General features: G+C 42.9%; 4 protein-coding genes and 2 long non-coding RNA genes across 10 annotated transcripts; 3 read left to right on the plus strand and 3 right to left on the minus strand.

The window, feature by feature from the left end:
- The first annotated feature begins 905 nt into the window (after positions 1-905).
- LOC118391764 (MAP/microtubule affinity-regulating kinase 4-like) lies at positions 906-54909 on the plus strand. 4 transcript variants are annotated; one of them, XM_052457726.1, is made up of 18 exons: positions 906-1521; positions 8391-8588; positions 9328-9381; positions 27797-27845; positions 29643-29708; positions 30329-30399; positions 32251-32307; positions 33881-34117; positions 35117-35236; positions 36494-36593; positions 36848-36957; positions 37228-37411; positions 37735-37961; positions 39959-40062; positions 40269-40544; positions 44143-44225; positions 47741-47803; positions 48424-48632. In XM_052457726.1, the coding sequence occupies exons 1-18, from the start codon at positions 1471-1473 to the stop codon at positions 48486-48488; spliced, it is 2115 nt and encodes a 704-aa protein (XP_052313686.1). In that variant the 5' UTR covers positions 906-1470; the 3' UTR covers positions 48489-48632. The 4 variants fall into 4 exon arrangements, with proteins under 4 accessions (XP_052313686.1, XP_052313687.1, XP_052313684.1 ...); XM_052457727.1 differs by having other exon boundaries at positions 47741-47785; XM_052457724.1 differs by lacking the exon at positions 44143-44225 and having other exon boundaries at positions 48424-54909.
- A 1901-nt stretch (positions 54910-56810) lies between these two features.
- LOC127906268 (creatine kinase M-type-like) lies at positions 56811-57691 on the minus strand. The gene has a single exon (XM_052457557.1). The coding sequence runs from the start codon at positions 57099-57101 to the stop codon at positions 56811-56813; it is 291 nt and encodes a 96-aa protein (XP_052313517.1). The 5' UTR covers positions 57102-57691.
- A 6841-nt stretch (positions 57692-64532) lies between these two features.
- LOC118390972 (creatine kinase M-type-like) lies at positions 64533-69476 on the minus strand. The gene is made up of 8 exons (XM_035781852.2): positions 69312-69476; positions 67406-67612; positions 66855-67009; positions 66553-66685; positions 65929-66100; positions 65676-65799; positions 65360-65549; positions 64533-65063 (listed from the first exon to the last, which is right to left on the minus strand). Exons 2-8 carry the CDS (start codon positions 67596-67598, stop codon positions 64885-64887), a joined length of 1146 nt encoding a protein of 381 aa, XP_035637745.1. The 5' UTR covers positions 67599-67612; positions 69312-69476; the 3' UTR covers positions 64533-64884.
- Positions 69477-82478: 13002 nt separating this feature from the next.
- Positions 82479-105471, plus strand: LOC118390973 (uncharacterized). Its single transcript, XR_008060731.1, has 3 exons — positions 82479-82616; positions 104322-104389; positions 105096-105471. It is a non-coding gene; the product is annotated as an uncharacterized LOC118390973 (long non-coding RNA).
- A 1931-nt stretch (positions 105472-107402) lies between these two features.
- On the minus strand, positions 107403-116941 carry LOC118390974 (uncharacterized). The gene is made up of 3 exons (XR_004827043.2): positions 116148-116941; positions 112939-113055; positions 107403-107698 (listed from the first exon to the last, which is right to left on the minus strand). It is a non-coding gene; the product is annotated as an uncharacterized LOC118390974 (long non-coding RNA).
- A 1242-nt stretch (positions 116942-118183) lies between these two features.
- On the plus strand, positions 118184-128097 carry LOC118390975 (serine/arginine-rich splicing factor 7-like). 2 transcript variants are annotated; one of them, XR_008060730.1, is made up of 8 exons: positions 118184-118345; positions 122436-122670; positions 122846-123031; positions 123188-123262; positions 123564-123602; positions 123782-123877; positions 123994-124413; positions 126906-127010. XR_008060730.1 is itself a non-coding variant. In XM_035781853.2 (8 exons), exons 2-8 carry the CDS (start codon positions 122450-122452, stop codon positions 127664-127666), a joined length of 774 nt encoding a protein of 257 aa, XP_035637746.1. In that variant the 5' UTR covers positions 118184-118345; positions 122436-122449; the 3' UTR covers positions 127667-128097. The 2 variants fall into 2 exon arrangements, 1 of the variants encoding a protein (XP_035637746.1); XM_035781853.2 differs by lacking the exon at positions 123994-124413 and adding an exon at positions 127615-128097.
- The last annotated feature ends 6152 nt before the right edge of the window (positions 128098-134249 follow it).

A 134249-nucleotide genomic window follows, 5' to 3' on the forward strand; every position in this document is an offset into this window, starting at 1 on the left:
TGTAGCGTTACCCAATAAGGTAACTTCCCAAAACCCTGGTTGGAGGAATTTTGCAACTCTTTGACTGAGAGAGGGTTAACTGTTAGATCCTATCCTTCGCTGGGACAGCTGAACATGCCCCAACTGCACCCCCAGTCACCCCCCTAAATCACAACAATACATATGGAATATTTAGCCTACTCAGTCAGTGCATGAGTGCACAAATTAAAATATCAACATTGCTCTTACATAGGCAGCTTGACTCTTATAATCGTGTACTTACACATTGTTCCATAGTCTACTCACAACTGTGATAGGCTTGATTGTATAACACATAAAATATGTTTTCTTTATATGATTTAGATGTGCAAACATTCAAATCCCCTCGCTTCTCAATTATACACTGTAAAACTATTGTTTAATATCAGGCTATAGGCCACACAAGGCTTAGTTCTGATTTGATCTACAGCTACACAGTTGTACTTAGAATAGTTCAAGTCTACAATGCTGTCTGTCCAATTAATTAAACATTTTTGGAATAATTTATTCACATGCATCTTCATATCATAAATTAACCAGGCTCCGGATTTCATTCGATTTTGACATATATTGTTATTTCTGTAGCCTACAAGAATCCCAATTTGTGCACCAGCTCTGGAGTGCTGTCTTTGGATGGGAGAAGACTGTAAAAATTGATGGGTGAGTTGGAAAGCGTGGCGGTGTGAGTTGTTTGTTTATCTATCTAAATACGGATTTAGGCTATAGCTAACCACTACTGTGTATAAGAAATATTGAAAATGCGTCACTGATTTAAACACAGACTTTCCATCTTCCGTTTTTGGGTAGGTTTCTTTTACGCTCAACTTTACGCTCGTAGGTGCGTTTTCGGTCGGTGGATGTGTCAGTCAGCGTCTCTGACGCGAGAAGTGGCGCATCGCAGCCATCAGGGTTATGAACAATTCGGTGTTTTTCATGCACGATACCCTCTGTTTTCCCGCGGATTAATGCAATCGTCGTCGGTTGCATGCAGCAAAGCGATGGGGAATTGATAGATTAAACAGTAGCCTATTATTATGATAAACGGAGACGCTCATCCCAAAGCCGTATATTTGTTTTCTATGCCGAAATGAGGCAGGGGGCGGAAAGTCGCCGCAGAAACAGTGGGTTTTGGCCAAACATCACACAGTTTCAGTCCATAATTGACGTTAAATCGTGGGTTTGCGTTGCTTTTGGTGCAAAATTACCGAATTGAGCGAATTTTGCCAGAGAAATGCAGCTTGCTTGAAGACACCCCAGATATCGGTTGGCTACTGCTGCCATGACAGGTAGAAGTCTCCTCTCGACTACGGCTTCGCCGGTTGGAGAATAAACAGGTTGATTGGGACGTGATCGCAGCTGCGGAACTGCCAATGTCGGATGTTATTATTAGTGGAGCCTGATCCTGTAAATATAAACGCAAACATACAGTAATTCGGGAAAAACTCAGGGAAAATGTCTTCTCGTTCTGCATTACCGTCTGGAAACGACAGGGGCACGGACCATGTAAGTGCAATAATTATCCCCATAATTTGAGTGTCTATGCAGAAATTATACATCCTATGTAGAGTATAGAAATATGGTTCATAACATGAGGCTTTGCATTCACCATATTTATTTGTAATGCATAGGCCTAATTATTATAGGGTGTGCATTTTGGTTGTTAAAAAAAAGAGCCTGGTTATGAGAGTGGGTGGAAATTTAGCATAGCAGATTATCTCAAAATGGGCCGTATCCTTATAACGTCTAAACAGCAAAAGAGCTGATGGCTGTAGGCAAACAGCCCAAGATGAATCACTCCACATACGGTAACACTCCGTGGATATACGCAGAAGCTCATACTAAGAACCGTCACCTCTTATTATAGCTGTATATATAGTGATGTCACTTATTGCCCGTGTATTCCCCTTGTGTGGTGAAACCTCGTTATGACTGGCATACTGTCGCACCTACAACCATTCGGAATAATAAAAACGAGAAAAGTCTTTAAGATAACTGTTTTCGATTATTGCATACAATGTTGTGCAAAATGCTATCCATTGCTGGGTATAGCGGCGTACTATCCAGGGCTATGGGTGTAACAGCGGAGCGCCATCTGCTAGGCTACAGCTTCCACTGTAGCCAGTAGCAGTAGGGCCTGCACAAGCAACAATGGATATGTACAGTGTGTGTGTGTGTGTGTGTGTGTGTGTGTGTGTATGTGTGTGTGTGTGGTGTGGTGTGGTGTGGTGTGGTGTGGTGTGGTGTGGTGTGGTGTGTGTGTACAGTATTTTTGTATCGCCATCTATCTATGAAGGCCTATCTAATATGCATAGCCTAATATGCACTTTGGGGGTTTCTCATTAGATGTGATTCCATAAATACTAATTTCTCTGCTGAAATTATGTGTGTTTATTGAGGACCTGTCTGATGAAGCAATCTGTTATTATTCCCAGGCCCAAATCTTTGTGTGGAGACCATGACCGCATTACAAATGGCACCGTATTCACCATATAGTGCACTACTTTTGACCAGAGCCAAATGGGCTTCTTCACGATATATACTGAACAAAAATATAAATGCAATATGCAACAATTTCAATGATTTTACTGAGTTACAGTTCACATGAGGAAATAAGTCAATTGAAATACATAAATTAGGCCGTAATCTATGGATTTCAGATGACTGAGCAGGGGCGCAGTACCCATGGCTGCGCCCCTGCTGAGAATGAGTTTTTCTCCACAAAAGGGCATTATTACAGACAGAAATACTTCTCAGTTTCATCAGTTGTATGTTTGGCTGGTCTCAGACAATCCCTCAGCTGAAGAAACCCGATGTGGAGGTCCTGGGCTGGCATGGTTACACGTGGTCTGGGTTGTGAGGCCGGTTGGACGTACTGCCAAATTTGCTAAAATGATACTGGAGGTGGCTTATGGTAGAGAAATTAACATTACATTGTCTGGCAACAGCTCTGGTGGACATTTCTGCAGTCAGCATGCCAATTGCACGCTCCCTCAAAATTTGAGACATCTGTGTCATTGTGCTTTGTTACAAAACTGCACATTTTAGAGTGACCTTTTATTGTCCCCAGCACAAGGTGCACCTCTGTAATGATCATGCTGTTTAACCAGCTACTTGATATGCCACACCTGCCAGGTGGTTGGATTATCTTGGCAAAGGAGAAATGCTCATTAACAGGGTTGTAAAAAAAATGTGTGTACAACATTTGAGAGAGAGAAGCTTTTTGTGCAAATGGAAAACTTCTGAGATCTTTTATTTCAGCTCATGAAACATGGGACCAACACTTTACATGTTGCGTTTATATTTTTGTTCAGTATAGTTAACTACTTTTGACCAGATTTTCTCTATTCCAAAGTAGTGGACTTTAAAGGGAATATTGTGCCAGTTGGGGCACACTCCATATCCCCTCTTCCTCTACTCTCACCAATCACCACCCCTCTCATGTTCCTTCATCTCAGTCCAGTTGGGAGTGGTGAGGCAGGGGAATTATACAACCCCCCCCCCCCCCACCCACCCTAAAGACATCCAAACTATGAAATAACACACATAGAATCAAGTAATAAACAAAAAAGTGTTAAAACAAATGATATTTATATTCTTCAAAGTAGCCACCCTTTGCCTTGATGACAACCAGCGACACCTGGAATGCTTTCCCAACAGTCTTGAAGGAGTTCCCACATATACTGAGCACTTGTTGGCTGCTTTTCCTTCACTCTGCGGTCAAACTCATCCCAAACCATCAGGTTCAGAGAATGCCAAGAGTGTGCAAAGCTGTCATCAAGGCAAATGGTGGCTACTTTGAAGAATCTGAAATTTCAAATATAACACTTTTTTTGGTTACTACATGATTTCCCGTGTTATTTCACAGTTTGGATCTCTGCACTATTATTCTACAACGTAGAAAATAGTCAAAATAAAGAAAAACCCTTGCATGAGTAGGTGTCTCCAAACTTTTGACTGGTACCGTACATCATAGACATTTTAAATATAACAAAACTGTTTTAAAAGAGTATCTTTATTAACCTCTACAGGATCTCTGGGTCTCCCGCGGTATGGTTGAGCTAACGTAGGCTAATGTGATAAGTATGAGATTGTAGAGGTTAATAAGAGATTGTAACAAGAACATTTCTCAGGACATAGACATATCTGATATTGGTAGAAAGCTTACATTCTTGTTAATCTAACCGCATTGTCCAATTTATCATGCTATTGTTTGAGGAGAGTGCACAGTTATGAACTTGAATATGTATTAATTAACCAATTAGGCACATTTTGGCAGTCTTGATACAACATTTTGAACAGAAATGCAATGGTTCATTGGATCAAGTAAAACTTTGCACACACATATTGCTGCCATCTAGTGGCCAAAATCTAAATTGCTCCTGGGCTGGAATAATACATAATGGCCTTTCTCTTGCATTTCAAAGATGATGGTACAAAAAAAAACATCTTTGTATTATCTTTTACCAGATCTAATGTGTTATTCTCCTACATTTATTTCACATTTCCACAAACTTCAAAGTGTTTCCTCTCAAATGGTATCAATAATATGCATATCCTTGCTTCAGGTCTTGAACTACAGGCAGTTAGATTTGTTTATGCCATTTTAGGCAAAAACATTTTTAAAAGGGGTGGATCCTTAAGATTTAATTATGAAATTATTAAAAATATTAATAACTATCCACCCATGAGGCCACTAGAGGGCGATTTGGTGATTTGACTGCAGGGAAGGACGACGGTGGGCCAGGCCAGGGTTGGACGGTGAACTGTGTACCAAGAGTAAACCTCACGGTAACACTTTACTTAAAGTATCCCATTATAATGCTTATCATGAGCATGTACGACCCCTTTATAATGTCTTAGAATCATCTCGTAATGATCCTGAATCAACAACAGCCAGTTGAGTCAAGTTCACATTCATAGTCATCTCACCATAGATAGTTTTTAGGCATTGAAGGTGGGAATGTACAAATGTATACATATACAGTGCATTCTGAAAGTATTCAAACCCCTTGACCTTTTCCACATTTTGTTACGTTACAGCTGTAATCTAAAATTGATTAAAAAAACACATCCGTAGCAATTTACACACAATACCCCATTATGACAAAGTGAAAACTGGTATTTTGACATTTTTGCAAATTTATTTTAAAAAACAATAACATAAATACCTATACTTAAGTATTCAGACCCTTTGCTATGAGACTTGAAATTGAGCTCAGGTGTATCCAGTTTCCATTGATCATCCTTGAGATGTTTCTACAACTTGATTGGAATTCTCCTGTGGTAAATTACATTCATTGGACATGATTTTGAAAGGCACTACTAACCAAGCCATGTGTTCGAAGGAATTGTCCGTAGAGCACGGAGACGGGATTGTGTCGAGGCAACGGTCTGGGGAAAGCTACCAAAACATTTCTGCAGCATTGAAGGTCCCCAAGAACACAGTGGCCTTCATCATTCATAAATGTAAGAAGTTTAGAAACACCAAGAGTCTTTCTAGAGCTGGTCATCTGGCCAAGGTGAGCAATCGGGGGAGTTGAGCCCGATGGTCACTCAGATAGAGCTCTAGATTTCCTCTGTGGAGATGGGAGAACCTTCCAGAAGGACAACCATCTCTGCAGCACTCCATCAATCAGGCCTTTATGGTAGAGTGGCCAGACGGAAGCCACTCCTCAGTAAAAGGCACATGACAGTCCACTTGGAGTTTGCCAAAAGGCACCTAAAGACTCTCAGAAACAAGATTCTCTGGTCTGATGAAACCAATATTGAACTATTTGGCCTGAATGCCAAGCTGGAGGAAACCAGGCACCATCCCTACGTTGAAGCATGGTGATGGCAGAATCATGCTGTGGGGATGTTTTTCAGCGGCAGGGACTGGGAGACTAGTCAGGACTGAGGAAAAGATGAACGGAACAAAGTACAGAGAGGTCCTTGATGAAAACCTGCTCCAGAGCTCTCAGGACCTCAGACTGGGGTGAAGGTTCAAAAACCCCAAGCACATAGCCAAGACAATGCAGGAGTGGCTTCGGGACAAGTCTCTGAATGTTCTTGATTGGCCCAGCCAGAGCCCAGACATAAACCTGACCGAACATCTCTGGAGAGACCTGAAATTAGCTGTGCAGCAACACTCCCCATCAAATCTGACAGAGCTTGAGAGGATCTGCATAGAAGAATGGGAGAAACTCCCCAAATACAGGTATGGCAAGCTTGTTGCATCATCCCCAAGAAGACTCAAGGCTGTAATCACTGCCACAGGTGCTTCAACAAAGTACTGAGTAAAGGGTCTGAATACTTATGTAGATGTCATATTTCAGATTTTTTTTGTTTAGAAATTTGCTAAAATGTCCAAAAACCTGTTTTTGCTTTGTCATTATAAGGCTGTAACCTAACAAAATGTGGAAGCAGTCAAGGAGTCTGAATACTTTCTGAAGGCACTGTACATCAGTCCAAAATCACCAAGAAGATTAACTCTAAAGTTCCTCATCCTGTGTGCATTCAGTACATAGTCTCCTCCTCATTTTATCTTTCCTTGATTCCTTGCTTTCTCTCGCCTCACTTCCTCAAACCGCATTGGAGGATAAGATCCAAGGTCCCTCCCCTCTGATCTTCTCTTCCAATGTGTTTTGAGAAGGAGGCGATGAGAGAGGGCACGAGAAATAAAGGAAAAAACGTTGGGAAAGATACTCTGTACTCAAGGCCAGCCAGGGACCACTGTGTCTGCATATGCTTTCTTTCTCTCTCTCTCTCTCTCTCTCTCTCTCTCTCTCTCTTCTCTCTCTGTCACTCTCTCTCAATCTCTTTCTCCGTGTCTCTTTCTCCTCCGTCTCTTTCTCTCTCTCTCTCTCTCTCTCTCTCTCTCTCTCTCTCTCTCTCTCTCTCTCTCTCCTCTCTCTCTCTTTCTCTCTCTTTCTCTGTGTCACTCTCTCTCTTCTCTGTGTCACTCTCTCTCCCCTCTCTCTCTCTCTCTCTCTCTCTCTCTCTCTCTCTCCCTGCCTCTCTCTGTTTCTCTCACTCTCTTTGTTTTTCTCTGTCCTTTCTCTGGTATCTGTTTCCCTCTGCTTTGGGCCCTGCTTCTGTTTGGTCACATGACAAGGAGCTGCATCCTACTAAAACACATGTATCTATATTCCTGTAAAAAACGCATAGTTTAAAAAAAATATTACGCTTTGCTGCCTACCTAACTTAAAATTAGCCATAACTCAAGCGTTGGACTGAATCTTCACAGAACCTAGGTCGAAAGCTATTGGGTTCTGGGAGGGAGCACCTACCAGCATGCCATGCATACCAGACCTGGGTTCAAATTCTATTTGAAATTATTTAAAATACTTTAGCTGTGCTTGATTGAGCTTACCTCTTGCAATGGAACCAATAGAAAACTGCAAACCCTCCCGAAATGGCACTCGACGCAGTCTAAAGCAAACACTCAAACCCTGGTTTTATGAAAACTAGCTCAGTAGTTGTAGGGCTCATGTGACTAGTCACCTCATACAGTTGTACCTTTGTCCCAGTTATCAGAGAGATCAGACAAGATATTCTATGAATAGTAGTATTTTTCAGGACATATTCATATGTTCACCTGGAAATGAATGATCTCATGAATTTCTATACACTAAGCTATACCAGGTCCATGATCAGTAGACAAACGGTGTGGAACATTCCACAACATTATGCCCCGTCGCACGCAACCCAGGCATGACGATGTCCAAATCAACGATAATATTCCAAATTTGAATATCATTTCAGTGAAGAACTATGGTGTACCAGAAGTCCACGGTGTTGCTTTCAGGCACTTAACCCCCTGCCTATGAGCAACAACACTGATGTGACATTATCTTAGTTAGATTAGTTCACTCTCAGTAATTTCCTGCCATATTAGAGAGCCAGAGCCACCATGCTATAATGGCAGACCAGTCCAGTAGTGTACAGTGGTACCTTAAACACGACCATGCCGAGCTGAGCCAAGCCAAACTGTACTGGCCTGGTTACACATCCACCATAGTTAGTGCTGAAACCGTGCTGGAAGGGGCCATATGAAAACAAAAATCCTTTAATCCGAGCCAGCTCAGTAGTGTGGTTCAGGTCAGCAGTTGGTACAGTAGTGTAAAATAGCAATTGGTCTCTGAGTTTGTCTTGTATCATTTCACCCCACTAGGCTGAGCCAAGCTATACTGGGATGTCCTTGTTATGCATCTACCATAGTTGGTAAAACCGTACTGGAGAAGGCAATGTGAAAATAAAATATCAGAGCGTGCTAAGTATGGTTCGGGTGGAACCCTATTTTGAAAAGGGTCTTGGAGTTCCCAGGCTTTGCATGGTAGTGGTAATGGGGGCGCTGGTGGTGACCCCCTCTCCTCTCTCTCCTCTCCCCCCAGCATGTGTCTCTAGCCGCCAGTCGCTCAGACAAGGGCACTAGCCTGTCCAGCCGCTCACTGGGCGCCCGCTGCAGGAACTCCATCGCCTCCTGCTCTGACGAGACTCCGCACATCGGCAACTACCGCCTGCTTAAGACCATCGGCAAAGGCAACTTCGCCAAGGTCAAGCTGGCCCGCCATATCCTGACGGGCAAGGAGGTGAGGCTGGGGCATGGGGAGGGTGGCGGGTGGGGGGTTGTTGGGTAAGGGATATTATGCAGAGGAAGGGTAGTGGTCTTAGAAAGGAGAAATATGATGCAATAGTGTCCATTGCCATGGTAGTGTGTTAGAGCATGGATGAATGCATGAGGCCCAATCCCAAATTGACCCCTAGATCCAGCATAGCTGGAAGCTTCACCATATTGTTTATAACAAAGTAAATTCTCTCAGATCTCCACAAGTGCATAGGGTGTAAAGTCTAGGGGTTGATTTGGTATTGGTCTGTTTTAATGATTGGGTGGGGGGGCTTGGGATATAGGGTAGAGAGATGAGACTTGGGTCGGGATATGGGTAGAGTGAGTGGTGGGGGTAGGAAGTGGATGGAGGGGATCTGTAGTTGTGGTTCTTCTTTATTCAGATGGTTCCCCATTATCTTTGGCCTAAGCAACCCCTTGTCTTCCTGGGGTCAATGATTAGAGTATAGATGGGTGCAATGCTAAAATAGAGGGTTGGGAGGAATAGGGATAGGTTTGACTGGAATGGGGAACTAAAGAAGTGGGACATTGGTTCTGGGGCGTCTGGCCATGGATAGGAAAATAATGAATGTGAATAGAGATATTAATTTTCATACTTGAAGCTTGTTGGGGAAAGCTATGGTTTACTACTGGGTTGTTTCCATCTACTCATTGTGCTTTTTTTTGTAAAATGTTGTAAAAAGTTCTCCTCACGTCTCCTCCAGGTTGCAATAAAAATAATTGACAAAACTCAGTTGAATCCAACCAGCCTACAAAAGGTGAGTCTTGGCAATTTACTTTTCTTTAAAAATCAATCTGTGTTTTATCAGTCACAGTGGACATGACCTTAATAAACGCTTAATGAACACTTAATAAATGCATACCTGGTTAAATAAAGGTGGAGAAAAAAATAATAATAATAATAAATGCCCTCCTTACCCCAACACACTATCACAGATTAATGTGAAATAGACACAAATGACTTATTTGAAATTTGTGACAGGCACACAAAAAGTCCACATTTTAGTGTGTATTACATGCTTTTCATCACAACGCATTTTGTGTGTATTACATGATTTTCTTTCTTCCATAACACATTCATGTACGTTACACAAATTCATTTAAAAAAAATGTTAGCTAGGCTAGCTAGGTGGCTAACGTTAGCTTGGCTAGGGGTTAAGGTTAGGGTTAGAGGTTAAGGTTAGGTTTAGGAGTTAGGGGCTAAGGTTAGGGCTAGATAACATACTAGCTAAATAGTTAAAGGGCTAGGTTTAGGAGTTAGTTTAAAGGGTTATGGTTAGGGTTAGGGGAAGGGTTAGCTAACATACTAAGTGGTTGAAAATGAGCTCAAAAGTAATAATGAGTTAGAAAGTAGCTAATTTGTTCAAATTCTAAAGTTATCCAGATTCGAACACACAGCCTTTGGGTTGCTAAATGTTCACGTTATATGCCCACCCATCCTACCCGACCAACCTCTCTCCTACCAGTACCCCTACAAATCAGCCGGGCTAGACAATCTGGACCCTCTCGTTCTAAAATTATCTGCTGAAATTGTTGCAACCCCTATCACTAGCCTGTTGAACCTCTCTTTAGTATCGTCTGAGATTCCCAAAGATTGGAAAGCTGCCGCAGTCATGACACTCTAGACCCAAACTGCTATAGACCTATATCTATCGTACCCTGCCTTTCTAAGGTCTTTGAACGGCAAGTTAACAAACAGATTACCGACCATTTCGAATCCCACCGTACCTTCTCCGCTATGCAATCGGGTTTCAGAGCTGGTCATGGGTGCACCTCAGCCTCGCTCAAGGTCCTAAACGATATCATAACCGCCATCGATAAGAGACATTACTGTGCAGCCGTATTCATTGACCTGGCCAAGGCTTTCGACTCTGTCAATTACCACATTCTTGTCAGCAGACTCAACAGCCTTGGTTTCTCAAATGATTGCCTCGTCTGGTTCACCAACTACTTCTCTGATAGAGTTCAGTGTGTCAAATCGGAGGGCCTGTTGTCCGGACCTTTGGCATTCTCTATTGGGGTGCCACAGGGTTCAATTCTCTCTTCTCTGTATACATCAATGATGTCGCTCTTGCTGCTGGTGATTCTCTGATCCACCTCTACGCAGACGACACCATTCTGTATACCTCTGGCCCTTCTTTGGACACTGTGTTAACTAACCTCCAGACGAGCTTCACTTCTGTGAAATCAAACTGTCCACTTAGGAAGCAACACTGATTGACAATACATTTCACATGCTGTTGTGCAAATGGAATAGACAACAGGTGGAAATTATAGGCAATTAGCAAGACACCCCCAATAAAGGAGTGGTTCTGCAGGTGGTGACCACAGACCACTTCTCAGTTCCTATGCTTCCTGGCTGATGTTTTGGTCACTTTTGAATGCTGGCGGTGCTTTCACTCTAGTGGTAGCATGAGACGGAGTCTACAACCCACACAAATGTACATGTGTCTGCTCAAACGGTCAGAAACAGACTCCATGAAGGTGGTATGAGGGCCCAACGTTCACAGGTGGGGGTTGTGCTTACAGCCCAACACCGTGCAGGACAGGACGTTTGGCATTTGCCAGAGAACACCAAGATTGGCAAATTCGCCAGTGGCGCCCTGTGCTCTTCAAAGATGAAAGCAGGTTCACACTGAGCATGTGACAGACGTGACAGAGTCTGGAGACGCCGTGGAGAACGTTCTGCTGCCTGCAACATCCTCCAGCATGACCGGTTTGGCGGTGGGTCAGTCATGGTGTGGGGTGGCATTTCTTTGGGGGGCCGCACAGCCCTCCATGTGCTCGCCAGAGGTAGCCTGACTGCCATTAGGTACCGAGATGAGATCCTCAGACCCCTTGTGAGACCATATGCTGGTGCGGTTGGCCCTGGGTTCTTCCTAATGCAAGACCATGCTAGACCTCATGTGGCTGGAGTGTGTCAGCAGTTCTTGCAAGAGGAAGTCATTGATGCTATGGACTGGCCCGCCCATTCCCCAGACCTGAATCCAATTGAGCACATCTGGGACATGATGACTCACTCCATCCACCAACGCCACGTTGCACCACAGACTGTCCAGGAGTTGGCGGATGCTTTAGTCCAGGTCTGGGAGGAGATCCCTCAGGAGACCATCCGCCACCTCATCAGGAGCATGCCCAGGCGTTGTAGGGAGGTCATACAGGCACGTGGAGGCCACACACACTACTGAGCCTCATTTTGACTTGTTTTAAGGACATTACATCAAAGTTGGATCAGCCTGTAGTGTGGTTTTCCACTTTAATTTTTAGTGTGACTACAAATCCAGACCTCCATGGGTTGATAAATTTGATTTCCATTGATAATTTTTGTGTGATTTTGTTGTCAGCACATTCAACTTTGTAAAGAAAAAAGTACTTAATAAGAATATTTCATTCATTCAGATCTCGGATGTGTGATTTTAGTGTTCATTTTTTTGAGCAGTGTATATTCTGCACATCTACCATTTTGCTATATTGTAATTACTTCGCCACCATGGCCTATTTATTGCCTTTACCTCCCATATCCTACCTCATTTGCACATACTGTATATATACTTTTTGTACTGTATTATTGACTGTGTGTTTGTTTATTCCATGTGTAACTATGTGTTATTGTATGTGTCGAACTGCTTTGCTTTATCTTGGCCAGGTCGCAGTTGCAAAGGAGAACTTGTTCTCAACTAGCCTACCAGGTTAAATAAAGGTGAAATAAAAAATAAATAAATAAAAATAAATTTTGTCTTAAGTAACCTAATGTCTTTATCTGTGATTGAAATGCATTGTATACAACATTTTGTACTGCACAACAAAAAATATACTGTTTCGTGTGCCTGTCATACATTTCCAATAAGCAATTTGTGTCTATTTCACAATAATCTGTTATACTGAGTTGCCTTACCCAGTGACATTACACAGAGTGGGAACACCATAAGCCTCACACAAGCAGGCAGGGGGCCCTTTGAGTCAGTTGATTGTGAGTTGATTCAATGACTGAATTTACTAAAGTGAAGTACCTGGAAACCTGCAACAGGATCATAGCTTTTGTGGAGCGTGGCTACTATGGTCTCCCGTTTCGAGAAAAAGAGAGAGTGAGAGAGCAGATGCAGGCACAGTGGTCCCTGGCCGGTCTCGAGAGACGTGATACTGTTTGGCAGATGCTGTAGACTGGATGACTGGTTAACTGACTGAAAGGAAGGATGACGAGTTAGTTGACTGGTTGTAACTGGGTGGCTGGATGACGAGTTGACTGGTTGTAACTGGGTGGCTGGATGACGAGTTGACTGGTTGTAACTGGATGGAAGGATGACTGGCTGAATGGATGGGCCGATGACTGGATGACTAGATGGAAGGACGAAGGGGGATAAGTTGACTGCATAATTACAGTGAGCTCCAAAAGCATTGTGACAGTGTTGTTTTGGCTCTGTAATCCAGCATTTTGGATTTGAAATCATTTACATTTACATTTAAGTCATTTAGCAGACGCTCTTATCCAGAGCGACTTACAAATTGGTGCATACACCTTATGACATCCAGTGGAACAGCCACTTGCATCTCAATCTTTTTTGGGGGGGATACTTACCCTATCCTAGGTATTCCTTGAAGAGGTGGGGTTTCAGGTGTCTCCGGAAGGTGGTGATTGACTCCGCTGTCCTGGCGTCGTGAGGGAGTTTGTTCCACCATTGGGGGCCAGAGCAGCGAACAGTTTTGACTGGGCTGAGCGGGAACTGTACTTCCTCAGTGGTAGGGAGGCGAGCAGGCCAGAGGTGGATGAACGCAGTGCCCTTGTTTGGGTGTAGGGCCTGATCAGAGCCTGGAGGTACTGAGGTGCCGTTCCCCTCACAGCTCCGTAGGCAAGCACCATGGTCTTGTAGCGGATGCGAGCTTCAACTGGAAGCCAGTGGAGAGAGCGGAGGAGCGGGGTGACGTGAGAGAACTTGGGAAGGTTGAAAACCAGACGGGCTGCGGCGTTCTGGATGAGTTGTAGGGGTTTAATGGCACAGGCAGGGAGCCCAGCCAACAGCGAGTTGCAGTAATCAAGACGGGAGATGACAAGTGCCTGGATTAGGACCTGCGCCGCTTCCTGTGTGAGGCAGGGTCGTACTCTGCGGATGTTGTAGAGCATGAACCTACAGGAACGGGACACCGCCTTGATGTTAGTTGAGAACGTCAGGGTGTTGTCCAGGATCACGCCAAGGTTCTTAGCGCTCTGGGAGGAGGACACAATGGAGTTGTCAACCGTGATGGCGAGATCATGGAACGGGCAGTCCTTCCCGGGAGGATGAGGAGCTCCGTCTTGCTGAGGTTCAGCTTGAGGTGGTGATCCGTCATCCACACTGATATGTCTGCCAGACATGCAGAGATGCGATTCGCCACCTGGTCATCAGAAATGATACATACAATTATCATACCCCCAAACAATGCTAACCTCCCCTGTTATTGTAATGGTGAGAGGTTAGCACGTCTTGGGGGTATGATATTTGTGCGTCTGTAACTTTCTCACTCATCATTATTCACGATTATCATTCAGGATTATCTGTAATCCTGGTAGCATCCACATTATTTGTAGAAGTTTTTAGAAACATATTATATTCTTATTTGCAATAAAAGGGACTACTAAATGACACAATACATTATTTACAATTTATTTATATCGGGCACAAAATAATCTGCAACACAACCAAAACAAACAGCAAATGCATCCAACAAATGTGTAGAGTCACAAGCTTAATGTAGTCATTGAGTTCTATGAATATGTGACCAAATACTTAACTTTTTACTACTTTAATACATATATAAGTGAATTTGTCCCAATACTTTTGGTCCCGTAAAATGGGAGGACTATGTACAAAAAAGTGCAGTTCATGAAACCACCCTCAAATTAAAGCTGACAGTCTGCACTTTAACCTCATATTCACTGAATAATAGGAAATCCAAAGTGCTGGAGTACAGAGCCAAAACAACTAAAAATGTGTCAGTCCCAATACTTTTGGAGTTCACTGTACTTGACTGCCCACGTACTATAGTATACTGTTTTTGTGTACTTTGCTGTAGTATTCACTGTAGTATTTACTGTCGTATACTGTAGTACACTCAAGTATTTACAGTTAACTATAGTATAAATGTGGTAAAATAAATATGTAGTGTATACTATAGGAATTAATTTAGTGTTTTTGCTGATTGTAGTGTACTGTAGTATTTACTGTACTTTTTTTCAGACTGTAATATACTGTAGTATTTACTCTAGTGTTTTGGGGGATTTACTGTAGCATTTATATGGAAGCCCTGAAGCCAAAGGCAAAAAAGAAAAGTAGACTCTTGGAATTATCTTGTCCGAATAACTTAGTGTCTCGTTCAACTTAGTATCTATCTCATTCAAATGACTTAGTATCTCGTTTGATAGACTAAGTTTAATAAAATCATAATCAAAAATGTGTTCAAACAAGATGCTAAGTCATTCAAATGAGACACTAAGTCGTTCGAACCACTTAATTGTTATATTGTCTAATTAGGCCTCATTTGTTATGCAGCACCAGTTGTGCTTGTCAGACCATTGCTGCAGCCGTTCATTCACTGATTCCATCCATTGACAGTTCTTTAATAGGGCTGCTTTTGAATGCCAAAGTATGTAGATCTCACGGTTTAACCAATTTGACTTCAGTTTCGGATGTTTATCCATGTTTCTCCAAACGTCAAATTTCTAGGTTGCTCCAAAAGTCCAAATTTGACGTTTGGATAAACCTGGATAAACATCAGAATCTGAAGTCAAATAGGTAAAACCATGAAATCTTGTTGACTCACTTACATGCGCTGGCATTCAAAAGCACGCCTGCTTTAAATGGCTGCAGCAATGGTCTGACAAGCACAACTGGTGCTGCATAACAAATGAGACCTAATAAAGAACAATGAAGTCGTTTGAACAAGATAATACGTTGTTCAAACAACTTAGTATCTAGTTCGAACGACTTAGTATCTCGTTTGAGTGATTTTATTTTACTAAATGGTTCGAACTAGATACTAAGTCGTTCAGACGAGATTTGTCGTTGTTGTTGTGAAAGCAGCCATTATGTTTTGTAGTTGGCGTTGTAAGTGTATCTTTGGGAATGCTGAGGTGTGTAACTGTGAAGGACTTTGATGTTCATTAGCAAGTTAAGGATAGATTCCGATTGATGGACAAACAGGCTAGTTGTTCCTGTGCATAAATGGAAGCCCCACAATGGATGCTCAGGGTTTGCTGTGCATGAATTTAAGGTGATATTTGCAAAATGACTGACAATCAGGGTCCATTGACTATTGGGCTATGTTCCAATGTCCCATACTAGCACACCGCTTTGAATTAGGGTGACCAGATGTCCCCGGATTTCTGTGGACATTCCCAGATTTTGGTGGCCTGTCCCCGGCTGAAGTTGTCCCCGAAAATGTCCCCGATTAGCCCTCAGAAAGATAAACGCAACTTTAAAGTGAACTTAAGGCTTATATTTTAATAATCAAACAATGTATATAATCAGATTTGCATCTAAAAATGATGTCTATGCCTGTACCAAACATGTTTGCTCTTGTGGCTTTGTAACCACCACATGAACAACCATGACCATAAAGTTCATCCAACAGCATAGGCTACCAAACTTGGGTGATTCTAAAATTACTAGATAGGCTAAGATCAAGAAAACTGTGGAGGGGTTATCCATTTCTGTGTTATAATTAATACAAGTATTTGAAAGGCGATATTGCCTCATTTTGGTATATAGATATTGGAACAGAGCCTTGGACCACAAAAAGGGGGTAGGTGGTAACTCGGCGTTGCAGTAGTTGCAGTCAGCACGTCTAAGAATTCTCTATGCAGGAAAAACCCTGGACTCATCACATCCAAGTCTCTTGATCATCCAACTACCTCACTTACAATGCTGAATTTTAATTTACATTAGTTCAATATTTCACAGGTCACTCACGACGAGGCAGCATTTAACATGCAACACAAACGTGCACTACTCAGAGTAAAGAGAAAAACAGAAAACACATTGACATAAATACATATACAGTGCATTCGGAAAGTATTCAGACCCCTTGACTTTTTCCACATTTTGTTAGCTAACAGCCTTATTCTAAAATGGATTAAATCGTTTTCCCCCCTCATCAATCTACACACAATACCCCATAATGACAAAGCAAAAACTGGTTTGTAGAAATGTTTGCACATTTATAATTTTTTGGGAAACAAGATGCACCTGAGATAAATTTCAAGTCTCATAGAAAAGGGTCTGAATACTTATGTAAATAAGATATTTAAGTTGAAAAAAAATATAGAAATTAGCAAACATTTCTGAAAAACTGTTTTCACTTTGCCATTATGGGGTATTGTGTGTAGATTGATGAGGATTTTTATCTATCTATCTATCAATTTCAGAATAAGGCTGTAACGTAACAACATTTGGAAAGGTAAAGGGGTCTGAATACTTTTTCTGCACAGGGTAACATTGACTCATAACCCCCCTCATGCATTAGTCAGAGGTCCGGGCTGCTCTGTAGATGGGCTCAGAGCATGTATATGCTCTCTCTCTCTCTCTCTCTCTCTCTCTCTCTCTCTCTCTCTCTCTCTCTCTCTCTCTCGCTCTCTCCCTCCCCCTCCCCCTCTCTCTACCCTCCTGGCTCTGTGGCGTCACACATGCCAGGGGCCATGAAGTGAATAGACCGGAAAGAGCCAATCAAGGATGAAGTAATTGTTCATAATGGTGCTGTGTGTATGTACAGTATGTGGGGAAGATAGTGCTGGACTGGGAGAACGTCTGTTACGTTCAGCTTCACATCATGATTATGCTTGACTATGGGACCATCTCATACAGTATGTGGATTAATGACATAGACATAGACATGAGTCAGGATCAGGATCAGGATCTGAGTCTCTATATTTTTCTAAATGGCATACAGTCCTCACCATACTGGATGTATTTAGGCAGTGAAGCAATTTTTTTTATTATTTTGTCTCTATACTCCAGTATTTTGGATTTGAGATGAAAATAACATTTTGTAGCTCTGAGTCTCTACTTTTATCCAATATACAAAACACCATTCAAAATTCATGAGACCGAATCAAGCCACTCGGTCACAATTTACAGTATGTTGCAGTAAAAAGTTTCAGAGTATGTGGATGTTGATAACACCAAAAATGACTGTATTACATACAGTTTTCCATTATAGTGTATTATAGTTGAATATTTGGCCCCATGTTTGGTCCCATATCCATTGCACACAATGACTGCGTCAAGCTTGTGACTCTGCAAACTCATTGGAAGTACACTGCTCAAAAAAATAAAGGGAACACTTAAAAAACGCAATGTAACTCCAAGTCAATCACACTTCTGTGAAATCAAACTGTCCACTTAGGAAGCAACACTGATTGACAATACAGTTCACATGCTGTTGTGCAAATGGAATAGACAACAGGTGGAAATTATAGGCAATTAGCAAGACACCCCCAATAAAGGAGTGGTTCTGCAGGTGGTGACCACAGACCACTTCTCAGTTCCTATGCTTCCTGGCTGATGTTTTGGTCACTTTTGAATGCTGGCGGTGCTTTCACTCTAGTGGTAGCATGAGACAGAGTCTACAACCCACACAAGTGGCTCAGGTAGTGCAGCTCATCCAGGATGGCACATCAATGCGAGCTGTGGCAAGAAGGTTTGCTGTGTCTGTCAGCGTAGTGTCCAGAGCATGGAGGCGCTACCAGGAGACAGGCCAGTACACCAGGAGACGTGGAGGAGGCCTTAGGAGGGAAACAACCCAGCAGCAGGACCGCTACCTCCGCCTTTGTGCAAGGAGGAGCAGGAGGAGCACTGCCAGAGCCCTGCAAAATGACCTCCAGCAGGCCACAAATGTGCATGTGTCTGGTTAACGGTCAGAAACAGACTCCATGAGGTTGGTATGAGGGCCCGACATCCACAGGTGGGGGTTGTGCTTACAGCCCAACACCGTGCAGGACGTTTGGCATTTGCCAGAGAACACCAAGATTGGCAAATTTGCCACTGGCACCCTGTGCTCTTCACAGATGAAAGCAGGTTCACACTGAGCACATGTGACAGACGTGACTGAGTCTGGAGACGCCGTGGAGAACGTTCTGCTACCTGCAACATCCTCCAGCATGACCGGTTTGGAGGTGGGTCAGTCATGGTGTGGGGTGGCATTTCTTTGGGGGGCCGCACAGCCCTCCATGTGCTCGCCAGAGGTAGCCTGACTGCCATTAGGTACCGAGATGAGATCCTCAGACCCCTTGTGAGACCATATGCTGGTGCGGTTGGCCCTGGGTTCCTCCTAATGCAAGACAATGCTAGACCTCATGTGGCTGGAGTGTGTCAGCAGTTCCTGCAAGAGGAAGGCATTGATGCTATGGACTGGCCCGCCCATTCCCCAGTCCTGAATCCAATTGAGCACATCTGGGACATCATGTCTCGCTCCATCCACCAACGCCACGTTGCACCACAGACTGTCCAGGAGTTGGCGGATGCTTTAGTCCAGGTCTGGGAGGAGATCCCTCAGGAGACCATCCGCCACCTCATCAGGAGCATGCCCAGGTGTCGTAGGGAGGTCATACAGGCACGTGGAGGCCACACACACTTCTGAGCCTCATTTTGACTTGTTTTAAAGACATTACATCACAGTTGGTCCAGCCTGTAGTGTGGTTTTCCACTTTCATTTTGAATGTGACTCAAAATCCAGACCTCCATGGGTTGATAAATTTGATTTCCATTGATCATTTTTGTGTGATTTTGTTGTCAGCACATTCAATTATGTAAAGAAAAAAGTATTTAATAAGAATATTTAATTCATTCAGATCTAGGATGTGTTATTTTAGTGTTCCCTTTATTTTTTTGAGCAGTGTATATGAAGTTTGTTTTGGCTGTGTTTTAGATCATGTCTAAATTGTGAATGATATCTGGAGTAATTGTATTTCTAAGTGAGGAGAGAATATGTTACTGAATTCTTCTCAATTGATCTTGATGATATCATCATGATAAAGAAACAACATGAATGGATCATGAATCATGATGAGTAAGTTTCAGATGCTACACCAAAATATGATAACCTCTCACCATTACCAATAATAAGGGAGGTTAGCATTTTTTGGGGTGGTATGGTCTTTATGCCTTTGTAAAATTCTCACCCATCCTTATTCATGACCCATTCACAATTCTTCCTATCCATGGCAGCATCCACATGAATGTAGAAGTGTCTGAAACCTCTTCTATTTTCACTGACAGAAAACGTTACTCCAAAATGACTTGACATCATTCACTACTCAGTTACTATTGGACAAGACATGATCCAAAACCCTGCCAAAACAAACTGCAAATACATCTAAACAGTTTGTAGAGTGGCAGGCAGGACACTAAAGTGTATAGGCTTCACTGTAGCGTTGTTTTCAATGTCCTTTTCCATTACTAGGCTACATCGAAAATGTATGGTTTCTAGCCCAAACAATTCAAAGCATTAATTATAATGCCCATGTATATCGGGGACGGCAGGTAGCCTAGGTGTTAGAGTGTGGGCCAGTAAGTGAAAGGTTGCTGGATCGAATCCCTGAGCTGACAACGTAAGAATCTGTCGTTCTGCCCCTAAAGAAGGCAGTTTGCCCACTTTTCCCCGGTATTCCATCATTGTAAATAAGAATTTGTTCTTAACTGACTTGCCTAGTTAAATAAAATAAAAAATATAAGACATGAACAGAATGCATCAGTGATTTGTATTTCCTGCAACTTTCTGAAGAGGCAATGTACGGGATTGCTCCTGTCTGTGTGTGTGATGTGCAGTTTGCACTTATCATATGTCTACCACTTTGTGCAGCCATTAGTGATGTTAATGATAACCTCCTTCTGGTAGACGTAAAGAAGGAAAACTCTAAAACCTGGAAAAAGCAAACCAAGAAAATGTATTTTATAGGGCCTGAGACTATGTAGAAACCTAATATTCCACAAATGACTCTGTAATTTCAATGTGTCGTGTCTTGGCTATCATTAATGTGATGATGATTGTTTTAACAAATCGATAACTATGTTTAATTATTATGATGGTTAAATTACTCATGTAATAATTAACTCATCAACAATCTTGGAGCACCACGGAAAAAGTTTGTTTAATGAGTTACCGATTTCCAAATGAACTCTAAAGATATAAATATCTCATACATTTAGTCATTCATTAATTTTTTATCTTCTATCAGTCTAATTCTGAATGTCGCAAAATCCTTGGATATCTGCATGAACCTTAGCATAAATGATGAATCAGCGATATACAAATTGGCTTAATTATTTATTTACTAATTAACTAAATAATCACACAGAATTACATAAACACAAACAGAATAGGTTACACATTGATTACTACATACAGCAATGAAAAGTCCCTAGTGGACTAAACTGATATGATGGCTTGTTACACAAATTGAAAAGGCAGGGGCATGTAATAAAGAGCGGGAGAAAAGACAAAGGACTTCACTATCGTACACACAGCTGAAAACTATGATCATAGAAATGTTAATACGTTGCACATGGACGGCCGCTCATTTGAAAATAATTGCAATGTACCATGGTTCCTCCTTTAAAAGTTGTGTCATACTGGGTCACACCCTGCGTGCTGCTGCAGCATTCTGTGGCACGTCATTTAATTCTCAGCCATTTCTTCTGTTACTACAAGTTATTGCTAGTTTGACCACCAGAGGGCATCTTTGAGAAGCATTTGATAGTAATTCCATATTGCCATTACCAGAGAATTTAAAACCTTTTTTGTAAAAACATAGTATATGGGATTGATTTTAATTTGGCTTAATTAATTAGATTAATATTATGGTGTTTCCATTCAGAGAAAAACGAAAAATGAATCCCTAAGGCACACATCGACAACAGCCACCCTTGAAGTATCATTACCCATCGCTCCACAAAAGCCACAGCTTTTGCAAAGCAGGGGGAACAACTACTTCAAGGTCTCAGAGCGAGTGACGTCAACGATTGAAACGCTATTACCGCGCACCCCGATAACTAGCTAGCTATTTCACACCGGTTACACATAGGCTTCATTAATGCCATTCAGACTTGAAGTTGATACAACAACTATGATAGCTGAGGTTCATAGATAGGTTCTGAACTAATATTCATACCAAATGTTTTAGGGTCCATACACAGATCAGCTACATACTGTAGCTAGCTACACATCCATAGGCATGCAGTTATTTTTATTCTCCACTACACAATAAGCAAGTAGATAATTAGCTATGTTACAAGGCAAGCTTACACAATTGTGCATTCAATTTGCAGTAAATGCTTTAGCTAGCTAGATTCTTTACATCCACTGTTTCACAAGACGACAGCCTGGTTTGCTGGTTTTCTCAGGAGTCCCTAAACCATTAAACAACACGAATTACAAATTAATTCTCCCAACACTAGCTAGCTGGCTAATGTTAGCTAGTCAGATAACTTGCTAAATAGCGATTTTAGAAAATTAACTTTATGACAAATATGCACAAACCTTTTTCTCTACATTAACTAACATATTCCTCTCAATTGTACATTTTGTCAGCCATCTTCGCCCAAGGACGGGTGACTCGCGTCAAATATCGTCATTGAAACCACTCAATATGTTTGGTCATATAAAAACCTTGGGACCCAAATGCATAATGAGTGCTCTAACTTCCCCTTGTGGTGGTCTGTAGCAATGAAGCCGTGACGCTGGGTAGCTCTAAGTCCCGCGGTGCAAGCTCACAACTTTTAATGGAGGAACCACTGTATATATTTACAATTGTTGTCACGCCTTGGTCATTGTATCTTGTGTTTTTGTTATATGTTTGGGTAGAGCTACCCAGCGTCAGTGGAATTCTGGGATTTCTTGACAACGACGACGAGACACATCGGCGTATCCCGCGATTCCCTCTGGCACAGCTGGAGAAGCAGGGTTGCTATGGCAACAGTGACGTTGGGCATTGCCAGAGGAAAAACCTGAGAAAATAAGGGATTGAATGAAGAAGGAGGAAACAGGGAGAGAGAGACATATAGAAAGAGGAGAAGGATGGAAGAAAGAGGATAGAAAAGCTTATCGTGCTATCTTCTTTCTGATTCTGACTAGATGACGTGGGGGAGTTGCTGCTGATTTGGAACGATGGTCTTTATGTTAAGGGGCCTTAAAGTTATTGTGAGCCAGATGAGCATTTCGGTCTGACTCTCTACAAACAACAGAGAGGTTCATTACAGAATCACCCACCATTCACCGACCGAGCAGCGTGTGAACTGGCAGGATCTAAAGGAGGACGTTATGGACGGCAGAAGCAGGGATTATACGACGTGGGAAGAAATCGACAGGTGGGCGGCCGACCCAGAGCGAGTGCAGGAGCCCGCCTGGGATTCCCTACAGCAATGCGAAGAGGGCTATACACGTATGGAATCGAGAAGGAAAGCATTGCTATACAGAGCGAAAACCGAAGGTAACGGGGGAAAGCGCAGAGAGAGAGTGGCTGAGTCAGAGAATAGACCTGAGCCTACTCTCCCTGTTGATCGTGAAGAGCAGTTGCAATGGGAGAGACTGCATCAATTGGAGATTTGGACATGGGAGGAGGAATTAGACGGTCAAGGACCCTGGGAGCAGCCGGGAGAATATCGCCGTCCCAAGGAGGAAATAGAGGCAGCTAAAGCGGAGAGGCGCATGTATGAGGAGGCAGCACGGCGACGCGGTTGGAAACCGGAAAGTCACCCCCAAAAAAATATTGGGGGGGGGCTAAAAGGGAGAATAGTTATGCCAGGTAGGAAACCTGCGCATACTCCCTGTGCTCACCGTTGGGCTAGAGAGACCGGGCAGGCACCGTGTTATGCTATGGAGCGCACGGTGTTTCCAGTGCGGGTGCAGAGCCAGCTGCGACACATACCAGCCCTTCCTATTGGCCGGGCTAGAGTGGGCATCGAGCCAGGTAAGCTTGGGCAGGCTCGGTGCTCTAGAGCTCCAGTGCGCCTGCACGGTCCGGTCTATCCAGAGCCACCTCTACACACCAGTCCTCCGGTAGCAGCTCCCCGCACCAGGCTTCCTGTGCGTGTCCTCGCGCCAGTACCACCAGTTCCAGCACCACGCACCAGGCCTCCAGTGCGCTTCGCCTGTTCAGCGCAGCCAGTGCTTTTCTCTCCTCCTGCTCTGCCGGAGTCTCCCGCTTGTTTAGCGCAACCAGAGCTGTTCTCTTCTCCTGCGCTATCGGAGTCTCCCGCCTGCCCAGTGCCGCCAGTCAGCCCAGCGCCGCCAGTCTGCCCAGCACCGCCAGAGCTCCCAGTCTGCCCAGCACCGCCAGAGCTCCCAGTCTGCCCAGCACCGCCAGTGCCCCCAGTCTGCCCAGCACCGCCAGAGCTCCCAGTCTGCCCAGCACCGCCAGTGCTCCCAGTCTGCCCAGCGCCGCCAGTGCCCCCAGTCTGCCCAGCGCCGCCAGTGCTCCCAGTCTGCCCAGCGCCGCCAGTGCTCCCAGTCTGCCCAGCGCCGCCAGTACCGCCAGTCTGCCCAGCGCCGCCAGTGCCGCCAGTCCTCCCAGCGCCGCCAGACAACCAGTCTCTTCCAGATCTGCCAGACAACCAGTCTCTTCCAGATCTGCCAGACAACCAGTCTCTTCCAGATCTGCCAGACAACCAGTCTCTTCCAGATCTGCCAGACAACCAGTCTCTTCCAGATCTGCCAGACAACCAGTCTCTTCCAGATCTGCCAGACAACCAGTCTCTTCCAGATCTGCCCGACAACCAGTCTCTTCCAGATCTGCCCGACAACCAGTCTCTTCCAGATCTGCCCGACAACCAGTCTCTTCCAGATCTGCCCGACAACCAGTCTCTTCCAGATCTGCCCGACAACCAGTCTCTTCCAGATCTGCCCGACAACCAGTCTCTTCCAGATCTGCCCGACAACCAGTCTCTTCCAGATCTGCCCGACAACCAGTCTCTTCCACATCTGCCCGTCAACCTAGATCTTCTAGATCGGCCAGACAACCAGGATTTACCGGAGCCTACTACCTGCCTGAGCTTCCTCTCAGTACTGAGCTTCCTTTCAGTACTAGGCTTCCTCTCTGTACTGGGCTCCCTCTCAGTACCGGGCTTCCCCTCAGTACTGGGCTGCTTCGTCCCGGGCTGCTCCTCTGTCCCGGGCTGCCCCTCTGTCCCGGCTGCCCCTCTGTCCCGAGCTGCCCCTCTGTCCCGAGCTGCCCCTCTGTCCCGAGCTGCCCCTCTGTCCCGAGCTGCCCCTCGGTCCCGAGCTGCCCCTCTGTCCCGAGCTGCCCCTCTGTCCCGAGCTGCCCCTCTGTCCCGAGCTGCCCCTCTGTCCCGAGCTGCCCCTCGGTCCCGAGCTGCCCTCGGTCCCGAGCTGCCCTCAGTTATGTGGGGATCAGGGTGAGGACTATTAGGCCATGGTCGGCGGAGAAGGTGGATTATCCTAGGACGCGAAGGGGAGGAACTAGGACATTTATGGAGTGGGGTCCACGTCCCGAGCCAGAACCGCCACCATGGACAGACGCCCACCCGGACCCTCCCTATGCTCTTGAGGTGCGTCCCCGGAGTCCGCACCTTAGGGGGGTTCTGTCACGCCTTGGTCATTGTATCTTGTGTTTTTGTTATATGTTTGGGTAGGCCAGGGTGTGACATGGGTTTATATGTTGTACTTCGTATTGGGGTTTGTATTAATTGGGAGTGTGTATTATTAGGGGTGTGTCTAGTTAGGCTTGGCTGCCTGAGGCGATTCCTAATTGGAGTCAGCTGATTCTCGTTGTCTCGGATTGGGAACCGTATTTAGGCAGCCTGAGTGCGCGTTGTATTTCGTGGGTGATTGTACCTGTCTTAGTGTTAGTCACCAGATAGGCTGTATTAGTTTCACTCGTTTGTTGTTTTTGTATTTTCAGTTATTTCATGTACCGCATTATTCTTCATTAAAAGTCATGAGTAACCTACACGCTGCATTTCGGTCTGACTCTACTAAAACAACAGACGAGGTTCATTACAATTGTATGCCTTTGTTGTCTCTCTGTTGATATTGCCGGTCCGTCTAGGGTGAAATTCGAAAGAAAGTCTGTGGTTTTGTCTGTTAGAATGTATCTTCCAGACGTACCAATGGTTGTTGGATAGGGAAATGTTCTTTTAGAATGGAAGTGCCACCCGGTGGTTCTTGGTCGAGGTTACTAGAATAGATACTTCGGTTCTAGTTTCCTAGGCTAACCGTATTTAAACAGACTGAATGTTCGTGTGTAGTCTTCTTCACTCGAGAGTTTGAGGTGCTTACCATTTCCTGGTATTGTAGTCTTTAAACCATTTCTCAGCCATGTAGCCACCGCTTCACGCTCTCTGGTCTATATTTAAATTGCCAATCATTCCAACATGTAGCTACAGTGCCTGGCTCTCTGGTCTAATGTACATTTTGTCAGAAGTGGGTTTTATGCACTTTGGGAAAGGGGGGGGGGGCGTTCCATGACGCCAACGTAACATCTGTGCTCACGTGGGTGTGGCCAATGACTTGGCTAAGACTTCATATAAAAAACAATTATCTCATTTAGAAGGCTAACATCATATTACATCTTCTCACAAATAGTTTCATGTTTAATCATATCAGCTCCCCAACATTTGGATGTGAGTCTGATCACTGGGAAATATACACATTCAGAGATACAGTTATGTTCTTATACTGTCCTTCATGGGATCCCAAAACACAACTGATCTGACATAATTGTTCTTCAACCACTCCAACCGTTTGGACAAAGATAAATATTGTTTCATTCCCCAATCAGTTGATGTTGGAGTATTGGCGGGAGGACTACCTTTGTTCTACAGAGGTTCTCTCCCTCAATATTGCATGACAAGGAAGAGAAAGTTTCTGTAAGGTCATAATTTGATCTCAAATCCAAAATGCTATAATGAGTAAAGTTCCAAAATAAAAATAAAATGTATCTTCACTCTCCATATGGTGAGGAATGTATTATTTTATACATATAATCTATAAGGCTTTAAATTATGACTCCTACTATCTTATAACATTTGGACCTATTCCCTTTCGTTTTGATCTGTTGTACATTTTATCTCTTTGAGGACATACAGTATAGGATAATTCAAATTGATTATCTTTCGTCTGGCCACTGTCTAGGTTCTAATTCATGGCTACTATGTCTTTCCCTTGAGTTACAATGTTCTTGCCTGGATGGCATGTCTTACCAGGATCTGTCATCATATGCAGGCCTATGCCTTCATTCATAAATCCTCCTCAATTCTCTCGCTTATCTTCGATTGGGCGGCTGTGCGAGAGAGGACACTGATTGGGTGGCTGCATGAGACCAAACAATGTGATTGGGCCATTGTCACAGAAAACACTTGCTATCTATTGGATTGGGCCTAGATTGCCAAAAGAGGGCCGGGATTGGGTAGGGACAGGGGAAGCGCTCTACAATTGGCCAGCGATGATAGCAGGTTACTTTACATACCCGTGGTCGAGAGAAAATCCTCAATACAGAAAACATGAAAGAGCCCATATTAGCATAACCTGGCCTGTTATGCAGTCTCACAAGATGGGTATACAACTGACCAAATCAAATGTATCTGTAAATTCACCCTATATACCGTTTGTTAGTAGTATATCAGTGACAGTAGGTCAGATGGGAGATTGTGGTAGCGATTGGGCTGGGGCGTGTTTGGTCAGTGGAATTCTGGGATTTCTTGACAACGACGACGAGACACATCGGCGTATCCCGCGATTCCCTCTGGCACAGCTGGAGAAGCAGGGTTGCTATGGCAACAGTGACGTTGGGCATTGCCAGAGGAAAAACCTGAGAAAATAAGGGATTGAATGAAGAAGGAGGAAACAGGGAGAGAGAGACATATAGAAAGAGGAGAAGGATGGAAGAAAGAGGATAGAAAAGCTTATCGTGCTATCTTCTTTCTGATTCTGACTAGATGACGTGGGGGAGTTGCTGCTGATTTGGAACGATGGTCTTTATGTTAAGGGGCCTTAAAGTTATTGTGAGCCAGATGAGCCAGACGAATGGTTCCAATTTCATCTTCTGCTTTATGACAAAGTGTAGACCGACAGCAAATGTTGAAAAAACAAATTGTACACATTGCTATAACATCTACTATCAGTTCAAGACCCCATATGAATATATTATTTGTATTCTATTCACTTCTAACACATTTCCTTCTTTCACAGCTCTTTCGAGAGGTTCGGATAATGAAAGGTTTAAATCATCCAAACATAGGTAAGGGCCTACATTTAAGAATCTGTTATACAGTGCATTCGGAAAGTATTCAGACCCCTTGACTTTTTCCACATTTTGTGATGTTACAGTCTTATTCTAAAATGGATTAAATTAATTTGTCAATCTACACACAATACCCCATAATGACAAAGCAAAAATTGGTTTTGAGACATTTTTGCAAATGTATTAAAAATCACAAACAGAAGTACCTTATTTACATAAGTATTCAGACCTTTTGCTATGAGACTCGAAATGGAGCTCAGGTAGATCCTGTTTCCATTGATCATCCTTGAGATGTTTCTACAACTTGATTGGAGTCCACCTGTGTTAAATTAAACTGATTGGACATGATTTGGAAAGGCACACACCTGTCTATATAAAGGTCCCACAGTTGACAGTGCATGTCAGAGCAAAAACATAGCCATGAGGTCAAAGGAATTGTCCGTAGAGCTCAGAGACAGGTTTGTGTCGAGGCACAGATCTGGGGAAGGGTACCAAAACATTTCTGCAGCATTGAAGGTCCCCAAGAACACAGTGGCCTCCATCATTCTTAAATGGAACCCCCAAGATTCTTCCTAGAGCTGGCTGCCTGGCCAAACTGAGCAATCCGGGGAGAAGGGCCTTGATCAAGGGGATAATCAAGAACCCAATGGTCACTCTGACAGAGCCGCAGAGATGCTCTGTGGAGATGGGAGAACCTTCCAGAAGGACAACCATCTCTGCAGCACTCCACCAATCAGACCTTTACGGTAGAGTGGCCAGACAGAAGCCACTCCTCAGTTAAAGGCACATGACATACCCAAGAAGACTCGAGGCTGTAATCGCTGCTGAAGGTGCTTCAACAAAGTACTGAGTAAAGGGTCTGAATACTTATTTAAATATGATATTTCAGTATTTTTTTATTTTATAAATTTGCAAACATTTCTAAAAACCTGTTTTTGCTTGTCATTATGAGGTATTGTTTGTAGATTGATTAGGAAAGAAAACACTTTCATCAATTTTAGAATAAGGCTGTAATGTAACAAAATGTGAAAAAAGTCAATGGGCCTGAATACTTTCTGAATACACTGTATGTAAGTATGTGTGTGTTTGTGCGTGCGTACGTATGTACGTGTGTTCTTGCGTGTGAGTGTGTGTGCATGTGTGTGTTTGTTTATGTTGATATGTTGCAGTTTTTGCTCCTGGCACTTGCTACCATACCCCGGTCAAAGGCACTTAAATATTTTGTCTTGCCCATTCACCCTCTGAATGGCACACATGCACAATCCATGTCTTAATTGTCTCAGGGCTTAAAAATCCTCCTTTAACCTGTCTCCTCCCATTCATCAACACTGATTGGCGTGGATTTAACAAATCACATCAATAAGTGATCATAGCTTCCATCTGGATTCAGCTGGTCAGTTTATGTCATGGAAAGAGCAGGTGATCTTAATGTTTGTATACTCAGTGCAATAACATGTGTAGTCTAAATGGTCCATTCCTGTCTCATCTACCCAGATGGATGGCTTTTGTCTCAGCCTCTCACTGTGTTTAATAGACTGATACACTACACTACTTGCACATATAGTAGCTAGCTACAGTAGGCCCAGGGTTGGGGATAGAGGGCCCAGGGCTGGGTTGGCAAGGGGGGTAGGGAACAGGATTTTCTAAAGATGAAAAAAAATAAATGCCATTAGACTAAACTGGCGTCATGCCCCACCGTATTTAGCAGGCCGAGACAGAGATTTGTGTTTTTTAATGATAGGGGATTTTATTAATTTATTCTTTTTAATCTGATTTTATTTTTGCCTACTACAGTGCAGCTGTTCGAAGTGATTGAGACGGATAAGACCCTTTATCTAATCATGGAGTATGCCAGTGGAGGTGGGTGCATCTGCCTTCCTGTCTGTTTCAATAGACTTAGCTACTGTCTCTCCGTAATGGCTGATTAGCTTGTGTTTGATTAACAGGGGGAAAAGTATAAATAAACCAATGGAGATTACTCAAAATCACAACCTAATGCAACGGTTGTTCATTATGTACTCCTACTGTATGTGTATGTAAACATAACATAATGTTGCATATTTTACCTTTGGTGTTCTATGAAATGATATGATAAATGTAGGGGGGAGTGTGGTAATAGGCTTATAGCTTAGGACTGGGGTTTTAGTGGCCAGGGAAAATATTTCTACCAGCATGAAATGTCATTAGGATAGAATATAGGAGGCAGCAGGCCACAGCCCCACAGTCTCTGTCATGACAACATTACTGTTAGGCCTTTGATATTAGCTACTGGAAACATATTAGTTTAATAACTGTTAATGATGGTTGGAAATACAGAATATTCTAAGAATAAAATATGGAGTACAATACGAGTACAGTACGAGTATAATATGGAGCCAGGAAAGTGTTGAAACAAGATTGAGTGTACATTATAATGCATTGAAACATATTTTGCCACATATCTCCTTCATCATCATGTTGACCACTCTTCTTTTTTTCAGGTGAAGTGTTTGACTACCTCGTATCTCATGGGAGAATGAAGGAGATTGAAGCCAGAGCCAAATTTCGGCAGGTATGACGACCACTGTGCCCCACATACCTGTATGCCGTCTATACTGCATATCTGTCTGTCTGTTTGTCAGTCTATCTGTCTTTGTCTAGTTTACTGTCTGGCTGGCCGCTAAACTTTCTATCTGTGTCTGTCTGTACATCTCTGTCTTGTCTGTCTGCCGCTCTGTTTGTCTTTCTTTTCCATTTGGCTTGCTAGTTTACTGTCTGTTTACTCTCTGGCTGGCCGCTAAACTTTCTATCTCCTGTCTGTCTGTCTGTCTGTCTGTCTGTCTGTCTGTCTGTCTGTCTGTCTGTCTGTCTGTCTGTCTGTCTGTCTGTCTGTCTGTCTGTCTGTCTGTCTGTCTGTGTACAGTTGAAGTCGGAAGTTTACATACACCTTTGCCAAATACATTTAAACTCAGTTTTTCCACATTTCCTGACATTTAATCATAGTAAAAAATTCCCTGCCTTCGGTCAGTTAGGATCACCACCTTCTTTTAAAGAATGTGAAATGTCAGAATAATAGCAGAGAGAATGATGTATTTCAGCTTTTATTTCTTTCATCACATTCCTAGTGGGTCAGAAGTTTACATACAATCAAATAGTATTTGGTAGCATTGACTTTAAATTGTTTAAATTGGGTCAAACATGTCAGGTAGCCTTCCACGAGCTTCCCGCAATAAGTTGGGTGAATTTTGGCCCATTCATCCAGACAGAGCTGGTGTAACTGAGTCAGGTTTGTAGGCCTCCTTGCTCGCACACGCTTTTCAGTTCTGCCCACAAATTTTCTATAGGATTGAGGTCTTAGCTTTGTGATGGCCACTCCAATACCTTGACTTTGTTGTCCTTATGCCATTTTGCCACAACTTTGGAAGTATGCTTGGGGTCATTGTCCATTTGGAAGACCCATTTGCGACCAAGCTTTAACTTCCTGACTGATGTCTTGAGATGTTGCTTCAATATATCCACATAATTTTACTTCCTCATGATGCAGTGGCTTCTTCCTTGCTGAGTGGCCTTTCAGGTTATGTCGATATAGGACTCATTTTACTCTTTATATAGAAACTTTTGTACCTGTATCCTCCAGCATCTTCACAAGGTCCTTTGCTGTTGTTCTGGGATTAATTTGCACTTTTCGCACAAAAGTACGTCCATCTCTAGGAGAAAGAACGCGTCTTCTTCCTGAGCGGTATGACGGATGCATGGTCCGATGGTGTTTTATACTTGCCTACTATTGTTTGTACAGCTGAATGTGGTACCTTGAGGCGTTTGGAAATTGCTCCCAAGGATGAACCAGACTACACATTTTTTTCTGAGGTCTTGGCTGATTTCTTTTGATTTTCCCATTTTTCCCAGCAAAGAGGCACTGAGTTTGAAGGTAGGGCTTGAAATACATCCACAGGTACACCTCCAATTGACTCAAATTGACTCAAATGATGATCAGAAGCTTCTAACGCCATGACTTCATTTTCTGGAATTTTCCAAGCTGTTTAAAGGCACAGTCAACTTGTATGTGAACTTCTGACCCACTGGAATTGTGATATAGTGAATTCTAAGTGAAATGATCTGTCTGTAAACAATTGTCGGTAAACTTACTTGTGTCGTGCACAAAGTAGATGTCTTAATAAACTTGCCAAAAATATTGTTCATAAACAAGACATTTGTGGAGTGGTTGAAAAACAAGTTTTAATGAGTAGAACCTAAGTGTATGTAAACTTCCGACTTCAACTATATGTCTTTGTGTCAGGTTGTCTGTCTATTTGTCTGTCTGTCTGTCTGTCTGTCTGTCTGTCTGTCTGTCTGTCTGTCTGTCTGTCTGTCTGTCTGTCTGTCTGTCTGTCTGTCTGTCTACTAACCTGTCTCTGTCCTCCAGATCGTGTCTGCTGTCCATTACTGCCACATGAAGAACATTGTCCACCGAGACTTGAAGGTAAGAATGAGGACATTCTGTAGAGCTTGATTGAAAAGCTTGTAAACTCACTTTTGAGACAATGGCCTTTGAATGTTTTGGTATCTAGTGAAGAGCTATTTTTTGTCTATACTCATTCAGCACCGTTCACACCCTCTTAAGCTTTAGCCCCACCCATCTCGTTTAGCTCTAGTTGATTATTTGTTTACCGCTGGATAACATGAAAATAGCCTAACCAGCTCTGCTGGCAACAATTTCATTCCGCTTTTTTGCAGACGTTTACTGACACCGGCCTTAAGACATGTAGCTAGCTAGGTTAACAATGAACCTAGCTAGGTTAACAACGTGTAAGATCACACACGTCACGTAACGTTAGCCAACGAGCCAGCCAGTTAAAGTTAGCTAGTTAAAAAATAATGAACATAGTGCCAAATCATGTCATCACTACCCTGAATGAAGATGTTGGGAGTTAACCAACAAGGTTCAATGTTTGCTAGCTAAAATTAGGCTTTAACTAGAAAAGCAAACGGCTCTGGGATACAAATAATGACATCAGCTAAGGAGCCAGCCACCTAACATTAGCTAGCTAGCTAACAGTACACTTTAGCTTAAGACATGTAGCTAGTTAAACAACGTGTAAGATCACACATGTCACGTAACATTAGCTAACAAGCCAGCCAGCTAACATTAGCTAGTTAAACAACAATGCACATAGTGCCAAAACATGTCGTTACTACCCTGCATGAATATGCTGGGTGCTAACCAACCAGGTTCAATGTTAGCTAGGTAGCCTGACTGCAATTAGGTACCGAGATGAGATCCTCAGACCCCTTGTGAGAACATATGCTGGTGCAGTTGGCCCTGGGTTCCTCCTAATGCAAGACAATGCTAGACCTCATGTGGCTGGAGTGTGTCAGCAGTTCCTGCAAGAGGAAGGCATTGATGCTATGGCCTGGCCCGCCCGTTCCCCAGACCTGAATCCAATTGAGCACATCATGTCTCGCTCCATCCACCAACGCCACGTTGCACCACAGACTGTCCAGGAGTTGGCGGATGCTTTAGTCCAGGTCTGGGAGGAGATCCCTCAGGAGACCATCCGCCACCTCATCAGGAGCATGCCCAGGCGTTGTAGGGAGGTCATACAGGCACGTGGAGGCCACACACACTACTGAGCCTCATTTTGACTTGTTTTAAGGACATTACATCAAAGTTGGATCAGCCTGTAGTGTGGTTTTCCACTTTCATTTAGAGTGTGACTCCAATTCCAGACCTCCATGGGTTGATAAATTGGATTTCCGTTGATCATTTTTGTGTGATTTTGTTGTCAGCACATTCAACTATGTAAAGAAAAAAGTATTTAATAAGAATATTTCATTCAACCAGATCTAGGATGTGTTATTTTAGTGTTCCCTTTATTTTTTTGAGCAGTGTATATCCTATAGCCTAAAATCCAATATGACATGCTCTCTTTCTCCCCTCCATCTCCTCCCTTCATCCCTCCATCCCTTTCCTCCATGCCTTCTTCCACCCCTCCCTCCTTCTCTTCCTACCCTTACCCTACCCTCTCCCTATCCCCCCTCCGTCCCTTCTCCAGGCCGAGAATCTCCTGCTGGACGCCAACGCCAACATCAAAATCGCCGACTTCGGCTTCAGCAACGAGTTCACACTGGGCAACAAGCTGGACACGTTCTGTGGCTCTCCACCCTACGCCGCCCCGGAACTGTTCCAGGGGAAGAAATACGACGGGCCCGAGGTGGATGTCTGGAGCCTGGGGGTCATACTGTACACGCTGGTGTCAGGATCGCTGCCCTTCGATGGGCAGAACCTCAAGGTGTGTGTTTGTTAGAGGTGGACGTCTGGAGTCTGGGAGACATGCTGTGTACGCTGTATACGCGTGTGTGGGGAGAGGTGGGGTCTGTGTGGCTGGTAATCCGAATGCTTCCTAGGTTATAGCGTTGTGTAGAGTGCATCTAGTGTGCAGTGGGTGTCTTATTTCTACTGTACTGTATGTCTGTGTTGGTATGTGTCTGGGTTGGCCTGTTGTGTTTGACCATTTCAAATCAAATCACATTTATTTATATAGCCCTTCGTACATCAGCTGATATCTCAAAGTGCTGTACAGAAACCCAGCCTTAAACCCCAAACAGCAAGCAATGCAGGTGTAGAAGCACGGTGGCTAGGAAAAACTCCCTAGAAAGGCCAAAACCTAGGAAGAAACCTAGAGAGGAACCAGGGGGTGGCCAGTACTCTTCTGGCTGTGCCGGGTGGAGATTATAACAGAACATGGCCAAAATGTTCAAATGTTCATAAATGACCAGCATGGTCCAATAATAATAAGGCAGAACAGTTGAAACTGGAGCAGCAGCACGGCCAGGTGGACTGGGGACAGCAAGGCGTCATCATGTCAGGTAGTCCTGAGGCATGGTCCTAGGGCTCAGGTCCTCCAAGAGGGAGAAAGAAAGAGAGAATTAGAGAGCACACTTAAATTCACACAGGACACCGAATAGGACAGGAGAAGTAGTCCAGATATAACAAACTAACCCTAGCCCCCCGACACATAAACTACTGCAGCATAAATACTGGAGGCTGAGACAGGAGGGGTCAGGAGACACTGTGGCCCCATCCGAGGACAACCCCCGGACAGGGCCAAACAGGAAGGATTTATGTTTTCATATGTATTTGGTGTGCTTGACAACACATGTTTGGTGTGTGCTTGACAACTTGTTTTTGGTGTGTGCTTGCAATGTGTTTTTGATCTGTGCTTGACAGTGTAGGTTTAGTGTGTGTTCGTCGTGTGCTTAAAAACATGTGTGTTTGTCACTGCCCACAGGAGCTTCGTGAGCGCGTCCTGAGGGGAAAGTATCGCGTGCCCTTCTACATGTCCACCGACTGCGAGGGGATCTTACGCCGGTTCCTGGTGCTCAACCCTACCAAGCGCTGCACCCTAGATGTGAGGAGGACCAACCCCCCAACACCAATGCCTGATTCACACAATAGGACCATCCCAAACCGTACTGATCTGGCTTGGATATTTTCTTTTCACATTGACCTTTGCTACATAGATTCAGCAATTATAGTGGATTCGTAACCATGCCATCCCAGTACAGCTCGATTTGGCTTGTCTCAGTAGTGTAAAAAGGGAATAATAACAGCAGTATATGTCACACACTAATAGCCCAACATGTAATAAAGCACCAAACCACCATAACATGAATATCACCTACATCCCCAACACCCCAACACCCCAACACACACACACACACACACACACACACACACACACACACACACACACACACACACACACACACACACACACACACACACACACACACACACACACACACACACACACACACACACACACGCACACGCACGCACACCAAATCAAATACAATTTTCCACACCAAATCAAATCAAATTGGAGTAATCAAGGTGACAGACAGTGACACATTTAATACCATCTTGCACACTCTTGCCTGCATCCAACTGATCTGGGGCTTAATCATGAATAATAATATTTAAAAAATATGAGAAAATATAGCTACGTCCCTCTCTTTGCTTCTCCTTATACTTTGAAGAAATTAATTTGTTCAAAACTGTTCAAGTATTGTCTTTCTCTCTCTTTGAGTCAACTACTTACCCCACTTCATACACTACATTGCTAGCTAGCTGTAGCTTATGCTTTCAGTACTAGATTCATTCTATGATAGGTTGGACGACATTCTCCAGAAGTCATCATAATTACTTTGTAAGTCTATGGAAGGGGTTGAGAACCATTGTATTGATGTCAATGTACCCAGAGGAGGACGGAAAATAGTATCCTCCAGCTACACAAGGGTGCTAACCTAGAGGGTGTTGTTGAGGCTACTGTAGACCTTCATTGCAAAACAATCAGTTATTTGGTGACGTGAATATATGTAGTATAGTTTTATCTAAAACCAATTCTCTATTTTTAGGATTTCTAGGATGTTCCTCCCTTCCTCCTCTGAGGAGCCTCCACTGACACACACACACACACACACACACACACACACACACACACACACACACACACACACACACACACACACACACACACACACACACACACACACACACACACACACACACACACAAACAAACATATACACACACACACAATCACACATGCACACACAATTTCCAACTTTACTTTCTAACATTGAATCTTGTTGTGATGCCACAGCAAGTCATGAAGGACAAGTGGATAAACGCAGGGTATGATGAGGATTCCCTGAAGCCCCATATAGAGCCTGTCGAGGACTACAGTGACACTAGTCGCATAGGTGAGCTAGCTATGTTCAGGCCACTGGGTTGCCATCCACCATTTTGGCTCTAAGGGCAATGTGCATTTTGGCTCTCATGACATCTTTAGACAGTTCATTTCATGCCAATTTGACATTCTCATGAAACGCAGATATATGTATCTTTAAGTACTAGTTGAAATCTGTTCCTGAAATTCAGCAGGAACATTAGCTTAAAATTATTTCCAAAATGTCGGCCTTCTTTTTCCTCATCTCCCCTCATTTGTGGTCCTCAGAGGTGATGGTGGGGATGGGCTTCACTCCAGAGGAGATCAAGGACGCTCTGCTCAACCAGAAGTACAATGAGGTCACCGCCACTTATCTACTGCTGGGCCTCAAGAATGAGGTGAGATGTCTGGGCCTGGCCACCAGATGGCAGCACAAGATATCAATGATCTATTATACAGAAATACACAGCAAGCCCTAGTAATCAGTATGTATGCTTGAATTAGGTAAGAATGTGTTTAACAAAAGAGGTATTTTGATATTTATATAGCCATATTATGTGAATTTGATGAAAAACAGCATACCGGTACACAGAATGCCACAATGCTCTTGGTGGCTCCATATTCAGTCCATGCAGCAGGCTAAAAGGAGGTGGTTTTCTTGGTAACAGGATGGCAGCGAGTCTCGTTTGGCCAGTACCCTGTCCCTGGCACGGATCCGGCCCAGCCCCATCACCAATGGGACCAACAAACACTCCTCGGCCACTGCAGGCTCCTCTTCCTCCTCTTCCTCGCATAGCAAGACCCAGCGCAGCGCCTCCACCTATCACAGGCAGCGGCGGCACAGTGACTTCTGTGAGAGTTCTACTGTGCCTTCTACTGTATATTTCACTGTACCTTCCACTGTATCCTCTAGTCTACTCTAACCCTAACCCTTCTACTGTAGATTTCACTGTACTCTACCTTTCCTCACCTGGTCTCATATCTGCCCCATATACTCAGCTCCTGTCCTGGCCACTGACTAAGTGTGTGTATGGGTGCGTGCATGCGTGCGCATATGTGTCTTTGTCCGTGCCTGTGTACACACGAGTGTATATGTGTGCGTGCCTGTGTGTGCACGTGTGTGTATATGTCTCTGTGTCTGTGTGACAGTGTTAACATGTCTGGTCGCCCCTCAGGCGGGCCCTCCATGCCCGTCATGCACCCCAAGCGGAGCCCCACCAGCACGGGTGACCGGGAGCTGCGGGAGGGGCGCATGCCACCGCGTAAGGCCAGCTGCAGTGTGATGGGCAGTCGCTCGCTGCCCCCCTCCAGCCCCATGGTCAGCAGTGCTAATAATCCCAACAAGTCAGAGATCCCCGACCGCCGCAAGGAGATGACGGCCACCACAGTGAGAAACAGTGAGGTAGGAATGGTGGGTTGGGAAGGGGGGGGGGGGGTTAAAAGGGGCTGCATTTGAAATGGAACTCTATTCCCCAGTGGAGGCTGCTGAGGGGAGGACGGCTCATAATAATGTCCGGAACGGCGCAAATTGAATGGCATCAACCATTCCACTCATCCCGCTCCAGCCATTACCACGAGCCCGTCCTCCCCAATTAAGGTTCCACCAATCTCCTGTGCTATTTCCTAAGTAGTGCATTACTATACAGAAAATAGGGTGCCATTTAGGATGCTAGCAAAGATTTATGTTTCAAGCTCTGCGTTTGAAATGGCCCCCTGTTCCCTAAGTCAGTGCTCACCAGCCTTTTCTGAGTCAAGATCACTTTCTGAGCCAAAATGCGAGCCGAGCTCTACCTCTCAGATTTAATTTAAACATGACTTTAAAAAACCTCTGCTCTTCCTCCCCCCTGTTAGAAAAGGAAACACGTTTTTCCAGCAGATAATGAAACTCAAGTCGCACTGCATTATTTCTGCCTCATGTACACATTCATGTTGTTACACATATGACCAAAGAAAGTGAAATATTCGTTGGTATTGAAAAAGACACGAGCCGCTAATAATAACAAGGCAAGCTTATCGGAACACTTTTCTATACTCAATCATTGCAGCTGTAGTGCTTGTTGTAACGTGAGTGGAAGTAGAGGGAACACACATCTTATGGCTTATAAAAGTTGTGATCGAAGTGTTGACAGTGTTGAGTCTCTCTCTAGTCATGGTTTTAAAAGATTTGAAATCTCACAGTATCAACTTTGCTGTGCGCTCGAGGCTGTGTAGACACGGTGATCTGAGATATCTGATTGGCCAGTGGTAAGCCTATAGGTGCTCTTGATTTGCTCTCTGGGCCTGCCGGGTAGGCGGAGTTCTACTGTCAGACACATGAAATGGTTCAAAATGGGAATCATTTGCCTTCCCTGTGCTACGACTGTTGAATCAAGTGCACACTGTCCACAGTACAAAACAAATAATAGGAAGGCAAAGTGTGGTTGGTGATCACTGCCCCAAGTAGTGCATTACTTACTATACAAGGAATAGGGTGCCGTTTCAGATGCACTCTAGGTTAGAAAATGGTCGCTAGCTATAGGACTTCTGTTAGTACACATAGGTGTATATATAATATTTTCTAGTATATAGGCCGTGCCCAAAATATGTCTCACCTACTATTTACTAAAACTACATTCTGTGTACTAATCTTACTACATGCAATTTAGAACATCATGTTTAGTTAAGATGTATGCAGTAAGCAATATATGTCAACATACAAGGCGCACGCATACTGAGAAGGCGCCATCTAATGCACAATTGGGTTCATTCATTTTTTGTGCAGTGCACCCCCTTGTTTGATTATCAGCTGTTGTCACACACACATGGGTCTGAAAAGACTATTCTCTGCACCGAAATCTTACGAGATGAGAAGCCGAAATTAGTTGCATTTAAAACTAGAATCCTTAATTGAAACAATAACAAAGCGGTCACCCTGCCTGTATTTTGGTAAAAAGCTGAGGGATGGACCTGGAGAAATGAAACCACTCTCAAATTCATAGACTAGAGCTATGGAAGCAAGGACTGACCATCCATGATATCAAAATGATAGTTTTAAAAATGTTTTGAGGCTATAAATTGTTTGTTTAATTTGACATTGTTTACGAACATTGGAGAAAAATAAGCTTGTATTTTAGGTTCTGATGGGATACGATGGGTTACGGTGCCAAAAAAAAAAGAACAAAAAAAATGGATGTAGCAACTAAGGAGACCAACTTTAAAGCAGCCAACATTTTCTACATTTCACATACTATAAAACATTATATTTTCACATTCCCAATCAGCCTACTATGTAGAACACAAGTATGAACATTTGGAAACAGCCATTGAGTACTCCACTTTGGTAGTATGCAGTGACAACTTGTAACTATGGTAATGTCTGATTTGGACATTTGTTCTGATCCCTCCCTCCTACTTTCCCAGAACAATATCCCGGGAAGTGCTATGACCCGCCGGAACACATACGTCTGCACGGACCGCTCCAGCACCGACAGACACTCCTTGCTGCAGAATGGCAAGGAGAACAGGTAAAGGACATGGAAGGACAACGGAGGGAGAGGAAAAGCGAGTGAGAGACTCTCGAAAAGATGTCCTCTCATGTCCGCTGATGATGATATTTTTAGTGTTGTTTTTTATATTTTTATGTCAACCATGTTATTGTGAAGCCAAAGACAAATGTCCACTTTGTGTGGACTGTAACATTTGTCTAATTCTAATTGCTTCTCTCCTCCAGCTCGCTGTCCCACCGCCTACCCCCCACCTCCCCCTCCACCCTGAGCATCTCCGGGGCCGGGGCCTCCTCCTCTGGCGAGCGCTGCCGTCTGACACGGGGCTCCACGATCCGGAGCACTTTTCACGGAGGCCAGTTGAGGGACCGGGGCCCGCCCGTCTACTCGGCCCCGCCCACCTCCCCCACGCTGTCCCACCACGACGCCAGTCCACTGCCGCACGCCCGCAGCCGCGCCACTTCCAACCTCTTTACCAAACTCACCTCCAAACTCACACGCAGGTAAGAGGTCAGCTCCGTAACAGTCACCTCCGTAACAGTCACCTCCGTAACAGTCACCTCCGTAACAGTCATCTCTGTAAAAGTCACCTCTGTAACACCTACCTCAAAACTCACAAGCAGGTAGTCTTGGATCAGGGTCATGTTTAGAATGGGAAACAGGGGAGGTAGGCCTACTACCTGAAGTTGTTCAAGAAGATCACAGATATTCATTCTCCATTGCAAAACGTTACAGGTCACAGCCTTGGGTCCTGACATTGGAAACGGAGCTAAATACTTTTTTACCTTGGCTTGCTTGACCAAGAACAACCTCTTTCCTTGGACTTACCCAGCTCTCTCTGGCCTCAGCTATTATACACTGCTCAAAAAAATAAAGGGAGCACTAAAATAACACATCCTAGATCTGAATGAATTAAATATTCTTATTAAATACTTTTTTCTTTACATAGTTGAATGTGCTGACAACAAAATCACACAAATTATCAATGGAAATCAAATTTATCCCCATGGAGGTGTGGATTTGGAGTCACACTCAAAATTAAAGTGGAAAACCACACTACAGGCTGATCCAACTTTGATGTAATGTCCTTAAAACAAGTCAAAATGAGGCTCAGTAGTGTGTGTGGCCTCCACGTGCCTGTATGACCTCCCTACAATACCTGGGCATGCTCCTGATGAGGTGGCGGATGGTCTCCTGAGGGATCTCCTCCCAGACCTGGACTAAAGCATCCGCCAACTCCTGGACATTCTGTGGTGCAACGTGGCGTTGGTGGATGGAGCGAGACATGATGTCCCAGATGTGCTCAATTGGATTCAGGTCTGGCCAGTCCATAGCATCAATGCCTTCCTCTTGCAGGAACTGCTGACACACTCCAGCCACATGAGGTCTAGCATTGTCTTGCATTAGGAGGAACCCAGCACCAACCGCACCAGCATATGGTCTCACAAGGGGTCTGAGGATCTCATCTCGGTACCTAAGGGCTGTGCGGCCCCCCCAAAGAAATGCCACCCCACACCATGACTGACCCACCGCCAAACCGGTCATGCTGGAGGATGTTGCAGGCAGCAGAACGTTCTCCAGACTGTCACGTCTGTCACATGTGCTCAGTGTGAACCTGCTTTAATCTGTGAAGAGCACAGGGCGCCAGTGGCGAATTTGACAATCTTGGTGTTATCTGGCAAATGCCAAATGTCCTGCACTGTGTTGGGCTGTGAGCACAACCCCCACCTGTGGACGTCGGCCCTCATACCACCCTCATGGAGTCTGTTTCTGACCGTTTGAGCAGACACATGCACATTTGTGGCCTGCTGGAGGTCATTTTGCAGGGCTCTGGCAGTGCTCCTCCTGCTCCTCCTTGCACAAATGCGGAGGTAGCGGTCCTGCTGCTGGGTTGTTTCCCTCCTACCGCCTCCTCCACGTCTCCTGATGTACTGGCCTGTCTCCTGGTAGCGCCTCCATGCTCTGGACACTATGCTGACAGACACAGCAAACCTTCTTGCCACAGCTCGCATTGATGTGCCATCCTGGATGAGCTGCACTACCTGAGCCACTTGTGTGGGTTGGAGACTCCATCTCATGCTACCACTAGAGTGAAAGCATCGCCAGCATTCAAAAGTGACCAAAACATCAGCCAGGAAGCATAGGAACTGAGAAGTGGTCTGTGGTCACCACCTGCAGAACCACTCCTTTATTGGGGGTGTCTTGCTAATTGCCTATAATTTCCACCTGTTGTCTATTCCATTTGCACAATAGCATGTGAAATTTATTGTCAATCAGTGTTGCTTCCTAAGTGGACAGTTTGATGTGACAGTTTGATGTGATTGACTTGGAGTTACATTGTGTTGTTTAAGTGTTCCCTTTATTTTTTTGAGCAGTGTATATAATCACATACAGTACCAGTCAAAAGTTTGGACACACCTACTCATTCAAGGTTTTTTCTTTATTTTTACTATTATCTACATTGTAAAATAATAGTGAAGACATCAACACTATGAAATTACACATATGGAATCATGTAGTTACCAAAAAAGTGTTTTTTAAATATTTTATATTCTTCAAAGTAGCCATCATTTGCCTTGAAGACAGCTTTGCACACTCTTGGCATTTTCTCAACCAGCTTTGCCTGGAATGCTTTTCCAACAGTCTTGAAGGAGTTCCCACATATGCTGAGCACTTGTTGGCTGCTTATCCTTCACCCTTTGGCCCAACTCATCACAAATCATCTCAATTGGATTGAGGTTGGGTGATTGTGGAGGCTAGGTCATCTAATGCAACAATCCATCACTCTCCTTCTTGGTCAAATAGCCCTTACACAGCCTGGAGGTCTGTTGGGTCATTGTCCTGTTGAAAAACAAATGATAGTCCCACTAAGTGCAAACCAGATGCGATGGCGTATCGCTGCAGAATGCTGTGGTAGCCATGCTGGTTAAGTGTGCCTTGCAATCTAAATAAATCACAGACAGTGTCACCAGCAAAGCACCCCCACACCTCCTCCTCCATACTTCACGGTGGGAACCACACATGCTGAGATCATCCTTTCACCTACTCTGCGTCTCACAAAGACAGTGGTTGGAACCAAAAATCTCAAATTTGGACTCATCAGATTTCCACCGGTCTAATGTCCATTGCTCATGTTTCTTGGCCCAAGCAAGTCTCTTCTTATTATTGGTGTCCTTTAGTAGTGCTTTCTATGCAGCAATTCGACCATGAAGGCCTAATTCACGCAGTCTACTCTGAACAGTTGATGTTGAGATGTGTCTGTTACTTGAACTCCGTGAAACATTTATTTGGGCTGCAATTTCTGAGGCTGGTAACTCTAATGAACTTATCCTCTGCAGCAGAGGTAACTCTGGGTTTTCCTTTCCTGTGGCGGTCCTCATTAGAGCCAGTTTCATCATAGCGCTTGATGGTTATTGCGACTGCACTTGAAGAAACTTTCCGCATTGACTGACAAGCATGTTTAAAAGTAATGATGGACTGTCATTTCCCTTTGCTTATTTGAGCTGTTCTTGCCATAATATGGACTTGGTCTTTTACCAAAAAGGCCTATCTTCTGTATACCACTCTTACCTTGTCAAAACACAACTGATTGGCTCAAACTCATTAAGAAGGAAAGAAATTCACCAAATTAACTTTTAACAAGGCACACCTGTTAATTGAAATGCATTCCAGGTGATTACCTAATGAAGCTGGTTGAGAGAATGCCAAGAGTGTACAAAGCTGTCATCAAGGCAAACGGTGGCTACTTTGAAGAATCTCAAATGTAAAATATATTCTGATTTCTGAACACTTTTTTGGTTACTACATGACTCCAAATGTGTTATTTCATGGTGTCGACGTCTTCACTATTATTGTACAATGTAGAAAATAGTAAAAATAGAGAAACTCATGAATGAGTAGGTGTGTCTGAACTTTCGACTGGTACCGTATATATAATGTAAGGAAGCATGTGCTTCCTCCATGCCAATCAACTACAGCTGCCCTGTTATCCACCACTCCCTTGGCCATGATTCAATGATTTTCTCTTTCTCCCCCTCCTCCTCTCCCCTTTATTTTTTCTATTTCTCTCTCTTGCTCTTCCTCTTCCTTTCTGTACATCAGGGTCAATCTTGACCCCTCTAAGCGCCAGGGCTCAAACAAATCAGTCTCGGGTTGTACCCTTCCCCAGGGATCAAAAACAGTTAGTAAGTTCCCATGATACTAGCTTCTGTCTGCCTGCTTGTCTGCCTGCCTAACCTACTGGATGTGTGTGTGTGTGTGTGTGTGTGTGTGTGTGTGTGTGTGTGTGTGTGTGTGTGTGTGTGTGTGTGTGTGTGTGTGTGTGTGTGTGTGTGTGTGTGTGTGTGTGTGTGTGTGTGTGTGTGTGTGTGTGTGTGTGTGTGTGTGTGGCCTGTATGACTGTGTGCCTGTTTACTTACCTATCTGTCTGCCTGTCTGTTACATTAATTTTTGTCTGTCTGCATTCCTACCTGTTTGTCTATGTCTTACCAACCTGTCTAATTTGCCTAGTACTTACCTGTATGCCTGCCTGCCTGTCTTCCCACTTGTCTTTGTTCTGCAGCTCTCTGCTTTTTGGCTAATTCCTTTGGCATACCCTTGTGCAGGGTTGTCATCTATTGTCTTGGGGGTAACACTTTACTTGAATGCTGCATCATGAGGGCTACATAACACTGTCATTACAATGACGTGTCATAAACCGTTTTGACTTGCTGCAACTGACTTTAAACTGTCACGACACAAACCATGAATTCACTATGGCAGTTTTGCTAGACGATTGGCTAATCTACAGTAAACATAGTCTGTGTCATTTTGACAGTGTAAAGGCATTTGTCATAAACTGACACCTATGACATCTGTTATGGCATTGTTATGAACGTGTTATGTAGCCTTTATAATACATTGGGCTTCTGTTAAAATAAGTATTTGTTCCAGGGGCACCATTGTAGTGGATAAGGTCTTCTTGTGACTCCATCTACTTTGTTTTGTTTTTATTTTGAATGACATTTGATTCCCGGGCATGAGAATTATCTTTGTTGTGTGGTGGAATTAGGGTTGCAAATTTAGGGTATATTACCGGAAACGTTCAGTTTACCAGTAAACTATTCAATTTTTTGTGCGCATTTTATCAGATGACTATCTACTGTAGTGACGTTTTTGATACTTCAGATTATCACAGGTGTCTCTAATTACCTCTGGAACTATGTGGCTTTATCACACGTAAACAGTGGTGTAGTGGAGGGTAAATGTAAGTAAATGAAATTTAGCCATATGTTTTTGTTCCTATACAGTTTAACCACTGTATTTTATAACCGCGACCGGCGATCAGTTTTTATTTTACCACGACCTCACTGCATGTAAAATGTAGAAAAAATATATATATATTCTTTTTAAAATTAGAATGACAAAACTGTAAAAAATCATCCTAAATATAAACCATCAACTTAGTGAATACCATTGGTGTTTTTTAAATGTACACACTTTTATTTATTTTACTATGTCAATATGTCTTTATTGTAAATATTTTTGCGCCGAAATGGTGGCAGTTGTGAAAAAAGTCAATAGTTGTAAGAGTTGCAGAGTTAATTGAAAATAATGCAATTGTTAATTATATGCTTTTTTCATTCATTTGGCTATTTTCTCTTGAACCATATGGTCTATCCATTAGAAACTCATGGACAATATGGACACAGATCAACAGCAAAAAATGAATACTATATATAAAAAAAACTCATCCTAATTACCATAGATTGCCACAGATGACCTTTTAATTACAAAAAGTACAGAAGATACCAGAACAATGAAGAGCATATGAGAGCATATGAAAGCTGGTGGTGCCTTTTAACATGAGTCTTCAATATTCCCAGGTAATAAGTTTTAGGTTATAGTTATTATAGGACTATTTCTCTCTATACCATTTGTATTTCCTATACCTTTGACTATTGGATGTTCCAATAGGTACTATAGTATTGCCAGCCTAATCTCGGGAGTTGATAGGCTTGAAGTCATAAACAGCGCAATGCTTGAAGCACAGCGAAGAGCTGCTGGCAAACGCAAGAAAGTGCTGTGTGAATGCTTACGAGCCTGCTGCTGCCTACCACCACTCAGTCAGACTGCTCTATCAAATCATAGACTTAATTATAATATAATAATACACAGAAATACAAGCCTTAGGTCATTAATATGGTCAAATCCGGAAACATTAATGTCGAAAACAAAACGTTTATTCTTTCAGTGAAATACGGAACCTTCTGTATTTTATCTAACGGGTGGCATCCATAAGTCTAAATTGCACAACCTTCCATGCTATGTCATAATTACTGTAAGTAAAATTCTGGCAAATTAGTTTGCAACGAGCCAGGCAGCCCAAACTGTTGCATATACCCTGACTCTGCGTGCAATTAACGCAAGAGAAGTGACACAATTTCCCTAGGTAATATTGCCTGCTAACATTAATTTATTTTAACTAAATATGCAGGTTTAAATAAATATCCTTCTGTGTATTGATTTTAAGAAAGGCATTGATGTTTATGGTTAGGTACATTCGTGCAACAATTGTGCTTTTTTTGTAAATGCGCTTTTGTTAAATCATCCCCCGTTTGGCGAAGCTGGCTGTCTTTGTTGGGAAGAAATGGTCTTCACACAGTTCACAACGAGCCAGGCGGCCCAAACTGCTGCATATACCCTGACTCTGTTGCACTGAACGCAAGAGAAGTGACACAATTTCCCTCGTTAAAAGAAAGTAATGTTAGCCGGCAATATTAACTAAATATACAAGTTTAAAAATATATACTTGTGTATTGATTTTAACAAAGGCGTTGATGTTTATGGTTGATGTTTATGGTTAGGTACACATTGGTGCAACGACAGTGCTTTTTTCGTGAATGCACTTGTTAAATCACCCGTTTGGCGAAGTAAGCTGTGATTCAATGATAAATTAACAGGCACCGCATCGATTATATGCAACGCAGGACAAGCTAGATAAACTAGTAATATCATCAACCATGTGTAGTTAACTAGTGATTATGTTAAGATTGATTGTTTTTTTATAAGATAAGTTTAATGCTAGCTAGCAACTTACCTTGGCTCCTTGCTGCACTCACATAACAGGTAGTCAAGCCTGCCACGCAGTCTCCAATGCAATGTAATCGGCCATAATCGGTGTCCAAAAATGCAGATTAACGATTGTTATGAAAACTTGAAATAGGCCCTAATTAATCGGTCGACCTCTAATCACAATGACGACAAAAGGTTTTCCTACTAATTATTTGCCTCCTTTAGAAATGTTAATCAATGGCAGTTGACAATGCATTGAGTAGAATGTTCACTCGGAAGTCAGCCCTCAATATAGAACTTATATAACAATATTGTGACGCAACGTACAACCGATGAATACCTGGAGTTTTTTGTCGCTGTTGTCATTTGCTTGTCCTACTCTATGATTACCTTTCCTTTCTTTTTGAATGGCTTCAAAGTATTGTGGATTGATGGTGACTCTCTCTGTGTACTTGGTGGACATGGAACTGCATCTCCCATAAAACACCTCTCTGATTCCCCATTTAATTGTGTGTGTGTGTGTGTGTGTGTGTGTGTGTGTGTGTGTGTGTGTGTGTGTGTGTGTGTGTGTGTGTGTGTGTGTGTGTGTGTGTGTGTGTGTGTGTGTGTGTGTGTGTGTGTGTGTGTGTGTGTGTTCTCTACGCAGGGTCACAAATGAACCTGAGGGAATCTGCCGATCTGCGGTCACAAGGTCAGTATATGTCACAAGGTCAGTATATCCGGCAACCCTTTGTCACCTCATCTATAACCCCAACATAACCGTGTTCGGTTGTTGTCATGTTTCAGACAGTAAACTTGCTCACATTAACTGAAAATTCATTCTTAGATTTAAAGGCCCAGTGCTGTCAAAAATGTTGATCAGTGTTATTTTCTGATAGTTGCTGGTTGAAAATACAATATACACAGGACCTTCTAATCAGGCTTGCATCGTCTGGAGTTTTTGCTTGCAATGGTGACATCACCATTCGGTAAATTGGTAAAGAGACCTAAAACAAATAGAGTTCCAAACCTCTCTGCCAATACAGCTATTGTTCAGTTTCCCCCTCCCCACTCCTAGCAAAATTATTGATTGAGAAATATGTTTTTGCTAAAAAAATTGAAATATATTGCAATAAGGTACTTAATTGTTACCCAGAAATTCATTTGATATTGTTATAAAAATGGCTGCATTGGGCCTTTACTAGATTCAACCACCCATTCTCACATTCTTTTCTCCTTACCCACCCCTTTCCCTCTAACAACTCTTCTCTCCTCCTTTTTCTTTTACTCACCCACCACTCTGTCCTTTCTCTTTCTTTTTTTCTGTCGCTCTCCCTTTCTGGTCACCAGTCGCCATTTACCTGGGCATCAAAAAGCGGCCGAGCCCTGGGCCATCGGATGTGGCTGGAATCTGAGGGTACCCCGGGGGCGGCGGGACCCAGCGGAGGTGGTGCTGGCTCTGCGGGAGGCGGCACGGGGCTGCGGCTGCCAGGTCCACCACGTCGGCCCCTTCCTGCTCTCCTGCACCCACGGGGCGTCCGGCGGTTGCGTGGCCTTCAAGGCAGAGGTGTGCCACCTCTCCACGGGGGGTGGTGCCTCCAACAATAAGACTTCCAACGGGGTGCGCTATACACGACTTTGGGGAGCACCTCTCGTTTTCCGGGACATCGCCATGCAAATCTCAAAGGACCTCGAACTCTGAATATAATGGGGGTTGAGAAGGATGGAAAGAGAAATACAGAGAAAGAGCGATGTGGGGCTGGACTCAAGATAAAATACATTTGCCCCTGTCTCTTACGTGGCTATAGCCCTACCCCCCTCTGCACCAGTCTCAACCTAACCACCCGCCCCCATCGCCACACCACCCAGACCCAAATGTACCCCCCGCGTCCCTCTCACCACTACAACTGAACAGCTTCACCCACTGGAACCTGATCAGACAGGAATCCAGCTTAAAATGTTTTACTGTTAACTCTAGCCATAATGACTATTACTTTTATGATTGGTATCATTGTCTTTTTTAACGATCACCAACTCCGTACCGACAACATCAAAAACATTCTCGAAAACATTTCTCGGGTTTCGCCGTCTTGGACGCGTGTCACAGTACAGATATAGGATCTTGATTTGATCACCCTGTTGCAGGATAACTTTCCTGCAATACAGGAAATGTAAAACTTGTAGTGTATTTGAGGTTTAAAAAGGCTTCTGAAGTTTGTAATTTCCACTTCAAAATTTCAGACTTTATTTTCCCTTACGAAAAATGTATCAACCCATAAAACATTTCCATTAATTATAATCCACATAATAATTCACATTTCCTGTTGCTGCAGGATTATTTTCCTGCTGTAGCTAACTGGCTCAAATTAAGATCCTACATCTATGTATGTATTGCTATTTCTTCTCCCATTTGAACATTGATACTGATGAAGTGATCATCCAAGGACTTCTGTGGACGATATGCACAAATATGGAGACAGTTAACTCAATGATTTGACAAGCGGCATCAAAGGTTACTCTGTTTTTCTATTTGTGCACAGTATAGGCGGGATTGGATTGTTGGGCAATGACAGAAGTTGACAAGACACTTTGAACCAGCCAATGGGAACCGTCACATCCATTTCCACTAACATCATCAACTGAAAAAGGTAGTAAGATAACATCATTATCTCGGACACATCATGAATCAATCTCAGTTAGTCTTACTGCATATGACATAAATAAACTAGACTGATATAGGTTTCACTTTTGTAGTATTGTACAAACCAAACACCATAATAAGCTATTATGTTAATGTGTAATATCAGGCAGTATACACTTTGGTACATATCATACTCCATTTTAGATACCAGTGCCAATACGAAAACTGAATCTATGTACAGTGCATTCGGAAAGTATTCAAAACCCTTGACTTTTTTCACATATTTTTAACTTTACAGCCTCATTCTAAAATGGATAAAACATTTGATTTTTTCTCATCAATCGTACACACAATACCCCATAATGACACAGTGAAAACAGGTTTTGAGACATTTGTATAAAACAAATATAACAGAAATACCTTATTTACATAAGTGTTCAGACCCTTTGCTATGAGACTTTGAAGTTAGCTCAGGTGCAACCTGTTTCCATTGATCATCCTTGAGATGTTTTCACAACTTGATTGGAGTCCATCTGTGGTAAATTCAATTGATTGGCCATGATTTGGAAAGGCACACAACTGCCTATGTAAGGTCCCACAGTTGACAGTGCATGTCAAAGCAAAAACCAAGCCATGAGGTCGAGGGAATTGTCTGTAGAGCTCCGAGACAGGATTGTGTCAAGGCACAGATCTGGGGAAGGCTATAAAAAAATGTCTGCAGCATTGAAGGTCCCCAAGAACACAGTGGCCTCCATCATTCTTAAATGGAAGAAGTTTGGAACTACCAAAACTCTTCCTAGAGCTGGCCACCCGACCAAACTGAGCAAGAATCCAATGGTCACTCTGACAGAGCTCCAGAGTTCCTCTTTGGAGATGGGAAAACCTTCCAGAAGGACAACTATCTCTGCAGCCCTCCACCATTCAGGCCTTTATGGTAGTGTGGCCAGGCGGAAGCTACTTCTCAGTAAAATGCACATGACAGCCCACTTGGAGTTTGCCAAAAGGCACCTAAACTATTTGGCCTGAATGCCAAGCGCCAATTCTGGAGGAAACCTGGCACCATCCCTATGTTGAAGCATGGTGATTGCAGCATCATGCTGTGGGGATGTTTTTCAGCGGCAGGGACTGGGAAACTAGTCAGGATCGAGGGAAAGATGAAGGAAAGTAAGTACAGAGAGGTCCTTGATGAAAACCTGCTCCATAGCGCTCAGGACCTCAGACTGGGGAAAAAGTTCACTTTCCAACAGGACAACGATCCTAACATGCTGACTAGACCGGACACGCCGCGTGCGCGAGTGTCGCAGAATACATTTAGAAATATATGTTATTCAATTATTTCACCCACACTGCTCACGTGCACCAATGAGCGTCTGCGATGCCAAGGGCTTTCTATTTCTGATGCAGATCGCTCTGCAAGTCCTGCCTCTTCCATCTCCTCGTTGGTTTATAGAAGCAGGTTGAATGATGAACTGTTGCCGGTTGTCGTGGTGAATCTACGAAAGTTTAGATGCCAATCGCCATATAAATTAAACAATGAAAAGGCCTGGAAGGAGGGGAGATGACTAGAAATGATTCAGTTGGCTGTTTTATGTGTGGATTAATTGTCGGCGTAGAGGACCTTGTGCCTTTCAGGTAAAATAACAACTCCATGTTTATATCCCAGGACAAATTAGCTAGCAACAGCAAGCTATCTAAATAGGACAAATTAGCTAGCAAGGTCAAGCTAACTAGCCTAATTGCCATACATGTTTAATGCTTTTCGACCTGTCCCCAAATTAATGTCATTGGTTCAGAGTTTGTTTTGATATTTTAACCTGCGTGTCGTGATCGCGGTTGGTGTGGGGGGACAAAATAAATGTTTGCACGATAGCGCACGATGGCGCACACGCCCAGCCGGTTTGGGTTCCGTGTAAGCATGCAGCCAAGACAGCGCAGGAGCAGCTTCGGTACAAGTCTTTGAATGTCCTTGAGTTGCCCGATCGAACATCTCTGGAGAGACCTGAAAATAGCTGTGCAGCGACGCTCCCCATCCAACCTGATAGAGCTTGAGAGGATCTGCAGAGAAGAAATATGAGAAACTCCCCAAATACAGGTGTGCCAAGCTTGTAGCATCATACCCAAAAATAATCTAGGCTGTAGTCGCTGCCAAAGGTGCTTCAACAAAGTATTGAGTAAAGGGTCTGAATACTTATGTAATATTTCAGTTTTTTATTTTTAATACAATTGCAAAAATGTCTAAACCTGTTTTTCGCTTTGTCATTATGGGGTATTGTGTGTAGATTGATGAGGAAAATGTTTTATTCAATCCATTTTAGAATAAGGCTGTAAAGTAACAAAATGTGGAACAATTCAAGGGATCTGAAAACATTCCGAATGCACTGTAGATCAAAACTGTGGTTCGTAACGCTATACATTTTTTCACCTTCAAACCTCTAGCTATCTGTAGCTTTGGTTTCCTGCACACACCCTTGGAAAGTAATTCCTTTGCCAAATTCTGTTCCGTAGATACTCTTTTATCCCTCTGATTGGCTGGGATCCATGTCTGTGTTGGCACTGATCATCATCAATAATCATATCAAGCCATTTCTAAGCATTTTATCCCCTACCTCTCACGGTTTGATCTCTCCCTTTCACCTTTCTTGAACAGAGTTGAATTCAAGTCATGAAACAGTTGCACAGTGAGTTGTTCCTCAGCATAAAATAGTTTAACCTAATGTCTAATAACTAAAAGGGTGACTGGGAAAACAATTTTTGTTTCAATGCAAAACCAGTTCAGTGCAGAACATTGTGCCCTTGAACGCCACATGGCTTTGCCAAAATGCAAAGCTGTCAGGCTTCATAGTGAACCAAATCTGGAACAGAACTGGGTTGAAATACATTATTATTTAACATTTCAAATACCCTTAGATACTCTGCCCTAAACGTTGGGCAAAACGAGAGAGTATTTCAGTAGTATTCTTTTAACAATATTTGCCCACTGAAATAGGCTACGTAGTTCAGAGAAACTCAATATAGAAACTCAAATAGAGATAATACTTGATCCAGATCTGTTTCGGAATAAGTCATATTTCTTTCAATGTGATGCAATGCAATTTAGTTTGGATTCTATTCCATGCCCTGACATTTTATCTTCAGCTATCTCTCAACATTGAAGGTGAACATCAAAATCCATTTTTTTCCCCCTGAGGTAACTACAACCGTCCAATCCCATTCCTACTGTTACACACGCTGGTGCCTCAACTCTGACACCCTTTAGCATTTTGGCACTGGTTATCTTCAGATCTACTGTTGTCTACTGTTGATGACTGTGGGTTGCTGTGAGGTGTCGGGGGAATGCATAGACACACAGATGAGTCATTTAGAGAGAGAGAGCCTTAAAGGCAGTGTGACTGGGATGCTGTGTTTTCCCTCTTGCACCCCTTATGCACATAGTACATGTTCAATGCTGGAAAATAAGCTAAAAAAGGCTTCCTCACATTCCCCCCTGATAAGAATGAATGATGTACTATGATGTTCATGTAGGCTACAAGATTTCTGCCTGATTATTTACTGGTAATACTCTCGATCTCAGTTGTGGCTTTTTGCTCATGGTGACATAACCAGTCAGAACAACGTGGTCATTTCACTTTTGATCTCTTTTTTTTTTTGTTCAATCTTCACCACAAGTGTTTTTACTGTCCGTTTGTTTTTGCAATCCTCCTCTTGTTTTGTTTTTCGAAAACACTCCCAGCTGTCATCCACTTCACAGACACTTCGTTAAATCATCTCTTCAGAACCTCCTCAGTGCCGTTTTGTCTGCTACGCTGCCACATGACAGGGTACCCTATAGAGGAGAGCAATACTAATCTACAACAATACACAGCCCTCAACAGTACAGACAGATAGATTCACGGGCCTGAGGAGGGTCAGTCCTATGTCCTATAACATTGTGGTGTATATTAGCATTAGGTAATATAGACCTTGATGCACTTTGCTTTGACTTGAATCAGCTCCTTCCAGTGGAATCTCGGGCAAAGCCCACAACGAGCCACTGGAGGGCGCCAATGTCTTAAATGTGAACACTTCAATTTGTTGATATTTGCACAGGTACTTTATTTATTTTTTAGAATAATATCGTAATAAAAAATCTGCATTTATATCAGCCAGTTTATGGCTGTATAGAAAATATATGAATATAGTATATATCTTAGAGCTCAAGGTTTATTTATAGCTAGAGCAAGAGAAGTACTTCTAGTTTAAAGCAGTTTCTGTCAATGACAATGTGGAACAATACCAACCTGCAATCTTGCATGACTTCAAAGTTTGGGTTTTAGGGAGAGGGGGGGGTTTGAAATGATTCATATCCATTATTCATAAAATGCAGTCAGTGTTTGGACATATATATGGTACAGAGAAATGGTACCAAGTACAAATGGCAGGCTTTTGGCCAATTGCAATGATTTCAGTCAATCTTCTATTACTTACAGGGAAATTGGTTCAATTTGGACAATTTTACTTCCTGAATTCTGCAATTGTAACTTAAAAGGATTATCCACTGGATTTTCAGAAATGTACTTCACAAGTCTCAGATTTTCTCCACCCGTATAACAAAATGTAAAATGTGTCTAATGTGTTGTTGCAAATTCTGACATTTTAAATTGATGTTTCAATTCACACTATCCCTGATAAACACAAGTGTCAGGCAGATCTGATAGGAAAACCTTGGGTGCGTTCAAGCAATAGTAACGTCTGTTTAAGTCTTTACGGAATGAAAGTAAAGCATCTGGTTGATGAACATGCTATGGTGAAGGGAAAAACATGATGGGCTGACATTGTTTCCAGGTGGAATTTAATACAAACCTGTGAATTGCAGAAAGATAGTACAATGTGTGCTGGTATGCCTATAAGAGACTGTCAGTGGTATAGATGGTTGTTGGACACAGTATTGTGACCCCAGGGGCTCAGTATTAAAGTATAATGTACATTGTCATGCTAGAACTGTTTATTTTTGGAAATGATGTAATATGCAATAGAGGCCAATGAAACGGATGAAGAGACACATTTTGACCTGGACGCCTAATTCTGTACACCCCTTGACCCCTTCAGAAACAAACAATGTGAGATTGTGTCACCCAAAAGCCCTGTTGCTTTTGGTCTAGAGAGAAAGTGAGAGACGTGGAGCGGACAAGAAATTAAATTCACAGATGTTGCCATTGTTTCTTTGTTTTTTTGTTTGTTTATTGGATTTCTATGTTTGCTGCATGATTGATCATCAATTGATTCTTGCTGTGGATCTTACTACAGATAATAACTTCATTTGACAGTTAGGCTTTTGGAAAACATCTTTACCTACCACCCAGCAAACACACAACCACCACACAAAGCTATATAAATGTTTACTCCAGGTTGTGAGCGTCAACGTGCCCTTGCTACTTCGTAACAAAACTTCGAATACCCTGTAAGTGCTACACTGTCTTAACAACAGCACCTTTAACTATTAGTATATTCTACACCCTACAGTGTTAAAAAGTACATTCTATTAGAGGCAAAATATTTACACAGAGCACACCCTATACTGTTCAAATGTAGTCACTATTAGAGTTTACATTTCCTCTGATGCAGATTAGTTGTAACACTTGACGCCAGTGAAGAGTAAATACAACAATGGGCCGTGTTTGCCAGTGTTAATTTTCAACTATTCACAGAGTAACAGAAACTTTGTAAATGGTTAGAAAGCCTTAGAAAGCTAGAAACCCTTTTGAAATTGTAATGTTGATATATTAGGGCTCCCGAGTGTTGCAGTGGTCTAACTTGCTGCATCTCAGTGCAAGAGGTGTCACTACAGTCCCTGGTTCGAATTCAGGCTGTATCACATCCGGCCATGATTGGGAGTCCCATAGGGCGGCGCACAATTGGCCCAAACCCGAAATTTGTTCCCAAGTATTCCTACACATAATAGAGACATGTGAGTGTATACAAATATAAGCACGGTTTGAAATGGTTATGTTTTAGTCAAATATTATATATGTTTGGGCTTCTTGCGGTCAATATGCAGTCTACAAATTATTTGTAATTATGTTACAACCATCTGCTCAAGAAAAAAATTGGCTCACGGCTGATTCTAGTTGATGGTCCCTGCAATATTATATTCGCTAACATGGATATGGGAGCAGATATCTATTGTATGAAACTAAAAGCCCACAAACGTTGTTGCAGCTTGTGCATATGTTAAACCTGCAAATACCTTTGCGAGCTTCCCGTTTTCGGCTCAGAAACTCACAAGCAATGACTCCCGCTAAAAATGACAGTTGGCCATTTCTCCTCAGTTTGAGTTTGGTTTTCACTATGAACAGACAGTGTACCAATTTCACCTCTATTACAATGTTGCATTATTGAAACTCTTCAACTGGGTTCTTGTGTCCATCCCACTCAATGACTGGAGTGCAGTCTTGGTTATAGGCTACATCATCTCCCAGGCAGCACCAACTCCTACCACTTCATCCAGGGTTGCAAAGGGAGGGTATTACTGGAAAGAATTTTGGTAACGTTCACATTTGTTTTCCATTTTATTTTATCAGATATCAGATCTAGTGGCCTTTTTGGGTACTTCAGATTATCACAGGCGTCTGTATTTAAATCTGGACCTCTGTGTGGCCTTATCACATGTAAATAGTGGTGTAGTGGAGGGTAAATGTAAGTAAATGCAGTTTGTTCCTATACATTTTAACCACTGTATTTTTAACCCCCGACCGGCAATAAGAGTTTACCCACTTTTTTTTACCACTACATCACTGCATGTAAAATGTACTAAGATTATAATAATTTTGTTTAATTAGAATGACAAAGCCGTAAAAAAAATCTACCTAAATATAAACCGTCAACTTAGTGGATACCATTGGTGTTTAATATGTGGGTTTCAGCATTAAATATATATATTTTTAAATGTACACACTTTTATTTATTTTACTATGTCAATATGTCTTTATTGTAAATGGGTTTTTTTGCAACCATAGTCTAGGCTATATTATATATTATGGTATTGGTATCTCTTAAGAGATGGCATTATGATTGATTGATGCCTAAGCTTCAGCTCAGCAGGCTACAATGGTTGTTCAGACTATTGTAGGGATATCTGCTCAGTTCTACTTTTGAGAGTTGTGTGTTTGAGGTGGTTATTGTCTATCCTCAGGGGGTGTATAGGAGATGTGTGGCACTCACCAGGGTTGTTGACACCTGTCTGGGTGCGGTCATCCTGTGTGAAGCCGGAGGAGGTTTGCTTGCCCCTCAGCTTGGCGTACATGTCCTTGGTCAGCTTGGCAATGTGGTTGTTGTGCTTGGTGAGGTCAGGGTACTCCTCCTCAACTTTGAAGTTGAGTTTGAAGTTGTTGTGGGTGTCACCGAAAGGCATGCTTGCGTTTCTAACACTGTGGGGGAAAAAATAACAAAACCTCTTTGATCTTTAGATTTTTATTGTCCATAATTTGCACAGAAAAACAGCATCGTATAGACACATTAGGAATCACTGAATGGCTTTGAAACCACCAAATATAATAGTAACCTATCAAGAATGTTCCCAGACACTGACAGTTGAGGAGATTCAATAGAACAGCTGCAAAGACTAAACGGTATCCTAGTAACAAACGTCAGTCAATATCCATGTGCACTGTGTCAAGTTGTTCAGAATAGTTAAGGGGGAGCACTTATGCATTGGATATTTTTAACACCCTCACCCCCGACCTCATAACCTCTTCAACATTCCACCCACCATACATAATCCTCTCTTCAGTCCCCTTACCACTATCTCACACTCAACCCCTCTCTTGAACACCCCTACCCTTTATTCCCTTTGTCCACTTACACACACTGAACAAAAATATAAACTCAACATGTAAAGTGTTGGTCCCATGTTTCATAAGCTGAAATAAAAGATCCCAGAAATGTTCCATTCGCACAGAAAGCATATTTCTCTTAAATTGTGAGCACACATTTGTCTACATCCCTGTTAGTGAGCATTTCTCCTTTGCCAAGATAATCAATCCACCTGACAGGTGTGACATATCAAGACGCTGATTAAACAGCATGATCATTACACAGCTGCATCTTGTGCTGGGGACAATAAAAGGCCACTCTAAAATGTGCAGTTTTGTCACACAACACAATGCCACAGATGTCTCAGATTTGGAGGGAAAGTGCAATTGGTATGCTGACTGCAGGAATGCCCACCAGAGCTGTTGCCAGACAATTTAATGTTAATTTCTCTACTATAAGCTGCCTCCTATGTCGATTAACAGAATTCACAAACGCAGACCACGTGTAACTACGCCAGCCCAGGACAACCACATACCTCCACGTCGGGCTTCTTCACCTGTGGGATCATCTGATGATCACCTGTGGGATCAAGCTGATGAAACTGTGGGTGTGCACAACCAAAGAATTTCTGCACAAACTGTCATAAACAATATCCTCTCCAGGGTCTTGACCTGACTGCAGTTTGGTGTCATAACAGACTTCAGTGGGCAAACACTCACCATCACTGGCAAGCTGGAGAAGTGTGCTCTTCTCAGATTAATATTTGTTTCAACTGTACCAGGCAGACAGTGTGTATGGCGTTGAGTGTGCGAGCGGTTTGCTGATGTCAACGTTATGAATGGGGTGCATCATGGTGGCGGTGGTGTTATGGTATGGGCAGGCATAAGCTACCAACAACGAACACCATTGCATTTTATCGATGGAAATTTCAATGCACACTTATACCATGACGAGATCCTGAGGCCCATTGTCGCGCCATCCATCCACCACCATCTCTTCATGTTTCAGCATGATAATGCATGACCCAATGTCGCAAGGATCTTTACACAATTCCGTGAAGCTGAAAATGTCCCAGTTCTTCGATTGCCTGCATACTTACCAGACATATAACCAATTGAGCATTTTTAGGATGCTCTGTATCTACGTGTACAAAGTGTGTTCCATTTCCCGCCAAATTTCCATCAACTTCGCACATCCCATCATGCTTGGGGTCTTGTATAAAATGCTGAGCAGGCCCAGTTGCCCATTATTTGGGCTACAATGGCTAGAAGAATAGGTCTCAGTGACTTTGAAATAGGTGTGATTGTTTGCACGTCTGGCAGAAGTTTCAGTGACGAAGACTGCTCAACTTGCTGATGTTTCACGATAAGCCATGGCCGTCTGAGTCACCAGATCTCACCCCAATTGAACACTTATGGGAGATTCTGGAGCGGGGCCTGAGATAGCATTTTCCACCACCGTTAACAAAATGCCAAATTATGGAACTTATTGTGGAAGAATGGTGTCACATCCCTCCAATAGAGTTCGAGACCCTTGTATAATCTATGCCAAGGTGCATTGAAACTGTTCTGGCAGCTCGTGGTGGCCCCACACCCTATTAAGACACTATGTTGATGTTTCCTTTATTTTGACAGTTACTTGTAGCTCCCTACTCTACAGTGTGATCACCCTATCAGCATTTTCATTGTCAAATGTGTCAAGAGAATCTGACACGTAGCCTATAAGATATTTTCAAATATCAATTGATTTTAAACTCAAACCAATTCTTCCAGAATGCCAGTGGTTTAAAGTACTTAAGTAAAAATACTTTAAAATACTACGGGTATCTGTACTTCACTATTTATATTTTTGACTACTTTTACTCCACTACATTCCCCCCCCCCAAAATGTACTTTATACTCCATGCGTTTTCCCTGACATCCAAAAGTAGTCGTTACATTTTGTATGAAATGTAACGAACATGAAATAGGTCCAATTCACACACTTATCAAGAGAACGCCCCTGTTCATCGCTACTGCCTCTGATCTGGCAGACTCACTAAATACAAATTATTAATTCGTAATTTATGTCTGAGTGTTGGAATGTGCCCTTGACTATCCATAAATAAATAAAAATTTTAAAAAATTGTGCCGTTTGTATTGCCTAATAGAAGTCATTTGTAAAAAGTTTATTTTTGCAATTACACTTACTTTTGATACTTAAAAACTTCTTGGGGATAGACCCCTTTTTTTCCAATTTTCACTTAAAATGACATACCCAAATCTAACAGCCAGTAATTCAGGCCATAAAGCAAGGATAGGCATATTCTTGGTACCATTTGAAAGGAAACACTTTGACGTTTGTGGAAATTTGAATTGAATGTAGGAGAATATAAAACAATAGATCTGGTAGAAGAAAATATAAAGAAAAAAACGACCATATTTTTTCTACCACCATCTTTGAAATGCAACCATTCCAATGGTGTCGACAAGAGGGCATGTGCAGACGGATAACTTGAAGTATGAGCAAACTACATGACATTTAGTGTGAAGTCACCCAGGTACACTTGGGCAAATCATGAAGGAGACATTTACATTGACATATTTTTCGTAAGAATATCAACAAATCTGTATACTTGGACTTTGATTGAGCTTTTCCAGTATTAGTAGCCATATTATAAGTTCAACATTTGCAAAACACCCAGTTTTCATAACTTCATAACTCTCCATATTCTTATTATTATTCTTATTTGTCCAAAAGGAAAAGGCTTGCTGTCGCACAAGTTTAGCAGCTACATTTTGCGACAGATATGGGGTTTCCTGATACCCCCGTAAAACCCTGCTCATTGGCCATCTGTCTAGCTTTGTTTGACCCCGATTGGTGCTTATTTGACAAAATTACAGTTGATCAAGTGAAGACCGCCCGTGTCATCGGCGTGCCATGAAGGCGTCGCTCTCTGATCAAATTTGGTGTCCTATAGGATATACTACACCCCTAATGATATAGTGAAGTCTGGTTACGTTCTAGGATCTCTGAGGAATAAATATGAATGTGATTTGACTGGTTGAAACAATCTTCAGAATTATATTTTCACAGATTCCTTTTTTTGAAAATTGAATGAGTGTAAATACAAAATCGATCGTGCATGCTATATGGACATTTTTAGGATTTGAAAAATGATTGTATCTAACAAAACGACACATCATGTTATCTCTGGGACCTGTTGAATGATAAATCAGAGCAAGATTCCAGAATGTCAGTACACATTTCACCTTCAGAGGGGAATTTATCAAACCTATCACGGTGAAAAAAGTGTTTTGTTGTTAGGAGCTCTTCTCAAACAGTAGATATTTGCAGTAATATCTCATGTAAATTGGACAGTGCAGTTATATTAACAAGAATTTAAGCTTTCAGCCGATAGAAGACACTTATATGTACCGATATTTGTTGTTTCTCTAAAATCTGTGATCGTAACACAAGGTGCTGCATGATTTACAACTGTCCCATTGACGTGACGCCTATAACTAATTAAGTACACTACCATTCAAAAGTTTGGGGTCACTGAGAAATGTCATTGTTTTTGAAAGAAAAGCACATCCATTAAAATAACATCAAATTGATCCGAAATACAGTGTAGACATTGTTAATGTTATAAATGACTATTGTAGCTGGAAATGGCAGATTTTTTTATGGAATATCTACATAGTCGTACAGTGGCCCATTATCTGCAACCATCACTCCTGTGTTCCAATGGCAGGCTGTGTTAGCTAATCCAAGTTTATAATTTTAAAAGGCTAATTGATCATTAGAAAACCCTTTTGCAATTATGTTAGCACAGCTGAAACCTTGTTATAATTAAAGAAGCTATAAAACTGGCCTTCTTTAGACTAGATGAGTATCTGGAGCGTCCGCGTTTGTGGGTTTGATTACAGACTCAAAATGGCCAGAAACAAAGACCTTCCTCCTGAAACTCATCAGTCTATTCTTGTTCTGAGAAATGAAGGCTATTCCATGTGAGAAATTGCCAAGAAACTGAAGATCTCGTACAATGCTGTGTACTACTCTATTCGAACCAGAATAGAAAGCGGAGCGGGATTCCCCGGTGCACAACTGAGCAAGAGGACAAGTACATTAGAGTGTCTAGTTTTAGAAACAGACTCCTCACAAGTTCTCAACTGGCAGCTTCTTGAAATAGTACCCGCAAAACACCAGTCTCAATGTCAACAGTGACGAGGTGACTGCGGGACAAATGACGAGTTGGGATTTTACCTGAAGACCAGACAAGATTGAAGTAACAGTCCTTGGGATCAGATCTTGTTCATCAGAGCCACAACAAACTCTGAAAGTCTTTGCCTCAGTTTAAATACCAGGCAGACACACAGCCATATTCTGGCCATTTTAGTTTCTGCACGATTAGCAGTCCGGTTTGGTATGCTCTGCCCCATGACAGGATCCCTTATAGGAGAACAATACTAGTCCTACAGAACACAGACATATAATGAATCTTGGCTCTGTCATAACCTCACATGGTCTCTCCTATCATTGCTATGCAGACGACACACAATTAATCTTCTCCTTTCCTCCTTCTGATGACCAGGTGGTGAATCGCATCTCTGCATGTCTGGCAGACATATCAGTGTGGATGACGGATCACCACCTCAAGCTGAACCTCGGCAAGACGGAGCTGCTCTTCCTCCCGGGGAAGGACTGCCCGTTCCATGATCTCGCCATCACGGTTGACAACTCCATTGTGTCCTCCTCCCAGAGCGCTAAGAACCTTGGCGTGATCCTGGACAACACCCTGTCGTTCTCAACTAACATCAAGGCGGTGGCCCGTTCCTGTAGGTTCATGCTCTACAACATCCGCAGAGTACGACCCTGCCTCACACAGGAAGCGGCGCAGGTCCTAATCCAGGCACTTGTCATCTCCCGTCTGGATTACTGCAACTCGCTGTTGGCTGGGCTCCCTGCCTGTGCCATTAAACCCCTACAACTCATCCAGAACGCCGCAGCCCGTCTGGTGTTCAACCTTCCCAAGTTCTCTCACGTCACCCCGCTCCTCCGCTCTCTCCACTGGCTTCCAGTTGAAGCTCGCATCCGCTACAAGACCATGGTGCTTGCCTACGGAGCTGTGAGGGGAACGGCACCTCAGTACCTCCAGGCTCTGATCAGGCCCTACACCCAAACAAGGGCACTGCGTTCATCCACCTCTGGCCTGCTCGCCTCCCTACCACTGAGGAAGTACAGTTCCCGCTCAGCCCAGTCAAAACTGTTCGCTGCTCTGGCTCCCCAATGGTGGAACACACTCCCTCACGACGCCAGGACAGCGGAGTCAATCACCACCTTCCGGAGACACCTGAAACCCCACCTCTTTAAGGAATACCTAGGATAGGATAAAGTAATCCTTCTCACCCCCCTTAAAAGATGTAGATGCACTATTGTAAAGTGGCTGTTCCACTGGATGTCATAAGGTGAATGCACCAATTTGTAAGTCGCTCTGGATAAGAGCGTCTGCTAAATGACTTAAATGTAAATGTAAATGTAAATGAATCTTGTCTTTCCTCCTCCTCAAACCTCACCCCTCCCCTAGCGTCACCCCTCCTCCTCAACCTTTACCCCTTCTCTAGTCAAGTTTCAACCTGGGGTTACATTGGGAATTTAGAGGCGGGGGAGCCCTTTTTTGGAACTGTAGGCTTCACGGTGGGAATCACACATGCAGAGATCATCCGTTCACCTACTCTGCGTCTCACAAAGACATCGCGGTTGTAACCAAAAATCTCAAAATTGGACTCATCAGACCAAAGGACAGATTTCCACAGGTCTAATGTCCATTGCTCGTGTTTCTTGACCCATGCAAGTCTCTACTTCTTACTGGTGTCCTTTAATAGTGGTTTCTTTGCAGCAATTCAACCATGAAGGCCTGATTCACACAGTCTCCCCTGAACAGTTGATGTTGAGATGTGTCTGTTACTTGAACTCTGTTGGTAACTAATGAACTTATCCTCTGCAGCAGAGGTAACTCTGGGTCTTCCTTTCCTGTGGCGGTCCTCATGAGCGCCAGTTTCATCATAGCGCTTGATGGTTTTTGCGACTGCACTTAAAGAAACTTTCAGAGTACTTAAACTTTTCAGAATTGACTGACCTGCATGTCTTAAAGTAATGATGGACTGCCATTTATCTTTGCTTATTTGAGTTGTTCTTGCCATAATATGGACTTGGTCTTTTACCAAATAGGGCTATCTTCTTTATACCAACCCTACCTTGTCACAACACAACCGATTGGCTCAAATGCATTAATAAGGCGGGCTGTATCACCGCCTGGTACGGCAACTGCTCCGCCCACAACCGTAAGTCTCTCCAGAGGGTAGTGAGGTCTGCACAACGCATTGCCGGGGGCAAACTACCTGCCCTCCAGGACACCTACACCACCCGATGTTACAGGAAGGCCATAAAGATCATCAAGGACAACAACCACCCGAGCCACTGCCTGTTCACCCCGCTATCATCCAGAAGGCGAGGTCAGTACAGGTGCATCAAAGCTGGGACCGAGAGACTGAAAAACAGCTTCTATCTCAAGGCCATCAGACTGTTAAACAGCCACCACTAACATTGAGTGGCTGCTGCCAACACACTGACACTGACTCAACTCCAGACACTTTAATAATGGGAATTGATGGGAAATGATGTCAAATATATCACTAGCCACTTTAAACAATGCTACCTAATATAATGTTACATACCCTACATTATTCATCTCATATCCATAGGTATATACTGTAGTCTATATCATCTACTGTATCTTGCCTATGCTGCTCTGTACCATCACTCATTCATATATCTTTATGTACATATTCTTTATCCCCTTACACTGTGTATAAGACAGTAGTTTTGGAATTGTTAGTTAGATTACTTGTTGGTTATTACTGCATTGTCGGAACTAGAAGCACAAGCATTTCGCTACACTCGCATTAACATCTGCTAACCATGTGTATGTGACAACTAACATTTGATTTGATTTGATTTGTGTATGACCAAGAAAGACCAAACCATGTTGACATCCGTTTTGGTTCATGGGGCCAGGTTTATTGAATCACAATTGAAATGGTAACTTTTTAGAACCAAAGTTCAAATTAAGGTGACGCCACATCTGTCAGGCAAGCCGACTGTAGTGGAGACTGATCCCCGGATGTTACTGACTGAACAGGAGAGAAGTGGAAAAAAACGTCTGAAGGAAGAAAAGGAAGAAAAAGGAGAAAAAGAAAAAGGCTGAAGAAAAAGATGTGAGCAGCAGTCAAGAGTCTCTAGAGCGACTATCAGTTTCCTCTGCGCGGTAGTTGGTTGGCTCGATTTCACATGACTTGACAATAGAAAAACAAAAGATGAATAGTGACGTCAACAACTCTTTACTTCTGGGCGGGGATCATGCCATCGATGGCCTCTCCCTTCTCCAGCTTCTTCTCCATCTCCACCATGAGCTTGACACCATCGACCACCATCTGGACCTGATCCACCTCAGAGGAGCCCAGACGGTCAGCGTTGGAGATGTCGAACACTCCACCCACGGAGGCGGTGTCCACTCCACCTGGTGAGAGCAAGGAAAATGGGGAGAGAGGCGAGTGTAAGTGTTTGTCTCAGACCATCTCTGCATCACTACTGATACTATAAATTATCCAGATGTCAACTAAATACAGACTCAATGAATAGATGTCTTAACAGCTGTGGGACATGGCTATTTCATAATAGCTTTCGCTCATGCTAATCTCTGTTCCTTTTACATGTTTTGTTGTGAAAGGGAAGACAGCTGTGATCTGTGACGAATTAGAGTTGAATATATCAGCAGCTGTTCTGGATGTGTTTTTTTGTTGTGCGTGTGTGTACCTGTGCCACGCTTCTGCAGACGCAGCCTGCCCAGGATCTCCTCGAACTTGGCGTGTGTGCTCAGCTTGGGCAGCTTGACGTGCACTCCACCACGCAGTCCGGTTCCCAGGTTGGATGGGCAGGTCAGCACATAGCCGAGATGCTCGTTCCACATGAAGCCATGGTTGTGCTTTTTGAAAGTCTCCTCAATCTGTCAGGTAAGAGAAACAACCCTATATCAACATTGTTGTCTTTGTCTCTCTGCGGTTTCATGTATTTCCATTGTTTTAGGGGTGTTTTTGGGCCATATCAAAATGGTTTGAGTACAAGAACGTACCCTTTTCAGACCAACGCAGAAGCGTCTGAAGACCTCCTTCATGTTGCCACCCTTCTCCATGGAGATGACACGCAGGTGATCCTCCTCATTCACCCAGACCAAGAAGCTTTTGGCATCGTTGTGCCTTCAGAAAGGAGGAACAGGGTTTCACATGACGCATCACCAGCATACATTGTGGGATGTTCTGCACAATACACCATCTGGTTCCACAAACAGTATTGTTTTGGTGTGGGCCTGTGCTCGGGTTACTCACCAGATTCCTCTTGCGTCGGGCCAGTCACGGGCCATACCAGCGCCCAGCAGCAGGGGGGAGACGGGCTTATCAAACAAGAAGTGGTCGGCGATCAGCTGCTCCTGCTCGGCATCGGTCATCTTATTCAGGGGGTAGTACTTTCCCTTGAACTCACCATCCAGAGTGTCCAGGGCTGGAGAGACAGAAAAACCCTCAGTTTCCCCTCACTCTTAACATGGTATCTCCTGCATGGAGTTATTTGACACCATGCACAAGTCGGCAGCGTAGCCTAGTGGTTAGAGCGTTGGACTAGTAACCGGGAGGTTGTGAGTTCAAACCCCCGAGCTGACAAGGTACAAATCTGTCGTTCTGCCCCTGAACAGGCAGTCAACCCACTCTTCCCAGGCTGTCATTGAAAATAAGAATATGTTCTTAACTGACTTGCCTGGTTAAATAAAGGTTAAAAAAAAATGTTAAAAAAAATAATAATAATTGCAACTAAGGATTCACTTTTGACCTCCATTTCCAATTAATTAAGAATTTGGATCTCAATTTCAGATAAATAACCTTTTGTTAGTTTTACTGCCTAGCTTCATGAACAATCCTATGGATGCATATGTAGCTATTGATAGCTGGGTGGCTCACCCTCGACAGACAGTCTCTCCACTGCTCTGCGCTCGCCACGGCTGTTGTGGGGGGGCAGGGTGTATCCCTTGATGCTGCGGCCGGTACGCACACGGCTGGACAGGACGTAGTTTGGGTCCAGGTCATCACCTCCCTACACAGAAACAAGGTCACAACTGAGTTTTAGACCTGAACATTTCAACAAGTCTGTGATTCCCAACCTCCTATGTGCTGCAGAGATACCTTTTGCCATCTTTCCATTCTACACTTAATCGAGAATGAAACCAAGAAAACATGTCCAACAAATGTATACAAAGCCCTACCTTCAGGTTCTCGAAGTTCAGGTCGGTCTTGTGCTTGTCTGTGGGCTTGTATCCACTATGACGGTCTGAGATGATGGGGTCCAACAGATCCTTGAAGACCTCGTAGGACTCCTCATCACCAGCCACGCAGCCAACGGTCATGATGAAGGGGTGACCTGAAGACAGAGAGAGGAGAGGAGGATAAGAAGCCAGCAGGTCTACAGTGTACAAACATTAATATACCACTCTGTGGTGTATGCTGCATATTGAATACATGTGAAATGTATGCTGAATATTGAATAAGGTAACCTGCAAATCTAGTATCATGTATGGTTGTGGTATTAGTATGTGTTGACTGTAAATGGGATATAAGCATTTGCTAAATAGCATATATTATTTTTATATGTTTTAATTGCAATGGTATTACGATCGATTGATTCTTAGAGCGCTAACTTGGTTGTGCAGACTGTTGTAGGGTTTTGATACCTGCTCAGCTTTATCTTTGACAGGGGTGTATTGTGTGTTTGCGGCGGTTAGTGACTGGGGGTGTGTGGGAAATGTATGTCACTCACCAGGGTTGTCAACACCGGTCTGGATGACGTCATCCAGGGTGAAGCCGGAGGGGGTCTGCTTGTCCCTCAGCTTGGCGTACATGTCCTTGGTCAGCACCTTGGCCATGTGGTTGTTGTGCTTTGTGAGGTCGGGGTACTCCTCCTCAACTTTAAAGTTGAGTTTGAAGTTGTTGTGGGTGTTACCGAAAGGCATGATTGTGTTTAACACTGCAGGGGAGAAAGAAAATAGGAAATCTTTAGATCTTTAATGTCTATTTGCACAGAAAACAACCCACAAAACCTAATATTAACCTATCTGAAATGAAGTTCCCTGACACTGACAGTGGAGTAGAGTCTTTAAGGAGTGCTCTGTCTCAGGCCCAGCAAAACTTACTTTAAAAGACGTTTCATGTAAAAGACGGCCAGCGTTTAAAAGATTACTGGGGGATACTCAGTAAAACGGCTGCAAAAACTCTTATTGGTGTGTATACCCCATATCCTAGTTACAAACGTCAGTCAATGTCCCCGGCCACTGTGTCATGATTCTGTTTGGAATAGATAAGCGGGAGAAGCACGTTTGTTGGGATATATTTAAACACCCCCACCCCAACCTCTAACATTCCACCCCTAACCTATATTACCTTCCTCCCTTATGTATGGAACATATTTCCACACCGTCCACTCTCGCAAAAAGAGCCCCCTTCACAATATAGCCCCATACCCTACAGTGCGATCACTCAACACGTTGGGTCCTATCCATCAGAGAGACCAACTGGCTGTCGTGCCATTACCCTTTCCAGCCCCTCTTGTTTTTTATAGTTCTTAACACAAGGGTCAATTGATTTTAAAGACCAACTCATTAATTGAATTGTATTCACTATACTTGATAGGTCATTTACCAATTCACAAATTGTATTTCTTTCTTATTTAAAAAAAAAAACTTTTACCCCATTTTCGTGATATCCAATTGGTAGTTACAGTCTTGTCACATCGCTGCAACTCCCATATGGACTCAGGAGAGGTGAAGTCGAGAGCCATGCATCCCCCGAAACACGACCCTGCCAAGCTGCACTGCTTCTTGACACACTGGTCGCTTAACCCAGAAGCCAGCAGCACCAATGTGTCAGAGGACACACCGTACAACTGGCAACTGAAGACAGCTTGCAGGCACCCGGCATGTCACAAGGAGTCGTTAGAGCGCGATGGGACAAGGACATCCCGGTCGGCCAAACCCTCCCCTATAACCCGAACGATGCTGGGACATCTGGCCGTAAGTATTGACACAGTTGTTGCATCACATACCCATGTCCAAAGGCAATTAAAAGGATGTGACTGTTACAGTAACTGTCTGAAAGCAACTGCTAGACATTCAAGCTAAAAATAAATAAATACATTTTACACCTGTTCCAGAGATGTTTAGACGCCTCATACTGTATCGGATTGTGAGACAATTACTTATTTACCTCAGTATCCACACTGGAGAACCATTTGCTGAAACAAACCTTATAAAACTTTGCAAAACTTAACTTAATTTTTTCAAAACTGAATGGTCTTTGTCAAACGAGCCAAGAGAATCAGACTCCTACTAAAATATGCTGTCAAATGTTCTACTGATCTGAAACCTTTCCAGAATGCCCCATATGTACAGTTACATTATTGATTTTGCATCGTTAAGCCTATTCATTTTTTAAGTATGATGACAATTAAAAGACAAAAGAAAGACAAAAGAAAAGTAGCTACATGTGCAGGAGAGGTAAAGCACTTCCCCCCAAAAATGATTTAGCTAACTCTAAAATGACATGTTGTAAACCTATTCTCCCCCCAAAAAATATTTTGCTCAGAAGCTTTTCCAAGTCCAACTAATCAAAACCACCAACCTGGCCTCCCAAAGCTTTAGCTATTCATGCAAAGCGCAACATTGAGTTACCTGCACACCAGACAAGAAAAAAAGTAACAGTCCTTGGGATCAGATCCTGTTCACCAGAGCCAAAATATAGAGGTCACCCAACTCTGAAGGTCCTTGCCCTCAGCTTATATACCGGGCAGACACGCAGCCATTGGCTGCCCATTTTACTGCATTCCGTTCTCTCATTGGCCCAAGCCGGTCTCTGATACACAGTTTACTTTACGGAAGGACTGGATTTACATCTTAGTCATCCAAGACGAGGCTGCAGCTGCACACTCACCCTCTGAACCCCTCCCACCCCTCCCCTGTCCCCCTGCCATAATGCCATAGTTCCATCCAAGATTTTTGCAGTCGACTCCCGACTCCTGCTAGCAGAGTAATTGGAATTGACTCTCTTGACTCCAACTCCAAAACTAAAATAATCAAGGCTAATCAATATGTCAGCTTAGCTGCTTTTTTAAAAACATTCATTTAAAACACAATAAAAGGACAGCTGGTAGCTGCTCTTTAATTCAGAAACATGCTATTGTATTATAGATATATGTATCTAACACTATCCTACAATAATCGATTCCAGCGAAATTCAGACCCCTTACTCAGTACTTTGTTGAAGCACCTTTGGCAGCGATTATAGCCCTGAGCTTGACAAACTGCATTTGGGGAGTTTCTACCATTCTTCTCTGCAAATCCTCTCAAGCACAGGTTTGATGGGGAGCGTTACTGTACAGCAATGTTAAGGTCTCTCCAGAGATGTTCGATTGGATTAAAGTCTGGGCTTGTTTCCAAGTCCCTGCCAACGATAAACCTCACCACAACATGATACTGTCACCACCATGCTTCACTGTAAAAAGAAAGCAAAGGGACAATGAAAACTTTCAAACAAAGTCTACTCTGACCCAGTCTTGTTCTGGGCTTCTTTATGGCCACTGTATGGCTAGAGGTGCTGTCAAAGAAAGATTGGAAGATCCATATCCTGACAGTCATGTCTGTCAGGGAAGTCTTTCCGGTGATATGTTAGAAGAGACCCAACGTAATCTGCCTCACTTACAAAGATGAATATGCTGGTCTCACTTTCTCTGATGTTGGCTTTCCCGTATTCATGTGAGGAAATACCATTCGAATACCAAGGACATGTTTTAGGCGGCATTGCAGTTCACGACGAGACAAGCATCAAGGGATAAGAATTCAAGTGAATACACATTTGAGGCATGAAAATAGATTGGCGTATAATATCAAATGCTAAATCCATCGTGTGGGAAGCAGACCTGCGTTCCATTAGTATTTGTTTTCTTTGCAGCAAAGAGTGTTTGATTGCAAAGTGTGTGAGCCTATCTGGAGGGCCAGATGGGCATGTTTTTAACTTTTGGGGCTATTCATGGGTTGCACCTCCGTCACTCGGTCAATTCATGCCATTATTATGAATGTTCTAAAGATGCCTCAGCCATAGTGCTCCTCTGGATGTTGTATTTCCTAGTTGTTGACGTCATAAATATGAGTTTTGAGTTTTGTCACGTGCACAAGTACAGTAAAATGCATTTTTTGTAAGCTCTTTACCAACAATACAGTAATCAATATCAGTAGTACTATACAAAAAAAGTAAAGTAGAACAAAAACTAAAGAAATAGAAATAAGAAGAACTGCGACGGTCCGTGAGGCGACGCACAATTGGCCTAGCGTCGTCTGGGTTAGGGAGGGTTTGGCCGGTAGGGATATCCTTGTGTCATCGCACACCAGCGCCTCCTGTGGCGGGCCGGGCACAGTGCACGCTAACCAGGTCGCCAGGTGCACAGTGTTTCCTCCGACACATTGGTGCGGCTGGCTTCCAGGTTGGATGCACGCTTTGTGAAGGATCAGTGCGACTCGGTTTGGTTGCGTTTCGGAGGACGCATGGCTTTCGACCTTCGTCTCTCCCGAGCCCGTACGGGAATTGTAGTGATGAGACAAGATCGTAACTACTAACAATTGGATACCACAAAATTGGGGAGAAAAGGGGGTAAAAATTCAAAATAAATCAATTTAAAAAGACTGTCGATAAAGGCTCCTGAGACCACTTGGAAATAAATCTTAATCCCCAAAGCTTTATTGAAATATCAAGTTTGAGAGGAGTACAGTGCATTCATAAAGTTGTCATACCCCTTGACTATTTCCAAATTTTGTTGTTTAGAATAAGGTAACAAAATGTAACGTTATCCTAAAATTGATATACTGAAATATCACATTGACATAAGAATTCAGAATTCAGTACTTTACTCAGTACTTTGTTGGCAGCGATTATAGCCCTGAGCTTGGCAAACTGACCCTCTATACCATTTGTATTTCATTAACCTTTGACTATTGGATGTTCTTATAGGCACTTTAGTATTGCCAGTGTAACAGTATAGCTTCCGTCCCTCTCCTCGCACCTCCCTGAGCTCGAACCAGCAACACAACGACAACAGCCACCATCGAAGCAGCGTTACCCATGCAGAGCAAGGGAAACAACCACCCCAAAGCTCAGAGCGAGTGAAGTTTGAAACGCTATTAGCATGCGCTAACTACCTAACCATTTCACTTTGGTTACACCAGCCTCATCTCGGGAGTTGATAGGCTTGAAGTCATAAACAGCGCAATGCTTGACGCACAACGAAGAGCTGCTGGCAAAACGCACTAAAGTGCTGTTTGAATGAATGTTTAAGCGTCTGCTTCTGCCTACCACTGCTCAGTCAGATACTTAGATACTTGTATGCTCAGTCAGATTATATGCAACGCAGGACACGCTAGATAATATCTAGTAATATCTTCAACCATGTGTAGTTAACTAGTGATTATGATTGATTGTTTTTTATAAGATAAGTTTAATGCTAGCTAGCAACTTACCTTGGCTTACTGCATTAGTGTAACAGGCAGTCAGTCTCCTTGCGGAGTGCAACGAGAGAGAGGCAGGTCGTTATTGCGTTGGACTAGTTAACTGTAAATTTGCAAGATTAGATCCCCCGAGCTGACAAGGTGAAAATCTGTCGTTCTGCCCCTGAACGAGGCAGTTAACCCACCGTTCCTAGGCCGTCATTGAAAATAAGAATGTGTTCTTAACTGACTTGCCTAGTTAAATAAAGGTATACAAAATATATTTTAAAAATTAAAATAGGCAAATCGGCACCCAAAAAATACAGATTTCCAATTGTTATGAAAACTTGAAATCAGCCCTAATTAATCGGCCAGTCCGATTAATCGGTCGACCTCTAGTATGTATAGGGGTATGGCATCAGAGTATATGATAATCAGAGTAGCAGCAGTGGATATGATGATTGTATGAATGTGTGTGCATGTTATGTGTGTGTGAGCAAATTAAGTGTATGTGTGTGAGTGTGCGTCTGTTGGTGTGTCAGTGGGAGTGTGTAGAGTTCTTTGAGTGTTTATAGAGTCAGTCCAAAAATAAAATTAAAGGGTCAATGCATATACTCCCTGTAGCCATTTTGTTAGATATTTATCAGATCAGTCTTATGGCTTGGAAATAGAAGCTGTACAGGAGCCTGTTGGTGTCAGACCTGTTGCTCTGGTACCATATGCCGTGCAATAGCAGAGAGAACAGTCTATGGCTTAGTTGGCTGGAGTCTTTAACAATTTTCCGGTCCTTCCTTTCACACTGCCTGACATAGAGGTCTGGATGGCATGGATCTCGGCCCTTGTGATGTACTGGGCTGTCCGCACCACCCTCTATAGCGCCATGTGCCCGAGGGCGGTACAGTTGACATACCAAGCAGTGATGCTGCCAGTCAAGATGCTCTCACCCAGTCCTCTGGATCGGCGGGGGCCCTCATGCACAGCTCAGTGTTGTTTTTGTTGAAGTGTGCATAAAAGATTGCGTTCTAGAGTTTTCTAGTCAGAACAATTCTTCAACCAATTTAGCTAGATAATAATAATAATAAAGTTTCTAATCTTGACAATACTGTCTTTGTTTTAAAGGTGAAAGGTCAGTGATTAAACGTAACATCTTGAAATGTCCGACAGCACCATTGGCAGCATCATTGTCGTCCTCCTGTCGGAACATACTGCTTGGTCTATTTGCAGCAGGGTTACAGGGCCTGGACAAAGAAAGAGGAGACCAACACTGAGGCAGGGAAAGTCCAATGTAGGTGAAGTGCCTTGGGGAGACAGGCAGCCCAACCCTGCCAGTCTGTGCCAATTGGCAATGGCAGCAGCGTGCAGCCCAACCTGCACACACTATGTCTACCCTCACCCCAGTCCCAACCTCATACACTGAACCCCGACCCACTGTGAGCGGACATGGAGGGGTGGAGTGTGGGCTGGTCACGGTGCCATTTCCTTGACTCAAAACCCTGTCTCTTGTTACACAGCTGTCTCCTGCATTTTCACCTTCAACAGGGGGCTGACCAAATGAGTCTCTTTCCCAACTCCTGCCACCAACCCCCTTGCAGGCCTCCCCATGCCCATTCCACAACATCCCAAGACAATAATCACTCATCAGCACTCTTAAAGGTTGAGTAAGTAAGAATTATGTCCACAAATGCACTGAAATGTAAATAGTTTATGATTAGTGAATGACATAATGTTGTTATTTTGTTAGATACTTCTTATTAGCTGAAGTTGTATTTTTTCAAAGCCATTTTAGCTGTGGCTCTAGCTGTTAATTCAGAACAGATTCACAAATCATGTGAATTTGTCACGCAATGCAGAAGTTGATTCCCTCTGAGGCACATGTTGCTAGGCAACCCCCCTGCACTTGCCAGGACAAGCTTGCTCCCTCTGTGGTTAAACCCAGTGAGTGAAACTGTTACGCCTTGATCTGTTTCACCTGTCCGTGTGCTTGTCTCAACCCCCCTCCAGGTGTCGTCCATCTTCCCCATTATCCCCTGTGTATTTATACCTGTGTTCTCTGTTTGTCTGTTGCCAGCTGGTTTTGTTTCGTCAAGCCTACCAGCATTTTTCCCTCTGCACCTGTCTCTTGTTTGTTCCTGTTTTCTAGTTTTCCTGGTTTTTACCTTTCTGCCTACCCTGACCATGAGCCTGCCTGCCGTAGTGTCCCCCACGACTCTGGATTATCGACCCCTGCCTGCCTTGACCTGTCGTTTGCCTGCTCCTTTTGCTGTAATAATGTCACAGGCATCGTAAGAAGTGGACCAAAATGCAGCGTGGAGAGCGTGCATATTCCTGTTATTTATAGAAAATGTAGCCAACAAAACAAGGAAACGACCGTGAAGCTTAACTTTGGCTATAATTCATCTAACAAAGTCACCTACCCACAAATACAACAGGGAAAGAAGGCTGCCTAAGTATGATTCTCAATCAGAGACAACGATAGACAGCTGTCCCTGATTGAGAACCATACCCAGCCAAAACATGGAAGCACAAAAACCTAGAAAACTGAACATAGAATGCCCACCCAAATCACACCCTGACCAAACCAAAATAGAGACATAAAATGGCTCTCTCAGGTCAGGGCGTGACAAATAAATATTGTTAATTCGACACAGTCTGCATTTTGGTCTTACTTACAGCCGCCCAGATCTGAGCTGGAACAGCTATGCAATGGAGGGCCGTTATACTGTACGATGCATGTGAACCGACAGACCTTCACGCTACAGACGCTACGAAAGCACTGCACATAGGATATGGAAACCCCTCAGCTCAGGCTGCAAATATAGTCCGACCACCTCAATACATAGACTGCAGATACTTTGGTAACACTTTAGTTGACACCCAGTGTCATAACATATTATGGCATGGTCATAACCATGTCATAATATGTCATAACAGGTGACATAACTTGTTATAACCTGTCATAATATGGTCATAAAGGGTTTTCAAAATGTAATTTGGAGTGCCAGAGTGCGTTCAGAGCATACTCTGGACACCCTGGCCGAGGAGTAGAGTTGATCCGAGCGTTCTGACCACAAAACGGCATTCAAGCATCCAAGCTAACTGGCTAACATTGGCTAACATTCCCTCAAATGTTTTAATCACTGAGCAAATTTCAGGTCTGCTGAGTGTAAACTTGAACAGTTGTGAAATTTCTGTCCAACTTCCAGCTCGCTTTAAGATAGTTTTAACAGTGGTCAAGTAGGCTATTGCTATTTGATCATAATGTAGGCCTAACAGAGTGGCCTACCATCAAAAACAATTGAACAAATGCATCTCATAATATTTTAACATGGAAATTGCGGCTATATCATTCAGCCTATGAAACAGTATAACTTTAGTCCGTCCCCTCGCCCCTACCCGGGGACCCTCTGCACACATCAACAACAGTCACCCACGAAGCAGAGCAAGGGGAACCACTACTTCAAGGTCTCAGAGGGAGTGACATCACCGATTAAAACTATATTAGCGCGCACCACCGCTAACTAGCTAGCCATTTCACATCGGTTACACTCACCCCCCTTTTGAACTCCTCCTTTTCTGCAGAAACCAGTGAACCCGGGTCAACAGCATCAATGTAACAGTATAACTTTCGTCCGTCCCCTCGCCCCTACCCGGCTCAAACCAGGGGCCCTCTGCACACATCAACAACAGTCACCCACGAAGCATCGTTCAAATCAAATCAAATCAAATTAAATTTTATTTGTCACATACACATGGTTAGCAGATGTTAAATGCGAGTGTAGCGAAATGCTTGTGCTTCTAGTTCCGACAATGCAGTGATAACCAACAAGTAATCTAACTAACAATTCCAAAACTACTGTCTTATACACAGTGTTAAGGGGATAAGGAATATGTACATAAGGATATATGAATGAGTGATGGTACAGAGCAGCATACAGTAGATGGTATCGAGTACAGTATATACATATGAGATGAGTGTGTAGACAAAGTAAACAAAGTGGCATAGTTAAAGTGGCTAGTGATACATGTGTTACATAAGGATGCAGTCGATGATGTAGAGTACAGTATATACATATGCATATGAGATGAATAATGTAGGGTAAGTAACATTATATAAGGTAGCATTGTTTAAAGTGGCTAGTGATATATTTACATAATTCCCATCAATTCCCATTATTAAAATGGCTGGAGTTGGGTCAGTGTCAATGACAGTGTGTTGGCAGCAGCCACTCACTGTTAGTGGTGGCTGTTTAACAGTCTGATGGCCTTGAGATAGAAGCTGTTTTTCAGTCTCTCGGTCCCAGCTTTGATGCACCTGTACTGACCTCGCCTTCTGGATGATAGCGGGGTGAACAGGCAGTGGTTCGGGTGGTTGATGTCCTTGATGATCTTTATGGCCTTCCTGTAACAACGGGTGGTGTAGGTGTCCTGGAGGGCAGGTAGTTTGCCCCCGGTGATGCGTTGTGCAGTCCTCACTACCCTCTGGAGAGCCTTACGGTTGAGGGCGGAGCAGTTGCCGTACCAGGCGGTGATACAGCCCGCCAGGATGCTCTCGATTGTGCATCTGTAGAAGTTTGTGAGTGCTTTTGGTGACAAGCCGAATTTCTTCAGCCTCCTGAGGTTGAATAGGCGCTGCTGCGCCTTCTTCACGACGCTGTCAGTGTGAGTGGACCAATTCAGTTTGTCTGTGATGTGTATGCCGAGGAACTTAAAACTAGCTACCCTCTCCACTACTGTTCCATCGATGTGGATAGGGGGTGTTCCCTCTGCTGTTTCCTGAAGTCCACAATCATCTCCTTAGTTTTGTTGACGTTGAGTGTGAGGTTATTTTCCTGACACCACACTCCGAGGGCCCTCACCTCCTCCCTGTAGGCCGTCTCGTCGTTGTTGGTAATCAAGCCTACCACTGTTGTGTCGTCCGCAAACTTGATGATTGAGTTGGAGGCGTGCGTGGCCACGCAGTCGTGGGTGAACAGGGAGTACAGGAGAGGGCTCAGAACGCACCCTTGTGGGGCCCCCGTGTTGAGGATCAGCGGGGAGGAGATGTTGTTGCCTACCCTCACCACCTGGGGGCGGCCCGTCAGGAAGTCCAGTACCCAGTTGCACAGGGCGGGGTCGAGACCCAGGGTCTCGAGCTTGATGACGAACTTGGAGGGTACTATGGTGTTGAATGCCGAGCTGTAGTCGATGAACAGCATTCTCACATAGGTATTCCTCTTGTCCAGGTGGGTTAGGGCAGTGTGCAGTGTGGTTGAGATTGCATCGTCTGTGGACCTATTTGGGCGGTAAGCAAATTGGAGTGGGTCTAGGGTGTCAGGTAGGGTGGAGGTGATATGGTCCTTGACTAGTCTCTCAAAGCACTTCATGATGACGGAAGTGAGTGCTACGGGGCGGTAGTCGTTTAGCTCAGTTACCTTAGCTTAGTTACCTTACCCATCTGCAAGGAGAACCACTACTTCAAGATCTCAGAGCGAGTGATGTCACCGATTGAAACGCTATTAGCGCGCACCACCGCTAACTAGCTAGCCATTTCACATCGGTTACACCTACAGTAGCAGCCAATGTGTGGTGTTCTATGTAGGCTTACATTCCATGAGACTTGAAAAAAACATGCAGGGATTGACATAAACCTGTTTATCCACTCATCTTTCAGACTGAAAATGTTGTTCAAATCCAATTTTATTGGTCACACACATGGTTAGCAGATGTTATTGCGAGTGTAGCGAAAATGCTTGTGCTTCTAGTTCCGACAATGCAGCAATATCTAACATATAATCTAAACATTCCACAACAACTACCCAATACACACAAATCTAAGTAAAGGAATGGAATAAGAATATATACATAGAAATATATGGATGAGCAATGACAGGCAAGATGCAATAGATGGTATAAAATACAGTATATACAGTTGAAGTCGGAAGTTTACATACACTTATGTTGGAGTCATTAAAACTTGTGTCACGAACCGGCTCAAAGCCCGTAACAAAAGGGAGACAACATGGAGATAAGGAGTAACAAAATATATATGTATTAAATAAGTAACTAAGTACACACTGGTGTGTGTAATCAGTAATCAGTAGTGTAAGTGAGTGTTTTGCATGCATGAATGTGATAATGCAGGGTGTTGAAAGGTGCCAAAGCAAACAACCAAAAGGCCACCAAGAAACACAAGAAAATCTAGAAAGGTGTCTGCATGGAGAGAGTCTCCTCCATGAATGGGGAAGTGGTGTATTTATCCTGGGACACACCGGGCCCAGGTGTTTCCCATGTAGCTGATGACCCTCCCAACTCCGCCCACCGGCATCATAATAAGGAAACAAGAACAAAGAGAGAATATGGCAGACAGAGTGGGAGGGTCATCACACTTGTTTTTCAACCACTCCACAAATTTCTTGTTAAACCTCTCTGGGATATGTTAAACCTCCCTGGCCAACATACAGTGAAAATGCAGAGCGCCAAAATCAAATAAATTACTATAAAAATGTAACTTTCATGAAATCACACATGCAATAAACCAGATTAAAGCTACACTTGTTGCGAATCCAGCCAACATGTCAGATTTCAAAAAGGCTTTACGGCGAAAGCAAACAATTCTATTATCTGAGGACAGCACCCTAGCAAACAAACACAGACAATCATATTTCAACCCTCAAGGCGCGACACAAAACGCAGAAATAAATATATAATTCATGCCTTACCTTTGACGAGCTTCTTCTGTTGGCACTCCAATATATCCCATAATCATCACAAATGGTTCTTTTGTTCGATTAATTCCATCGATAAATATCCAAAATGTCCATCTATTTGGCGCATTTGATCCAGAAAAACACCGGTTCCAACTCGCGCAACATGACTACAAAATGTATCATAAGTTACCTGTAAGCTTTGTCCAAACATTTCAAACTACTTTCCTAATACAACTTTAGGTATTTTTTAACGTAAATAATCAATTCAATTTAAGACTGGATTAACTGTGTTCAATACCGGAGGAAAACAAGGTGGAGTGTGCTTTTCAGGTCACGTGCCTCTAACAAAGAGTACACTTCTCTCTACCCTCGTTCTGAACAGTGCTACTTCTTTATTTCTCAAAGGAAAAACCTCAGCCAATTTCTAAAGACTGTTGACATCCAGTGGAAGCGATAGGAACTGCAAGAAAGTCTCTTAAAAATCTGGATTCCCAATGAAACCTTTGAAAAGAGAGTGACCTAAAAAAACTAAATCTGAACGGGTTTGTCCTCAGGGTTTCGCCTGCCAAATAAGTTATGTTATACTCCCAGATATGATTCGAACAGTTTTAAAAACTTCAGAGTGTTTTCTATCCAAATCTACTAATACTATGTACATCTTAGCTTCTGGGCCTGAGTAGCAGGCCGTTTACTTTGGACACGCTTTTCATCCGGATGTGAAAATATCCTATCCCAGAGAAGTTTTAACAAACTATAGTTTTGGCAAGTCGGTTAGGACATCTACTTTGTGTGACACAAGTAAATTTTACAACAATTGTTTACTGACAGATTATTTCACTTATAATTCACTGTTTCACAATTCCAGTGTATCAGAAGTTTACATACACTAAGCTGCCTGTGCCTTTAAACAGCTTGGGAAATGCCAGAAAATTATGTCTTTGGCTTTAAAAGCTTCTGATAGGCTAATTGACATACGTTTTGTCAATTTGAGGTGTACCTGTGGATGTATTTCAAGGCCTACCTTCAAACTCAGTGACTCTATGCTTGACATCATGGGAAAATCAAAAGAAATCAGCCAAGACCTCAGAAAAAACATTGTAGACCTCCACAAGTCTGGTTCATCCTTGGGAGTAATTTCCAAATGCCTGAAGGTTCAACGTTCATCTGTACAAACCATTGTACGCAAGTATAAACACCATAGGACCACGCAGCCGTCATACCGCTCAGGAAGGAGACGCATTCTGTCTCCTAGAGATGAACGTACTTTGGTGCGAAAAGTGCAAATCAATCCCAGAACAACAGCAAAGGACCAAAAGAAAACATATTTTGGAATGCACTCGGAGAACTACCAAGTGGTATAAGAAGATATTTTTTCCATCTGATCGACACTGCTGCCCTCAATGGCCACATAGTTTACGGCCATGTGACAGGTGAGATGATTTACTGAAAAAGGTATTTTTTGTAATTGGACGTACAGCTCACATACAAGTCACATAAGGTCCCATTATGCAATTATAGTGACAATATCTCACCCACCTACCCACTGCCTCATCATCATCTCCCTTCCCTCTTCCTCCCTACTCCCTCATAGGTAAAGTAATTACCTACCAAAAGTAGAGAGAGAACCTCATGAGAGAGCTTCTGGAGAAGCACCACACCCCTCTGCGCCCATCCACTGGGGGTTGTCCTGCTGCAGACAATCCCCTACGCCTCACTGCACGGCATTTTCCCTGCAAAGTCCCTCAAACTGCTGCTCAAGGTAGTCGCACACGGAGGCACGGCAAAGTCTGCCTAAATGGCACCAGGAAAAGGAAGCAGAGGAGGTTGACAAAGTACATGTGTTTAGTTTATGACACACCTCTATGTGTTTCACCATGCTTTGGGGAGTATCATATGCTCCAGCGCTATTGAACTTATCTGTAGCAATTACTGACTGACTTGACAGGTGATCTGCCATGATACTATGCCTTTATAGGTGGGTGGGTGGAAATGCAGTTGTTGTTCAATCACTGCATGAATATGAAATATGGGTTTTGCATATTCAAAATTTTCCCCTCGATTAAAACAAGTTTTTGTTGTTGTTGTTCAACCATCATCAATACTTCAATAAATAGATGACTATTGACTACACTTTGAACAGCATATCTAGTTTGCTCATCGTTAGGTTTTCATCCAGACAGAGTATTTGCATAAAGAACATTTCGGCAGCGTTGGAAGCAAATCATGGGGGCGGGGACATGTGTCTGTTGAGGGACGGAGGCAGGCCCATCGCTGATGATCCTAAATGCTAAATTCATCATGTTGGAAATAGACCTGCGTTCAATTAGTATTGGTTTTCTTTCCAGCAAAGAGTGTTTGATTGCGCCTATCTGGAGGGCCAGATCACTTTTGGGGCTATTCATGGGTTGAAACCTCTGTCACTCGTTCACTTCATGCCATTATTATGAATGTTCTAAAGATGCCTCAGCCATAGTTTTGCCGGAGAATTAGTGGTGCCCAGTCATTCTAAATGGTGGCTGATAACTGTTTAATCTAAATTAAACTATAGTGGTGTGGAAAAACATTTACATTTCTACATAACTGCTATCATTATGATATTGTAAAATGTACTCTAGAGAGATGTTCATGTTGCCATTAGCTTGCAAAGTTTATCAAAAATAGCTAGAAATGCTAACATTATCTAGCTCAATCTTAGCTACTACCTCAATCTTAGCTACTGTAGCTAGAAAAACTTATAGTGCGTCTAAAGTCAATCACAATGATGACAAAAGGTTTTCCTGCTAATTATTTGCCTCCTTTTGAAATGGCATCATGTTTCCAAGCCACTATTATGAACTTTGGACTAAATCTTTATCAGCACAAACTGAAAATGATTTAAGTAAAATGCTCAGTCGGGCAAGAGTGCTCAAGAGAATCGTCATAACAATATTGTGATGCAACGTAAAACCCATGAATTCCATTGGTTCAATTGTGCCAGGCAAGCTAATTTAAGTGCAGTTTTAAAGTAATTGAAAGAAAACAAATACTATTTGAACCAAGGTCAGTCTTTCTCTTAAATGTCTCACACTATTCCACTCATGCCTGAGATTCTGATGGGCCAGTGAGGGGCACACTCACAGCCCTTTCGCGCCAACGGCAGCAAGTGGGCTGATAATTGTGATAGTGAAAATATTACAAATATTTCTGACACACCCCATAACCTATAGCGAAACCGCCGACGCATAGATTTACCATTGCGTTAGGTTTGTTCAAATAGACCCCTATATACTATATGTATAGGGGTAAGGCATCAGAGTATATGATAATCAGAGTAGCAGCAGTGTATGTGATGATTGTATGTGTGCATGTATGTATGTGTGCAGTATGAATGTGTTATGTGGGTGTGTGATGGAGTGGGAGTGTGTGAGTGTTTGTAGAGTCAGTCCAAAAATACAATTGAAACGTCAATACATATAGTCTGGGTAGCCATTTTGTTAGCTATTTAGCAGTGGGTCAGCGGGTCAGCGGAGGCCCTCATGCACAGCTCGGTGTTGTTTTGTTGAAGTGTGCTTAAATGATTGCGTTCGCATGTTTTCTACCCCTCCCTCCACTACCACCGTGAGCGGATATGGAGGGTGTGGGCTGGTCACGATGCTCTTGCCCTGAATCAAAACCCTTTCTCTTGTTACACAGTCGTCTCCTGCATGTTCACCATCAACAGCGGATGACCAAATTGGGCTCTTTCCCAGTTGCCGCCACCCACCCCTTGCTGGCCTCCCCATGCCCATTCCCACACATTCCTAAACAGTCATCACTCATCAGCACTCTTAAAGACTGAGTAAGTAAGAATTTTGTCCACAAATTGTAAATTATATGTACCGAAATGTCTATTATATGTAAATAGTTTATGATTAGTGAATGTCATAATGTTGTTATTTTGTTAGCTACTTCTCCTTATTAGCTGAAATCGGATTTTTTCAAGCCATTTTAGCTGTCGCTCTAGCTGTTAATTCCGAAAAGATTCACCAATCATGGGATTTTGTCGTGCAATGCAGAAGTTGACACCCTCTGAGGCACAGGTTGCTACACAACCCCCTGAACTTGCCAGGGCAACCTTGCTCCCTCTGTGACTAAACCCAGTGAGCAAAACATGCAAACGCTTGGTGTATGAAACAAAAATAAATACTGCACTCTGACCCACAAAACTTATTTGCTATGCTCATAGTAGTGTTGTCAGACAAAGCAAGGAAAGTGAAATTCAAAACGTGATGTAGGTTCATTGGAATTTGCAGCTGTTGATGCTAAGTAAAGAATCTGCTACCTTCTGACATGACTTACTGCATCTTTAAATGTCGCTCTGATTAAAGCTGACCATCCAGATTTTTGCAATGGATATACTTTCTAAATTAAAGATGTTGTTGCATTATGAAATTGGAATGAGTCTACTGGGCTGGCATGGGCAGACAACACTTAACTTACAACTTGATATAGTGATAACCTCAGCAGTGCAGTAATGGGCCTGTGTTTTTTGAGTGTGTTTCTTCCCCATAATCATTAGTCGAGCTGTAGGTCGAGGGTCTCCTGATATTGCAGCTGCAAACATTTCACACACTACAGCCGCCCAGATCTGAGCTGGAACAGCTATGCAATGGAGGGCCGTTATATACTGTACGATGCATGTGAACCGACAGAACTTTACACTCCAGATGCTACGAAAGCACTATGACTACACAGGATATGGAAACCCTCTCACCTCATATTCCGACCACCTCAACACATAGACTGCAGATACTATGGCAACACTTTAGTTGACACCCAGTGTGTCATAACACGTTATGACAATAATATGTCTCACACTACAGCTGACATAATCTGTCATAACCTGTCATAATATGGTCATAAAGGGTGTGTTCCTAAATTCAATCTGGAGTGCGCTCAGAGTGCATTCTGGGCATTCATAATTTTACAGAGCGTTGTCAGATTGTCTGTTTGTACATTTTTGAGCGTTTCACTGTCGGGAAATGTTCAGAGCGCACATGGGAAACTTTGCCAAGGATCCGAGTGTTCTGACCACACAACGGCAGTCAATCACCCAAACTAACTGGCTAACGTTGGCTAACGGTCTCTCTCATTTGAGCACAAACTTGAATGTTGTCAAAATTCTGTTCAACTTCCGGCCCAAATCTACTAATAATATGCATATCTTATCTTCTGGGGATGAGTAGCAGGCAGTTGAAATTGGGTATGCTTTTCATCCAAAATTCCAAATGCTGCCCCCTATCCTATAGAAGCTAGTGCAAGGCAAACTGACCAAGGGATGTGAATAGCCAAATTTGGTTAGAAATGTTATTTCATGTAATGTTGTAGATACAGTATCAATCAATCAATCAAATTTATTTACATCAGCTGATGTCACAACGTGCTGTTCAGAAACCCAGCCTAAAACCCCAAATAGCAAGCAATGCAGGTGCAGAAGCACAGTGGCAAGGAAAAACTCCCTAGAAAGGCCGGAACCTAGGAAGAAACCTAGAGAGGAACCAGGCTATGAGGGGTGGCCAGTCCTCTTCTGGCTGGGCCGGGTGGAGATTATAACAGAACATGGCCAAGATGTTCTAATGTTCATAGATGACAAGCAGGGTCAGATAATAATAATCATAGTGGTTGTAGACGGTGCAACAGGTCAACACCAGGAGTAGATGTCAGTTGGCTTTTCAAAGCCGATCATTCAGAGTATCTCTTCCACTCCTGCTGTCTCTAGAGAGTTTAAAACAGCAGGTCTGGAACAAGGTAGCACGTCCGGTGAACAGGTTAGGGTTCCATAGCCGCAGGCAGAACAGTTGAAACTGGAGCAGCAGCACGACCAGGTGGACTGGGGGCAGCAAGGAGTCATCAGCAAGGAGTCATCAGGAGTCATCAGGCCAGGTAGTCCTGAGCCATGGTCCTAGGGCTCAGGCCCTCAGAGAGAAAAAGAGAGAGAGAAAAAGAGAGGGAGAGAATTAGAGAAAGCATACTTAAATTCACCCCAGCCCACACCCTTTTGATTTTTGCAATGTTACATAGATAGAAAACTTGAAACAGTCTTGATATGTTCGTCAAAAAAGAGATCAGGTCCCAGAGTAACTCCAAGGTCCTTCACAGTTTTATTTGAGATGACTGTACATGTCACGCCATGACCTTAGAGATCCTTTTTATGTCCATGTTGGTTTGGTCAGGGCGTGAGTTGGGGTGGGCATTCTATGTTTTGTGTTTCTATGATTTTCTATTTCTATGTTTTGGCTGGGTATGGTTCTCAATCAGGGACAGCTGTCTATCGTTGTCGCTGATTGGGAACCATACTAGGTACCCTTCTTCCCACCTGTGTTTGTGGGAAGTTGACTTTGTTTAGGGCACATAGCCTTTGAGCTTCACGGTTTGGTTTTGTAGTGTTTATTGTTTTGTTTGGCTTCATTTTGAGTTAATAATCGAAATGTGCACTCACCACCCTGCACCTTGGTCCTCATCCTTCAACAGCCGTAACAGAACCTCCCACCACGAAAGGACCAAACAGCGCGGTAAAGAGGACTCCTGGACATGGGAGGAGATCCTGGATGGTAAGGGACCCTGGAGGCAGGCTGGGGAGTATCGCCGTCCACGGGAGGAACTGGAGGCAGCTAAGGCGGAGCGGCAACATTATGAGGGAACACGGCTGGCAAGGAAGCCCAAGAGGCAACCCACATTTTTTTGGGGGGGAGCACAAGGGGAGTGTTGGCGGAGTCAGGTTGGAGACCTGAGCCAACTCCCCGTGCTTACCGTGGCGAGCATGTGACTGGTCAGGCCACGTGCTATGGGGTGATGCTCACTGTGCCGAGGATGAGCATTCACGGGCCGGTGTGCTCAGTGCCAGCGTCCCGCATTTGCCGGGTGGAAGCGGGCATCCAGCCAGAACGGGTGGTGCCAGCTCTGCGCACGAGACCACCAGTGCGCCTCCATGGCCCAGTGTATCCGGTGCCTCTGCCAAGGAAGAGGCCTCCTGTATGTCTCCCCAGCCTGGTGAGTCCTGTGCCTGTGCCTGCGCCCAGCCCGGAGCCTCCAGAGACGGTCTCCAGTCCGGAGCCTCCAGAGATGACGGCCTCCAGTCCTGGGCCTGCTACGAGGGCGCCCAGTCCGGGGCCCGCTACGAGGGTCCCCAGTCTGGGGTCGGCAGTGAGGGTCCCCGCACCAGAGGTGCCACCAAAGTGGGGTGAGCCAGCGGTGGATCGGGGTCTGTGTCTCCCACCTGAGCCGCCGCCGCGGATAGATGCCCACCCAGACCCTCAGGTTCAGGTTTTGCGGCCGGAGTCCGCACCTTTTTTTGGGGGGGGTACTGTCACGCCCTGACCTTAGAGATCCTTTTTATGTCCCTAGCCTTTGAGCTTCACGGTTTGGTTTTTTAGTGTTGTTTTGTTTGGCATCATTTTGAGTTAACTTTATATGGCTGCAGGGGCAGTATTGAGTAGTTTGGATGAAAAGGTGCCCTTTGTAAAGGGCCAGGTCCTCAGTCTCAGTTGCTAATATATGCATATTATTAGTATTGGATAGAAAACACTCTAAAGTTTCTAAAACTGTCAAAATATTGTCTGTGAGTATAACAGAACTGATATTGCAGGCGAAACCCTGAGGAAAATCAAAACAGGAAGTAGCTTCTATTTTGAAAACTCCATGTTCCATAGCCTCCCTTTGCTGGATTTAAAGGGATATGAACCAGATTCCTTTTCCTATCGCTTCCTCAAGGTGTCAACAGTCTTCAGACATAGTTTCAGGCTTTTATTTTTATTTTTAAAAATGATGCAGAACGATAACATCACGTCAAGTGGTCAAATGAGTTTTGCTCGCGCAACAGAATTTGGACAGCCATTGTTTTCACCTCTCCTACTGTGAAAGACATTTGCGGTTGATATATCGATTATATATTTTAAAAAACAACCTGAGGATTGATTATAAAAAACGTTTGACATGTTTCTGTGAACATTATGGAAACTATTTGGAATTTTCGTCTACGTTGTCATGACTGCTCTTTCCTGTGGATTTCTGAACATAACGCAGCCAACAAATTGAGGTATTTTGGATATAAAAATCATCTTTATGGAACAAATGGAACATTTGTTGTGTACCTGGGAGTCTCGTGAGTGAAAACATCTGAAGATCAAAGGTAAACTATTAATTTGATTGCTTTTCTGATTTTCGTGACCAAGCTTCCTGATGCTCAGTGTACTTAATGTTTTATAGTGCGATCGATAAACTTACACAAACGCTTGGATTGCTTTCGTTGAAAAGCATAATTTCAAAATCTGACACGACAGGTGGATTAACAAAAGGCTAAGCTGTGTTTCTTATATTGCACTTGTGATTTCATGAATATAAATATTTGTCGTAATATTTATTGAATGTAGCGTTATGCTATTCAGCGGTTGTTGATGACACTTATCCCGATATCGGGATTGCAGCCATAACAAGTTAATAAAGAAAATGTACATTCACAACGCTGCACCTTGGTCCTCATCCTTCAACAGCCGTGACAGTACAACCATCAAGATTAATTGTCAGATTCAACAGAAGATATCTTTGTGTCTTTGGACCTAGAACAAGCATCTCTGTTTTGTCCGACTTTAAAAGTAGAACATTTTCCACCATCCACTTCCTTATGTCTGAAACACAGGCTTTACAAGGAAGACAATTTTGGGGCTTCACCATGTTTCATCGAAATGTACAGCTGTGCGTCGTCCACATAGCAGTGAAAGTTAACATTATGTTTCCGATGACATCACCAAGAGGTAAAATATATAGTGAAAACAATATTGGTCATAAAACTGAGCCTTGAGGAACACCGACATTTACAGTTGATTTGTCAGAGGACAAACCATCTACAGAGACAAACTGATATCTTTCCGACAGATAAGATCTAAACCAGGCCAGAACTTGTCTGTGTAGACCAATTTTGGTTCCCAATCTCTCAAAGAGTGTGGTGATCAATGGTATCAAAAGCAGCACTCAGGTCAAGGAGCACGAGGACAGATGCAGAGCCATCCCTACAGTGAAGCACGGTGGTGGCAGCACCATGCGTTGGGATGTTTTTCTGGGAGACTAGTCAGGATCAAGGGAAAGATGAATGGATCAAAGTACAGAGAGATCCTTGATGAAAACCTGTTCTAGAGTGATCAGGACCTCACACTGGGGCAAAGGTTCAGCTTCCAGCAAGACATCAACCCTAAGCACACAGCCAAGACAACACAGGAGTGGCTTCGGGACAGGGCTCTGAATGTCCTTGAGTGATCCAGCCACAGGCTTGAACCCGATCAAACATCTCTGGGCATCCCTGAAAATAGCTGAGCAACGACGCTCCCCAACCAACCTGACAGAGCTTGAGAGAATCTTCAGAGAAGAATGGGAGAAACTCCGCAAATACAGGTGTGCCAAGCTTGTAGCATATACCCAAGAAGACTCGAGGCTGTAATCGACTGCTGAAAGTGCTTCAACAAAGTACTGAGTAAAGGGTCTGAATACTTATGTAAATATGATATTTCAGTATTTTATTATTTATAAATTTGCAAATATGTCAAAAACCTGTTTTTGCTTTGTCATTATCGGGTATAGTGTGTAGATTGTTGAGGGTTTAAAAACATTTTTTTTTTTAGAATAAGGCTGTATTGTAACAATATGTGAAAAAAGTCAAGGGGTCTGAATACTTTCCGAATGCACTGTATATCAGGAACGGTAGTGGCCCAAGTATGGACATGAGTTCCATTAATGTCACAGACAATAATATTCCCTGTTAGGAAATACCTGAAACATGTTACTGTCATCTATGTACATGTTACGTACAGTATATGCCAGGAGTAGGAAAGCAAGTGCAGGTGGTGAGTTTAATAAAAATAAAACGGAATGTAGAACAATATAACAAATGTGAGTAGCGCATAGACATGAAACACATAGTCAATACTGCCTGGGGCATAGAACGAAGGGAGTGACCAATGTAGGGGAGGTAATCAGTGAAGTGATAGAGTCCAGGTGTACCTAATGATGAATGATGAATGCCAGGACCGAAGGTTGGTAAACAGGCAATGTCGACTGCCGGGGGGGAGGAACGGGAGTTAATGTGACCTATACGTCACCTCCGTCACCTACGTTGACCCTCCAGAGAAACTTGAACAGCCCTACAAACCAGGGGCTCAGCTTCTTACAGGGCAAGCAGAGTGAGAGGTGACAGCTCCCACTCTGATGAATGCCAGGACCGTTTTTTAGTAAACCAGCGACGTCGAACGCCGAAGGAGAGTAAACGGGAGTAGATGTGACAGTACACTTTAAACAATGTTTTAAAATTGTACCTTTTGTTTAACTAGGCAAGTCATTTAAGAACAAATTCTTATTTTCAATGATGGCCTAGGAACAGTGGGTTAACTGCCTGTTCAGGAGCAGAACAACAGATTTTTACCTTGTCAGCTCGGGGGTTTGAACTTGCAACCTTCCAGTTACTAGTCCAACGCTCTAACCACTAGGATACCTGCCGCCTTAAATGTACTATATGATTAAATCCACATTGTTATGTTTGATCAAACGTTGTGACTCAGATGTCTACTAAAGGGTGAAAAATAAAACATATCACAGAAGCTCTGACGAAGGCCGAGAGGCTTGGAATCCGTACAACTTGACCCTTTGGAGGAGGTTCGCCATGTCAACTTTACAACCCATGTCAGAACAGCATGGCGCCAAGCTGCAGCTGCCAAAAATACTTCTAGCCTTTTGAAACCTGATTCTGAACACTACATAGGCATACAGTCGTGTCCAAAAGTTTTGAGAATGACAAAAATATTAATTTTCAAAGTCTGCTGCCTCAGTTTGTATGATGGTAATTTGCATATACTCCAGAACATTATGAAGAGTGATCAGATTAATTTAAATGAATTGCATAGTCCCTCTTTGCCATGCAAATGAACTGAATCCCCCAAAAACATTCCCACTGCATTTCAGCCCTGTCACAAAAGGACCAGCTGACATCATGTCAGTGATTCTCTCGTTAACACAGATGTGAGTGTTGACAAGGACAAGGCTGGAGATCACTCTGTCATGCTGATTAAGTTCGAATAACAGACTGGAAGCTTCAAAAGGATGGTGGTGCTTGGAATCATTATTCTTCCTCTGTCAACCATGGTTACCTGCAAGGAAACACGTGCCGTCATCATTGCTTTGCACGAAAAGGCAAGGCACAGGCTAGGACATTGCTGCCAGTAAGATTGCACCTAAATCAACTATTTATTGAATCATCAAGAACTTCAAGGAGAGCAGTTCAGTTGTTGTGAAGAAGGCTTCAGGGAGCCCAAGAACGTCAGGACCATCTCCTAAAGTTAGTTCAGCTGCGAGATCGGGGCACCACCAGTACAGAGCTTGCTCAGAAATGGCAGCAGGCAGGTGTGAGTCCATCTGTACGCACATTGAGGCGAAGACTTTTGGAGGATGGCCTGGTGTCAAGAAGGGCAGCAAAGAAGCCACTTCTCTCCAGGAAAAACATCAGGGACAGACTGATATTCTGCAAAAGGTATAGGGATTGGACTGCTGAGGACTGGGGTAAAGTCATTTTCTCTGATGAATTCCCTTTCCGATTGTTTGGGGCATCCGGAAAAAAGCTTGCCCGGAGAAGACAAGGTGAGCCCTACCATCAGTCCTGTGTCATGCCAACATTAAAGCATCCTGAGACCATTCATGTATGGTGTTGCTTCTCAGCCAAGGGAATGGGCTCACTCACAATTTTGCGAACACAGCCATGGATAAAGAATGGTACCAACACATCCTCCGAGAGCAACTTCTCCCAACCATCCAGGAACAGTTTGGTGACAAACAATTCCTTTTCCAACATGATGGAGCACCTTGCCATATGGCAAAAGTGATAAATAACTAGGTGGCTCAGGGAACAAAACATTGATATTTTGGGTCCATACCCAGGAAACTCCCCAGACCTTAATCCCCTTGAGAACTTGTGGTCAATCCTCAAGAGGCAGGTGGACAAACAAAAACCAACAAATTCTGACAAACTCCAAGCATTGATTATGCAAGAATGGGCTGCCATCAGTCAGGATGTGACACAGAAGTTAATTGACAGTATGCCAGGGTGGATTGCAGAGGTCTTGAAAAAGAAGGGTCAAATATTGACTCTTGGCATCAACTTCATGTAATTGTCAATAAAAGCCTTTGACACTTATGAAATGCTTGTAACTATACTTCAGTATTCCATAGTAACATCTGACAAAAATATCTAAAGACACTGAGGCAGCAGACTTTGTGAAAATTATTATTTGTGTCATTCTCAAAACTTTTGACCACGACTGAACATAACATAAGGTGTTTGAACTTCTGGCTCAGTGCTTAAGGTGGGAGACAAAGGAGCAGGGTTGTGGAGGGGGTTACTCATCCAACAAAGAGGACTCCATTATGATTCCCCATAACATTTCCAATAGCATAATCCTACCCTGATCCTTCCTCTTGTGGAATTACTGACATTTCTCAAGCAATAATTTAACGTGGACTTTCGGGGAACGGTCTGTGGGAAGGGGAAAACTGAAAAATAGCTGTTATTGGCAGAGAGTTTTTGAAATCTCTTATTATTGATCTTTTAGAAAATGTACCACCTGGCATCACCGCCTGTTATGGCAACTGCTTGGCATCTGACCATAAATCACTACAAAGGGTAGTGCGTACGTCCCAGTACATCACTGGGGCAAAGCTTCCTGCCATCCAGGACCAATATACAGTTGAAGTCGGAAGTTTACATACACTTAGGTTGGAGTCATTAAAACTAGTTTTTCAACCACTCCACAAATTTCTTGTTAACAAACTATAGTTTTGGCAAGTCAGATAGCACATCTACTTTGTGCATGACACAAGTAATTTTCCCAAAAGTTGTTTACAGACAGATTATTTCAATTATAATTCAGTGTATCACAATTCCAGTGGGTCAGAAGTTTACATACACTAAGTTGACTGTGCCTTTAAACAGCTTGGGAAATTCCAGAAAATTATCTCATGGCTTTAGAAGCTTCTGAGAGGCTAATTGACATCATTTGAGTCAATTGAAGGTGTACCTGTGGATATATTTCAAGGCCTACATACAAACCCAGTGCCTCTTTGCTTGACATCATGCGAAAATCAAAAGAAATCAGCCAAGACCTCAGAAAAAAAATGTTTCATCATTGGGAGCAATTTCTAAATGCCTGAAGGTACCACGTTCATCTGTACAAACAATAGTACGCAAGTATAAACACCATGGGACCACGCAGCCGTCAAACCGCTAAGGAAGGAGATGCGTTTTGTCTCCTAGAGATGAACGTACTTTGGTGGAAAAAGTGAAAATCAATCCCAGAACAACAGCAAAGGACCTTGTGAAGATGCTGGAGGAAACAGGTACAAAAGTATCTATATCCACAGTAAAGCGAGTCTTATATTGACATAACCTGAAAGGCTGCTCAGCAAGGAAGAAGCCACTGCTCCAAAACCGCCATAAAAAAAGCCAGAATACGGTGTGCAACTGCACATAGGGACAAAGATCATACTTTTTGGAGAAATGTCCTCTGGTCTGCTGAAACAAAAATAGAGCTGTTTGGCCAGTTGTGGCAAAATGGCTTAAGGACAACAAAGTCAAGGTAATGGAGTGGCCATCACAAAGCCCTGACCTCAATCCCATAGAAAACGTGTGGTCAGAACTGAAAACGTGTGTGCGAGCAAGGAGGCCTACAAACCTGACTCAGTTACACCAGCTCTGTCAGGAGGAATGGGCCAAAATTCACAACAACTTATTGTGGATGGCTACCCGAAACGTTTGACCGAAGTTAAACAATTTAAAGTCAATGCTACCAAATACTAATTGAGTGTATGTAAACTTCTGACCCACTGGGAATGTGATGAAATAAATAAAAGCTTAAATAAATCATTCTCTCTACATTCTTAAAATAAAGTGGTAATCCTAACTGACCTAAAACAGGGGATTTGTACTATGATTGAATGTCAGGAATTGTGAAAAACTGAGTTTAAATGTATTTGGCGAAGGTGTATGTAAACTTTCCACTTCAACTCTATGTGTGTGTGTGTATATATATTTATATATTTATATATATATATATATATATATATATAACAGGAAAATCACACTTTTGACTGGGCCTTTGAGAAATAAATAAGATCTGGCTTCACCTCATCCTGAACATCATATCAAGTTGTTTCAGCTTTTTTTTAAACCGCAATAAATACAATCTTTATGATCACAATTTTATTCACCACCATGTTAACTGCTGTATGACATTTTGGGGAAATTATGTATAAAATCCCACAAAACTTGCCAACTTGTATTTTGAAAACAGACCAATAAACTGACTACTAAGACATCTAGTGAACGCAGTTCTATTTAAAGATCAGTACTATTATATGGTTGACAGTGAGGAGTGAGAGGAGTGCTTGTTTGCATGGTGGTGGGTATCGCTGGTTGGTCAATCCCCATTGAAACCAGAGCCTGCCCAGTCATGTGTACTGTGTGGTCAGGTGGAAGCTATATTTATCACAGGGGTTGGGTGTCCACCATTAAACCCAAACACTTCCCCCCCCACCTACCTCAACTGTCTTGTTTGTTTTCTACCCCTAATATCTAGTCCAGGCTAACCAGTCCCAGAAAGCCTATGTTCAGCAAAAATGTTATTCAATTGACCACAGTATACTGTATCATGTAGGTTCTACTCGGCATAAAAATGCATGCTACAAAGCCACCAGCCCAGAATGTGTTGAACATGTATGTACAGCACAGAAGGCTGCTGAGGGGAGAAAGGCTCATAATAACGGCTAGAACAGTGCTTATGGAATGGCATCGAACACATGGAAATCATGTGTTTGATTTATGTGATACCATTCCACAATTACGCTCCAGCCATTACCACAAGCCTGTCCTCCCCAATTAAGGTGCCACCAACATCCTGTGATGTACAGGACGTACTCTTGGAGGGTTGGCTGTAGCCTTTTGGGCGCCCTAAGCGAGAGTTGGTTGACCATTGATGTGTGGACAGTATATGACCAGGGATGTGTAGACAGTATATGACCATGGATGACACGTACTGTACTTTTGTATCTTATACCACTGGGTTGGCACATTTCCAGTTCCTGTGGCAGAATATTTTCCTATCCTGTCTGAGCATCTGTAAGTAACCCGACAAAAGACCCTGGCACCAGGGATGCAGAGGTGTGATGAATTACCTCACCTGACACGTGCCTTGTGGTGCTCAGAAGGCCCGGGTTTGAAACCTTGGTCGAAACCTTAGTTGATAACACTAACCTTCAGCTTAAATAAGTGATCCCCCTTCCATGCAGGCTGTAGAGCTAATGTCTGTAGAGCTAATGTCTAAGTCATCACTGTCCGCTGAATAAAACTGTTTACCCAAATATCTCTCTACTTGAGTGAAATAACTCCTGACCCCTCATGGCTCTAATGGGAGCTGGGGGTCACCCCTAACACACGCTCTGCCTATACGGTACAACCACATTCCCAACACTAAGCACAGGCTAAGCCAGTACATAGGCCTTCACCCAGAGCCGTGGAAAACACCCTGTGCACAGCACCACTCCTTTCTGTTGAGGCCTGCCTAACAAAACATGTTGCTAAATACTGTACACATACATTAACACACAAAATACACATACACACAATTGTTTGTGTCATTGCATTGTTAGTGCTCATCCCAATATGTGGAATGCACAAATGTAATCGTTGAATTAATAAATTGAACTTGTATTTCATGATTTGAAACTGAATTGAATCAATATTGCATTACACTTTAATTTAATTGACTATTCAAATGTAATATTTTTATATATTCAGTTTCAATATGCTAGAGAGTATTTTTCTCTGCTCTGCAGAGGAGTAATAAAGGCTTAGTTCACTATTTCTGTGGATTTAAAGAAATAATAATATTATAATTTTGTGTTATAATGTATTTATCAAGGGGTGCTGCAGCACCCTCAGCACTCCTACTTCCCAAGGCTATGTAGATATTGCATTAATTGTCTATGTATCACGTTTACAAACCATTATTCAACTTCTCAGATGCATTCAGATTCAGTTTTCAAATTCAGATTCAAAACCAGAGACAACATCCTGGTACATTGCCAGCAAGGAATGGTAGAAGAGAGCCGTTTGAATCAAACACTCTCTTAAACAAGTTTCTGGTGCTTTCTGAAGCCAATGTGGCATGTTGAATTTATTTGAATTTGGCTCTAGCATTTGAAGAGTTTAGGCTATAAGCTTCTATGACCCCATTCCTGAAAGCTAGGACTCTCTGTTTCCTTATATGATGCGCACAAGATATGTTAGAAGGGAGTGAGAGTGACAAACAAAATGCAATTTGGCCACATAAGAATATAGTTGCATAGCCCTGCGCAGGGCCGGACTACTCAGGGGTCACGTGCCCTGCTTGTCAGTTTCATAGAGGGTTGTGAAATACTGTCTTGGTTCTTGGTAACGTACAATATATATACATATGTATGTGGACACCCCTTCAAGTGACTGGATTCAGCTATTTTAGCCCTACTTGTTGCTGACAGGTGCATAAAAATTGAGCAAACAGCCATGCAATCTCCGTTGACAAACATTGGCAGTAGAATGGCCTTACTGAAGAGCTCAGTGACATTCAACGAGCCACAACATTTCCAACAAGTCAGTTCGTGAAATTTCTGCCCTACTAAAGCTGCTCCGGTCAAATGTAAGTGCTGTTATTGTTAACGGGAAACGTCTAGGAGCAACAACGGCTCAGCCACAAAGTGATAGGCCACACAAGCTCAAAGAACAGGATCGCTGATGCGCGTAGCGCATAAAAATTGCCTGCCCTCGGCTGCAACACTCACTGCTGAGTTCCAAACTGCCTCAGGAAGCAACGTCGGCACAATAACTGTTCGTCGGGAGCTTCATGAAATGGTTTTCCATGGCCAAGCACCAGCTCACAAGCCTAAGATCACCATGTGCAATGGTAAGAGTCAGCTGGAGTGGTGTAAAGCTCACCAGTATTGAACAATGAAGCAATGGAAACGCGTTTTCTAGAGTGATGAATCACACTTTACTATCAGGCAGTCTGACCGACGAATACGGGTTAGGTGGATGCTCGGTGAACGCTACCTGCCCGAATGCCAGTGGTGTAAAGCACTTAAGTAAAAATACTTTAAAGTACTACTTAAGTCGTTTTTTGCCAACTTTTAGTTTTACTTCACTACATTCCTAAAGAAAATAATGTAGTTTTTACTCCATACATTTTCCCTGCCACCCAAAAGTACTTCTTACACTTATCAAGAGAACATCCCTGGTCATCTCTACTGTCTCTGATTTGGCAGACACACGAAACACAAATGCTTAATTTGTAAATTATGTCTGAGGGTTGGATTGTGCCCCTGGCTATCCGTCAATAAAAAAAGAAAAGAAAATAGTGTCGTCTGGCTTGCTTAATATAAGGAAATTGAAATGATTTATACTTTTACTTTTGATACTTATGTATATTTAAAACCAAATACTTTTGGACTTTTACTCAAGTAGTATTTTACTGGGGGACTTTCACTTTTACTTGAGTCAATTTCTAATAAAGGTATCTTTACTTTTACTCAAGTATGACAATTGAGAACTTTTTCCACCACTGCCGATTGCATAGTACCAACTGTAGGAGGAGGAATAGCGGTCTGGGGCTGTTTTTCATGGTTCATCAGTGTCCAACCTCACTAATGCTCATGGCTGAATGGAAGGAAGTCCCTGCAGCAATGTTCTAACATCTAATGGAAAGCCTTCCAAGAAGAGTGAAGGCTGTTATAGCAGTAAAGGGGGGACCAACTCTATATTAACGCCCATGACATTGGAATGCAATGTTTGACGAGCAGGTGCCCACATACTTTTAGTCACATAGTGTATTTAAAGTGTCTTGGCGTACTGAGAGAATCCGGGTACATTTCACTGCGTCATTACTCAGTCTGATTCCAGGCCCTGTCCTGCCCCCTGTCCTGTTCCCCTCTCTCTGCCAGATTTTGCCAGCCCTTATAGGGTGTGGGTGTCTCTCTATGCCAATAGCAGCTGAACCATAAATTATATTTTATAAAACTTCAGCACCAGTTGCACACACACACGCACACGCACACACTCTTGATCATAACCAACATCCATGTCATTGGCACCCAGGGAGCAGATTTTGTTGGGGGTTAACTGCCTTGCTCAAGGGCAGAACAGTAGATTTTTCCACCTTGCCAGCTCAGGGATTCAAACCAGCGAACTTTCGGATTCAAACATGAGGCTACAAGACTGTTTAGCTAGTACAGGCTGGGATATTCATCCGATAGAATACTTAGCTAGAATCTATTTAACCAAAGCACATATATCCCAAATAAATCACAGTAGGAGTTAATCAATTGTTTGACCTTGTGGATTTTAAAGTGACCAAAATCCTGAGTGGAGCTACAGCACAAATTTTTCCACTCCAGATTTTGGCCCATTGAAATAAGTAGCGTCAGACACCATTAAAACCCACGAGGTGGAGCCATTTCCACAGTAAGTACTGTCAACAAGCCCCTCAAAGTACCAGCTGTCACGGCTGATTTCCTCCTCTTCTTCTGAAGGTGTAGCAGGGATCGGACCAATACGCAGCGTAGTTCGTGCTCAACATGTTTTAATGAAAGACGAAAACGTGATCACTACACAAATACACAAATACACAAATAACAAACGTGGCAAAACCGAAACTGTCCTATTTTGTGCAGAGAACACAAAGACAGGAAACAATCACCACAAAGTACCCACAGAATATGGCTGCCTAAATATGTTTCCCAATCAGAGACAACGATAGACAGCTGTCTCTAATTGAGAACCAATCTAGGCAACCACAGACATACAATAAACCTAGAAGGGACACAGCCCCATAAACATACAGAGTTCACTCATGTAACACCCTGACCTAATCAAAATAATAAAGAAAACAAAGATAACCAAGGCCAGGGCGGGACACCAGCCGACATTGTCAAGTATTAGTATTGTAAGAGTGAATGCATGTCTCTTACTCTATTTCACATATTGGCAATGTCAACTAAATCAATAAACAATCAAATAAATAAAGGAAATCAAATCATGAATGCCTCATGAAATTTTGTAGGAATAGAGAGAACTGTATTAAAGATAAGCTAATGCAATTAAAACGTACTGGCCATAAATAGAGCATAGACAATTTCTCACATTAATATCTTATTCATATATCACTTCTAAACTGACAAATAAACATCAATATACCTTTTACAAATTCATGAGCACCTTTAATACATTTGTTTCAAGCAATAGAGCATAAAATATGCTTTAAATGCTGGTCTGTTGAGAAAATCTGCAGTTTTGGGCAAATTCTCATATCACTTTGCTCAATGTCACATACAATGCTTTTGTTTGGCTGTTGAAATGTGCAGAACATGAATCAGCTATGCCTGCCCCATATGTAAGGCCCTCTGAGTGGTTGCTGGTACCGCTTTACTTTCTTGACCTTGTCATGACACCTGTGCCTACCCTTGGCACACTCCGTTGAAGCAGCATCAGCTCTCACAACACACCTCATATCCTTCTCTCGGATTGCTTCTAGTGTCACCAAAGTGCTGTCAAACCACAATTTGTCCATCAGATTTGATATAGCAGTGGCTCCCTCAATGCGGCTTTTGCCCATGAAGACAGTTTTGGGGCATTGCGACCATACTAGAGTTCAGACATTCATTTGCATTCTGCGTTCCTCCGTGCAACATTATTTTGAGAAGGTTATCATTTGACATCCTATGATATACATGCACCACTTTCTGTGCAACCACTATTAAAAATGTATGGCCTCTGTGGTTTTTGTGACTGGGTGGATCTTCACCATTTTCTAGAGCTCGCTGGTACCAGCACCAATGCACACATCTATCCCTTATTGGGAAGTGAATCCTCTCGTGCCAAGTGCCATCAAAAGACACAATGTCTTTGTACCACGTTTTAGGGAAGACACAGTTGCAGACAGTGTAAAAGTAACATTTTATTACTAGAACAGCGGGCAGGCAAAACGACAGGTTAAGGGCAGGCAAAGGTCCATAATCCAGATCCAAAAGGTACAGGACGGCAGGCAGGCTCAGGACAAACAGAACAGTCAAAACCAGGAAAACTAGAAAACAGAAACTATTTTTAAAAAGACCGGCGCAAGGGGAAAACTGCTGGTAGGCTTGACAAACAAAACGAACTGGCAACAGACACAGAAAACACAGGTATAAATACATAGGGGACAATGAGGGGAGATGGGAGCCACCTGGTGGGGGGTGGAGACAAGCACAAAGACAGGTGAAACAGATCAGGGTGTGACACTATAATGGCATTGTAAGGGAAATGTTAATGATTGTGCTATTCTTATAACTAATTTCTGTGTTCTGTTTATGTGCTGTTCTAAATAACCAATTTCTGTGTTCATGCAAGTGGCTGACCATACAAATCCTCACTATCAGTAGCTGCAATTTCAGTACACCCAGATCTTGTTTTGAGAAAGAATGAAAGATCTCAGTTTCAAGGTCTCAGCTTAGCGAAAGAAGCCTCGTGAGGTATTGGTCTGTCACATGTTATGTACCAGCATTGGTCTTGTCACATGGATGAAACAAAACGGTAATGATTCAATAATTATGCTAAATCATGCAAATATAACTTGTCTGTGTATAGCCGTATATAATACAACCTGTCACAGTCGTCATAACAATGAGACCAAGGTGCAGCTTGAGATGAATACATTATTTTATTAAAACAAAGAACACTTACACAAACTAACAAAATGACCATAATGCTATAAACACTAGTGCTGTCATGCAACTACACATAGGCATAATAACCCACAAACAATCCAAGGAATATGGTTACCTAAATATGGTCCCCAAACAGAGACCACGATAAACTAGGCAACCATAGACATAAAAACACCTAGATTTGAAAAAAAACATAAATATACAAAAAACCTTAGACAATACAAAAACTACACAAACCACCCTTGTCACACCCTGACCTAACCAAAATAATAAAGAAAACAAAGATAACTAAGGTCAGGGCATGACACAACCGCTGGACTGCCCAGGCAGAGCTTCTGCCAGACATTCACTATGGCACATTAAGTTTGTTGGAACCTTTCCAGTGCACTGACAAATAAACAATTATTCATTGAAGATTGACTTAAAGTGTGTAAGAATTTCCACGATGGCATCCTCATCCTCCTTCAGCAATTCTGCTATGTCTGGGTCTATATCTGCTTATGCTCTTCTAATTAGCTTTGCAGCACTCTCCATTGAATGTAGCCCTCTCTGAATCTATGCAACTAAAATGGAGGGGAAAAGTACTTATGTCTGTCGACATTTTAGTCAGAATGCAGGACTAAATATCAGCATGTTACCCTATGTAAATAGTAGCACATCAGCATGTATTTACTTTATTTAAAGCTCATTTCTAAATAATCACAGTAGGCTACACCCCTATGACACTATAGGCCTATGTGAAAGTCTCATTGAATAATTATGTTTTCCTATCACTCTGTTGATTCACTTTGATTACATTTGCTGGAACAAGGGAAAATATTTATACACAGCAAGTCACCTGACAATAATGAGCTTCCCTCCCTCTTTATTTACCTATCACTCTCCTGACATGTCTCTGATATGAGCAGAGATGCAAGGAAGGAATCCCTAGGACTTTGCTTATTTTCTTTTGCGTTGCATAACAAAGTCCAAGTTCGTGGGCTAGAAGAACCATCCTCACATTTATATAAAATGCCACATCTCCCCTGGAGCACTCCTGCAGCCTGAAGGAAGAGTAAACACTCCTCCTAAAGGCATCACAATAACCTTCACAGTGTGCACATTCTATCATAACAGAATGACAGAATCCCTGGTTGGTGGGGTCTATGGTGATTGTCAGTCCAGTGTTCAGTGTCTGCCCTGTAACGCACAGCATTGAGATTGCATGCAATGACAACAAGCCCAGTCCGATGATGCTGACATAACGCCCCAGACCATGACAGACCCTCCACCTCGATCCTGATCCAGAGTACACGCCTTGGTGTAACGCTCATTCCATCGATGATAAACGCGAATCCGACCATCACCCCTGGTGAGACAATATCGCGATTTGTCCGTGAAGAGCACTTTTTGCCAGTCCTGTCTGGTCCAGTGACGGTGGGTTTGTTCCCATAGGCGACGTTGTTGCCGGTGATTTCTGGTGAGGACCTGCCTTACAGCAGGCCTACAAGCCCTCAGTCCAGCCTCTCTCAGCCTATTGCCGACAGTATGAGCACTGATGGAGGGATTGTGTGTTCCTGGTGTAACTCAGGCAGTTGTTGTTGCCATCCTGTACCTGTCCCGCAGGTGTGATGTTCGGATGTACCGGTCCTGTGCAGGTGTTGTTACATGTGGTCTGCCACTGCGAGGATGATCAGCTGTCCATCCTGTCTCCCTGTAGCACTGTCTTAGGCGTCTCACAGTACGGACATTGCAATTTATTGCCCTGGCCACATCTGCAGTCCTCATGCCTCCTTGCAGCATGCCTAAGGCACGTTCACACAGATGAGCAGGGACCCTGGGCATCTTTCTTTTGGTGTTTGTCAGAGTCATAACTGTGACCTTAATTGCCTACCGCCAGTAGTGTCTTAACAACCGTTCCACAGGTGCATGTTCATTAATTGTTTATGGTTCATTGAGCAAGCATGGGAAACAGTGTTTAAGCCCTTTACAATGAAGATCTTTGAAGTTATTTGGATTTTTAATAATTATCTTTGAAAGACAGGGTCCTCAAAAAGGGATGTTTCTTTTTTTGCTGAGTTTATTTTCTTTCTTTCACTGCTTTTCTCACATTGACTTTCTGAGGTAGCCTATTCTTATTCACAAACTAGGTATATTCTTTGAGATTTTCTAATTTTGTCTCTCTTTACATTGATTCTTCTTGGGGAGTTATTTTCAAACAAGGAAGTGCTGCGCGACACGTGAGGCATTTTAACCTATCAGGTTGCTGGAAAGGGCCTGTAAATGCCAGTAACCAATCAGATGTCAGGAAATTACTCATCTTTCAGCATGAAGCACTAGGTCTACAAAAGATATAGCCATGTATGGAGAAGCTAACGATATGCTCCGGAAAACAAGCTTTTGAATGATATATGATTCAACATGGAGATTTTTTAAAATAGCAGTTGAAGTTCTACATGAAACATGTTAACAATAACAAAATGTATGCTAGGTGTAAATCAAATCAAATTGTTATTTGTCACATGCTCCGAATACAACAGGTGTACAGCCTTACCTTGAAATGCTTACTTACAAGCCCTTAATAAACAATGCAGTTCAAGAAAGATATATATTTTTTAATTACTTAATAAACTAAAGTAAAAATAGTCCAATTAAAATAGAAAGTAACACAATAAAAATAGTAATAACAAGGTCAATAACAAGGTCAATGTGCGGGGTACAGTTTAGTCAAGTTATTTTGCACATGTAGGTAGGGGTAAAGTGACTATGCATAGATAATAAACAGCGAGTAGCAGCAGTGTAAAAAGAAAGGAAGGGGGAGAGCAAGTCAATTTAAATAGTCCGGGTGGCCATTTTATTAATTGTTCAGCAGTCTAATGGCTTGGGGGTAGAAGCTGTTAAGGAGCCTTTTGGTCCTAGACTTGGCGCTCCGCTACCGCTACCGCTACCGCTTGCCAGATGGCAAAATCTGAAATGTTTTGCTATTGGTGCCTGGCCTTAAGAAAGGTCAAGTGCGGTGTGATGACGTGGGAGTGGATAAGTGGGTCTCTAGGGTATCCTGACTCCTGAGGTTTCTTTGAGGGAGCAGGGAGAGAAAGCCCAGGCCACTGATGATGGTGAACAGGCATGTGATGATTCCTCCCCTCCAGGTCTTCCAATGTCCATCCCCTACCTAACACACACAGAACATCAGGTGTGAATGAATTGCAGATCTTTATTAGGACTCTCTATGGAGGAGGACATCAAGCAACCTATGTTGAAATTACATCTGAATAATATGTTTTTGCATCAATGAATGTGAAAGATGTTTTCAATGATCACACATCTGATCACACATGGGAGAGAAATTATGGAAATTTGATTTCTACATTTTTTATGGGTCAATTTTGATGGGTAGTGCAAGTGTATTGCCTAATGTGAAAACAGGACTATAGAATATTACATTCAAATGGCAATTTTGCAACATGTATCTTCCATTTTTGGATTAACTGGTTTTTAAATCAACTATACTGAACAAAAATATAAACGCAACATGCAAGATTTGAAAGATTTTACTGACTTACAGTTCACATAAAGAAATCAATCAATTTAAATAAATAAATGAGGCCCTAATCTACGGATTTCACATGACTGGGAATACAGATATACATCTGTTGGTCACAGATACAGTACCTTTAAAAAAAGGTAGGGTTTGCAGCTTGATCAGGCTGTTGATTGTGGCCTGTGGAATGTTGTCCCACTCCTCTTCAGTGGATGTGAGAAGTTGATGGATATTGGCTGGAACTGGAACACGATGTTGTACATGTCGATCCATAGCATCCCAAACAAGCTCAATGGGTGACATGTCTGGTGAGTATGCAGGCCATGGAAGAATGGGACTTTTTCAGTTTCCTGGAATTGTGTACAGATCCTTACGGCATGGGGCCGTGCATTATCACACTGAAACATGAGGTGATGGCGGCAGATGAATGGCACGACAATGGACCTCAGGATCTCATGACGGTATCTCTGTGCATTAAAATTGCCATTGATAAAAGGCAATTGTGTTCGTTGTCTGTAGCCAGTGGTGAAAAAATGACCCAATTGTCATACTTGAGTAAAAGTAAAGATACCTTAATAGAAAATGACTCAAGTAAAAGTGAAAGTCACCCAGTAAAATTCTACTTTAGTAAACGTCTAAAAGTATTTGGTTTTAAATACACTTAAGCATCAAAAGTAAATGTAATTGCTAAAATATACTTAAGTATCAAAAGTAAAAGTATAAATCATTTAAAATTCCTAATATTACGCAAACCAGACTGTTTGTCTCCACCCCCCCCCCCAGGTGTCGCCCATCTTCCCCATTATCCCCAGTGTATTTATACCTGTGTTTTCTGTTTGTCTGTTGCCAGTTTCATCAAGCCTACCAGCGTATTTTCCGTGCTCCTGTCTTTCTCTAGTTCCTGTTTCCTCTACCTTGCGGGTGGTATCAGCATTCGCTATGAATACTGGATTTTGTGGTTCACTACGAGCAGACAAATATACAGGGAGATGAAACTTCCTGGCTCTACCATTGTTTTAGCTTGTGGTTTGGATAATTGTGATATTTATGATAACAACATTTAACATAGTAATGACTATATGCTGGGACAGAGAAAGGGTGAAATTCCCCTTTAACAAAAGGCACATCTCAATAGGTGGACCAGGTATCCTCAAGACATGGCACAAGTGGGGAAGTGGGCATTTCCTCTTTTGTTCTCTAATTCTTCTTTGTTGTTTCTGCAAGCAAGGGGGAGGCCGATGACATCACAAGGCACCATTAAACCAACTCCTAAACTCCTGGCCTAAAAAAAGGTACATGACAGCCCGCTTGGAGTTAGCCAAAAGAAACCTGAAGACTCCAAGACCATGAGAAACAAGAGTATCTGGTCTGGTGAAACCAAGATTTAACTCTTTGGCCTGAATGGCAAGCATCACGCCTGGAGGATGTGTGTGCATGTGCAAATCTGCCATCAAGGCAAAGGGTGGCTACTTTGAAGAATCTCAAATATAAAATATATTTTGATTTGTTTAACAATCTTTCTGGTTACTACATGATTCCATATGTGTTATTTCATAGTGTTGATGTCTTCTCTATAATTCTACAATGTAGAAAATAGTAAAAATAAATAAAAACCCTTGAATGAGTAGGTGTGTCCAAATTTTGACTGGTACTGTATATTTATATTCCGGACTCTGACATTGCTCATCCTAATATTTATATTTTTATTTCCATTATTTTACTTTTAGCTCTGTGTATCGTTGTGAATTGTTAGGTATTACTGCACTGCATTTCGCTGCACCCGCAATAAAATATGCTATTACGAGTATGCAACCTATATAATTTGATTTTGAATCCACACAGCTTTTAAACTCTTTGTGGGACCTGATATTTTGGGGCAGTGCATGGTTTGTAGGGTGAAGTGGTAGGATGGGAATAAGTTGGGATGCTATGTGGCATTTAAAGTATCTTACTCAGCCCTACATTCTTAATTTTTTATAAACTTTTTGTGGCGTACAGCAGGTCAGCCACCAGAGGGAGACTTGTCGAGGCCTGGTGACAGACGGAGTATACATCACGAGGCGATGGCTCCATCAGCTGGACGTGCCAAGACTCGACAGCTCTCCGGCCAGGACTAATTAGGGCTGATTGGGAGTTGGTGAGTAATCGAGGGCTGATTGCTCACCAGCTATCCCAAAAAGCTGCCAGAAGGGTAGCACACAGGAGAGAGAGTGGGAGAAGAAAGGACTCCCGTATAGACGGTTGCAGAGGTGACAGGAGTGAGTTCAGTTTTTTGATCCCCACAAGATAGAGCAAGACCCGGAGCCAAGAAGACGGTATCCCGGAGAGGGTCTCATGGGGGAGACCTATTCTTTTCTTTTGAGCTATTACTTTAATAAACACCTTTAAAACTGAGCTAATCCTACTCTGTTCATGTCTGATCTGTGTAAACGTTTTAACCCAACCCCCTGGTCTGCTACATTTTATTTAACCAGGGAAAAACACATTGAGACCTAGGTCTCATTTGCAAATGTGCCCTAGGAACAATACAGAAAAAACATTTATACACAATTAAAACAAAATAAAAATCCCTAGCTTTTCTCCTACCCAGAGACAACAACACCCAAATTAAACGTTACTTGGAGATTATTCCACATGACTGGGGCCTGGTAAAAAAGGCAGATTTGGCCAACTCTGTGGATACACGTGGAGTATCCACCATTAAGGATAGGGTCTATTTTTCTCAATTTCCGCCTGACTCATGTGCCCAAAGTAAACTGCCTGTTGCTCAGGCCCTGAAGCCAGGATATGCATATAATTGGTAACATTGGAAAGAAAACACTCTGAAGTTTGTAGACTATAACACAATAGATGTGGTAGGAGAAAATCCAAAGAGAAACCAACCGGAAATATATATTTTTTGAGTATAGGTAAAAAATTAAATCTTAGCTCCCAGTATGCTATTCCTATGGCTTCCACTGGATGTCAGTGGTCTTTGTTCAAGGTTTCAGCCTTGTTTATTCCCAAACAAGGAAGAATAAGAGTTTTGATACAGGGACACAGACTTAGAAATCAGTGTATGCGCACGCAATGAATAGGACACGCACCTGCTAATATCGTTTTCCTATTGAACATACATACTTTCTGTATGAAATATTATAGTTTAATTACATTTTAGGGTATCTGAGGATTAACTAGAAAGGTATTTTGACTTGTTTTAACAAAGTTTAGTTGTAGCTTTTTGGATTCCTTTCTCTGCACGTTGAATGAGTGGATTACTCAAATCAATGGTGCCAACTAAACAGACTTTTGGGATATAAAGAAGGATTTTATCTAACAAAACGACACTACATGTTGTAGCTGGGACGGTTTGGATGAAAAATCAGAGGAAGATTTTCAAAAAGTAAGTGAATATTTAATCGCTATTTGTGAATTTATGAAACCTGTGCTGGTTGAGAAATATTTTGATGTGGGGCGCCGTCCTCAAACAATCTTATGGCATGCTTTTGCTGTAAAGCCTACTGTAAATAGGACAGTGCAGTTAGATTAACAATAATTTAATATTTTAACCGATATAAGACACTTGTATGTACATAAATGTTTAATATCCATAATTTTTATGATTATTTATTTGAATTGCACGCCCTCCAGCTTCACCAGGAGTTGTCCCACTAGCAGGACGCCTAGCCAACCCTGAGATCTAGTGTTGTAATCTGAGTTTATATATTTAAAAAATGATGTTAGGCCTCCCGAGTGGCGCAGCGGTCTATGGCACTGCATCACAGTGCTAGCTGTGTTCCTACAGATCCTGGTTCGATCCCGGTCTGTATCGCAGCCGGCCACAACCAGGAGACCCATGAGGCGATGCACAATTGGCACAGCGTCGTCCAGGTTAGGAGGGGGGTCCGGCCGGGATGTCCTTGTCCCATCACGCTCTAGTGACACCTGTGGCAGGCTGGGGGCATGCTGTCGCCAGGTGTTTCCAACGACACATTAGTGCGGCAGCTTCCAGGTTAATCATGCGTTGTGTCAAGAAGCAGTGCGTCTTGGTGGGGTTGTGTTTCAGAGGACACACGGCTCTCGACCTTTGCAGCGATGGGACAAGACTGTAACTACCAATTGGGGAGAAAAATGGGGGGATAAAAAAATACAAATAAAAAAATGATGTTCATTAAATTGGTAGTTTATTGAGTAAGGCTTTATTAACAAAAACAGAATAATGAAGTGACCTACTTGTTTTTATCGAGATCGAACCAACTTTATGATAAAGAATGCAGTTATCAGGACTCCTGCTAAGACCCAGATGCAGACACAAGAGGCAGATAGTATGAGTCTCAGAGTTTATTATAGTACCAGGGGCAGGCAAAAAGTAAGTCAAGGCCGTTAAAAAAAGGATCAGGTGTGACAGTACCCCCTCTCACTAGGGACGCCACCTGGCGGCGGAACTCAGCGATGAGGGCTGGGTCCAGGAAGTTCCTAGCGGGGACCCAGCACCTCTCCTCTCGGCCATAACCCTCCCAATCAACCAGGTACTGGAATCCCCTACCTCGAGGTCGAACATTCAGGAGGCGCCTCACGGTATATGCCAGATGGCCGTCAATGAGACCGGGGAGAGGGGTGGCCTGGAAACAGGAGATAAAGAGCTGTGAGACAAGGGTTTAATTCTAGATATATGAAAAGTGGGATGTATACAGAGGGTGGTGGGCAACAGAAGATAAACAGCAGAGGGGCTAAGGATTTTAGAGATGGGGAAAGGGTCAATGAAATGGGGGGAAAGTTTACGAGACTCCACCCGTGGGGGGAGGTTCCGAGTGGACAGCCATACCTTCTGCCCGAGTCGATAGATGGGGAGCAGGGGTCTGGTAGCAGTCCGCCTGTCGCCGATACCTGGAAGTGGTCTTGAGAAGAGCAGACCAGGCTCTCTTCCAGGTATGGCGACAAAGGCAGACAAACATCTGGACTGAGGGTATGCTGACCTTAGGGAAGGGTATGCTGCTCAGGGAAGAGCGGGGCTGATATCCCATGGAACACTCGAAAGGCGAGAGACCCGTGGCCGAGCCTGGAAGGGTGTTGCGGGCGTATCCCACCCACACAAGTTGCTGGCTCCAGGTAGTGGGGTTGCTGGAGACGAAGCAATGAAGAGCTGTCTCCAGGTCCTGATTGGCTTGCTCGCCGATACTGGCCGTTAGACTGTGGGTGAAAACCGGAGGACAGGCTGGCCACCGACCCAATGAGGGTGCAGAACTCCTTCCAGAACGGGAACTGAGGACCGCGATCAGAGACCATGTCCAACGGAAGTCCATGAATCCGGAAGATGTGCTACACCATGAGCTGGGCCATCTCCTTGGCTAAGGGGAATTGGGAAGGGGAATGGGCGGCTTTGGACAATCTCTCCACCACCGTAAGGATTGTTGTGTTCTAGTGATCAGTCCACACATTGAATGGATGTTCTGCCCCCTCTAACTAGTTCCTCCACTCCTCCAATGTTATCTTGCCCGCGAGCAGTTCTCAATTTCCCATATCGTAGTTCCTCTCAGCAGGGTTTAGGCAATGGGAAAGTGCAGGGATGCAACTTCTGGTCCTGGGCAGAACGCTGGGATAGTACGGCTCCCACTCCAACATCCGAGGCATCGACCTCCAACACAAACTGATGGGACGTGTCCAGATGGACTAAAATGGAAGCTGTGGTGAACTGATGCTTGAAGTCAGAGAATGCCCGGTCAGCTGCTGAAGACCACGTGAATGGAACATTGGTAGAGGTGACTGCTGAGAGGGGGGAAGCCAGGGTGCTGTAACCCCGGATTAAGTGGTGGTAGAAAGTTGCAAACCCCAGAAAACTTTGCAGCACCCTGGCTTCACCCCTCTCAGCACTCACCTCTCCCAAGGATCCGTTCAAGTGGTCTTCAGCAGGAAGGAGATGGTGGAGCGAGGGAATACACATTTTTCTGCTTTGACAAAAAGCTGGTTCTCCAGGAGACGCTGAAGGACCTGTCGGACGTGGGGGACATGTTCTTGAGCTGACCGGGAAAAAACAAGGATGCTATCAAAGTAGACAAACAACAACCGGTTCAAGATATCACAGAGCACATCGTTGACCAGGTCCTGGAACACTGCAGGAGCATTGGTCATTTCAAATGGCATTACAAGGTACTCATTGTGCCCGCTAGCCGTGTTAAAAGCTGTCTTCCATTCGTCTCCTTCCCGTATCTGAACCAGATTGTAGGCATTGCGAAGGTCCAACTTCGTTGCCCCCTGGAGAGGCTCGAAAGCAGAGGAGATGAGTGGTAGTGGGAAACAGTTTTTAACCGTGTTGTCATTTAGGCCCTGGTAGACGATACACTGGCGCAGGGTTTTGTCTTTCTTCTCCACAAAGAAAAACCCTGCGCCGGTGGGTTTAGGCAGATGGACGAATACCCCCTGCAGCAAGAGAATCTTCAATGTACCTCTCCATGGTCTTCGTCTCCGGACCCGACGGGGAATAAAGCCGCCCCGACAATGCGCGTGGCAGAACTGGCTCCAAACCATGATCGAACCAGTAGCCCAGTTAATCAGAGGATTGTGTCTCTGGAGCCATAAAAACCCAAAAACCACAGGTGCATGAGGGGATTCAATGGGCAGGAACTGCATAGACTCACTGTGATTATCTGACACTCTCAGGTTAATGGGAAACATAGTGTCGGTGACTGTGCCAATAGAGCACCCATCCAGCGCTCCATGGGAATGGAGATGCATATATTAGCAACTGGGACTGAGTAGCAGGCAGTTTACTCTGGGCACCTTATTCATCCAAGATACTCAATACTGCTCCCAGCCACAAGAAGCAGCATTGGTCTATCTGTACAAAACTGTAACTTTCATCTGTACCCAGATGACTCTGTTGTATACGCTACTGCCCCTATGGCAGCTCAGGCTCTGAATCTTCAATCTGTTGTTAATACCTTGTAGTAAGCCTTGGTTGATCTGAAGTTGGTACCTAATGCTGGTAAAACCAAGAACATGTTATTTTCCAAATCATGTAATAATGTAATGTGATTTGTGCATAAGTACGTTAGATGGTGCCCGCATTGATCTTGTTCCCGCCTATAAATATCTGGGCATCTGGATTGTATGACCCCGCATGTTTTCAAGCGGCTTATCAGCGTGATTGGGGTGCAATGTCTTTAAGTGACGCCTTAATTTATTTGGCTTCATGCTGTCTGCTGCCAACACTTTTAAGGGTTTTTTATCTGTTTGTTATCTGTTCCCCGGGATCACACGCCCCCCCCCCCCTCCCTGGGAATGTGATGGGAAGAAATTAAAGCTGAAATAAATCATTCTGACATTACACATTCTTAAAATAAAGTGGTGATCATGACGGACCTAAGACAGGGAATTTTTACTAGGATTAAATGTCAGGAATTGTGAAAAACTGAGTTTAAATGTATTTGGCTAAGGTGTATGTAAACTTCTGTCTTCAACTGTAAATAGTGAAAAGATCTGGACCAAGAATTTAACCCTGTGGGACACCTTTTGTAATATCTAGAAATCCTAATTTAAGTGCACACTGTGTTCTGTCTTTTACATCATTTTCAAACAAGCTTCATGCAGCCCGATCTAAGCCAATCGTAGAGAGTTTCTGAGTAAGTAAGGTGTGATCCACACATAGGACAGGTACATTAAGAGGGCAGCACAGTGTTCATTTGTATCTAAACAATTTATGACATCCTTTAAAACCATAGAGGTAGCAGAGATGGTGCTATAACCTGGTCTGAACCCTGACTGTTTTACATTCAGAAAAGATGTAGCAGTTAAAAGGGATCTAAGCTGAATATTAATCAATGATTCCAAGATTTTTGCTAGGCATTAGAGTTTGGAAATGGGACGATAATTATTTAGATCACTCTGATCACCACCTTTATGTAAAGGAAGCTCTGGGGATAGTATAATTGTCAAGTAAAAAATATGTGTTAATGCTTCCGCAATCAATGGAGCAGAAAGCTGTATAAAGAAGGGCTCAAGCATTTTAGCCCGAGTACATTTTTTTTTACATCAATCATAAGTAGTTGTTCCAATACATCAGAGAGTAGAAGGATTCATTGGGGGTTGTTTGGTCCTCCTTCAAGACGACCAGCGGCTGGGAGAGGGAGGAGACATTTTCTGACTGACCTGGTTGTATAAAACTTGATTTTCTTTGAGGGACATAAAATGTTGATTAAAAGCATGACCTATCAATTTTTTCCAATAATGATGTCAGAATACAGTATAACTTGTTTGTGTAGGGAAGGAGAGGAATTTCCACGCTTTAGTGCCTTAACTAGTGCCTTAATGCCTTAACAGAGTCAGAGATAGAATTTGGGAAGTAGCTTGATTTAGCCATTTCTTCTAAGGACGTGCATTTATTTCTCAGTTGCCTGAAAAGCTACGAGTCCACAACAGCATCAGTTAGTCTAGCTTTGGCCCAGGCATGATTTCTTGTTCTAAAAATATCGGAAAGTTCTGTAGAAAACCAGGGATTTGATATGTTTTTTTAGTCTATAGCGATTAAAAGGAGCATGTTTATCTGCCCGTGATATAAAAATAGATGAGAAATGCTTAAGAGCTAATTCAGGGTCAGGTATACACTTGGAGGAAAGTTCCCGAAAGTACAATTCATGCGTAAACGCTTGGAGAGAAAAGTAAGAAAAAATGCATCCTAATAATATGGGGATCAGAATTATGCTGTCTCTAAATCTAATAATCTGGATCTATCTAGATTTCTCACATGTAACCTAGTGGGTTTTGTGATTAGCTGGGTTAGATTAAGATCAAGATAAGTTTAAAGTCACCTAAGACCACCAGTTCAGAAGATAGAACATGTTTTAAATGCTAAACTATGAAACTAGTCGCATCAACTAAAGCAGCAGGAGGCCTGTACACTCCAGCAACAAATACATGCACGTTTTGGCTCATGGTCACATCTAAAACCAGGATTTCACATTTCTGTTAAGCTTCCAATGATGAGCTCAGGTCGGATCCCCCCGCTGCCGTATCTCCTATCAGCAGCAGGAGCCGCAGAAATCGGATGTTGAGGCGGCAGCCACACGGCACCCTGAACAAGAGAGCCCATAGTGTAGCCCGTAGTGGAGGCGGTCGTCACTGTAGAAGCTACAGCATCTGCGTACCCGGTGTCTGTACGCCCTGAGGAAGACAGCGGGGAGAGTGGCTCAAAACGATTTGAGAGTTTGTCATGACGCTGCGAGAAACAAGACGGAATGCTGGTGTGTGGGTCTCTTCCTCCTCCTAGATCCAATCACACTCCATGTACGCCCGCCAGGAGTAGAGCTGATAGCATCCGAGTTTTGACTAGGTTTAGAAGGCCGTGAGGTGGGGAAATGCTCAAGATCCATAAAAGTTCCATTACAGTTGTCTTTTTGAAAAGAGGCATCAACAAATGCGGTTAAATGTGAGGCGTCCTTATTCAAAATTAGACGCTCATCCAGATGTTTAATTTCCTCAAGTAAATGAATGATCATCCTCTTGGCAGCATTTATTTTGTGACTTTGGACACAGGTGAAGTTTTCAGATAGGTCCTTCACTGGGATAACTGTGAGCATGTCACATAAAATGCATTTAATGGCCTTATGGTCAGCGATAGTCAAAGGAGTTTCCACTGCTTTATGTTGAAGCAGGAAAACACCCTTTACTCAATTCAGCTATTTTGCGTGCTAGCCAAATAGGCTTCTAAAAGGCTACTAAAGGGATCCAGGGACAAATCTAGTGGTCCCTGCACTGTGGCTATCTGCATCACTGGATCCAAAATAACTAATGAAAACTGGATATAAAATACTAAATATAACATAAAATGAAATAATGAAATAATAATCAGATAATTAATGGTATTCACCATTTGTCAGAGAACCACAGCATGGACAGGTGGCAAACAGCATGGACCTGCATCCCATGTTCTTTGCACATCAGTGCAAAATAACCATGTCTGTCCCTGTTTCATTGCATTTTCAACCTGCAGAAAAGAGAATAGATTGTAACTTATCTCCCAAAAGCATGGGAGGACAATAACTCCCAAAATAGACTGCAATGATGATGTATATTTCATACATAGCGTTAAAAAAATATTGAGATGATCAAATGCCAACAACAACACATACAGTTTACTGCTATTTTATAGATGGTGCAGGTATTGTGCTAATTCCATAACAAGTCCAACAAATAATAATTGAAACCATAACACAACTAACACTTCAGGCGCATATCTAAAAATCCTACGACTGTCTTGTCTATTGTCGAGTGTGATGACCTTCCATAATATTGCTGCTGCATGGCTACATGATCTTCCTAGGATCAACACCCTGTAATTTGTACTTCCTATAACTCAGTAACAACGACCCAAGGATGATGGTACTGATTCCTAACACTGTCTAGGCTCAACATATTATTTTAAATAGATATAATAATAATAATATATGCCATTTAGCAGACGCTTTTATCCAAAGCGACTTACAGTCATGTGTGCATACATTCTACGTATGGGTGGTCCCGGGAATCGAACCCACTACCCTGGCGTTACAAGCGCCATGCTCTACCAACTGTGCTACAGAAGGACCACTTCATTAACACACATCCCACCATGCTACTGTGCAGGTACTGATAAGCCTCGGAGCCTTTCAGGCGGTTCATGACTTGCCCATCGCTAGCGATGGATTCAATGAAATAACATAAAAATACTACCGTAGGTAATTCGGGGCCACTTTTTCACATTATACTCCAATCATTCGATGGTATAGGGGCGAGGGAGAGTAATGTCGCCTCGTTTTAAGGTTGTTTTAGTATGCTCCCAACCATCTGCTGATCGTGTAATGTTAAAGTTGCTAGCCGCCGGTTGTTTACACTTTGCCGGCAGTTGGTCCCATAATGCGAGCAAAGAATCACGGGATTTAGGAATATTGTGGATATGCTGTTTTACCGTTTGTGTTATTTGTGCTTGTCTCGTTCATGTAATGGAATCTGTGTGCTCATGGATAGTGCATATGGTGCTCTTCGATGTCCCAGGTTTATGACAATGATTAACAAATAATTTAATCTTTACTTATAGTCAGATATATGTTGTGTTATGTATAAAAGGCATGCACAGTGCCTTCGGAAAGTATTCAGACACCTTGATTTTTTCCACATTTTGTTACGTTACAGCCTTGTTCTAAAATGGAAGTGCTTGCAAATGTATATATTTTTTTTACACAGAAATACCTTATTTACATAAGTATTCAGACCATTTGCTATTAGACTCGCAATTGAGCTCAGGTGCATCTTGTTTTCCATTGATCATCCTTGAGATGTTGCTCCAACTTGATTGGAGTCCACCTGTGGTAAATTCAATTGATTAGACATGATTTGGAAAGGCACACACCTGTCTATATAAGGTCTCACAGTTGGCAGTGCATGCCAGAGCAAAAACAAAGTCATGAGGTCGGAATTTTCCTTAGAGCGCCGAGACAGGATTGTGTCGAGGCACAGATCTGTGAAAAAGCACCAAAAAATGTCTGCAGCGTTGAATGTTCCCAAGAGCACAGTGGCCTCCATAATTCTTAAATGTAAGACATTTGGAACCACCAAGACTCTTTCTAGAACTGGCAGCTCGGCCAAACTGAGCAATTGGGGGAGAAGGGCCTTGGTCAGGGAGGTGACCAAGAACCCAATGGTCACTCTGACAGAGCTCTAGAGTTCCTTTGTGGAGATGGGAGAACCTTCCAGAAGGACAACCATCTCTGCAGCACTCCACCAATCAGGCCTTAATGGTAGAGTGGCCAGACAGAAGCAACTCTTCAGTAAAAGTTACATGACAGCCCGCTTGGAGTTTGCCAAAAGGCACCCAAAGACTCTCAGACCATGATTAACAAGATTCTCTGGTCTGATGAAACCAAGATTGAACTCTTTGGCCAGAATGCCAAGTGTCACATATGGAGGAAACCTGACATCATCCCTACAGTGAGCATGGTGGTGTCAGCATCATGCTGTGAGGATGTTTTTCAGCAGCAGGGACTGGGAGACTATTCGGGATCAAGGCAAAGATCAACGGAGCAGAGTACAGAGAAATCCTTGATGAAAACCTTCTCCAGAACACTCAGGATCTCGGACTGGGGAGAACATTCACCTTCCAACAGGACAACCGGGGGGACTATTTAATCAATGTTAGAATAAGGCTGTAACGTAACAAAATGTGTAAAAATCAAGGGGTCTGAATACCATCCAAAGGCATTGTATGTATGAATTTTTTACTATTTAGATGTAATTAAAACAATGCAATTGTTGGAGCTCATGTGTTTGATGTGATTGATAGGTGACTAGGTGCATTCTTGTCAAATAATCTTTATGATTATGGATACATTCTGCAATAAATTATTGGATTTATTGGAATCTGCAACAGAAGATGTGAAAAGGTTTTCAGTTAAATACTTGATTACACCATGAACTGAAATAGAATTCACCTTGTTCATATAGGTGGCAGACATTAAATATTAGTCCTCCACTGGCTAAAGGAGAAGAGTATCTGGCAAAATAAGGGTATGTTGCCAATATCACTATGTCAGATTTTCCTAACTCCAGTCCTCGAGTACCCCCAACAGTACACATTCAAATTCAACTTGTTAACTAATCATCAATCCATTGATGAATTGAATCAGATGTCCTTCTCCAGTGCTACAACAAAAAGGTGTGCTGTTAGGGGTACTGGAGAACTGGAGTTGGGGAAACGCTGAACTAGGTAGCTGGCTTATTTGCAGAAAACTAGCCTATTCAAACAGTAGCACATTGTACATATCTGACTGCTACTAGGATAGTATTCACAAGACCAAACTCCTAAACAAGCCAACAAATATTAGTTACAAAAAATGTAATATGGAACAGTAATGAAAATGTTCAATATATCGTTTTAGATCAAGATAGCTAGTAGTTAGCTAGTTGACAGCCAAGGTGTTGCCTAGATGAAGTGCAAGAGCTTGCATGGATTTGTATTCTTGCATGATATTTACAGTAATTTGATGATAATTTACATTTTTTAATCCAGGTGTAAATAAAGCTGAATTGATTGATAAATGTCACCTTGACCGAGAGATTTTCAGTTCTCAAAATGTCATGCCATGGAAAGCCTACATGACGGAGGGTTTCGGTTCCGTCAGTTGTCCCGATGAGCCCTTCCCAGCTAGCTAGATTATGCTTGTGGCTAAAAACTCCAGCAAGAATTTGAAACTTGTCTGCCGAAGTTGAAAATTGTAGTGTAGAAGCATTCCGTTCTTATTGCAGTAAAAATAAAAATTGGTGAAAATCGCTACAATGTAGGTGCTTTAGCTGTCACCCTGACCGTCAAGCGGGAGTGAAGGACACATGCCCCATGTTGTGTTGCTGGCTTGCAGCGCAAACTCACACCATTGCGCAATAAACTGTATCACAGTGACATCCAGATGGTTACTACCAATGTTACAAGTTATTTCCATACTACTCAAAATAAAATGAAGTGGGGTGGAAGACATTTGCCACGTTAACTACCACCAGCGACATGTGATACAGCTGCGTTGGGAAGCAACTGCTGCAAGTACCTCGATACAACACCGTTGCACATTCATTACATCAACTAATTGCTTGTCATGGTGACATCCAGATGGTGACCAATACTACAAGTTTTTTCTCCCTCACCCATCGAAATAGACTTCACTTTCTTTTACAAGTTTTAACTAGCGTCATATTCTTTTGTTGCCAGCATAACTGATTGACTGAACCAAATCCATTCCTCTCCACTTGACTCTCAGCTGCATGACATACGTCATCAATTTGGGCACCAGTGTCTGTATAGCCTCTCCCGTCGCATTATGGCATCTGTGAGAGCATGGGCAGCGCCATGGATGCCATATCCATTTTGAAGTAGTTCATTTTCTTCTACTACTTCTTTGAACATGTATAAAGTCAAGGTTTATGATTTACTGCCATCTGCAGTTATGGAATGTTTGTGCATGAGTATAATTCATTGGCTGATCCCTCCTGATGACCTGGATGGTATTATGTTTTCCATTAGATGCTGTAAAGAAGTCAGTGGAACGACCAAAATAATGGTAATACCATGGAAACGCGTGGGGAAAGATCCAGAATATCCTCATTGCCAGCTAAATTTGCCTACATTTAGGCTATAGTTTTTATGTGTATTTCACAATATGTTATGGTAAAAATCTGAGTATATTGCTTGTATGTACGTTCATGTCATCATCACAAATGAACTGCATTACTGATGAACTGGTTACGACAGGGCATGGGCGCCAACCCAGGGTCTCTGGTGGTACAGGCCCTACCCAACCATGTTGATGTGTACACGCAACTGAGGTGTTGTTTGAAACTTCTAGTGAGTCGGGTGAAGTTAATAGTACAAAAAGTGACAATGACTGGGTCACAGTGGCAAAGAAAGGGGGAAACAAGAGAAGTAAAGCTGTGGTGGAAAATAGGAAACCATTCGTTCTTTGTCGGAGTGAGGGTTTTGGATCAATGCTACTTAGGAAATCCGTTTAATATCTAGAGGAAAATCTGGAATGTGTGGAGGCTAGAAGGTGAGAGTCACAAGAATTGGTCTTATTTAGATTTTTGTGTGTGTCTGCAGAGCAGAAGAAGCATGTTTTAAGACTATTTAACTAGGCAAGTCAGTTTAGAACTCATTCTTATTCACAATGACAGCCTACTGTCAAACCTGGACAACCCTGGGGCATATTGTGACCCACCCTATGGGACTCCCAACCACGGCCGGTTGTGATACAGCCTGGATTCGAACCAAGGTGTCTGTAGTGACGCCTCAAGAACTGTGATCTCGTGCCTTAAACCACTGAGACACTCGGGAGGCCCCTGGGCCTGTGTAGGATGTATTTTGGAGTGGACTGTGATTGAATAAGTGGGATGGGTTTTGTTAGTTGACCTGTTTAATTTTGTATGATGTCGTTTTCCCCCTTTCCATAATGTTTAAAAAAAGCTTGTCTTATTCAATTCCCCGTTCAGTTGGTGGCGGTAATGCACCATTAACATTGGATGCTAACCGCCGTTTGAACCCCATCGACGAAGAAGATTACGTGTGCACGCACCCGGCATCGAAGCTTGTAGGAACCAATGGTTTGTTACTATTCAGGAAATCCCTCCTCCATGAAACCGAAAGAGACTCGCTCTCTTGTTGGCGGTACTTCCTTCCCTGGGTTATATGTTAAACGTGCTGTTGCCTTGTGCGAGCAGCTAGCTAGGTCAATACGGGAAAGGGGGGGAGCGTGGAAAAGGTGAGTGCCCGGCTTGTTACTATGCTAAGGAAACGAAGACAGCATAACATTAAACACAAATTATGAACTATTTTTTTTACTCAAATTTGCAGCTGACTGAGGCCAACTTAGAAACGGTGTTCATTCACTAGCTGAACGGGGGAGGCGGGTAGCTAACGTTAGCATAGTTAGCTGCATCAAGTGAGTATGGCAGCCATTGTAAATCGATCCAAGCTGCGTTTTCGGAGAACTGTCTGAAATCACATTTTGGCTATAATCAAATGCTTAGGGTACGTTTTCAAACCAGTTTGTGTTTATCGTGATATTTCTCCCATTTGTAACGTTATAGCCTTATTTGGTGAATAAAACCGCGTGAAACCATGCAATAGTGTGCGGCCTAGCTTCTACGCGCAAAGTGCTGTATTTTTTACTGCACTGTTGCTAGCTAACTAGTTGTGTGCATTGGTCTCATCTTAGGTAACGGCTACTATAGCTAGTTAACTACTGCCACTTGTAACGTTAGCAAACAACGGTAATGTTAACTACGTTATTTGGGTAAGAGTACATTAGTCTTGAGACCGGCATGGTATTCTTTACGCGTTTGTTATCTAACGTTAACTAAGGGTATTTTTACACTTGTTCTCTCTCAGACAGTTCTTGTCAACTCGGTGCCGTTATTTGTTTGTGCATAGTGAACACTCCAAAGAAACTCTGACCTTTCAAAAGAGCCCCCGAACCGAACTAAAACCATCTCGATAGGTGGTCTGGGTTAGGTTCGCTTGAATTCCTCTGCCCGGTTGCCTTTTTTAGAGCATTGTGAACACGAAGCATCTCAGGTTTGCTTGTCATTATTCCTGCACCACACACTAGGCTATTGCAATACCGTGTACCCTACCATAAATCCTCACATTGATGCCACAAAAGAGAGAAGAGGTGGGGGTTTGCAGAAGAAACGGTCTTTGGATATTGATTGGGATTGTCAAGGATGCACAGAAATTCCACTGTGGCGTTTTTAGTTCAGATTATTTGTGTACAATAGGTCTTCTATATGTTAAGAGAGCTTCAGGAACGGTTTATTCGATTGTGGGGTTTGAATAATGTGAGAATCACAACATGGGGTACAAAATAATTTCTAGCTCTTAAAGGTGTAGTAGCCTATGTTGGGTGTAAATTGAATTAGTGTTATTTCATCTGCAGTTATTCTGTTACTATTAAAATGTACATAAAGATTATAGGTATCTTCTGATTAATTATTGTCTCATCTTTGAACTAAATGCGATTTATTTGCTTACCAAATGTACGTGGGTATGTTTAGCTGTCTGATACCACTTTCTGATGGAATGGCTTGGCCTGCACTTTGTAAAGACCCAGAGTGTATTGAGTGAATGTTAAAAAATATCTAGATTCCTTTCAAAACATAGCAAGGTGAATGTAATCAGAACTCTGACAAAACAGGAGAACTGGCAAAAGTGTTGTCGTCATTCAAAGGCCATCCAACCGGCCTCATAACCGCAGACCATGTTTATGGTGTCGTGTGGGCAAATGGTTTGCTGATGTCAACGATGTGAACAGGGTGCCTCATGGTGGAGGTGAGGTTATGGTATGCACAAGGACAACAAACACAATTGAGTTTTCTTGATGGCAATTTGAATGCATAGATACTGTGACCCATTGTCATGTCGTGCAATTCATCTGCCGCCATCACCTGTTTCAGCATGATAATGCAAGGATCTGTACACAATTCCTGGAAGCTGAAAATATCCCAGTTATTCCATAGCCTGCATACTCACCCATTGAGAATATTTTGGTTGCTCTGGATCAACGTGTAAGAATGCACATTCTAGTTCCTGATGATATCCAGCAAGCTTTATTTTTTAAATTTTACCTTTATTTAACTAGGCAAGTCAGTTAAGAACACAATCTTATTTTCAATGACGGCCTAGGAACAGTGGGTTAACTGCCTGTTCAGGGGCAGAACAACAGCTTTGTACCTTATCAGTTCGGGGGTTTGAACTTGCAACCTTCCGGTTACTAGTCCAACGCTCTAACCACTAGGCTACCCTGCCGCCCTTTGCAGAACCATTGAAGAGAAGTTGGACGACATTCAACAGGCCGCAATCAAAAGCCTGATCAACTTTATGCAAAGATGACGCGCTACATGTGGCAAATGGTGGTCACACCAGATGGCTACTTTTCTGCTCCACACCCCAACTTATTTTTTTGCCCCACTGGACCTTAAAAAAATATTTAGTCAGACACCAATTGTGCAAGTATTCCCACTTAAAAGGATGGGAGGCCTGTAATTTTCATCATAGGTACACTTCAACTATGACAGACAGCCTTTGTTGGCAATGACAGAGGTCAAACGTTTTCTGTAAGTCTTCACAAGGTTTTCACACACAGTTGCTGGTATTTTGGCCCATTCCTCCATGCAGATCTCCTCTAGAGCAGTGATGTTTTGGGGCTGTTGCTGGGCAACACAGATTTTCAACTCCCTCCAAAGATTTTCTATGGGGTTGAGACTCCTGGAGACTGGCTGGGCCACTCCAGGACCTTGAAATGCTTCTTACGAAGCCACTCCTTCGGTGCCCGGGCGGTGTGTTTGGGATCATTGTCATACTGAAAGACCCAGCCACGTTTCATCTTCAATGCCCTTGCTGATGGAAGGAGGTTTTAACTCAAAATCTCACGATACATGGCCCCATTCATTCTTTCCTTTACACGGATCAGTCGTCCTGGTCCCTTTGCAGAAAACAGCCCCAAAGCATGATGTTTCCACCCCCATGCTTCACAGTAGGTATGGTGTTCTTTGGATGCAACTCTGCATTCTTTGTCCTCCAAACATGACGAGTTGAGTTTTTACCAAAAAGTTCTATTTTGGTTTCATCTTACCATATGACATTCTCACAATCTTCTTCTGGGTCATCCAAATGCTCTCTATCAAACTACCGACGGACATGTACTGGCTTAAGCAGGGGGACACGTCTGGCACTGCAGGATTTGAGTCCCTGGCGGCGTAGTGTGTCACTGATGGTAGGCTTTGTTACTTTGGTCCCAGCAGGTCATTCACTAGGTCCCCCCGTGTGGTTCTGGGATTTTTGCTCACCGTTCTTGTGATCATTTTGACCCCACGGGGTGAGCTCTTGCGCGGAGCCCCAGATCGAGGGAGATTATCAGTGGTTTTTTATGTCTTCCATTTCCTAATAATTGCTCCCACAGTTAATTTCTTCAAACCAAGCTGCTTACCTATAGCAGATTCAGTCTTCCCAGCCTGGTGCAGGTCTACAATTTTGTTTCTGGTGTCCTTTCACAGCTCTTTGGTCTTGGCCATAGTAGAGTTTGGAGTGTGACTGTTTGAGGTTGTGGACAGTTGTCTTTTATACTGATAACAAGTTCAAACAGGTGCCATTAATACAGGTTACAGGTCTGTGAGAGCCAGAAATCTTGCTTGTTTGTAGGTGACCAAATACTTATTTTCCACCATAATTTGCAAATAAATTCATTAAAAATCCTACAATGTGATTTTCTGGATTTTTTTTCTTCTCATTTTGTCTGTCATAGTTGAAGTGTACCTATGATGAAAAGGCCTCATCTCTTTAAGTGGGAGAACTTGCACAATTGGTGGCTGACGAAATACTTTTTTGCCCCACTGTACCTTAACAAAAATAATTTGGGGTGTGGAGCAGAAAACTAGTCATATGTGACCAACATGCATATCTGTATTCCCAGTCATGTGACATCCATAGATTAGTGCCACATTTCAGTTGGCACTTATTTTCGTTCAGTATAGGACAATGCCGCAATACATTTAAATGGAGTTGTTGGTTACCATAGCCAATTTTCCTTTAAACACAACATGTACGGACGGTCCTTGGACTAGGAGTAATGTTAGGCTCTTTTAGTCATTTATTGGGCTAGCTAACCTTTAGCCAGCCTCACTTGTAGCATGTGCTCAAACTATTTAATTGTTCCTGTAAAATAATGAGCAGCTGGATAAATTGCAAATATTTTAATGAAATTATGTTGGTCATTATTTCCTACCCAGTGCAACAGGCCATGCTGAAGGTCTGTATGGTGTTACAAGGTCTCAATGTCACTCCTTCATATCTAGTTTCAGATTTTAAGATGTCCCACTCATCATCACGTGGCTCCTCGCGCAACACTGACTGCAAGGTCTATGTGGGTGACTTAGGCAACGGGGCTGCTAAGGGGGAGTTGGAGCGGGTGTTCAGCTACTATGGACCTCTGCGCAGCGTCTGGGTGGCCAGGAACCCTCCTGGCTTTGCCTTCGTCGAGTACGAAGATCCCAGAGATGCTGAGGATGCGACGAAGGGCATGGATGGCAAGTGAGTACATGTGAGATTGCATACAGTAGCCCGTTATTCTGTAGATTCATAGTGCTTAATCTATAACACTGTCTTCAATATTACATTTTTTGCAGACCTTACCACTTTCACAGGACCTGACACTTGCTAGCAGGCTATATATGCCATCTATTCTTAATCCACTGTCCTTTTTCAGGGTGCTCTGTGGTTCTCGCATAAGAGTGGAGTTGTCAACTGGCATGTCTCGCAAGTCACGCTACGGCCGTCCCAGTCGTCGGCACTTCGACCCCAACGACCGCTGCTACCAATGTGGCGAGAGTGGCCATTATGCATATGACTGCTCTCGCTTCAGCAAGAGGGGAGGAGGCCGTCGCCGCAGCAGGTACAGTGTAGAGGCTGCCTACTCCAGAATGTTTCTTTCACCGTTAATTGGAATGTCACTTTCGTTGAATGACATTCAACAACATGGTGGCTCCAAGATGTAATTTGTGTAGCAACTATACATATACTGTATGCTGATCAATGATCCTCCTCACAGGTCCCGCTCACGATCTCGCTCAAGGTCCAGGGGAAGGCGTTACCGCTCACGCAGCCGAAGCAACGACCGTGACCGGTGAGTGATTCTGTTTCACAAAAGGACCCCTGCAAGTTGACTTGAAGAGACTTGGGAGTCTCCTATGAAATGTTTTTATTTGATTATTTATTTTAGCTGACCTTGGACCTGTGTCTGATATTATATATTATAAGGCTGTTTTTACACAGGCAGCCCAATTCTGATATTTTTGTCAATTGGTCTTCTCTTTTGCTGGTAATTTGGCAAAATATTAGAATTGGGCTGCCAGTGTAAATGCAGCCTAAGAGTTATTTTAATTGCTATTATCAGCTTCATGAGTTCCCTTATCTCCCTCTAACAGGCGTAATAGATCCCCATCATACTCAAAGCGCAGAAGCAGGTAAGATTTAATCTACTGCTGAAATCGGTGAATATACTATATTTTTTGACTGTTTGTTATATATATATTTTTAGACTTGTGTAATTTGTAGCTAACATCCCAACCCTTAGTTTACATATAGCGGCTAGATTCTGTTTTGAATAGATGACATGACAGAGGGTTTTGTGTTTGCCCGGTAGATCTGGGTCCCCCGCACGTTCCAGGTCCAGACGTCCAGTGTGCAGATCCAGGACCCCAGTCCGTCGGTCCAGGACTCCAGTGCGCAGATCAGTAAGGTAAATGATAGTCAGTCATGAAGTTGTCTTTAAACATGGTAGGCCTGTCGTCTAGTTCTTACTGCGACAGATGATGCTACTGAAAGTAATGATTGATCGAAAGTGCATGATTGCAGGGCCTCCTGAATGGCGCAGCGGTCTAAGGCTGTGCCCTGGGGCGTCACTACAGATCCGGGTTCGATCTCGGGCTGTATTGCAACTGGCTGTGACCGGGAGACCCATGAGGTGGCGCACAATTGGCCCAGAATCGTCCGGGTTAGGGGAGGGTTTGGCCGGCCAGGATGTCCTTGTCACATCTCACTCTAGCGACTCCTGTAGTGGGCCAGGTGTGTGCACGTTGACAAGGTCGCCAGTTCTACAGTGTTTTCTCCGACACATTGGTGCAGCTGGCTTCCAGATTAAGCAAACTGTGTGTCAAGAAGCAGTGTGGCTTGGCAGGGTTGTGTTTCGGATGACACATGGCTCTCGACCTTCGCCTCTCCGGAGTCCGTACAGGAGTTGCAGCGATGGGACAAGACTGTAACTACGAAAAAGGGGTAAAAAAGTACAAAGTAAAGAAAATGCGTGCTTTTCATTTTACTGACGACAAACTGCGTTTTCAAAAAGCCAGTGTTGCACTTGAAATTAAAAAACCGTGTCGCAACTGCCCCACTCTAAACAGGGCTTTGCCACAACCTGATGGGGGTGATAAACTAATAGTTTTCAATGTAAGGCAGTGAAGTGTGCAGGGCGAGGACAAGTTGGGGAAAGCTAAACTTTATGCAAGTACTACGCAATGGCTGCTGATAGCTAGCACTACCAAGCCTGCTTGTTAGCACTCACAAGGGTGACACTTGCTTGGCTATTCAAATTATCGTGTACTGTGAATTTCCTGTAAGGTGGTTTTAGTCGATGTTGTAAACCAACCAATATGGCACTCAAGAATGGACTACTGTATCATGGCAGATCTCCCTTGTTGTGAAATCTATTCCTTGGGAGAATAATACAGCACTTTTGCACAGGTTAAAGTAAACTCGATCTATATTCTGACTAGAAATGAGACTCTTCTTAAATGGCAGTAACCAGGTTTCCATCAAACTATTTGAGTCAAGTACCTGTCAAACTGAAGACAGACCTGGTGGAAACGTTAAGTTGTTTAAAAATGTTGATGAAACAAAATATGCTAGAGAAGGGTGGATAGTTTTTTTTTTTTTTGTAGGTGATTAGATTCTGCGACTGTTGATAGCATCGCGTGACCGGTTATTCTATGCGGTGTAATCCTCCCACGACGACTTTAAAAAGCATGCACAGTTTATTAGGCTACAGATTAAATACATTTAACTTCAGTGTGATAAAAGTGCACTGTGATGAGCTTGATGCTCCTTTGCAATAGATGGGGGATCATTGGTGCTTGGCTGCCAATTGACAAATGTAGATTCTTGCTCTTATCTGTAATCTCATCATGTAGCCTACCCTCTGCACTGTATCTGCAAGTTGTTGGCTAGAGCGCATGCCAATACCAGAATGGGTACATTTGCTGTTTAAAACAGACGTTGTGCCAAAACCAAGTTAAAAATAGGATGGAAATGCGTAGCATTTGCTTTTTATTCGGGAAATGAAAGTTATGCTTTTTGTGTGCACTTCATTACGCACAGTCTTTTATTCGCAAGACGTTGGTTTGATGTTGTAACACCACTGCTAGTAAAATGTCAATATAAAAAATAGCAAATCTGCCACATTTATGGAAACCTAGCTAGTGCTTGAAGTGGAATGAGTGCTAGTACAAAAAAAAGAACCAAACCAGCCACGGCTGAACGATTAATCAAATTTGACTCGAAATTGCGATATTGATATGCAATATCCATATTGCAAGAGGCTGCAATATTTTAAGTACCACGTAAGTGAAAAACTCATCAGGAGGTGAAGCAAGCAAGCAAGCTGGGTGGAAAGGACCGGCAGAGTAGTGACTATGCTAGCAGGATATTATCTCCAATCTTTACAGATGGCAATCGTTTCCATAAATTGATGAATAGGTCTAGCTTAGCATGTATGGTAAGGCCTCGACTATCTTCCTATTCAAATGAGCTCAAAAAAAATTAATGGTAACATTCGTATTGTTTTGTGTGGCTTCAGCGTAAGCGATAAAGTGAAAATAGAGACCAGTTCTAGTTGAGATGCGCATCAAAGCTGTCAGCCTGATAGGCATCATTATAATTCAAAACCATGCATTCTAAAATCGCACGCTCATGTTTGAGTTTAGGCTGTCTAACATTATTTTAATATTTTTTTTTACTTTGAATTTTTTTAGCTAGAGTTGTGAGTTGTCTCCTCTTTTGGCCACTTCCCAATCCCACACACCACTCCCCGCCCCCTGTCACTCCAGCAGACAGTTCCTCATGCTCGAGATTCACTCAGCATGCATTGACCAAAACGCATGCAGTCAACAGATTATCCCAAACAAAATCGATGCAGCTTTCCACTTTTTTTAATATAAATTAAAGTGTTCTATTATACTATTTGTTTGTATAACTAGTGTTTTGCAGAGAGCAAGTGATGTGGTCATAGCAAGCTCCAAATGTGCCTAAAAACAATGGCCCCTAATGCTAATTGCAAGTGAACAGATGGCTAGCAAAATTTATTGAGGGCGAATCTTGCTAGGAAACTTTTGCTCTAATACAGGCTGGCTGGGACCAGTGGTGGAGTATATCAGCATTGTTCTTAATCTGAGGAAATATTCTCAAATCTGTCTGCATGTACATTTACCTAATTAAGGTCCCATGGGAAACAGTGACCAACACTTTGATTCCTACTGTCACAACCATTTCATCACTTAATTTGTTATCATGCCAAACTAAACTGCTTTCCAACCTTTAAAATTGGAATGATCATTCTATTTCTGTGATTCCAACAGTACCTGTTTTGATCTATAATTGCAAGTAAAATCGCAATATTTGGTCCATGCCATATTGTGCAGACCTACAACCATTATTGAATTGAGAATTTAGGGGCCCCTTGTTGGCCACTGACGCTAATGCTGTTTCTTCTGCAGTCGCTCCCGTTCTCGCTCCCATTCCCGGTCAGTGTCCCGCCCCAGGGCGCGGAGCGTCTCCAGATCTCGCTCCAGGTCCCGCTCGGCCACCACCAAGAAGAGGAGGTATTAAACTTGAGAATCTCCTCATACCCCTACACCAGGGTTTCCCAATCCCAGTCTTCGGGACCCCAAGGTGTGCATGTTTTAGTTTTTTGCTCAATCACAACACAGGTGATTTTTTTAAATCATCATAGCTTTGATCATTTGAATCAGCTGTGTAGTGTTAGGGCAAAAAAAACAATGTGCACCCCTTGGGGTCCCAAGGACTGAATTTGGGAAATGCTGCCCTACATATGTTTTCTTTCATGTGGCACGGAAGTAAGACTTTTATTCATGCATTTGGTACTGGAGACACTTAAATTCAACTAAAAATGGGTTGCCTGTCTGTATACTAGTTTTCCCACATTTGCACCACAGATGTCTTTCTCCAGGTCGCATCCCAGATTACTAGCTATTTTAGTTATGATGATTACCAGATGCTTGTACAACTATCAGGTTCTACCTTTTTTTTGTTTTTTTTGTCCCCAGTATCTAAACACAATGATTATTTGAATTAGGAGTAGTGCCTGGTGCAGTCAGCTAATGAAATAGCTACGCCAATGTTCATGCTTTGTTTTAAAGGTCGTGCTCCACTGAAAATGCTAATTGTTTTCCTGCCTTGTTATAGCCGATCCAGGTCTCCCAGCCAGAGGAAAAGCCCCATACCTGATGCTGACTGACCATGGGGGTGAAACTGCTCCATGCCCTGCTGTTCCCCTATCCCCATTTGCCTCAGGGCTTGAAGCCATTTAACCCCTTTGTATTTTGATTTCTTTCTCCTGTCATTTAGTTTATTTATCTCTTGGTGTTCATCCTCTGGCTTTGGAATTATTATTTCATCTGTATGTACAACAAATTCCTGAACTGTACATTTCAATGGCTCTTTTTACAGTGGTGATGTTTTTAGCTTTCTGTGCATTTTGAATTTGTTAGCCTTTGGCCAGTGTTAATGGCAATTTTCTTTCCTTTTCTGACATATTTGGCAATATATCAGCTCCAGTCGAGTGCATTGAAGTGTACTCATAGCTGTACTAAAAGCAGAATGATTTAGGGTTTTATTTCATTTAATGTAAATGGCGGTATCTTTTTAATAAAATGAATCTTTACACTAGTAATCTGATTCATGATTGTCTGTGGATTTAGTCTAAGTCGATTGCTCACCCGTGTCCATTTTAATTAACATAATAATAAATTCCCCATTTTTTTTTAAAAATCAGCCTGTTTAAGCTAGAGGTGGTTTTTGTATGGGCTGTGTCTCAAGCCATTGCATCAGCCTTCCACATGTGTGGTGGAAAATGGGAGCTACAGGGCTGATTATCAGACCAGGAGACATACCGAAAATCTGTCTTCACACAAGTCTGAGGGTCAGTACTTCTGGGCTGTAGTGTCCAGAACCATTTGGGATAAAAACTAGACTGAACTGAGCAGACAGTTGACAAATACCTTTCTGAGGAAATTTGCAAGAATTGAAGGTGCCAACAAACTTACACACCGAATGGACTTCGGTCCACCCGAGGGAATGGTCCTCGCCTCAGATGGAATGGAACTCAGAGGGAAGGGAATTGTGGAGCAGTGTTGCTTAAAGGCCTGTGACCTGCAGCATTTGGAGAGCTACTGCGCAAAGCCAAAGCGGAGCCGATGACACGCTCCCCTCACGCCTCAGCAAGTTATGGAGGAGCAATTTCAGACTGTGTTTTGGAGAATAATGAACCACTGGAAACTTGAGTCAAGTCATGCTGAAGAGCGGCAGATCCACAGTGTGCATCATGAAAATAAAGTGCATTACGGACACCGGAGACAAAGGGTTAGTGCTGAGGGGAACACAGCGAAAACGCCAGACACGGACTCCCTCAGACTCAAGAAATCCCTTCAAAGCAGCAGCAACAACGCTGTGGCCATTGTGATCTTTGACCTTTTTTGAGTCCAGCATTTCAAGAAAGTGTGATGAACAGTCTGAACTGGGCGCAAAATATCTCTGATCCTTTTATTGGCTGTGAGACTGACAAGTCAATCCAGTACACCCAATGTACTTAAACTCTAGGCAGAGGAACTGAGAGAAAAAATGCAATGATCTAGTTCGGCTTTGTCATGTTATAAATTCAACATTATTTTGGGTATATAAAGTATGCTTAAGTTGCAGGACTTGTCCTGGAAAAATATATATTTTTTTAAATAGACTGAACTAAATTATAAATGCAACATGTAAAGTGTTGGTCCTATGTTTAATGAGCTGAAATATCCCAGAAATATTTAATTGACTAAAAGCTGAACTCAAATGTTCACATTTTGTTTATATCCCTGTTAGTATTTCTTCTTTGCCAAGAAAATCATCCACCTGACAGGTGTGGCATATCAAGAAGCTGATTAAACAGCATAGACATTTCACAGGTGCACCTTGTGCTAAAAGGCCCCTCAATGTGCAGCTTTGACACAATACAATGCCACAGATGTCTCAAGATTTGAGGGAATGTGCAATTGGCATGCTGACTGCAGGAATATCCACCAGAGCTGTTGCCAGAGAAGTGTGTTAGTTTATGGTAGAGAAACTGTCTCCAATGTCATTTCAGAGAATTTAGCAGTAAATCCAACCAGCCTCAACTGCAGACCACGTGTAACTATGCCAGCCCATGTCCTCCACATCTGGCTTCTTCACCTGCGGGATCGTCTGAGACCGGACAGCTGATGAAAGTATTTCTATCTAATAAAGCCGTTTTGTGGGGGAAAAACTCTTTATACAAACTGTAAATCAGTCAAATTGATATTTTTGCATGTGTTCATATTTGTAAGTATATATGACCCTATTATGGAAAAGGGAGACCCATAACCAACCCATAAAGTAAAATGTATCATCCAGCTATGTAAACTTCAACATGGATTTATCCTGCAATAGATGTGGTTCAATTGGTAACATGCCTTTTAAAGGTCAAAAACAAGAATACAGCGCTAATTTGACCGCTTCACATCAAAGGACATGAACCTACGGTGTCAGGAAAAAAAGAACCAGCCATTTATCTGTCACAATTTAAGATCAATCGTACAATGTACAATTGGTGATGTTCATAAAAAGTTACAGATCCAGTTGCAGCGTGTTCAGACAAATCTTTTTTAAGTGTGTATCGGAGCTCTGTGAGATTTCTGTGATTTTCTGAAATAACACGCACTCATTCAACCCTCTGTAAATAAGTCAGTTCTTAACATAAAGACTTCAAAATTCTACAATTGCCTACCCCAAGGAGGATATGTGTTCACTTTCAGCTTCCTGTGTCAACCGGAAGTGCCTTCAAATGGTGTCATAGGTGCTGTTTCGAAGGGTTAAAAGGGTCTGATCTTTTCAAAACTTCATATGTGTGATTAGGCAACCCTCATGAACTGTCAATCAGTCATTTCTTCCAACAGATGTCAAAGAAAAGCTCTCTCTCACACACACACACACACACAGCAAGGATGGAGTGACAAAGTGCAGTGCTTTAAGAAACTCAGAGCCTGCAATGGCATTACCATCATCTCTAGGCTGTGCCAAATTCAACGAGATGCCCCGCTAGACCGTAGCTTGCTTGGTCTGAGCTCACCGATCATGAAAAAAGTAGGTCCATAATGAAGCCTGGCCCGAAATTGCAGGTGCTTTTGGGTGACAACGGGAGAACAGTTAGGGTTAGAAGCACAATTCGACCTCAGGAACATTCCTGAGGTCCTCCCGATCTGTGCAAGCCTAATCTTGACCATGCGGCATTAATCCTTAACAGTTAAAAGAATGTGTTTACATCAAACAGTTTTCAATGACTTCTCTCCCCATAGGAATACATTGCCCGCATCCCTAAATTCCACCTGAATCCTAGGACGGAGGGACACAGTGTGGTGCGTAGAGACAGACAGAGCCTGCAATAGTTACCTTTGTTCGAACTATTAAAAAACCGTCAGACCTAGAGTTCTGAAACTTTAGAAACCTGCTCAGGTCGATAGTGTGTGGTGAGTTATGTGGCTCTAGAAGGTTCTCGGACCGAGAAACAGCCTCATACATTTGCAATAACTTCAATTCATTTTGACCATTACGAAAATGACGACATTTAGAAAAGTCCCAGAGTCGCAAGACTAGGTGCATTGAAACCGGCTAGCAAGACCCCATAGCAAGGCATTGAAAAAAGTGGATTTTCAGCACCAATTAAGGTCATTGCTCGGACACCGAAAAACCTACCGAGCCGAAACTCGGGATTCGGGGCCGTCTACACATAATGTCAGAACTGGACCCGCAGCTAGTACGTAACTATGTGTTTTATGTTTTAATTATGTTTTAAACTGATGGCGCTGTGAATTATGGGCCTGCTCTGAAATATGTGATAGTTGGCTTCTAAACGAGTTGGAAAAAGTTGGTTTGGTGTCAGATGGTATCAGTTTGGTGTCAGAATGACATCTAATTGACTGATGGACACAGACTTGCTAGTTGACTTTTGTACATTTGCAATATGTTTAAACGGTGAGAGACCATCACCAAAATGACATTCTGAAATCAACACTAAAAATGGCATCACCATAGTCTCCAGGCCGTGCCGAGTTCAACGAGATGCCCCGCTTGACCGTTGGTCGGTCTGAGTGCGGCAACCGTGAAAATAAGCAGGCCCAAAATTAAGCCTGGCCCTAAATTTCAGGGGCTTTGGGGGACAGTGGCGGAACCGTTAGGTTTAGAAGGACAATTCAACCACAGGAATGTTCTTAAGGTGCCCCCGATCTGTGCAAGCCTAACCTTGACCGTGTGGCATTAACCCTTAACCTGTTACTCCTACCCCTTACTTTTTCGAACATTCTGTTAAAAATCGCGCAACATTTCAGCGCCCTGCTACTCATGCCAGGAATATAGTATATGCATATGATTAGTATGTGTGGATAGAAAACACTCAGCGTTTATAAAACTGGTTAAATCACGGCTGTGACTATAACAGAACGTGCGTTTCATCAAAAAGCGCAGGAAAATCTGATCACTGAAAATGCCAAAATATATCCATGCGCCACTAGAACCCATTGTTGAATGTGAACCACATTAAATGGGGCCGAGGTTGCAATACCTACAGCCTCCACACGATGTCAACAGTCTTGTCATTTGCCTACGATTTGTTTCTTGGTCAAACGGGCACAAGCGCCTTTCTTCCGGTCTCTGACCGGATATTTTGGTTGAGATTTACCCGGACATTATTTCCAGACGTACAGCTATAGAATATACATCGCCTTGTGATCAATTCGATCGCTTATTAACGTTTACTAATACCTAAAGTTGCATTACAAAAGTATTTCCAAGTGTTTTGTGAAAGTTTATCGTCGACTTTTTTAATTTAAAAAAATTACGTTAAGTTCTAAAACGCTATTTTTTTCCTTGATCACAGTCTTCATAGATCGATATCTAGGCTATATATGGATCGATTTAATCGAAAAAAAGACCCAATAGTGATGTTTATGGGACATCTAGGAGTGCCAACAAAGAAGATGGTCAAAGGTAATGAATGTTTTATATTTTATTTGTGCGTTTTGTGTAGCGCCGACTATGCTAATTATTTTGTTTACGTCCCCTGCGGGTCTTTTGGGGTGTTACATGCTATCAGATAATAGCTTCTCATGCTTTCGCCGAAAAGCATTTTAAAAATCTGACTTGTTGCCTGGATTCACAATGAGTGTAGCTTTAATTCAGTAACCTGCATGTGTATTTTAATGAACGTTTGAGTTTTAACGAGTGCTATTAGCATTTAGCGTAACGCATTTGCATTTCCAGATGTCTAGATGGGACGCCTGCGTGTCGGGTAGGAACAAGTGGTTAACAGTAAAAACTTTCATCTCACAGATTACAATGACATCTCTCCCCATAGGAATACATTGCCTGCTCCCCTAAATTCAACCTGAAGCCTATGTGGGTTAATAATGCCTCATGAACCTGTCTTCCATGACAATCCATCAGGCCACTATGAGTACTTGTACCTGTACATTTGCAATAACTTCAATTCATTTTGACATCACGGCAATGACGACATTTAGAAATGTCCCAGAGTCGCAAGACTAGGTGCATTGAAACCACCTCGGCCCATAGAGACAGACCCTAACGTTTCTGTCCGATAGCTCATTCAAGGACCCCGTAGCAATGCCCGGAAAATGTGTATTTTCAACACCAATTAAGGTCGCTACTCGGGCTCCAAATGACCTATCGAGCTGAAACTTGGGATTCGGGGTCACCTCAGCTAGGTCTACATATAATGTCAGAACTAGATCCGCAGCTAGAATGCAACTACGTATTTTATGTTTTTATTATGGTTTGAACACAAGGCGCTGTGAATTTTGTGCCTGCTCTGAAATATGTGATAGTTGGCTTCTAAACGAGTTGGAAAAAGTGGGTGTGGTGTCGTTTACCTTTGATGATCTTTGGATGTTTTCACTTACGAGACTCCCAGTTAGACAGCAAATGTTCCTTTTGTTCCATAAAGATTATTTTTATACCCAAAATACCTCCGTTTGTTGGTCACGTTATTTTGAGAAATCCACCGGAAATAGCGGTCACGACAACGCCGAAACAATTTCCAAATTATATCCATAATATCCACAGAAACATGGCAAACATTTTTTATAATCAATCCTCAAGGTGTTTTTCAAATATCTATTCGATAACAAATCAACGGGGACAATTGGCTTTTCAGTAGGACTGAGAGGAAAAATAGCTAGCTCTGTCTTTTACGCAAGAATCTCTCTGAGAGCCCCCACCTCTGTCTACTTACCCAATGTAGTTGTTTATGCTCATTCTTCAACATAAAGGCGTGAAACTACGTCTAAAGCCTGTAGACACCTTAGGGAAAACGTAGGAAAAGGAATCTGGTTGATATCCCTTTCAATGGCCAATAGGGGTGCATAGGAACACAACAGTTTCAAAACATGAGTCACATCCTGATTGGATTCTTCTTAGGCTTTCACCTGCAATATCAGTTCTGTTATACTCACAGACAATATTTTTACAGTTTTGGAAACTTTAGAGTGTTTTCTATTCTAAACTGTCAATTATATGCATATTCTAGCATCTGGTCCTGAGAAATAGGCCCTTTACTTTGGGAACGTTATTTTTCCAAAAATGAAAATAGTGCCCCCTAGCTTTAAGAGATTAGTCTATTTTCCTATGACCGTATGGGTACAATCATTTTTCTTTACTGAGTTCTTAAGAGTAGTGATTTTAATTTGATTTTGTTATTTGAAATGTTGTTTTGTTTTTTGACCATTAGTAGTGTTATTTTCTTTTTTTTA

This window comes from Oncorhynchus keta, chromosome 12 (assembly GCF_023373465.1).
Source record: "Oncorhynchus keta strain PuntledgeMale-10-30-2019 chromosome 12, Oket_V2, whole genome shotgun sequence".
In the NCBI taxonomy this organism is placed as follows: Eukaryota; Metazoa; Chordata; class Actinopteri; order Salmoniformes; family Salmonidae; genus Oncorhynchus; species Oncorhynchus keta.

What these genes read in the sequence shown, in the direction of transcription:
- LOC118391764 (XM_052457724.1), top strand. Translation starts at nt 1,471, where the DNA reads ATGTCTTCTCGTTCTGCATTACCGTCTGGAAACGACAGGGGCACGGAC. An exon ending in CATGGAGTATGCCAGTGGAG is followed by an intron (nt 29,709 to 30,328) that starts GTGGGTGCATCT and finishes TCTTTTTTTCAG; the next exon opens with GTGAAGTGTTTGACTACCTC. An exon ending in ACCTCCAAACTCACACGCAG is followed by an intron (nt 40,545 to 47,740) that starts GTAAGAGGTCAG and finishes TTCTCTACGCAG; the next exon opens with GGTCACAAATGAACCTGAGG.
- LOC127906268 (XM_052457557.1), bottom strand. Translation starts at nt 57,101, where the DNA reads ATGCCTTTCGGTGACACCCACAACAACTTCAAACTCAACTTCAAAGTT.
- LOC118390972 (XM_035781852.2), bottom strand. Translation starts at nt 67,598, where the DNA reads ATGCCTTTCGGTAACACCCACAACAACTTCAAACTCAACTTTAAAGTT. An exon ending in GGAGAGACTGTCTGTCGAGG is followed by an intron (nt 66,101 to 66,552) that starts GTGAGCCACCCA and finishes CTGTCTCTCCAG; the next exon opens with CCCTGGACACTCTGGATGGT. An exon ending in TCTGCAGAAGCGTGGCACAG is followed by an intron (nt 65,064 to 65,359) that starts GTACACACACGC and finishes TGCTCTCACCAG; the next exon opens with GTGGAGTGGACACCGCCTCC.
- LOC118390975 (XM_035781853.2), top strand. Translation starts at nt 122,450, where the DNA reads ATGTCCCACTCATCATCACGTGGCTCCTCGCGCAACACTGACTGCAAG. An exon ending in ACGAAGGGCATGGATGGCAA is followed by an intron (nt 122,671 to 122,845) that starts GTGAGTACATGT and finishes GTCCTTTTTCAG; the next exon opens with GGTGCTCTGTGGTTCTCGCA. An exon ending in TACTCAAAGCGCAGAAGCAG is followed by an intron (nt 123,603 to 123,781) that starts GTAAGATTTAAT and finishes TTTGCCCGGTAG; the next exon opens with ATCTGGGTCCCCCGCACGTT.